The sequence below is a fragment of the Dipteris shenzhenensis genome, chromosome 9, assembly GCF_047967505.1.
Source record: "Dipteris shenzhenensis isolate YYH24624 ecotype China chromosome 9, Dip_SZ_1.0, whole genome shotgun sequence".
Lineage (NCBI taxonomy): Eukaryota > Viridiplantae > Streptophyta > Polypodiopsida > Gleicheniales > Dipteridaceae > Dipteris > Dipteris shenzhenensis.
Window position 1 is genome coordinate 31,512,098 of NC_141604.1, and position 144,179 is coordinate 31,656,276.

The window sequence follows — 144,179 nt, forward strand, 5'->3', positions numbered from 1 at the left end:
CCCTCTCTTGGCTATAAAAGGAGGGGGCTATTCCTTGATGAGACACGCTCATTCTTGTAAAGCCACCTAGCTAGTACTTTGATTTCTCCCTTCTCTTCCTTTCAAAATAAAGCATGGTCCTCTTCCCTTGATGTCTCCATCTTTACATTCCTCCTCCCATCATGTACATGCTTCTCTTCCCCCACTCCCTTTCCCCTTGTGTCATAGTCTCCCTCTTCATTCCCTCCCCTTCTAATTCCTTTTCCCCTCCCATGATAACGTTTTGCCCTCACGTTCTCCTTTCCTCTATGGCCCTTGAGCGTCACCATGCTTAGCCTCTAGCCTCTGGTCCTGATTTCTTTTCCAGCTAATAGCACCCAAGCCCTTTCACATTTGTTTCAGAGGAAAACAACATAGCTACTTTTGATTGATAACATTTGTGATGTTGTGCACCTAAGCCATTTCATATTTGTTTTAAAGGAAAACAACATAGCTAATATCGCCCTCTTTACCAGCTAGTAGATCTAAGTTGTGTATTCCTTTCACATTGCTCAAGCCCTCTTTCACGTTGGACTATAATCTCTTGGGATTACAACTTCCGAGGTGTTGACAGAGTTGTCATTCAATAAATCCTCGAGTGCAAGGTAAAATTTCTCAAAGATACGAGCTTAGTAGGAATGAGAATGACTTACTATTGTTGCTTTCACATTGCTCAGTCCATTTTTCAAGTTAGGCTAAAGTCTCTTGGACATGCAACTTACGGGGCATTGATAAAGTCATAATTTGATAAATCATTGGGTGTAGGGTAAAGCTTTTGGAAGATCCGATTGCTGACTAGAATGCTCCCATTGGTTTTAAAACCACAACTCATGTTCTTCGCTTAGATGGCAACACTATCTCCAAGGCTTGCTGCTCTATGAAGAGGTGTTTTTCTTGGAATTGTTTCCCCTTCTGTAAATATTGCAAATGCATCTTCTGTTCTCATTTGGATACTATACCATATGTTTCCTCCCACTTTAACGTCCTATCTTGATTGGGTTTTTCAAATTTCCTATCTCTTAGCCTCTGTATACTTCTCTTAAGCCATGACTGGCTACATCATACCATAAGATACCTTATTTTGAGGAAAGTGAACTAAGAATATAGACTAGGTAGCAAGTTCCTCTTAATTAACGACCGGAGTTTACCTCCATATCATCAAATTGGACTTCCCACTCCCCAAAGAAGTGCCAAAGAGCTAAAACCTTTTTAAAAACCCAAAGACAAAATGGCACACTAACAGGTTTGATACTAGAGATTATGAAATATAGGCATCTTTAGCATGTTCTATGGGCACCATTGCAAGGAAATGCATGGAAAAGGACATTATGCAATATGACAAATGGGGTGACAAAGGAAATGCATAAAGTCACTTGCTGATGGTAGATGTATGGAGAAATAGTCTATAAATCCATATTGGGAAAAGACATACTATTCCATTAGTACATTAAGATTACATAGGAAAAAGACATACTATTTCATCAACACGTTTTGAAAACAAACCCTACTGTCTAAAGAGCCATAAACTTATCCAAATTTAATATTAACTAATCACAATTAATCAATACTTAAACTAAACACTTGACATTTGGGCTTTGACGAGCAAAAATCCCACTATCACCCATAGGGCCTTAATAGGGCTAAAAAGTGTCATTCAACCCTCCCAACAAATAATATTTTTCATGGAACAATTGTATGTTATTGATCTCCTAGTGGATTTGCAATAAGGTGATATTTAACAAGGTTTTAGGTCACCTAGCTTGTTGATGACTAAATTGATGCTCTTTGATGCTCTTGTTGACATGGGGAATTAGTTTTTCCCATAAAAATGAGACTTTAAATTATATTGCCAATGGACATGATGGCACTATGTATAATGCTATTTTCCAATCACAAGACACAACCACATCATCATTTTCATTATGATTTTGATCAAAAGTGCCAAGTTGCATACTTTTTTTTTGTTTTTTGGGCGAGAACATGGATCTTATGATTTTGATCAAAAGTGCCAAGGTGCATACATTTTTTTGTTTTTAGGCGAGAACATGGGTCTTATATTAATGGGGAGGTCACCCCAAAAGAAAGACCAACTTACAAAAATTGGCCATCTATTCTCGGCATACTGCCTATCGCTTATGCTACTAATGTAGTAACTCATAACCCAAATAAACGTTAACTCTAATAGACAAGAGCCAACCGAAGGTATCCTTTCTACAAACTGTCACCCCCATGTCAAACAATAGGGTCTTTCAGAAGACCAACAACTGCATCCTCAAGTAATCCTAATCCAACAACCTGATCAAAGTACAAACCATCCATAGATCATAGCATGCAGATATGGCCAACATGTGAGCAGAGTCCAAGGAAAACCCATCGGACCCATCGGGTTTCCAAAACAAATCGTTAGATCAACGAGAATTGTACCACCAACCGCGTCTTCCTAAGAGAACTTATCGCTCTACGCCAAATTCTTCTAGTAACCCTAAGGTGCAAACTCTTTTTTTTTTGTTTTTTGGGTGAGGACCTACGTTGCATGCAGCAGGACTTGAAGGAAGGCACGGCGTCGGTAGGCAGACGCCCTACCGCTTGAGCTATTGGTAGGAGGAAACTTGAAGTTCCTAGTCCTTGAACTAAGGATAATTTGGACATCCGTGTCATTGCAACCCATAACATTGGCAACTGATATGAGTGGAGTATTATGCTCCAGCTGGATTCCTTTTAAATCCTTAGAACTCTAACCACTAGATTGCTGCCAACAACCACACCTCATTAGGATATGAACAACCGTGAAGTTTCGCCTTAGGAGGTACGTGGTGCATCTATAGCCGTGCAGAATCATTCCAGCTGTGATATCCTAAGAAGGGCAATGTTTATATCAAGAAATGCTTAGCATTGTGTTTGATGTCATTTGTTTGTTGACATAATGTATACCGTATGCTCTGTTTAATGTGTCCCTTTTGCTGTCTCTATGCAGGAGTCTCATGATGTAGTACAATTGGTTTCTGAGTCCAAGCAATCTCGTGCGAGGCCTCTCGTCTTTTACTTTTTGGAATGATCGGGCGTTTGCTTTTAGAGTTAAGGTGCTAAATATTGACCATGCTCCGTTCTCTTGTACGAGCTGCAAGAGATGCAACTCGTCGAGGTAACTTGCAATGAACTGACAGCTCGTCATTCTTCTTCAACAAGAGAAAAATCGTTTAAGTTAAAGGATGCGAGGTTTCTTACGTAAGAAAAGAAATGTTTGATAACCACCCACAACCCTAGCAAGACTCTTTTAGACCTTTTAACATTACATGGATTACAAATCCAGCAACTGATCTATATACTCCTTTTGTGTGTTACCAAGAATGTGCTTTATTGTTCTGAGTGATCCGATTACTTTCTATGCCCATTGTAACTTGTCAGTGAGCTCTGGTTTTTCACAGTTGAGTATAGAGGCCTCACACTTTGGGTCAAGTGAAAGTGATGAAGTCAAAGGGAATCGTCAAAACATAAGAAAATGAATGTTTGCCAGAATGCGGGCCATTGAAAGGGAGTACTATGGAGCGACAATCGGGGGGATCACAGCAAGGTTAGTGGGAAGAGGGGGTGTCTTAAAGAAGCCATTTTGAAAGTAGTAATTAACAAGAGGAAGAAAGGACGCTCGATCAACAGGCAGAGGAGAAAAATAGCCTTAGCTAACAAAGATTATCCAAAAGATGCAATACACAAGATCAATCACACTAATAGAGTTCCAAGTGCATTAGCAATCCTGTCTAGAACACTATCCTGTAGCAAGGTAGTGCCAATAAAGGTATTAATAATAAAGAAGTCCATAGGAAAACAGTAACGTTTGCTACAAGCTAGCCTGAATGACAATGCACACATTTTAAATCATAATCTGTCCCAATTTTCAATGGGAAAACGCTGCAAAAGGAGGATGCTTTACAGATATACAAAAGAGTGAAGAGAGGATTGATATTAAGGAGATGTATTCGTTTAGTACCTTTTTTGTTATTCAGTGTTTTCTTTGCACTCAAACTTTTTCAAGCATTGCTTTCGTCTTCTATCTCATGTAGCGTATTTGTGACTGTGCATGCATTGCAAAGTTTTCAAGTTTTTCTTTTTTAAACGTTGAAAGGTTTGACTGGACAAATCGTTTAAGCTGGCTTGTAGCAGACATTTACCTAGTACTTGTCTTATTACTGCATTTTTTAAAGTGGATTTTATTATATTGGAATCAATACCTTTCTAGTTTTAACCAATGTATTGAAACTTAGAACAAGAATGTGTTCTTGAATCATGTTCATGAAAGGACAAAATTTCAAATCATCCCTGCCTTAAGTTCTTCCCTTATGCCAAACTGAACATCTCTTGCATCATAAGCCTGCATGCATGTGACTACTCCTAACATGGAGGGTAGCAGACTTTTATTATTACTGCTCTGCAGACTTTTGACAGATTGGTTTTATATGGCCAGCAATGGTCCCACATCCCGTGAATGACTTCGACTGTGTTGGGGTCGTATCAGCAGGGCTAGTATTCTCTCTCTATTTTGTTAAGACTTGGCCAAGGGCTAGATCTGACTACCTAGGGGCTGGTTTACGGTAGGAAGAGGGTCAGCCAGCTAGTTGGTTCTGCAGCAGGTTTGCCTGGGTGAATAAGTGCTCGGTTAGTCCTAGATCTGGGTCAGCAAAGCCAACCTCGGTCAGTTTTCTCTAGTGGAATGGTCAGCAAAAAAGGTTTAGGGGAGGACAGACTACCCCTCCCTCACTTATCACTAGGAGCCACTTTGGCTCACTGCGTCACCCATCCATCGAAGCCTGCCTTAGGCACACAGATGAGAGTGAGTTTGCAGCAATAAAAGCAGCAGGTATCTTCACTCAGTTTTCTCAGTTTATGAAGCCATTTGGGGCTATAAGTAGGCCAGGATGGAGCTTACTTGTGACAATTTTGTCCTTGACCAGTCCACACCTTTGTGGAGCATGGTCATGCATTTTGGTTTGCCTATCTTGCTCTGGATATCCTCTGGTCTATATCATGTACTTGTGTGCACATGTTTGGAGTGAGATCTAAGTGTTAGTAAGGGCTTGTGGAAGTTAAACATTATGCTGTGAGGATAGTGAGGTGCACTGTCCTATTCTCCGACAGAACGCCAGCTCAACTAATCCTATTCTCCAACAGGAAGCCAGCCCATTCATATCGCAATAACTAGCATGACAACACAGCACGTAAATGCACATCTGTAATGATCAATGATGATTAATGTCATTGTAATTGCTGGTATTGTGATAATTCTTTCTATCTTAAATGGTGCGTTGCCCTATCATCTAGATTTAGATTTAGATGCTCGTTGGGGAGAGACTAAAATGAAAATGTTTAGACTTCACAAGCAGTTGTAGCTTGAATGAAGAGATTTTGGACTACCTTTTGATCAGCGTTCTCCTTTAGTGCTAGCCTTCGTCATGGCTGAGTCTGGCCTTCACCTCCGGAGTGCCTACAGAAACTCAGTACGAAGACTTTGTATAAATGGATGCTCAAGTATGTGTGGGTGTGTGGATTTGTATGCGTGAGAGCATATTTTTATACTATGGTCTACACCCACTGTTAGGCGCTGATAACATCAGTGGGGATGTCATAGTAGCTAATCCCTGCTATGCATGATAGAGTTTATGGTTTTCAACCTTGTGAGTGACTATCATGAGATTGAAATTGCACTATGTTGTGTTTTTAGAGATGAGTTTGGGAATGTTTTTGGATTCATCTAGGTATATGCTTCTGCCGTATTAGCAGACATGCAAATTTCACCTTGTGAAGTTTTTGTCCAAGTTGCGGCCTGCTAGTATTGTGATAATTCTTTCTATCTTAAATGGTGCGTTGCCTTATCAGCTAGATTTAGATTTAGATGCTCGTTGGAGAGAGACTAAAATTAAAACGTTTAGACTTCACAAGCAGTTGTAGCTTGAATGAAGAGATTTTGGATTATCTTTTGATTAGCCTTCTCCTTTAGTGCTAGCCTTTGTCATGGCTGAGTCTGCCCTTCACCTCCGGAGTGCCTACAGAAACTCAGTACGAAGACTTTGTATAAATGGATGCTCAAGTATGGAAGCAAACATGCAGGTCTGAAGAGCTATGTGTATCATATCAGACAGTATACTGCATCAAAATGGGACAGTCTGTGTACAAAAGCTGCACTTGTAACATATCTTCACTTTTTCCATGGACACTTATTCCATTTATTTCATTTTTCAGTTGATTTATTTATGGTACATGCTGTGCACATCGTACATGTGTACCGATCTCTATGTATTGAGTTCTCTCTATAGACTTACACTCCTGGCCAGTTATCTGCATCACATTATATATATGTGTGTGTGTTTGTGTGTCATTGGTCATTTTCGGCTTCAGAGAGATTGTTTCCATGGTTCATACACCATGAGACTACACCATCCTGGTATGATGGTGGCATTTTTTGTGAGGGTAGCCACTGATACTTCATATAGTGTACAACCAGTAACATCCCGGTAAAAGGATGTTGAGAGCTAGTGTGTGTGCACTGTGCATATGGAGTTATTCACAACCCGTGGGGTTGTCTAGGCCTGCAGGGCTTGGCATTTTACTTTTTGTATCACCCTCCCCTTGTCAGCATGCCTCACGAGACTGGGATGCTCTGCACATCCTCAGGGTTTCTGGACCAGGTGCCTAGAATACTCTCTCACTAATTGTGCCTGTCCTTAGCTATGGAGATGTGGAAGCGTGGAATGATGTCGGTGGAGAGACGGAGAGAGAGCTACTGTGATCATGTATGAAAACATCACATCAGATACTTATGGTTAGGCTAATCACTAACTTCATTCCTTATGTTGGGGCTTGGCAATTACCAGTAATACCCTTCTGTACAAGTGTTGGTTCCATTATTGAGAGGGCATGCAGCTGGTCCCCATTGAAGGGCTAGGCTGAGCTATGAAACTGTCCATGACTGAGGCTATGCTGCAGAGTCTAGGGAAGGACTGACCCCATGAGAGGAGGGTTACTGTGAGAAGCTATGGCATCTGCTTCTGAAGGTCTGGTCCATGGCCTGTGGCTGCCTCTGGAGCTGTAGGAACTGCTGCGACTGCTGCTGGGGATACTGTGCTGACTGCTGGAGATGCTGTTGGATGCCTTGAGCTGGCCGACCAGTCTGTGACCAGTCTGTGAGTCAGACTGGGTCTGTGGGTCTGGAGACAGCCCACAGAATGCCCCGACTTGCAGCAGGCTAACCTGATGTGGCTGAAAACTGTTCCGAGTCCACCTGTGCCTGCACTGACTGCCTGCTCCTGCTCGTGCTTCTGCCTGTCCTGGGCCTGTCTGCAGGCTGCTGCACAGCCTGTATGGACTGCTGCACTGTTTTGCAGACCTGCTGTCTGTACAACCCTGTACGGCTGCTGTATGCAGCCCATCTGTCGCTGTTGACTGTACGAATGCTTGTGTGGCAGTCCATACCTGTACTGCTGGCTGTACCTGTCTGTGGACTATAGTGCTGCCATGTGGACAGCCATGCCATGGGCTGCAGATGCCCAGTACTGTACCTTCGGAAGGGGCCTTGGGGGTATGCCTTTGTGTGATGCAATAATGCTTCGTTTCATGAGGATAGATGAGCGTATATAGATTAAGCATGAGTGTTGGACGAAACCTTTGAGTGAATTCATCTCCAACCTGACCACTCACATGTATATTAAGTAGTAGTTCGGATTATATAGATTAAACCTGAGTGTTGGATGTAATCTTTGGAATCAACAAGTTTTGAGCATATTAAGTAGCACACAATGAGCCCTAACTGCTAGTTGCAATTTGAGTCAATTCTGAGGACTATCCTGAGTTATGGCCATAGTAAGCCTAGGATACATTGAATGTTCATTAATTGTGTGCATGGTAGAGGGGGTCTTGGGATAAAATGTTGTGGCCATAGTAAGCCTAGGATCCATTAAATGGTCCAAATGTGTAATTGATTGTGTGCATGGTAAAGGGGGTCTTTGGATAAAATTTTCAAAAGAAAGATTTAAAAAACTTTTAATTGACCTTCTTAATGGTATTCCTAATTTGTTAGGCTAGAAATTGACTTTAATCAACCTAAAATCTGTTTTTAGCTTTTTAGTTGATTTTTATATCTTATCAGCTTTTCCTGATTTTGTTTTTGAGATGGGGTGTGTGTGCCTGATCCTACTTCATTCTTGCATGATTCTGTATGAAGATGAGGGTTACTCTTACAAAATCAGCCAGCCACCTTGCACTTCTGCCATAGCTTGTGCAGTCGAAGGGCATCTTGCTGCCTCTTCTCCTATTGCAACTTGCTTCTAGCCAGCTGGTGCGCATTTGACCTTGAATTCCACCACCACTTGCAAGATCAACTTCTAGGCACTTGTTGCTTGCAGCACCAATGCCAAAAGCTGATTGTGGTTTACTCCTAGTCTAGCCCATGCTTGACGTTGTCATAGTTACATTTCCCAGGCCCTCTGTGCACAGCTCTAGCTTACCACACGTAAGTTTGCCAGTTTCCACCTGTTCCGTGCTCAATTTGTACCTGTGCTGATGGAGGAGCGATTTTTGCACTGATTGTGGCATCTAGCACAACTACATCCTGTGGCCCTAGAGTGAATTGTGATTTGCACAAGTTGCTCAATCTATGGTTGCGATTTGAACATGAGCTTGTTCTGGCTATGTTTACTTTTGTGGCACTTTCTGGCAATTTTCCCTTGACGTTTTGACAAATTTTGACTGTTTGGGCATCGATTGGTTCTGGAGGATCTGCATTCCTACAGTGATGTGTATCTAGTTCTTGATTTTGGGATTGAGATTCTGGCTGGACTGATGTGGATAGTGACTGTGGCAGTGCCTTCATGGAAGATTGGTGATAGAACCTTGAGTTCAACATTTTCAGCCTGGTCTTTGGCTGGGTTTTGGCATTTTACGACGACTATCCATACTACTAATTATTTCTTGGCTTTCGCCATGATATTTTGGCATGTTCTATCATCATCTTTCATTGAATTCCTCCTAAAAATTTGTTGAAGGAGAAGACATTATTCTTAGATTCTCATAGGGTTCGCTATTGGCTCCTTTGAGAGTTTTGGAATACCGTTGTATTTGAAAGCCATGCATCATTGGAATATAGAAATATGCCAGGTATTAGCTGTGCAGGGGATGATCCTCGTTGGCACCATAGACGCTTTTGCTTTTGTAGTTCCAATCTTATGTTTTGAACCATGTGATGGAAGTTATTGTTGTTATTTACTTTTGGTTTATGACTATTTTGATTTCAGCCGTTAGTTAAATAAATCTTTGGAAATGTGCTATCGCCAAAGCATGTTTCTTACATGTGGCCATATTACCTGCAGCACACTGCTGCGATGTATGGCACCGAGACTGGACTCCTATGTTGCTCCGAAATTCTGCCTCTTCCTTTGTTCAGCTGCTTGCTTTCTGGCAACTTCGGTGGCATAGTGGATGAGGGGAAGTAAGGGCTGGTCTACACCCCTTCCCCAAACTGGCTGACTGCAGTTTTCTTCCTACAACATGTCTTGGCTGATCAAATAATAGCATGCTTACTCTTTCTTGCCCTCACTATCTGAAGAGTTTCCATCTCATGAAGAATCTTTTGGCTTATCCTGATCAGGCTTGCCCTTCCTATTACCCTTCCCTTTGCTAGTAGCAGTAAACAACTTGTCGTTGCCACCTTTGTCCTACAACTTCAACCTTGCTTTCTCTTTGAGTAATAGAGGAAAAAAGTCCTCAAAGGTGAAAAGCTTTGACCTTTCTCCAGTTCTCAAGGTAATCACCAGCTCATTGAAGCTGCATGGAAGCTAGCTTATAAATATCAAGGCGAATTGATTACCATCAACCTTTTGGCCAACTGTTGAGAATCTCCACCTTCACCAGATTAGGCTCTCCCTCATCCATCTGTGTCACATTGTTGGTCTCGTACATGTCTTTAAGTATCTTCTAGGCCTCACAAGCTGTCTCTGCCAATTGAATATGCGGAAGCACTAGATCTGCAGTCACCCCGATGATCATCTGTAAGCATCCAATCTTTGACCTGCATTGGATCTGCAGCCGACATGACCTTTGCCCGTCAGATCCAATTGATCCTTGGGCTTGGTCTCAATACTGTCAACGATCTCCCATAAGCTTGTGCCACCATCTGACTTTGTGTCTTTATCTTCCACATAGGATAGTTAGTTTCATTGAGCATCCCCTTCTGACTAGAGTATATGCATATGAGACACCATGGATGCTTATGTAGATTCCCTGTTAATTTGCTCAACCAAAAGCATTTGCACTTATTGCAAACCTCACTTGATTACTGCACACTTGGCTGAATTGAAGTCACTCTCCTTTCTCAGAGCAAGGGCCTCCACCTTCAGTTGTAGAAGCAGATCCCTGGAGTAGACTACTTGGGCTTTTATAGCACAACTATCCCAAATTGACAGCCTAGCTTTGATACCATGTTGGAGACACAACAACAATGTTTCATTGGCTCTAATACCATGTGGGAGATCTCAACAAGTTTCTCTAGCTCACAACTCAGACTCCATGTAAAAACAACAATGATGTTGCATTAATCACCAACCTTGAGCATAAGCCATCCTTATCTCACTTCACATGCGTGCACAAGTAGATAAAGAAACACTTTCAGATCTGGAAATGATGAAAATACCAGGCAGGTATGGCACCCCTATTGACACTGTATGCAGCACCTAGTAATGTTTCACTAGGTCTAATACCACATGGGAGATCTCAACATGTATATCTAGCTCACAACTCAGACACCATGTAAGAACAACAATGACCTTGCATCAATCACCATTTTTGACCACAAGTCATCGAATGCAGACCTTTAATATCCATGATACTACTACACACTGCCACCTTATCTCACTTCACAGGTGTGCACACAAGTAGATAAAGAAACACTTTCAGATCCGGAAAGAATACATGCAGTTGTGCACTCAAAACTCGATTTATGGACGTATAGAATCAAGTAGAAACTGTTCCAATAGTGTACCACTACCTGCTGCAAGTACCCCTATGGACACCGTATGCTGGACCTACTGCTGTCTATAACTCTTTTCTATTGCCACATGCCTCTTTGTAGGCTTCAGTCGTTGCTCAAGATGAGCTCTTAGTGCTCAATATGCTGACTGTCTATGCACCTTCAATTGCTCTCCAACAGAATGTTGGTATGCAAAGTGAAGTGCTCTAGATTGCTGCCTTGCATATGCACTGCTCTTGAGCCATGTGTTGTTACACACACTGGATGTCCTTGAAGACTGCTTGGCTGAGTGATGCCCCACAGTTGCTCTCCAACAGATGTGTTCGGTCTGCACACTGTGGACTGCCAAAGCCCTCCCCCAATGGGTGGCTTTGTAATGCACAAGGCCCTCCAAAGTAGCGGACCAGGGGCTTGATCTGGATGACCACCTGTGGTATAAATCACCTCCCCCCCTCCCAGGGTACTGCTGACGAGTCCTGAGTGAGTCCCAACCCCTGCTTGCTGGCCAACCTGCAGCAGGCCTATATAAGGCCCTGCCCAGTTCCTAGTAGCCTGTTTGCTAATTTAGCCCTTTTTTAGGCCATTGCCAGCCGTATGTGTTGCCCTGTGCAGTCCATGTGGCTGTCCCAAACAAAGACTGGAAGGAATATCTGTTGCTGCTCATGTGGCAGTCTGTTTGCTATCCACATGGAAGCCTCTCTCAATCACTCCTAGTGGTGTCATTTCCCTTTGTCTTCCTCATAGGGGTGAGAAGTTTGACCTCTACATTCCAACAAGCAGTATATTTTGAAATGTGCTGAATTCAGAGAGAGACATGTGGCTTGTGAGATAGTGGATATAGAATGTCAAGACTATCGCACCCTTGTGCCTTCACCGTGAAAATAACAGTTATATGTTGTGATGCTGGCATGAATTTCGACCTTACCACATTGTTCTAGAAATTGAATTCCAACAGAAAGGTGATCAAGAAACTCTGAGCTCCCAAATGGGGTCCTTTGGTATCCACCATGAGAAATTAAGATCGCCTTGCCTGCAATTGAACTTGCACTAATTCCAAATGTCATGTCCTTGTAGGATCGAATGAGAGAGAGAGAGAGTGCAGATAGCAAAGCGTCGCACAAGTCTTAGCCGTCACGTCAAACTTGGATAATTGGAATAAGAGAAGTACAAGGTACAAGTACCTAGACCTAGGACTAAGTGTCCTATGTGGCCTAAAAGGCACTAACTCTACAAGTGCCTATATTTATGCCTACAAGGCACATACCATGGCCTATAGGGCATCACTAGAACCACCAGAAGATGGCCTACAAACCCCCCTCCATGGGATGGGCTGAAATACTGTGGAAACGTCTCAGAATACCTGGTATTTTTTGGTCATGGTGGCACATGTTCATCCAAATGAATATAGCCACCTATGAATGTACAAGGGATGTCAGATCATGTAACAAAGGGGACCAAGTGTAAAGCCTGTCGAAAGACTTCGAACTTGGGACGAGGAAGTGCATTTGTAAACATATCTGCTATGTTGTCCTCTGTGGGAAGATAGGACAACTCTATGTCTCCTGCTGACAACCGCTCCCAAACATAATGATAATGAACTTCAATATGCTTGGTACGCGCATGAAACACTGGGTTACGCGCAATGGCCAAAGCACTCTGGTTGTCAGTGTAGACAATAGTGGAGGATGTCTGGCGAATACCAAGATCTGTAAGTAACTGTTGAAGCCAAACACACTCTACTATAGCGGTGAAAGCTGCCCTGTACTCAGCCTCACAGCTAGATGTGGCAACTGTTGGTTGCTTCTTGCTGAGCCAAGAGATACATGAATTGCCAAGCAAAAAACAATTGCCAGTATGTGACACTCTGGTGTCGGAACATCTTGCCCAGTCACTATCCGTGTAAGCTTGCATGGTAAGTGAACCCTGATCACCATAGAAGAGGGCTAAATCTTGAGTGCCTCTGAGATATTTGAAGACTCTCTTCATTGCCTGCCAATGCTGTGAACTGGGCATGTGCATGAATGTGCTGAGCGGAGATACTGCATACTGTTAAGTCAGGCCTGGTGTGACATAAATAAACAAGGCATCCAAGAGCCCGCTGATAAAGAGTGATATCACATGGTGGGCTCCCATTATGAGCTGAGAATTTGAAGCTAGGGTCCATTGGAGTAGAGATTGGCTTGCAATCCTCAAACTGAAAACGATTAAGGACTGTCCAATATTCTTGGACTGAGACATCATGATACCCCCCTCAACATGAGCAAATTGAATCCCCAAATAATAGTGGAGCTGTCCCATGTCTGACATTTCAAAAAACTGCTGCAAATCAGCCTTGAAAGCTGCAATTTGCTGAGTATCTGGGCCTGTGATGAGCATATCATCCACATATAAAATCAGCGGGTTCTGTGGGACTATTCTGAAAACCAAGGGATAGTAAGTGTGCATGAATTTTGGCATACCATGCCCGGGGTGCCTGCTTCAAACCATAAAGAGCTTTTCTAAGCCGGCATACCTTATTTTCAGAATTAACAACCTCAAAGCCAGGAGGTTGTGTGACATATACCTCTTCCTGCAGATCCCCATGAAGAAAAGCAGTCTTGATGTCAAGTTGGTGCACTTGCCAATGACGATGGGCTGCAATGGCAATGACACATCTAATGGTAGTAATCTTGGATGTGGGAGCAAAGGTCTCCTAAAAGTCAATGCCTTGTTGTTGGGCATACTCTTTTGCAACAAGATGGGCTTTGTATCGATCTGTGCTGCCATCAGATTTCCTTTTTAATTTGCAGACCCACCGAGTACCAATGGCATGCTTGCCGGGAGGGGGATCTACTAATTCCCATGTGTCATTTTTAGCAATGGAATGTAACTCAGCCCTCATTGCATCCATCCACTCTTTGCTGTCAAAAGCATCTTTATGGCACAGAGGCTCTTCATTGCAAGCTGTAGCAAGGAGTGCAAACTCAAGAAAGTGACCATGCTGTCTATTCCCTGATCTTGTCCGGGCAGCAAAAGGCTGATCTTGTTTGCTGTCCCTCAATGTATCAAGAAGCCATCTGGGAACTTGCCTTTGCGACATATTGACAGCTCTTTCTTCAATGACTGCATCATGAATAGTGGGATCATTTTGTGCCGGAAGAGAAACCTGCAAATCAGCATGAGGTAGTGGCTGATTATTGCTTGGTGGAGGGCCTGTAGGAGGCTCATGTTGCTGGTCAAAGTCCTCTTCTGAGGATGGCAGAGGTAACCCAGATTCAAAGGCATCAAACATGTCAACATCTGGCTTAGCTTTGCTGTCCACAAGAGGAGAAGCTGAATGTTCAGCAAAGATTACATCTCTACTGACAATAATCTTCGCAGTATTTGGTTGGTATAATCGATACCCTCTGCTCTCCTAGCTGTAACCAATAAATATGCATTTGATTGCCTTGTCATCAAGCTTATGTCTCAGCTGAGACGGTACATGAACATATGCAAGAGACCCAAAAACTCTCATGTGTGAAAGTGAAGGCTTCCTGCCTTTCCATGCTTCATAAGGTGTAACAGTCTTCAATGCCCGTGTAGGTGATCTATTCAGCACATAGTTGGCACACATTACTGCATCAAGCCAAAATTTATTGGGCAAAGACTTGGCCTTAAGCATGCATCTGGCCATCTCCATTGTGGACCTGTTTTTCCTTTCAGAAACAGGATTCTGTTGAGCAGTACATGAGTGAATAATGCCTCGTGAAGACAGAAATGCATCAAACTCCTTTGACATATACTCTCCCCTCCTATCTGTGTTGAGGGTGACAAGCTTGCATCCTGATTCATTCTCAACCATATTCAGCCATCTCTGAAAGCATAGGAAAACTTCAGATTTGGCTTTTAAAGGATATATCGAGCAATATCTTGTGAAATCATCAATGAGAGTCATGAAATACTTGTACCCCCCAATGGCATTTGTCCTCATTGGGCCACAGACATCATTGTGCACTAGCTGCAATTTCCTTTGTGAGAGTTTTGGACAATTCTTTTGAAAAGGAAATCGATGCATCTTATCCAAAAGACAACCCTCACACACATGTTTGGAAACTGTGTGAGTTTGAGGTACATTATTTGCCATCTGTTGTGAATGTAGCTTTGCAAGAGCTCTATAATTGAGATGGCCCATTCTCTCATGCCAAAGATGAGTTTCAGCAAGCTGTGAATCTGAAATAGCCAATGCTTCAATAGAAAGTACAGCTGAGTGATGATCAAGGTGATAAAGCCCCTTTTGCAAAGTGCCAGTGAGAACTATGGCATTGTCATCACGAAGATCATAAACTAGGCATCTGTAGCCATAAAAAATAACTCTAAAACCTGAAGTGGCAATTGCTGAAATTGAAATCAAGTTGACTTCAATTCCAGGCACAAAAAGGACATTTGTCAGAGTAACAGGATGGCTTGAAATGAATGTGAGCTGCACATCTCCAATTCCTTTTACAGCATATGAAGCATTATTAGCACCTGTGACAGTCCCCCCTCGAGGTGCATCAGCTAAAGAATGAAACAACTGTTTGCAAGATGTGACATGTTTGGAAGCACCACTATCAAAGTACCAAGACTGAGCATTATTAGCAGTAAAGAATGCATCAGCTTTGGAGGGATCAACTGAGCAATGGACAGCCCATGCCCAATCATCCTGAAGAGCATGTGCATGTGAAGCATCTTCTGGCTCATGGGATTCAATAGCATGAGAGGCATTAACTGTCAATCCTGCTTTCTTTTTCTCCGAAGCAATGCGCTTCCTGCATTCTGAAATGTCATGTCCAGGCTTGTGACAATAGTTGCATCTTTTCTTCTTTGACTTATCTGCTGTATTTTTAGAAGCATGGGAGGAATTGCAGCTACTATGTGCAGATTTTGGCAGGCTTGGAAGCCTTGCCTCTTCCTGTCTGCTGTGAAGCAAATGCATGATCAGGAATAATGGCTTGTCTATTAGCTCTACTTTGCTCTTCCTGCAAAAGCAAAGTCACTTCTGAACAAAAGAATAGTGGTCTGGATTACCCATGGCCACTAATCGAAGGGTTGTAGCAAACCCTTGATATGTATCTGGCAGTCCATTCAATGTGGTACTGACAAGCTGTGAATTTGGCACCACCTCATCAATGTTGGCAAGTTGTTCCATGAGGTCCTTGACCTTTGTCAGGTATGCATCCATAGAGTCACCTTCATTTATGCTGACTTCCTGTAATTGCCTTCTCAAATATGCAACACTTGCCTCATTGCAAATCTGATAGAGAGAAGCCAATTTATCCCAAGCATCCTTTGCTGTCCTGCAAGACCGGATGTGTGGAATAATGATTCTCTTGCATGATAAAGCAGTACATGAATGTGCATTTGCATCTCTTGCATCCCATCTAGACTGTTCCTGAGTTGGAAGAGCAGCAGTAGGAGTGCTAGAAGATGAGGCATCATGAGGAGTACCCCCTGCAGAGGGACCAGTAGTAGAGGCAACCACTGTAGCATTCGCTGGCCTCAGATCAGCCCCAGAAACAATATTCCACAAATACTTTGCAACAAGAATATGTTTCATGAGATAAGACCACATCAGATAGTTGGTGCCATCCAACTTATCATCTTCACGAAGAACTCCAAATAAATCTTGATTGTCCCCAGCCATAGCAAGTGTGATACCCTGAAAGAGACCTGAAAACCCAAAAGCCTCAAGGCTATCACTGCAAAAAGCTGGCTGTTTAAAAATGACAGCAAATATCTGCAAATTTTCGACCCAAATCAAAGGGCAAATGCAGATCTGACCCAAATGTGACTGTGGCAAGCAATGTTCACTGCAAAGGCAGCAAATCTAGCAAAAGCCCCAAATTTTAATGAGGGCAAATAGGCCAGAAAGAGGGCAAATGCAGAAAAGCCCCAAATTTTGCTGAAATTTTTGCAAATGTGACCCAATGTTTGCGAAGCTGACCCAATGTATAGCCTCAAGGCTTGAAACTGCAAAAATATGAGTTATTGTCCCAAACACCAATTGAAATTGAGCTTCCAACACAAAAGCCCCAAATTTTGTTGACTTGAGTGATGACGTGGCACAATGTGACAGTCCTGAACCTGAAATTAACTGAAAACTTCAATTTTTGGAAGGATTTCAGTTGTCAACCTTGTCAAAAGTATTGTATTGACAGGTTGAAGGTCCATATGTCAAAAGCCCTAAATTTTATGTTGGAAATTAGGGTTTGACAGTAAAAACTGTCAAAAAATAGTAAAAAACTGCAAGAAATTTAACACGTGCCAAATGCTGTACCAAATCCCGGAGTAAACACAACTGTACGGATGACAATACGAAAGCAGTTACTATGCCTGTACGGAGGCAGTACGATGCCTGTACGGAAGCAGTACGATGCCTGTACGGACGATGTATTGAACGGGTACAGTGCTGGTATGTTGTACGAAAACTATATGACACAGTACTGTCTGTAGGTACGGACTTATGGAAGGTGCAACGCAAGGGAGTACAGTACGGCGTAGTACTGTGTGCAGGTACGGACGTACGACACAAGTATGTTGTATAATAGTGCTTGTACAGGAGGTACGGTGATGAGCAGGTACGGCACATGTACAGCATGTACCATTGTAGGATCTCAGGTACGACGCTGAGCAGGTACGACAGATGTACGGGCAGCTGATACGCAAATGTACGGGGCAGTTGTACGGACTGTACGGGGACAGGAAGCAGATCCGAGCTCTGGTACCACTGTAGGATCGAATGAGAGAGAGAGAGTGCAGATAGCAAAGCGTCGCACAAGTCTTAGCCATCACGTCAAACTTGGATAATTGGAATAAGAGAAGTACAAGATACAAGTACCTAGACCTAGGACTAAGTGTCCTAGGTGTCACATAGGACTAATTGTCCTATGTGGCCTAAAAGGCACTAACTCTACAAGTGCCTATATTTATGCCTACAAGGCACATACCATGGCCTATAGGGCATCACTAGAACCACCAGAAGATGGCATATAGTCCTTGGATTACCGGTAGAAACTTCTTTTAACTAGTGCGCTTTAAGGATTGAACAAAGGTAATTTCCAATCCGCCAAACTTGTCTGCTGAATCCTAAGAGTTTATAATCACCACAACATTCCCGGAATCTGCTTTGGATATTTTATACATATATGGCAACCTTCACACTATGGTGATAATCATTTGTATTATTTCATGCACTTACTGTCTTGAAGAAACATTGCCATGTATGACAAGTGAAACAAGGTAGTCAATGCCAGGCATACTATTTGTATAAAGAGCTAGGCTTCATTATTGTGAACTTCCAAATGTGAGGCATAGTTGGGAAATAAAGGTATAGTGGATTTCTAATATTTTCTAATTCATTAATGATATTGTAATTCACGTTGTTATATTTACTATCCTTTGCAGCTCTAGCATGGAACATTGAGGATTTAAGTCTTCCTAGAGAGCAGACTTTATTCAATTTTGCAAGCCAAGTGGATTTGAATAAATGGGTTGCATACTCTGATTCAGAGCATGGTGGTAAGAGTCCTCAATTCTCTGTAAACTTGTGTAGTTGGAAATTCCGCATTATTTGTCATATTGAATTTGGAGCTTGCAACAAGTCATTTGGTTCCCTTCGATTCAAATGCGCCTTTTTGTATTGCTCCCAATGTTTAATTACTCTTTTTGCGAGTAGCACACTATTGCATTTTTCAGCTCATAAGAGATTCTTGCCATTGAAGTCTAGTGTTGTTGAGGTGTGATCTACGTCTTTTCAGGGATCTGTAAAGCTTTGGCAACTTATGCTTGGGTACTGATGAGAAGATAATGTAGCTTTGCTTGCTAACATTTAAATTTACCCTTTGCTTTGTTTCATGCCTTTTCTAAAACCCATTCTTCCCCCCCCCCCTCGTTCTCTCTCTCTCTCTCTCTTCCCACCCTTTCCTTGTGGGGGGTGTGTGTGTGTGTGAGTGATCTGGAAAAAGAGATCACACAGTTAGATGCTTCTTCTTACTTGTCTTATAATGTCATTTTCTGATGTATTAGCATGTTTGAATTCTGCCCACCACATGTGCAAGGAAGGGAAGTCGTCCACTAGAAGATGATGGCTGCAAGGAATGGTAGAGGAGAAGGAGGATAGCACAGGGGATGAAGAATTCAGCTGGGAAGAACAGAGCTTGCGTTGAGAAGAGACGAGTAGAATGGCAAATCGCAAGATAATCTCATCTAGAGGAGCTAGCAATGATGAAGAAATCTAAGAGAAGGATGCCTAGGTCTAGCAGTGGAGAGGAGCTGTAGATTTCAGTAGGGTTGCGATGGAAAAAAAAGTATGGTGAAGAGACCTGGCTGAAAGCACAGTCTGGTGGTTCGCAATCAACCTAGAGCGTGCAGGGGCTCTAGACAACGATGAGTAGGAGTTTCAAAGCTGCTGGCCTAAGCTTTTGGCTCCAGGAAAGCTCCCAAAGCTAATTTCGTTTTTTGCTTTTGACCCAAAAAGCATATGCTGTTTTGGAAACCATGGCTTCCCAAAGAAGCTTTTTCTTTTTCAGCCAACCCAGGCTAAAACAAGGGTTCTTGCTTTTGGCAATTAAAGCGTCTGCAAAAAACAAAGTTACAAAAAGCAAATCCCAAAAACAAGGCCAGCCCATTGCGCATCATCCTGCCTCCTCCTCTCCTTGACTCGACACCCCACACGTCACCTTCCCATTACGATTTGCCTATTCAGGCCCTGGTCACTTCATCGCAACACTTTATCACCCGGGTTTCTGCAATCTCCATGGCTCCTCTTTGAACGGTGGTTTCAAATCTAGAACCCATGTTTCCAGGACAATTCAACTTCTCTCCTGCTAATTCCCAATCAGACTTCTCAATGACTCCGAGCTATTGCTCTTCTTCCCCCATATTCTTGGTGAATTCCTCTCTCTAGTTCAATCTTCCTCTCTTGTACTACATTCAGGATCCTCTCTCTCCAATCATGACATCCCTAGTTGATGAAATCACAAACTACTGCAAAATCTTCAGCAAACTGCGAATTGGATCCATACCTTGAATTCGCCACTCCAGCATACCTCGCATCACTTTGACCACGATCGAGATCATCCATGATAGGGCAGCTCTGATACCATCTGTCACGCCCTCACAAAATCTAACCCTATCGGAACCATGGTCTACAACATTAGAATCATGTGCATGCTGATCTTGACTCGATCAGCCCGGGCTAGAGAGGCTCGTGGAAACTGCCAGCCCTGCAAGCCAAACCTCACCCTTGGTGTCCCATACCGCCTGGTGAATAGCTGCACCGGTAGCTCCTAGCTCTGCTCCCTCACTGGCCGATGTGTGCAACTGTGGCCATGGCCCACCCTTTACAGCCTCAGGGAAGAGCGCTCACCAAGAAAATCCAAGAAAAGTACACAAGCGCCAAGAAAAGCGAAAAAGCAATCTTGCTGATCCATGTTCCCACGGATAGCACTCTAGCCCGTCATCTGTGTGCACATGACAACACCTTGGTTAGCATAATGTTCTTTTATCTACGAGCGGCCGGGATGACTATGGATAATACTTTCTTTTTAGTTGAAAGCTCTATGAGCAAGAAGGTCAAGGTAAGATCATAAGAGGAATCTGACTTGACAAAACAAGGAGGTCAAATGGAGAGCCTGTCATGAATAAAGGGGATCCGTCAAAGAAGACATGGCCAAATACCTGGCCAAATGACTCAATAAAGCATTGGAGGAGTTTTGAGTCACGTCCTGGAGATAGTGGTCAACAGCCAGGAAAGGGTTGAGTGCTAGAGTACTAAGAGAAGTAAAGGAGGGGGCTGCTACAAGTGGCTTGGGAAGGATGAAAGTGATGGGCACAATCCAAGTAGAGGCTGGACAAAGGGGAGGGGCAGCAGTAAAAGGGGGGGGGGGGGGTGAGGGGATTATGACAGGGAATCGAGGTGAAAATCCTTTCTAGTTAGGAAAGAAATCAGTGAACTAGTCCGAGTGTTGGTTACGATCATGAATAGGCATACATGTTCATATAGGGAGCATAAATAGAATTGATTTTTATTGTTTATATTGCGGGACTGTATGAAAATGTATGGTTTTTGGTCCTCTATGTTATGTTGTCTGAGTCACCTAATTTGCAAAGCTTTTATTGTTCTAACAAAGATGAATCTTCCTGCTACCTTGATTTCTATGAAGGAACATAGAATGGCTTAGTCGCATTGAAAGTTTTGTATTGGCATTTGCAGGTGTTTCCAGTGCATCGTTGGCATTAAATGATGATGGAACCCCAACTGGTAGTGGTCGCAATCCACATATGAAGGGGATTTTTGAGCTTGCATGTTTTTTTTTGGGGGGGGTGGGGTGGGGGTAAATGAGTTGCAATATTGAGAAACCAATTTTCTGTTTTTGTGCAGCTGTTTTCTCTGGTAATTTATCAGTAGAGCTTGCCGAACATGGGATTGGAAGGGTGATTCGCAGTGGATTTTCTGGCATTCGTACAAGGCAGGTCCAGAACTTCCACCATATTCATATGCTCATGTCGACAGCTCTAAGATATGAATTTGACTTAAAATGAAAGTTAGTCTCAATGAATCTTGTTACTTTTGCTTACAGTCCTACATAAGCACTATAGTATATTGTGGAACATTGTCACTATGGCATAAGGAGATAAAACTTGTTATGCCAATTGAATGTGGTTGGCGCTTAGCTGACCATATGAAGCTCCTCATAACTTTGATGCCCAACTAAAGGGTTTGAGTCGTGAGGCTGGTTACCTCTTTCATTGGTAACACTCAGGCTATTTGTGAGCTGATAACTTTGATGCCAAACTAAAGGGTTTGAATCATGAGCCTGATTGCCTCTTTCATTGGTAACACTCAGGCTATTTGTGAGCCGATACTCAGTGGGTGTGGTCTCTCAGTTCACTTCACAAACTCACAAGCGTAGGCTCTAAAAGAGATGTCTCCTCCTAGCCATAAGTGACAGCTGAGCCAGCTTGCAGCCTTAGTTGCAAAGCTAGACGTTGGGTTCCATTCCTCATGCACGCCAGCCGCTTGGCAGCATGTGGGCGTCACAACAAGTCAGATGCCCTTCTAGGACTTCTAGATCATGGCATTGACCTCTGAACTAGCTCCTCAGGCAGCACCATTAGCTATTGCTAGGCATTGTGGACACCAATCCTCGGCATCCCACACTGAGAACCTTGACCAACAATCTTGGACCCTTGGTGTGGCATCGTAACCCATAAACATCTCAGATTTACACAGATACTTGCAAGAAATATTTCCATGCAGGAAACGTCATCCTAGAAAGGTTTCTGAAACAATGATCGAATGTACAGGAAATGGCAGGGGTAGGCTAATTTTAGTACAAGCAGCGGAATATGTAAAACAAGTCAGATTAAACCTAGTCAGCTGAAAGTTCATCAAATCGTGTGTCTTGTCATTACAATACCAAAGCAGGCCATACATGGTTACGATATATAATTGATCATGCTTCTCATGATAACAGTGCCTAGACTGAATACAAGCACCCTGAAACATTCAAGCATTGGTTACATGAAAATGCCCTACAAGTCTCCATGATACACAAAATGGTCACATGGAACTTGTGTTGTCTACATCCTCCTGCTCTTGAACATCCCGTCCTTGAGCTGGCCTTGACTCGTAGGATGGATCCATCCTTGAGACTACAGTGCACATATACGAAATTATCTGCCATCTCATGTCCAAGTTGATTGCCCTTTATTCTGTGCTTCGTCAAGTAGTATTCGTGATGATAAATTTTTAGAAACACTATCCATATCTAGTAAGTGCATTCCCAATTATATTCAAAGAGATATTCCATGCCATGTAACTAGTACCAAGGTTTTTTTGGGATTGTAACCTAGTATTTAATTGCGGGCTAGGATGAATTAGTGAATGATTTGGTTGTAAAAGCCCTATCAAGTAGTAAATAGGACATACTAGATGTAGCTTGCAACCTTTGTGCTTTGCCTATCCTTTTCAGAATAAAAAATGACCCACCATAGTGGGGTCAGTGTGTTGTTTGTTGGCAAACACTGTAAGACTTTATGCAAGGAACATTTATAAGTCTTTTTCCTTTCTTCAAAACACCCCAAGATTTCATTTGCATAAGGTTTAAGCTTTAGCTTTGTGGCCCATAGTTGGAACCGTACGTGTATGATCCTCCACACCGTACGGATTCCGTACCGTAAGCATACAGTACGGTATTCCATATGCGTTTTTTTTTGGCTCCCAAAAAGGGGCAAAACAGTGAGGCCCTCGTACATTTCCTGCTTTTCAACCATCTCTGCGCGTACGCATCTATGCCGCACTGTCGTGGCCCGTGGCCCCGTACACCATACACGGATGACCAGCCAACCGTCCAGTCAGCCGTACAGCCAGCCAGCCAGCCAGTCAGCCAGTTCAGCAGCCAGCTCTGTGAGTTGTGATGCTGGACGGTGTGACCTTAGGAATCGCTTGAAATTTGAAGGCGGACCGAGGTCACTCCCTCTTATCTCTCGCATGTCTATTGAAACTTGAATCTTGAGTCTTGAAGTTTTCTTCTCAGTCTAAATTTCAGATTTTTATCTCTCTCTTTCTCTGTTTCTCTCTCTTGCAGATGGGAAGAAAGAAAGGAGAAGAATCAGAATTTGTGGAGACACTGAAGCCTTTGGGAAAGGGGCAATTCACTTGTAAATGCAAGTACTGCCCTCACAAATGGGATGGAGGACCTACCCATATAAGAGCACACTTTCTTGGGCTGACATGCCTTGGGGTTGACCCTTGCTCCTCCCCCCTTGAAAATGTGAAAGACACTTGCAGAAGGTTGCAAGAAAAGGCAAGTAAAAATAAATCTGCAGAAGAGCTTGTGGCTGATTTGCGAGATGCTTGGGAGAGTGGTGCTGCGAGTGCAAGTGCATCTATCTGCACATGAACCAAAATAGAAGAAACAAAAGGTGTCAAAGGGAGCCTTGGCCAAGGCATGGGAGTCCTAGGCACGGAAGGATGTTTACATTGCTCTTCGATGCTTTTTCTTTGCAGAGGACATTCCTCATTGGAAGTTGAGGAGTCCATATTTTTTGGAAATGGTCCGTGCAATTGGCCAAGTTGGGCCTAGCTTTAAGCCTCCATCTTATAAAGCCTTGCACACTTCGGAGCTGAAAAATGAGGTGGTATGCATAGATCAAGAGTTGCTGCCGGTTCAAGAGAAATGGAAAAAGTACCGATGCAGCGTAGTGTGTGATGGCTGGTCTGACACTTGGCATAGGCCTATCATTAATATCATGGTCTCATGCATTTTTGGCTTAGTACTCTTGAAGTCCGTGGATACTAGTGGGTAGTATAAATCAGGGGAATACATTTTTGGATATCAAAAGATGCCATTCTTGATGTTGGGCCAGATAATGTGGTGTAGGTTTGCATGGATAATGCATCTAACGGTGCGTGAGCAGGAGAATTGGTAGAGGAGGAGTGGCCCCATATTTTCTATACTAGATGCACATGTCATTGCCTTGATCTCTTGTTTGAGGACATTGGGTAGCTTGCTTGGGTGAAGCCAGTGTTAGCACATGCCAACATGATTGTGACGTTTGTTACTCGAAAGCACACTGTGTTAGCATTATATAGAACTTTCAGCAAGAAGGAATTAGTGAAACCTGCACAAACTTGGTGTAGGAAGAAAGTATCATGCACCGTGAAAGCACAACAGGTGTCTTCCATTGTATTGGGGTGCCTCATTTTGGCAGGAAGCAAGAGTCATAGTGAAGATATGTGCACCTATTCTGAAGATCCTTCGTTTGGTTGATAGGGAAGGGGCTACCATGGGACTTTTATATGAGCTCACTGATTGAATGGTGGAGAAGATACTCCAAGTTGGCTGATGTCAGAGCCTTGTGTGTTAATAGGTGGGATATGATGCACTCTCCTTTACATGCAGCAGCTTTTGTTCTCCATCCGATTTGGAGAGAGAAAAATTCCAGATGGTGATAAGGAGGTGCATGATGGGTGGATGGATGTCATTGAGCGGTACACAAAGTATGATGTTGAGAGGCAGGGCATCTTATTTGATGAGTTTGATGTTTACAAGTCCATATCAGGCACATTTGCTTGGGCAATTGTGAAGGATGATAAGAGGATGCACCAAGGGGTGAAGTGGTGGGAGACATTTGGGGCTCACACTCCAAATTTGCAGGAGTTGGCTATTCGAGTGCTCTCGTAGGGGACATGTGCTTCTCCTTGTGAGAGGAACTGGAGCACGTTCTCTCTTATACATACCAAAAGAAGAAATAGGCTGCCTCCAAAGAATATAGAACAACCAGTATACATCCATACTAATTTGCGATTGATCTTCAAAATCAAGGAAAGGGGATTTGAGAAGATAGAAGTGACCTTGGAAATGATTAACAAGGAGAAGGATGATGAGAGGCTGCTTGCTTTGCCAGAGACTACAAAGGGAGGAGGAGATTCCAGCCAGACCAGCCTCTCTTGTTACAGGAAGGATGAATGTTGCTGCAGCTTCAAGTAGCTCCAGTATTTTGGAGTCCCATGGCGAGGCAGATGAGATTGACTTTGATGAGGATGAGGATGATGAGGAGGAGGAGGAGGATGGCACTGATGCTGCTGATGATGAGGATGAGGCACAGGATGAGGATGCACCTTGAGGCTTGAGCCTCATCAGTTGTGATGCATTTCAGTTTTGTTTCCTGGCTGTGGCAGCCTGCAGGCTGGGAGCCTTTTCAGTTTGTGATATGATGTTTTCCAGCTTGTCTTTGCAGGCTGCCACAGCCTTTTCAGTTTGTTATATGATGTTTTCCAGCTTGTCTTTGATGTAGTAACTATAGCCTACAGGCTTCTTTCACTTTTCTAGTTTCTACTACCTGCTACCTTTGATGATTGATCATGATGTTTTGGTGTCTATCACTATGTATTAGATGACAGAATCCAGTCTGTGAACTCTTCCATGAATCATGATTCATGATTCACGACTTTAAAATCAATAAAAGTTTAAAGTTTGAAGGTTGAAGTCGAAAGTTTTGTAGTTCTCTCTCAAGTAAATGTGTACAATGTATATTTTCCTAGTTGTTTTTGGGTAAAATTAGGGTCACGTATGATTCAGCCCCAGGGGCTGAACCATACTCCAATCATACTTCCGTACCCGTATGATGTATGCGTATGGTAACGTATGGAAAAAAACTAGGGTTCCAAACAATCATTTCTCCCCATTCTAGGATATGCTGACCTACGCTCTTCATTTTTCTCTAGTTCTGTAACATAACAATTCCATTTATTAATAAATCAGTAGGTTGTTAAAATTGTTTTAACAAACATCCATGAAACACTAGATGCACCTTTCAACCTTGTGGTACTTCTAACTGATTGCCTACGTTACCTATTCTCTTTAGAATTAACCACGGCCCACAATAGCGGGGTGATAATGCTATGCATTGGGCCCTAAAGGGGAACAAGCTGGTTTGCTAATCCAATCCTTGAGATTGAAGTAGTGTGCAATCCATTTGGTTTTGCATGCTAAACCAATCCCAGGGACTAGATTAGCATGTGGTGCATGCTAATTTGATTCTCAAGATCGGTTTAGTATGTAAAACCAAATGGATTGCATGCTAATCCAATCCTGGGGATCATATTAGCATGACAAAGCATGTTAATCCAATCTTGGGGATCAAATTAGCATGTGGCCTTCCACAAGGTCGCATGCTAGAATTCGATCCCTAGGATTGGATCAGGGATCATGTAGATGCTAATCTGATCCTAGGGGTTGGATCAGCCACACATATGGTTGCATGCTTCATGCAGATTTGATCCCTAGATCAGATCTAGATGAGTGCATTACTTTTTTTCCAAAAAATATTTTTTTAATTACAACTTTTTAATATCATGAATTACAATGAAAATGTAAAAGCATCCAAAAATAATCTAAGTATTCCACTCACTTTTGGGGGTTTGTTGGCATTTTGGATGCTGGGGCTAGGAATATGTAGGCTGTCAAAGCTGGGAGGAGGGAGGTTACGTTTTGGGAAATAGTGAAAAATGAGAGATTAGGGTTTAGGATGTTGATTTTATAGTGTATGATTTGCGACTCTTGTAATTTTTGGGGCGCGAGGGTCCGGCCATGTGTGCGAGAATTGGGGAACTAAAATTCCCTAGTGGGCCCTTGGGAATTGTGAATGTGCGCCCAGTTACTAGGCAATTGATTCCTGGGGCCAAAGTGTGCAACAGAGGGCCAAAAGAGTGGTGCAATTAAAAATTTCTATTTTTAGCACAGGGGCCTTCTTTTGGATCTAGAAGGCCAGTAACAGCCCCAGAAGGAGCCAGAGAAGATTTCGAGGTTTGCCAGAGTCTGCTAGAGCTGACAGAGGAATTCGCCACCTGCTAGAGCCTGCCAAGAGTTGCCAAGGAGCGTCACCACCTACTAGGAGCTATCTAGGGGCCTTTCTGGTGATTTCGCAATTGACAAGGAGCTTGTTTGGGAATTTCGCAACTGACTAGGAGGCTGCCAGGTGCTGGTTGGGCTTGCTTGGAGCTGCTACAGGTGTCGTGATCTGCCTTCAGGCTGTCAAGGAGCTGCTACCAAGTGCTGCGAATTGTTTCTGGCTGAACATGAGCTGTCTACAGGGATTTTGACATGTTTTCTGCTTGCTTTTGGAGATGTTGTTGCTGGTTTTGCTGTTCTCTAGGATTGGAAGACTTCTCCTAAGCTGTTTCTAAGGCCAAGCCAGAGCTGGATCTACTATTTCTCGCTGGTTTTAGGGTTTTCCAGCCCGGGTGACCTGTTTTCAGAGGATTCTTGGCGAAGGAAGACTTCTCTTTGTCTGCTTTTGCCGTTCCTGGACTTGTTGCTGGCTGATTATTGTGTTTGGAATTGATTCCTTGCAGGGAAGGTGGATTTATGCAGTGATTTGTGGCCAGGAAGGCTCCAAGTTGATTTCGACTTGTTTTGGGATAGCGATTTGGTTTGATTGCACCAGAATCTAGCTGTGTGGGAGCTGTCTTGCAGTTGTGCAGCCGTGTCTGGCTGGTTGGGCACTTGGTTGTGCAATTGCAGGTGTGGCACATACAGTGGTTGCTTTTGGGGTCTCTGTTGCATGCTTTGGTTGGTTGAGGACAGAGGGTTGTCTAGTAATTGGATGCGATTTCACCATTTGGAGTTGAGCAGGGAATTAGAGGGTGGGTTGGACGGGGAGTTTGCAGGCGTTGGTTTCCCTGTGGTGCAGCTTCCCAGAGACCTTTGTAATCAGCCGCTTGGCTTCAAATGAATGTTAAATAATTACCGCAAGTGGCGCCAACGTCTGGGGCCCAATCGGTATCCTTGTATCTGAGTAGGAGTGCTGTAGCTCCCTTGCGATTTAATCTGTGGTGCATAATTATTTGTCAATTTACTGTGTATGTTGTAATTAAGTGGATCCTACCACCCTTTACGTTGTTAAGGCTGGTTTCAGTGGTTCCATTGCTGGGATCCGCCTAACTTCTTCAAGAAGGGAGGCTGTGGTTGGCTTGGTGCAAGTCCAGCAGACTAGGCGAAGAAGACAGCATACTATTCAGCAAATATGTCTCACATGGAGAGACCTATGAGTCTTACTGGAGAGGAAGAGGAAGAGGAAGAGCGGATGTTTCAGACTCATGATGATGATCAGGGTGCAAGAGAGGAGTCCCAGCATGTTGCTGTACGTTAAGATGATTGGACTGATTAGGAGGATGTGGATTTATTTAGGGCACAGATGCACAAAGTTTCATGAGTGCTTTCATGCAGTTCACACAGGATCCTCGCTTCCAAAAAATGCTGAAGTTTGATGTGCAGCCGAAGAAAAGGAAGCCCGATGATGTGGATAAGGATGTTGAAGCTAACAAGAGACCGCATGTCAACTTTCAGGATCAACGCTCTCAAAAGCTCCATGGTCTGCAGCAGCCTAATGTTCTTCCGGGGCCAACTCAAGGTAATAATTTTCAGTCCATGGTTTCCGGATAGCAAGGAGTTATGGCACACCCGGTGCAACCAGGTTATTTTGGTGGTGGTTCAGTGTTTTAGGCCATGGTCAGCCCACAAGCCCAATTTTTGGGTATGTGTGCTAGTCAAACAGTTGGGTTTCAGCCTAGTTTACAGCCCATGGGACATAATATGATGTATGCAAATGTTGGAGCAGGCCCAGGGATGCAAATAGGTATGCCTAGTGCAGCAATAGGTAACCTGGGTTTGGGAAATATGCAAATATGGGTGCTGGTCTGAATAATACAGCTTTTCCCTATGCTGGTGGTGTGGGAGATAGACTGAGTGCTGCTGTCCCTTTGCCAAGGCACTTGTATACGATAATTTGGCACCTGAAGGGAAGATGGAGGACTTTAAAGAGGTTAGTGCAGCAGTAAAATTTGAGACATTCAGTGGGGTGCAGGATAAACTTAAGGCCTTGACCTTTTTGCAACAATTTGATGCAGCCTACACAGGAGGGAATTTCACTGTCATCCAAAATATTTGAAAAGGAGAGGCTGCAAAATCTTGTTCATGAGTGCCTGGAAGGTAGCTGGTGCATTGGTCAATGCAAAAGGCATCACCTTGAACTCATACAGTCCCCTCTCTGTGCGAAAGGCTGTCTTGTGCTCATCCTCGGCTTTCATTCTAATTTGATGATAGCCGGACCTCAAATCAATCTTAGTGAAAAATTGAGCACCCTTGAGTTCATCCAACAGGTCATCTATCCTGGGGATTGGAAACTTGTTTTTGATGGTGACCTTATTCAAGTCTCTGTAGTCAATGCACATACGGTAAGAACCATCCTTCTTTTTCACCACCAGCATAGGGGATGCAAAAGGAGAAGTGCTATGAGTGATGAAACTCTTCTGAAGTCCGTCCCTCACTTGAGCTGCCACTTCTTCCCGTTCTACCTTAGAGAGTCGGTATGGGGCCTTATTGATTGGCTTATTGCCAGGTTCTAGGACTATGGCATGATCTACATCTCTTCTCGGAGGTAATTGTGATGGCAAATCAGCAAACACATCTGCAAACTCTGAGAGCAATCTCTGCATATCACAATCATCAACATGGGGAGTGCCACCCTCTTTAGTTATTGACACATTTAATGCATATATGGCTCTGCCCCTCTTGAGCTCTCTGGCCAACTGCCTTGCTGAAATGACCTGCAATTTAGGAGCTGCAATACCATGCAATGTAACTGATCCATCCTTGTGGACAAAGCTGAGTGTTAAGGCATTGAAATCCATGCTGATTTTGCCGAGTGCAACCAATCATAGCCCTGGACAACATCTATTGGGCCCATGTCAAGTGCCAAGAGATCACCTGCAAATGTATAGTCATCAAAGAACTTAATCCTTGCATCTTGGCAACAAGATCTACTGATCATATGCTGTCCATTGGCCACTTCTACTCTCAGCCCATGGTCTATCTTAGTAGCAATCACTCCCACCCTCTGTAAGGTCTTGCAGTTAACAAAACTGTGGGTGCTACCGCTGTCCACCAACACATGCACAATCCTGCCATTAATCATCCGTGTTAATCTGATAGTATCAGCACTTTTGGCACCCATTAGGGCATGCATGGAAATAGTATAAAGTGTTGGCTGGGCATCCCAATAAACCTCATCCTTGTTCACAGGAGCATTACCACCTGCATCTTCTCATGCATAAAAAGGTATCGCATCGTGATGCTCCACAAAAAAGAGTGTTGGCCTACGGCCTCTCATGCCACCAGTGGGCAGAGTCTCATACGAATGCGAAGCATGAGTGTCATGCGCAGGAGCACCACCCGGATCAAAAGGAAAGTCAGTGCCCTTCGTGGCTCCAGTGTCAGGAGCCTCATCTGCATCATGTGTATTTGCCATCTCATCCTGAGACGTATCCAAAGAACCTGGGGCGTCAAACAATTCCTTGTCATTTGAGAGGTCAATGATCATGCTAAGCATGGTAGGACTACTGTTGCGCATCTTGCACACATTCCTATGCTCAGGAGTCCATTTCTCGCCACATTTAAAACATAAGTTGGCCTTCTTTCTGCTGTCCATTATTGCCGGTGTATGCTGTTTTATCTTAGCCTGCTCATTTCCAGTAGTAGGCTTGCCTCCAGGCTTGGCATCAAGATACCTGTAAGGCCTGACATACGGCATCTTACTACCCGAGATAGTAGGAAAGCGAGGAAATGGTGCTGCTGCAGATTTCTTGTCAGTCCACTCAGCAAACTTAGGCTTCGACTCAGCATCATACCCTGTAGCATGCGAGCTGCCCATGGCATTTCTGCGCTCGCCAGCATATTTAGGCTCGAATACTTCTGCAAGCTGAGCTGCCCTCTTAATTGTTTGAGGGCTATGTGCCTTCACATCTGGAGCGAGAGAAGAATTTAACCCATGGATGAAACGCAACAGCTTTCCCTTTTCAGATATGTCCTGCACAAATAGGGAAAGCCTCCAAAAGCGTTGCAAGTACTCTTGGACCGTACTGGTCTGTGACAAGGCATAAAATTCAGCCAAGTATTGATCCAATACAAGTGGAGATACAAATGTAGTGACCATCAATTCTTTGAAACCCCTCCAAGTGGTTGGTTTTTGAGGCGAGTCCCTCATGTATCGCCACCATGTGTGGGCATAGTCCTGCATATGCATACTTGCAAAAATGATGCGCTCCTCCTCAAACTTGGGGCACTTTGAGTTTGGCCTTGATATCCTTGGCTGCATAATTCTTGTGTGTGTAACCTCCAAAAGTGCGGGCATCATCACGCTTGAGGTTCACATAATCAGAGAAGGGCATCTCAAGTTTGATGGCCTCAGGTAGGGCCCTGTATGAACGCAAAGAATCTGCCAACATGTCATCAAAAGTGGCTTGCTGCCCACCACCAACCCCCTACTGCGTAGAAGCCATTGCCATCTGATGCATTGGTTGCATCTGGCTATATGTGCTCGTTGGCGGAGCGATAGGTGCATGAACCTTGGGCTCGGTCTCTTTGCCAAATGCATCTCTCCGAAATGCTGGCATACCAAGGATGTGGGTTGCCATATAAACCCAAGCCAACTCCAGGCATAATCGTTGGTGCGGTTAAAGGAGCACTAGCCGGATGCACACCGATGGGTCGGCCCAAAAGAGATGGCTCAGCCTGCATAGATGCAGAAAGCTGAGAGAAAAAAAAAAAGGCCTGACATCTTGCAAGAAGGTGCTCTGTGGCACAGAAAATGCATCATCTATGTCTAGATAATCCCCAACTGGGGTACATGCAATGGTCCAAAAAATTGATGCTCATAGGCACGACGGGCATCTGCCATAGAGCCCCTGCGTGGAGTAGATAAAACATCCTGACTGTCTGAATGGTTCCCGTGCTGGGGTGCGGGCTGCTTACCCTTATCCTGCATAACAATGGCAGATGTGATCAGCTGACCAATCTGCTGTCCCATCTGGATAAGAGCCGTATCCTACATAGACATGGTTGTGGTAAGCTGCTGGCTGAACTCTTGTCCTATCTGACGGAAAGCACCTTGGAGCATAGAGGAAAGGGTATCTAGAAATTGAGTCTACGGTGCCTGCAGTTCCCAGGATGCAAAAGAGAGAGGCTGAGTGGAAGGAACCTCTGCACCACTAGTGGATGCAACCACTGTGGCAGGTACTTGCTCATACTGAGCAGCCTCATTAGTGTCATGCGATATATCACGAGGGACACACTTTGGTGCCATGGTGACTGGCCTTGGAGAGAGGAGCTCGATTGTAGGCAAGGAGAAAACCCTGCTGTAATGAGTCCCTGAGATAGTGTGTGAAAAACATGAAAATGTCGATGGAGAGGCTCAGAAGAAAGGTTGTCGAAGAAGCTTCGAAACGGAGCCAAAATGGCTCCAAACGGGCTCTGAAAGGCCTCTAAAAAGAGGCTGAAAGTGAATTGTTTACCCTCTTCTTTTTTTTTTTGGGGGGGGGGGGGGACCTAAGTCACCTAGGACAGTTCTAGCCTAAGACCTTTAGGACTATTAGGGCACTGTCTTAGATCGACCTAACCCAGCCTTTAACCTTAGTTAGTACTAACCTAACTTAGAGCCACACTAACTAAACCTAGCCTAACCTAATCTACTAACCTAACCCACTCCACTAACTAAACCTAACTAAACTAGCTAGACCTAACCCGACCCAACTAACCTTGGCTGTTGAAGCTAAGGTTTTTTGTTCAGGTAAAGGCGACGGCGACGCAGGGCATGGCGTGGCTGGTGGCGGGGGAGGAAGCAGTGACGCATGAAGGATGGACGCGGAGGGGATGGGTGACTAGAACGGATGGGGGGGGGAGCAGAGCAACGACGACGGGGGGGAGGTCGTCCGACGGGGAGCGCTGGTGGGACGATGGGAGCAGGGACGTGGGGGACCAGGGACAACCTACGTGTCGTTTGATGGGGTGGGATTTTGGATGAGTAGGGACAGCCGGAATGGACGGGCTCATGGCGTGGGCCTGATGGGAGAGCTCCGTTACGGTATGCTTGCAGACCGCCCTTCAAATCTTAGCCAATGGGGGCTTTCCTCGTTGGCGACCTGTTGACGATGGCGGCACAACGATGGCGTGGCATTCTTGGCTGGCTCTGCTCCATAGTCAGTAATTGAATGAGCATCTTTAGCTAGCTCTGCAGCAGCTATAGTAGCGTAGGTGCAATCCACTGCTTAGCCCTCTAGCGTCAATGAGTCATGGCTGCCAATACCTGAAAGTTGTGTTGTGGCCCTGTCTGGCGTTGGAGCTGGCGGAGGAGTTGGAGTGAAAGGTGAAGCAAACGTGCTAGAGTCGGTGCTCTGATACCAATGTAGAAAAGGGGGTAGGGACAGATTTGGAAAAGGGGGATAGACTAGTAGAAGGAGAGAGAGATAGGGGAAGGAGGGAGGAGAAGGGGTAGGAGAGAGAGAATGAGGTAGGAAAGAGAGGGAGAGATTGAGAGGGAGTAGGGAAGAGAGAGAGAGAGTGAGTGAGCGTAGGTAGGAAGGAGGAAGGGAGAGTAGATAAGATTAGATGTCACATCAAAAAGTACATAGTAGGGGGTGGATGGAGACTTATATAGTCCCTCCACATTTTCCACCAAAAGGGCCTCTAACTTGGCCTCTTTTTCCCCTTCATTACAAATTGCTACCTTTAGCACAGGGGCCTTCTTTTGGATCTAGAAGGCCAAAAACAGCCCCAGAAGGAGCCAGAGCAGATTTCGAGGTTTACTAGTGCCTGCTAGACCTGCCAGAGGAATTCGCCACCTGCCAGAGCTTGCCAGGAGTTGCTAGGGAGCGTCGCAACTTGCTAGGAGCCTGTCAGGGGATTTCGCAACTGATCAGGAGGCTTCCAGGTGCTGGTCGGGCTTGCCAGGAGCTGCTATAGGTGTCTTGATCTGCCTTCACGCTGTCCAGAAGCTGCTACCAGGTGCTGCGAATTGTTTTTGGCTAAATAGGAGCTGTCTACAAGGATTTCGATGTGTTTTTTGCTTGCTTTTTGGGCTGTTGTTGCTGGTTTTGCTGTTCTCCAGGCTTGGAAGACTTCTCCTAAGCTGTTTCTAGGCCAGCAGGCCAGAGCTGGATCTACTATTTCTCGCTGGATTTAGGGTTTTCCAGCCCCGGTGACCTGTTTTCAGAGGATTCTTGGCGAAGTAAGGCTTCTCTTTGTCTGCTTTTGCCGTTCCTGGACTTGTTGCTGGCTGGTTATTGCGTTTGGAATTGATTCCTCGCGGGGAAGTGGATTTATGTAGTGGTTTGTGGCTAGGAAGGCTCCAGGTTGATTTCGACCTGTTTTGGGATAGTGATTTGGTTTGATTGCACCCGAATCTAGCTGTGTGGGAGCTGTTTTGCAGTTGTGCAGCCGTGTCTGGCTGGTTGGGCACTTGCTTGTGCAATTGCAGGTGTGGCACAGACAATGGATGCTTTTGGGACCTCTGTTGCATGCTTTGGTTGGTTGAGGACACAGGGTTGTCTAGTAATTGGATGCCGTTTCACCATTTGGAATTGAGCAAGGAATTACAGGGTGGGCTGGATGGGGATTCTGCGGGCGTTGGTTTGCCTGTGGTGCAGCTTCCTAGAGACCTTTGTAATCAGCCGCTTGGCTTCAAATGAATGTTAAATAAATACCGCAAGTGGCGCCAACGTTTGGGGCCAATCGGTGTCCTTGTATCTGAGTAGGAGCGCTCTAGCTCCCTTGTGATTTAATCTGTGGTGCATAATTATTTGTCAATTTACTGTGTATGTTGTAATTAAGTGAATCCTACCACCCTTTACGTTGTTAAGGCTGGTTTCACTTTCTCCTTCTTTAAAATCTTGAAAAGATCTTTTCTCATGCGCATATATCTTAGCTAGAGATCCATAGCTTAGCAAATGTTTGATTTAGCAAGGTCCAACATCCTCCGCATGTGGACTAAATAATTCGCAACACTAGGTACCTTTCGTGTAACTCCCATTGTAGTTGGGTTAGCTGGTCTAAATTCATAATTTAGTTCAAAAGGACTCATCCCTTTGGGTGAATGGTTTTTATCATTATAGGCAAATTCCAATAACGGCAACCACTTGTTCCATTAACTTTTCCTTAAGGAAACATATGCTCTCAGCATATCTTCCAAAGTTTGGTTGACTCTTTCCGTTTGACCATCCCTCTTAGGATGATCCCCACTACTCATCCCCAACTTGGTCCTAAGTGTGTTAAATACAAGAATCCAAAAATTGACTGGTAAATCTTGTATCCCTGTCTAATACTATGGGTTTCGGTAATCTACGCAGATGAAATATGTTTGTTAGAAACAAACCTGCTACTTGCGGAGCACTTACTGACTCTCTAGTCGAAATGAAGTGGCCGACTCTCTAGTCGAAATGAAGTGAGCCATCTTAGTAAGACATTCAACGACCACAAGGATAGAATCATACCCTTCTTGTTCTGCGGCATATCAACTATAAAGTCCATGGAAATGCTCTCCCATCTACTTGATGGTATTTCCAATGGTTTTAAAAGGCGAGGTGTCTTCATCCATTTTGGCTGACTAACCTAGCACAGAAAACATCATGTCACACATTCATGAATATGTTTTTCACCTTGGGCCAAAAGAAATCATGCTTTACGAGCTCATATGTCATTTTAACATTTGGATGTCTAGCACATGGGCTATCATGGTACTGATGGATGATCTTTTGCCAGAGATCATGCCGATTCGGTACAACTGTGTTGCCATTTCTTTTCAGCATACCATCCTCTATGGCCTTCTCTAGATGCTAGGTCATTTTATAACTGGGGGTACATACTCGTCCACCTTCTTTGTTTCCTTGACTTCAATCATTAGAACACTTTTCTACTATCGTGAAACTCATACTATGCATAAATAGTAGGCTAGTTGCCTTTGAAAGCAAGAAGTTTCACTTTCTTAGAAAAATTGGCCAACTCATGAACAAGATGCCGTGATCCACGCTTTGAAACCATGGAGACATTATTTGTATGGTGCAGAGTTTTATGTTGATGTCTACCATGATACTCTAAAGTAACTTTGTAAGCAACTTGATTTGAGTGGCATCAAGCAAGGTGGACAGAACTTATGCAAGAATTGAGATTCAGTATTGAAGAGGCAAGGATAACAAGAGTGCACAAGTGCACATAGGCACTGCCTCCTAGTAAAGTGGTAAAGCAAGCAGTTTGGATGTAAAAAAGAAAGCAAAAAAAAGGGTGTTGGGCTATCAAAAGACAAAATTTTAAAGGATGACCTCCATATATATATTTTTTTCAAAATAACACATGGAAATTTACAAAGGAGTTTCAATCCTTCACTACAGCACTACCTCTAAGGAGACAGTGCTAATAAAGTTGCTGATGCTTTGTGACACATAACAAAACCGCTTCTATCACAATGCCGCTTTCATCAGTTTCTATGAAAAAAGACTTCTAGGGATAAATAAATTTTAACATAGGTCCTTGAGCCATTGCTCTCTTTACTGCGTCAAAACTTTCTTGTTGATTCTTTCCACACAGGTAAGGTACTTTGTTTGAGGTCAACTCAGTCAATGGAGAGTGTCATGACAAGAGCAATGACTATTTTGTAATTCATAGACATACGAGCATTATTACATGATGCACTGATTTGAGGGTGTGACATGTGTCTGTATTTATGATGGACGTGGACCGATATTGTTATGGTGGTTGGTCATCTGTGTAGATAGGGCCTATTGAGCTAGAGCCACTACATCTGACGGCACCAAATTTGGACATGTAGCACGTATTTTATTAATAAATATGTGCACCCACGTGTCTAGGTCCTAGGGGTAGTAGGAAAGAAAAGGGTGCATTAGAGTGCATGGAATGGTAGGTGCATGGGTCATAAGCTAAGGGTAGGTGCAAATGGGAAGATGGACCTTGAGTGATCTCAAGGGACATTAATGAAGGGTATCCCCTTCATTGTGTTCATACATAGCATTCTCTCTAGCACCTTATATGCATCCGCAATCTCTCTCACCTTCTCGCACCTTGCATGTAGTTCTTGGTAGAAACAAGTACTCTCATGAAGGTGCTCTTCCCCCAGTGGAGGGCCCTCTTTGATACACTTGTGATACTAACAGCAATGTATGCAGCACTCTTCTAGGGAGGTGACCTCTCAACGACAGATTGGAAGAGATTTGAGAGATTGCAGGTGGTTATGGGTTCCCGAATGATCCAGAGTAAGCCCTCAATTCCCCATCAGATTATACAGGCAGAGGTCACCGTGACACCTTTCGAGATTGATGCTATCTTTAGACAATGACATATATTCCCAAGGTTTGGGCTCTACCTAGTTGGAGACTGTTAAGATTGGCACTAAGTCGTCGCGAGATGACTTGCAGGCAAATGGGTCAGTACAGCTTGGTATGCATGTGTTTTGAGATGGTTTGATAGCCAGGGGGTGTCTAGATGGATCGACTCTCACCTTTTCAGTACAGTCTGGAGTCATGATGCCTGTCCTTGCGTTGAAGCCCCCACCTAGGAGGACTTACCCGCAGCTCAAAGAGTCGACAATGGACTGATAAAGAGCTGCATATGGTGATGTCTCAGCCTCCTTTGGGATATCTTGAGCAAAGTGGGAGGTCTCGGGAGAGAAGTAGCATACTGCAACGAACAAATCCCGGCTGTCCATGTGTCGGATCCGGATCCAAAGAAATCTGGAGTGTGTATCTCTCTGCTCTACTGAGATGGTTCCCAAAAGGGTGGACCTATAAAGAACTCCTACTCCTTCTGATCCTCGCACTCCCCCTGTGTCCCTCGTCTCATCTCTGTAAGCAGACTCCCATGTGCACCCGTTGACTACTGGTAGTGGGCGCTCTAGACTCTGATGTGTCTTTGTATAAAAGACTATGTCACGACCTATATAGGATTCCGAGGAGCTCCCTGGTCTGAGTCTCAAAGACCCCGCCTCCCTATGTGGGAGGGGAGGTGGGTGCCCGACGGGTGCCTGTAAGTAGTTGTCCATCTTGAACCACCGCCCACTTCCCATCCTTGCGGGCCTGATCCCGCTGTTGTAACAGTGTGCGCCTCTCCTCAACCTGTAGGGGGGTGAGATCCTCATCCATGGAGATCGATGGCTGATCCCGTAAGAATGACCTACGTTGTAGAGCTGAGAGTCGTGCGTGAGCGCCATGGAATCGTATGATAAGGGGCTGCTCTTGGTTGGGGTCTCTCCCCACCCGCCATGCCCTGTGCTCAGCTACCCCCAGAGTAGTGGCCACAAATGTAGTCGCATCACTCATCGATGTAGCCTCAGTGCATGGGATGCCATGGTCTCTGATGTTGAGAGCCTTACTGGCTCTCTCCTGTTGCTCCATGAGAGTAGCCAAAACGGTTGCCTTCGCAGGTTCCCGTTTGGCCACATCGACCCATCTGGAAGTCTCCTCAATTACAGATTGCATGCTCGCAATCTGTGCCTCCACTACTAGGTACTCCTTGGGAGTGTCTCTATGGCTGTGACCTCTTGTTGGAGTTGTGAAATGTCCTGTCTGAACCTCTGAATAAGGGTACCCTGCTTGTGTGTGATACAAGCCTGTTCTTGGGCAAAGCGGGCCTGCTCCTGTGCGAAGGGGGTCAACTCCACCTCTCGTACTCGAATGCTGTGCACCTCCATCAAGAGGGACTCCCAGGCATCAGGTGGGGTGGCCCTAGAAAACTCGTGGATCGAAGGCGGCTAGTACAAATGAACGCGGATAGTGCTGGATGATGGGCGAAGCTAGATTGGGCTGAGTGGGAGATGACGGTGAAGAGTAGCTCTGGAGTGCGGGGGTAAGGCCAGATGAAGCAATGAAGGGTGGCTGCTTCAGGGGCAAGGGTGACAGGAATGAGGCGTACTCATAGTTGAGGCACCATAAGCTGTCCCTAATGATGGAGCTGCTGTAAGGCCTGACCCCTCCATGGATGGGGTGGATAGCGAAAAAGAAGCTGCTGTCAACAATGGTGATGATGATGTGAGAGCCGAGGTGGGAGCTGATGTGGAGGTGGATGCTGATGTAGAGGCTGATGTGGAGATTGCTTGCGTGGAAGCCCTGGTGGCTGCCTTTTGTGTGGCAGTGCTGTCCACCTGTAGGCCACTCCGATTGCTGCGTTTGTTGACATCCTCAAGCGTGAGTTGTTGCCTTTGTTGTTTATCCTCTTTTTTGTTGTTGGGTCTCTCTCTTTCCTCATCTCCTTTGTCTCCCTTCACCATTTCGGGGGTGGACTGAAGTGAGCTCCTGTTTTTTTATCCTAGTGGCAACACCTAAGTCCGTGGGCAGGTCGGGGGGCAAAGAGGTTGGGCCATTTCTTGGTTCTTGATTTCCGACAGGCTTGGAGCAAGATGCTGTGGCACAGAGAGCTGAGAGCTGCTTGGAGCTGAGAGCTGAAGTTGAGAGCTGAGGGGGGGGGACTGAGGGAGTAGAGCTGAGGGGTGGGACTGAGAGCTGAGGGGCGAGAGAAAGAAAGAAAGAAAGAAAGCTTATTAAAGTCTTCGGGAGACTGTGAAGGTCTATGAGACTAAAGATAACTGATACAATGAGCATAACGGTGGCGGTCTCAAAACGGACCAGCCAACCGTTTCTACAAAAAAGAGGTTATGAAGGACGCTGTGTCTAGTCTTGATACAAAAAATATGTGTCTACCTCCAGATGATACAAAAAAGAAGGGGGGGGCACCAAAAATGGGGCAGAGGGGGGAGATACAATATATATGTGCAGGTGGTGATCGTCAGAGACCAATCATAAAGGGGCCGTCAAATGGGAGGCCGGAAAAAACCCTGCGATAGATGATTGGCCTCTGACGTCATGTGGCCTAGTCGAGCTCGATCGTCGGGGGCGGCGGGTGGCCCTGTGGATGAGGGCAACAGTAACCCTGGTGGGGCGGGCAGAGGGCAGAGACGAGATGTCATGGACCCGGATGTGTGAGTCTGTCCGCTGGCGCAGTTGTCGTGGCTCTGGCTCTCGCTCACGTCCGCGTCGTCCCAGTGAAGCTTAGCTAGATCATTGCTTACATATCACAGATGAGGGTTTCATTGATCCACTAGGGTACACGCGGATCCACTTACCCCACTCATTGAGGATCTCTATTGGGCAGTTTCGGGTCTCTTCACATAGACTTCCTATAGAGAGCGGCAGGGCAGAGCGTCTACCTAGGGAGAGGTGCTTATGCACATTTTGCGATATGCAGGAGGTTGAGACAGAGGAGCACTTCATCTTCAGGTGTCCCATCTATTATGAGATCCGTAGGCATTTCTACTGTCTCTTCAGAGATAGTTATGGGGCCCTGTCCTGATTCCTTTCCTATCCAGATCAGAGATGCTTGGCAGGCTTCATTCATGAGGTAGTTAGGCACTGCGAGAGGATACTTCGATCACGGAGACAAGAGCAGACTTCTTCCTTGGCAGACCCCTCCCAGAGCTCTATCACGGAGTTCTTTCAGCCAGATCTCCTGGACCCCCTTGAGACGAGACCTCGACATGATCGGCACTCAAAGCCGGTGACTCGACAGCTCAGGCAGAGAGCTCAGGCAGAGGGTAGACGCACAGACTACACTCGGGGATATCGCCTCCATGTTCACCATCGGAACCCGTTTGATAGGGGTTACTGTAGCCCTTGTTAGGCGTAGAGCTATGACCAGGAGACGTCATAGGACCGCACCCTCGAGTGGCCGATAGCACTCTATCGCCGATTTCTTGCCTCCAGTGCCTCATCCACCTATGATGTCCTGATGAGGATGATGATGATGATGTGACTGATTTGTAGTTCGATCACCGACATGACTATGTTGTACTTAATACTTAGAAGTGTCATTCTGCATTATTTTTACATTATGCATCGGTGTGGATGCTTGTTTAGTAGCTCCACCCTCCCAGCTTGATTGTACCAGGGTTTCACAGTCTTATAGACCCATCGGTCTTCCGAAGACTTTAATAAACTTTTTTTCTTTCTTTCTTTCTCCTTGGAGTTGTAGTAGCTTTCTTTCCTTGATGTGTACCTTTGTCTCATAGCCCCGTGAGGGATTCTGCAGTCGTTACTCTCTCTCTCTCTCTCTCTGTGTCTCTCCTACTACAAGATTCGGGGACACTACCATTGTCTCTACCTAAAGGGGAGTGGCTTCGGTCCTTTGTCACGACTGATCCATTTCAATGACCAGGTCTGTATCGGGCTATATCTGATGGAGATGCGGCGACACAGGGAGGCACTTCTACGACAGATCAGAGAGCAGCAGGGGATGGTTAGACCACTACAGGACATAGAGGGTGACTAGGCACAGCGGCACGTCACAGACTTCTATACATTTGAGTCAGTCCCGCGGACATAGTGGAGTGGAGGAAGAGGAGCTAGCCGATATGAGAGCAGTTTGGATGAGCAGCCGGCACAGTACCACCGAGAGAGAGGCGCAGAGGCCACATGTGCGACAGAGAGCCCCTAGAGTACACTCTATTGAGGTTCGACCTATCACAGCTTTCCTTAAGGGAGACCGACAAAGACGAGGGGTCACTCTAGACATAGCCCCAAGAGTCTAGAGAGCGAGGAGACCACACCCCCCACCACAACGCGAGACAGCTCGACAGACGCAGATACAAGACATTTTTGCAGCCCACCTGAGAGACATCATTGTACCAGGCTTTGGTTTCATCCTAGCTCCTGGATAGATTGATTGATATGATTATGATTATGATTATGATTATGATTTTGTTAGCATAGACTAGTACTTAGCAAGGGTCCTAGCATACCTTTTGCTTCAGCCCACTGAGGATTGTATGAGTTCGCTTTTCTGTGCACTTTTTCCCATAGGCCCGCGAGGTCTCCCATGGATGTTAATATCTCTCTCTCTCTCTCTCTCTCTCTCTCTCTCTCTCTCTGTCTCTCTCGATAGTAAGGGAGGCAAGAAAATGGGCTGTATATAGAGATGGTAAAGTCATTATCCGCGAGAGACCAGCCAGAGAAGAGAAGGAAGATGGGGAGTTATGACGGTGTCGGACCAATGGGATGAATGCACATAATGAACACAAGATGGAAGACAGTCCAGAGAAGGACTGCCCACTGTGGCAGGATATACATGGGAGTCAGCCCACCAGAAGGAAATGAGGGGACACAGTGGAGTGCGTGGCTTCAGAGGAGTGGCCATCCTCTTCAGATCACATTTGAGACCCCTTATTTCAGTGGTTCGAAGAGAGGAACACGCGCGACACATGTGGGTTTGTGTCCAAATACCTAATGCCCGACCAATCTACATGGCAGTGTGCTACATTCCCCGAAATACATCACCTTATGCACACGCAGTCACTACGAAGGGACACATCCCATAGACGATACATGATGATCTCATTGAGTTCTCCAGACTAGGAGACAGCCTCCTTCTTGGTGACTTAAATGCACGCACAGGTGACAAGCAAGTGGGCCTACTTGACTTTACATCAGACTCTCTCATAGTACCAGAACTAGACACTGCAGAGCTTGAGACAGTGAGACACTCAGCGGATGCACCACACGTGACGGGATATGGCCGGCATCTACTTGACCTGGGGGCTATCCATGACCTAATCCTACAGATATGGCCATTATCTGGTGGGTTCACTAGTACAGTGGATTACCTACTCGGTCCCCTATCCTTCACCTCACGGGTACACGACTTCGTTGTGCCTCCTCCCGTGCTAGGTGCTAACCACTCATACCTATCGTTCAGTATCTCCACCACTAATGATCCGTGATAGCATGAGCACCTGTAGTCGCTCCACCCGTGCCCACTCCGTATTGGATAGATCTGGCCCCCAACAAGGGCTGCCATACATGCCCTCTGGGCGGACCAAGGAGTCAAATAGCAGCCCCTTGGTGTGTGGATCTTGGAAGTGTGAGCGGAAGCACTGCCTCTCTAGTCTGGCCAATGATGCGTATCCTTTGCCCAAGCGTGCCTGCATCGCGGGTCTCATAGTGAAGATGGGGGCCCGGAGAAGAAAACCCCTAGATATGTGTATGATGAAACTATCTCAACAGGTGACCCATCAAACGTGAACTGCTCCTAGCGCATGATGGCTTGAGATGTATTGAAGATCATAACCTTGGTTTTACCCAGGTTGACCTTCAAATATTGAAGTGCGTGAAGGTGTCTTTGAAGTCCCTCTGCAGAGGAAGACAGAAGGGCCACATCATCTGCATAAAGAAATATCCGGATCAACGTGCATGGGCAATGGGCTGAGGCGACGAGAGAGAAAGAAAGAAAGAAAGTTTATTAAAATCTTTAGAAGACCGATGGGTCTATGAGATTGTGATTATCCTGATACAAACAAACTGTCGGGGTGGAGCTACTAAATGAGCATATCACACCAATGCAGAATGCAAAAAGCTAGTTCTAGGTACTACATAGTCATGTCAGATTGATCGAGTACACATTAGTATCATCATCATCAGGTCATCAAGGTGGATAAGACAGCGGAGGCATGAAGTAGGCGATAGAGTGCTGTCGACTGCTCGTGGGCGTGGTCTTGTGTCCTCTCCTGGTCATAGCTTTGCGCCTAACAAGGGCTATAATGACCCCTGCCGGTCGAGCCCTGACTCTGAACAGAGAGGGGATATCCCCAAGTGTAATCTATGGGTCAACCCTCTGTTTGAGTTATCGTGTCATTGGGTCTGGATCCCGATCATGTCGAGGCCTCGTAGTATGGGGGGCCATATGCTCTGGTTGGAAGAACTCCAGGATCGAGCTCTGAGAAGAGTCTACCAAGGAGGAGGTTTGCTCCTGTCTCCGTGATCGAAGTATATGCTTGCGGTGCCTGACTGCCTCATGGATGAAAGCCACCAAGCAACTCTGGTCTCGATAGGAGAGAAATCGGGACAACATCCCAAAACTGTCTCTGAAGAGGCAGTAGAAGCATCCTCGAATCTCATAGTATACTGTACTCCTGAAAATGAAATGCTCCTCCGACTAGACCTCCTATATGTCACATAATGTACACATGCACTTCTCTCAGCGTAGACCCTCTGCATTGCCACTCTCAATGCGCAGTCTATGTGAAGAGATCCGAAATTGCCTAATAGAGATCCTCAGTGAGTGGGGTAAGTTGATCTGCGTATATCCTGGTGGGTCAATGAGACCCTCCTTTGTGATATGTAAACAATGATCCTTGTAGAAGCTGAGCTTCATTGGAAGCTCGCTCAGTCCCAACCATGTTCGGAATGTGTGTAGCTGTAAAAGATCCTCGTGGATGACCTGGTTGACCTTGTGTGACAGGAGAGGAGAAAACGGTGCATCAATGCTATACTGGAAGAGAGGGAGTCTATCCATGTGGAGCCCCAGCCGCTCAAACCATGCCTCTGAGCGTGCATACCAGCATCTCTCGTCACCTGTTGCTGATATTGCCATAGAAGAGAACAATGCTAGCCATGGTAATCTGCTGCGCCCAGAAGTGCAATCCCTGTACCCCCTGACCCGGTATAGGTAGGTGATAACCTGAAATACTGCATTCAGTTGTAGTGGGGATGACCCAAACTCAGCCTGAATGATTTGGTGAGGGACGTACGTCTTACCACAGATCATGGGCGATAACATGAGAACCTGTAGCCGCTCCACACGAGCCCACTGTATATCTGACAGATCCAGCCCTCAATAAGGGCTGCCGTACATCCCTGTTGTGGATGGACAAGGAGTCAAACAACAATCCCTTGTTCCGCGGATCTTGAAAGTGTGAGCGAAAGCACTGCCTCTCTAATTTGGCCAATGAAGCGTAACCCCTGCTTAGGTGGGCCTGCATCGCGGGTCTCATAGTGAAGATAGGTCCAGAGAAGACAACCCCAAGGTATGTATATGAAGAAACAATCTTTACAGGCGACCCGTGGAACGTGAACTGCTCTTGGTGCATAACGGCTCGAGATGTATTGAAATCATGACCTTGGTTTTACCAAGGTTGACCTTCAAATCATGGGACTCACAAAAGGACTGTAGTGCATCAAGGTGTCTCTGGAGGCCCTCTGTTGATGAAGACAAAAGTGCCACGTCATCTATATATAGCATATCCCGATCAGCGTGCTAGCAAGGGAGCATCCATCCCCTCCCAGTGTCTGGATAATTGTCTCAAGCTTGCCAATGTAGAGGCCAAATAGGGTGGGTAATAAAGGACGCTCTTGTTTGACCCCAATAGTGCTCATGATCTCATATGTCCACCCAGATCTTGCTTAGACTCTGCCTGAGACTCTCTCGTAAAGTGCCATGACGGCCCAAATGATTTCCTGGTCATACCCCAAGTCCTATAGACGCCGGAGGAGGCGGGCTTTGGAACCGTATCAAAGGCTTTGCGAAAATCCACAAAGCAATAATATACCCTTTGCTTCTGCGCCCGATGATACACCTGAGTGTGAGAATGTGATCGATGGTCCCATGATCGCCTCGCATCGCATCGCGTCAAGAGAGAGTCTCTATTAACGTCCATGGGAGAACAAGAGGTCTTTGGGACAATGTGAAAACCAACTAGTACATCAGCTTAGGGAGGGTCAGGGCAGCTCCCAAGAGTGCAAAGACAGCTCCATTTTATGTAAAGTACCTACGTGTTAATATAGATAAAACATATGTAGATATAGCTGGCCATACATCAGTTTAAGGCTGAGAGTCTTTTGCTTTTGATTTAAACTCTTTAATGAGTGCTACTCCTTCACGATAGCCTGCCCATTTACCGTTCTTCCTCGCAGCCCGAACCTTTGCTAATTCCTTTGCCTTATCCTTTAGTTGAGATCTTGTGAGTTTTTCGGCTATCCATATCTTAGTCCCTTTGAGCTTATGAGATTGTCATAGTACATCACATGACTTTACAACCTCGTCAATGACTCCTTACCAGATCCTTCCAAAACTTGAATTCTAGTTATGGCGTCTGCCAATTGCATCTTCAGCTCTCTCACTTGATCTTACAAGAAGCAAATCTGTTCATGATACCCGATAATTGGTTGGTCAAACCACCTCAATCATAGATATGCGCATACGGGGAAGGCGCCCTAGCTGCAACTGTGATGTATTAGAGGTTGCTGGAGTAGAGGGTGATTTTGAAGAGGAGGGTACCCCCTGGCTGAGCTAACCCCCTAGTTGAGCTGTGGGTTCAGCCCAACTAGGGGTTCCTAGTTGGTGAGGCTAGGCGGGGATAGGCTATTAGAGGTTGCTGGAGTAGAGGGTGATTTTGAAGAGGAGGGTACCCCCTGGCTGAGCTAACCCCCTAGTTGAGCTGTGGGTTCAGCCCAACTAGGGGTTCCTAGTTGGTGAGGCTAGGCGGGGATAGGCGGAGGGCTGGTGGGGCTAGGCAAGGGTAGGCGGAGCTGGGTAGGATTAGGCTGACGGCAGGCGGGGCTAGGTTGAGGGCTGGCAAGGCTAGGCGGGAGTGGGCGGAGGGCTGGCAAGGGTAGGCTGAGAGGCGGCGGGGTTAGAGAGAGAGAGAGAGAGAGAGAGAGAGAGAGAGAGAGCACATGCATATATGATATACATACATATTTAAATATTGTTAGAAATCAACCAACTGAGGGTACGCACAGCGGAAGACTGATAGAATAGCCCAAGAGCTCACATGGTGTGATGTGTGGAATCATAAACTTCTTAACTTTATGTGCTTCACATAGATGTATTGTGCAGACTAGCAAATAGACAGTGAACCATGCTAGATGTAGAATCCACCAAAAGAATATGTTTCTGTCCAAAACTATGGACACAATACAAAAGATAGATCCAAAGTCCCACCAGGATGTGGTCCTCTGACCTTACCAAAGAGATCTTCTACTAGCTGCTAGTACCTCTAGATCTCTGAGCCCGTGTCCTCCACCTCGAGCGTATGTAGACTCTCTGTCCAAAGACCTCAGCACCTTGCTGCCCTAGAAGACAGCCTAGGTTCCAGCCCTGTGTGAGCTCACTCTGCAGCAACACTTGCCCTTCCTTGCTTCCTGGATGTAGGCCCAAAGGTGAGGCTGGCGCTGCTCCTTCTGCTCCCTGAACTGCTGGCTTGCTAGATGAAGTTATGCTGCCCAAGGGGCCCCTTTTATAGGGGCTGGTAGCCCCCTATTTCCACTGACCAGCCTAGGGTCTGCTGGCCGACTTTTGCTGCTCCCACCGACCTGTGGGTTTCATAAAACTGTCCCCTCTAGGGCTCAAAACTAGGTCCTTTGGCCCACAAAACAAGGGCACTGGTCCTCACATCAAGGCAGGGGCCCAGCCCCTAGGTCTGCCCTATATAAGGTCTGGTTGGCTGGCTCCAATGTGTGCCTCAGTGTTCCTTACAGATCCGTATTGCTGCTGGCATCATCCGTGAGCTCATCGCCTTTGCTCTTGTGTTCCTGCTGCTGCCCTCTGCTCTGCTTTATGCTCTTGTAGGTCCTGCCTCCTCTCTTCTCTGGGCATATTCCCCACGTCTCCCTCCCCTACTCTCTCCTCATTTTGGGGCTTACAGATGGGGAGGAGACATTTCCAATATCCCCTCTCATCGACACATCTCAGTCCAATGCCAACATGTCGATGACGTTGCCCCAGCAACTCCCATAATAGAACCCTATGGAACAATTCAGCGTCAATCCCAGTTTTTCAACCAGCGGCTTCTGCTCCTCTAGGTTTGGTCCTACATAAGCAAACCATCCTGGTACATAGGTCCATCCATGGTAGCACCAGATGGCACCACCACCTTTAGTCACTTTCCCACCTTCGAACTCGAGCAATCCAGATGCCACCATCTTTCAGCTGCCCCCCTCGTAATGAGTGAACATCCTGGAGTCTTCTAGGCACCATGCTCTCAGGGTCTATTTCAACCCGTCCTTCCTCCGGCAAGGTCCGCAACCAAAGAACCATCTCGAGAAATGAAATCCCAAGAATATCTCCAGATAGATAACCTGGACCATGCACTCTCATTGAGCTCTCAAGCAGGTACTCTTCTGGCTTCAGTACACCTTGTCCATAATCACCTTCCAACAACTGCTTCCGAGATTTGAAGAAGCACCCACCCTTCCCCTTCTGCCTTTTAAGAATGCCTATTCCTTCCAATCTCGAATTACTTGAGGCACATGAAGATCAGATTCTCTCCATAGCATGCTATAAAGGCACGCATTAATGTCATCAAGTACATACCAGAACATCATACTCAAACCATGCACCTCAAGGAGGCAGATACCAATAACTAGTGTAACCTTGTAACGCCCCCTTTTGAATTACAGCAACATTTGAACCTGAAACCCAAGGGCACTCCATGGAATCCACCCTCGTGTCAGTATCAACAGCCACGCATCTGGAACTTGGAAGTCCAAGCACTCCATGCTGTCCTTCACCTTCACAAAGGTCTATGACTCCCCGTCGGCCCACATCTCAATGTCAGACATCTTCACAATGACTTCTAGGTCGGCATATTTGACCTCAGTAACAAATGGAGATAGTCACCAAGAACATCCAGGTACCCTTGTTCTTTCATCCTTTGTTCTCTGGGCATATGTCCTAGGTCTCCCTCCCCCATGCTCTCCTCATTTGGGGGCTTGCATATGGGGAGGTGACCTTTGTAATATATATATATATGTGTGTGTGTGAGAGAGAGAGAGAGAGAGAGAGGTGTGTGGAGTGTGTGAGTGATGACGAGCTCAGCCCCTCCCTCACCCATCCCTGTACCTTGCCCGCAGCCTGCTATTGCTGCTACGCCTGCATCTGTACCCCATTTGTTAGTCCCTGTACATCTTCCGTCTGCACTTGCCCCTTCCTTTGCCCTTGCGCAGGCCGTACCTACTGTACAGTCGTCCGTACAGGCTCCCCCCTCCGTACAGGTTCCTTTACCCGTTCTTTTTTCTTCTTTTGTACCTGCTCCCATGTCCGTACATCCAGATTCCGTACCAAATTCGTCTTCCCCTCTGTCACTGTAGCCTTTTGCTCTTCTCACGCCGAGTCTTGTACAGTCTTTTCCTGATGTCTCTTCCTCCCCTCTTCCTGCTGCTCCGATAGATGGTTCTTTCGTTTTCTCTGCTTTAGCCCCCCCTTCTGCCTCTGCTCATCTTGCACGTGTCTTCTTTCGGCGGAAGCATGGTGGTTTGCCTCCTTCCACCTTGGTTAAATCGGCAAAGTTGGATATCGCGGATGGTCCTTCGTCTTCCCTTCAATTGGACCTTCTTCGCCAGATGTGTTTTGCTTCTGTCACAGATGTTCCTTCATCGGGTTCACAGCTTGTTTGTTCTTTGGACTCTGCCCTTCTGGTTTTCGGTCTTTGACAGGCTCAGTAGTTTGGGGTCTGTCTCTACTTTATGGGCAGGGTTTTATTTGCAGCTTAACTTCGTCGTTGGGCTGAAGTTGCAGTGGGTCAAGATTGCCTTTCCTCCTTTGTCTTTCTGGGCAAAGGTTTTTATTATGCCCACTGCTCTTCGACTGATGTGGTGGAGCGACTTGTCAGTCGTGCTGGTATTCATGGGGCTGGTTTCTTTGCTTATGTGATGCCCTGGGATCCACTATTTGATCCATCTGTCTCTCTTCTGACTCACTGGCCGGTCTGGATTACCCTCAAAGCGTTGCCTTTGCCTCTTCTTCAGCATCTTCCTACTCTTGCAGCTTTTTTGGGGAGGCCTCTACATGTTTCGAGACAGGAGTTTTTGCATGCTACTCGCGATGTTCGCCTTTGTATTTTATGGGATATGATGCAGCCCGTGCCTCTACTCTGGATCTTGATTTGGGATTTGCTCATCCGATGCGCATTAGGTTGCATTTTGCCTCTTTTCCTATAGCATGTTATCGGTGCCGGCAGGTTGGTTTTTTTCACGTGCTTGCTCTTCGGCTTCCAAAACCACTCCTCCTGCTTCTTCTTCAACAGTAAAGTTTACTCTTCCTTCTCCGGTTTTCGCTAAGGCTTTATTGGATAAGCCTTCTTTTACTACTCCGAAGCATTACTAGAGGAAGGTAGAAAAATCACAGGTTAATCTTTCTCTTGTTGAAGAAGTTTAGGATCTGACTCCCGTTGAGCATCATCAGCCTCCTTCTCCTCTAGATATGGATGTGCCCCTTGCAGAGGGGATCATACAGGATGCTGCACATGCTCTTTCTCAGGTTGATCCTTGAAGTGAAGCTGAAATGCCGAGTCTTGCTTTATCAGATGCAGCTCTTTCGTCGGAGGATACAGATGTTGATCTAGCTCCTTTGCCTCTGATGCCTGTGCCAGAGTCTTCTTCTGTTTGGGATGCAGAAGGGCCTTTTTTACTGGAATCTTTTCATCCCATGTTACAACAGGTTTTTCACCTTGTGATTCATAAATTTCGGGTACCAGCCTATATCAAGAAGAATCACAAGGGCAAAAAACAGCTGGTTTTTATTGATGGTGTAGTTTCATCACTGCATCAGTTTTTACAGAGCAATAATTTGAAGCTGGAGGATGCTGTGTTTGATCCTGCTCCAGCTTGATATGTAACTGGCTGCCTCATGACTTTTGCTCTGAGGCTTTACTTGTAAATGTTTTTCTTGTACTTACTTGGTGGGTTTTTACCTCTTTTTGAGGTTTCCCACACAGAAATGTAAGATTTCACTTTAAAAAAAAAGTACGTATGTATGTATGTCTCTGTGTGTATGTGTGTGTGTGTGTGTGCGCGTGCGTGCACGTCCCTCCCCCCTCCCCTCCTCCCACATATATATATATCTACACACACACACACACACACACACACACACACATACACACATTTTGGGTAATACTTTATATTAATGCGTGGGAAAACTCAAAGAGAGGTGAAAACCCATCATAAGTACAAAAAAGAAAAGTACAAAAGGAACACTTGTCTAGAAGAGATAGGGAATGGAGTTAACAAAAAACCAAAAGCCAGAGGAGGAAAATGTGAATTTACACACACCCACACCCACACATTTTTTAAAAAAAAGTGAAAATTTCGTTGCTTTATATTACAAGAGAGCTTCCCAAAAAGGGAAACCTGGACAATACATCAACAAAAAATCTCAGTACAAGAAAGATATACATCAGAATCTATGTAGTGAGTTTGCAGACAATCAAAGAGAGATTGCTGTAAAGATCTGCGGGAAAAAAAGAAAGTGGATAACTGAGGATCACCAAAGACCCTATGATTGTGATCTAGAGTGGCCAGTATCTTACCCAAGTAAAAAACAAATCAAACTTCCGTCGCCGTGGATGAATGCCAAAGAGCCAAAAGAATTTTCCAAAAGCAACATTTGGAAAACGAGCTCTCAGATACTGTCCAATGATACCCAACAAATCACGAGTATGCGGACAAAGCTAGAAGAGATGAAGCACAGATTCCCACGGAGCATGACATCGCTGACAAACAGCAGGAGCAATATGTATGCGTGTCATAAGTTGCCTAGACAGGAAAACTCCCAACAAAACTCGCCACAAGAAAATCTGTTGTCGAAGAGGAACTTTCGAATCCCAAATATAGCATAGTCTCTTTTGCAGGTCGATGCATATGCCAAATCTGATTTGTTAGGTCCGAAGCCCAAGGTGAAGGCAACAGAACTTTATACAATGCCAATACCGTAATATGAGAGTGTCAGTGGAGAGGATGTGGACACAGAAGGCTGAATAGTCTAGTCTTGAAGTTTGTCTTCAATCTCGAGTGGAGGAATCGGCACAAAAAGCTGAAGCATAGAATCAATGGTATGCCACATAGGACGATAATGCATCCCCAGACCATATTTGCAGCTGCCAAAGGAAAAGAAAGGAGAGTACCATCATCATGGATGACATCTGCCACCGAATAAATACCTTTGAAAGTGAGAAAATAGGAGCGTCTAGGCTCCTGTGCCGTAAGAGGTGGATCAAAAGCTCTCAGCTCCCAAAGAGTTGCCTTGCATAAAATCACGACCATGCCATTCCAAATGGGAGAGAATCTGCTTCCAATCCAACACACACACACACACACGCACATGTATATATATTTACATATATATTTATATGTATGTGTGTATATGTGTGGTACACACACACACACACACACACACACACACACACTTTTTTTTTTGTGAAACCAGTAGCTATAAAATTAACATCACACAAACACACACACACACACATATGCGTGTACACACACACACAAAATACATTTTGAGAGCAAAAAAGGACAATGGTATTGAGAGTGTTAGGAGACAATGTGTTGGGTTATCAAGTTTGAGTTAGTGTCAAGGGACAAAATGTAGGCCAGACAAGGCATTAACGATAAAGTGTGAGAGAAAGGGTTAGAGGTGGGAAGCAATGGTGGAGGGGTTGTTAAGAGTTGGGAGCGGGTAGGGTGCCACTTCTCCGATGTGGACTATTGAAGCATTGGCTTGTCAAACTAGTAGTGAGAATTCCATTGCATATGAGTCATACAAGCAAGGCAACATCTATAGGCACAAAAAAGCAAAATTTGACAAAACTTGCTCTAACAATTTCTTGCTCAAGAAATTCTGGCTCTGATAATGGACTTCTGTTGGGTTTGGGTAACCCATGCGAGCAAAACACATTACTTGTAAAGCACTTCTATTGGAATGAAGTGAGACAACTTTGTTAGATAATGAATTACCGAATCATATACTCCTTGTGATTAATATTAAAACCATGGAAATTCCTTCTCATCCGCATGTAAGTATCTCCAATGGATTTACAAAGCTAGGTGGCCGCATCTGTTTTGTCTTACTCTATAAAACATTAATTAATTTTCTTTCTTACTTTTACAAAAAGAAATTACTTTTAAAAAAATCACTATTGATTGCAATAATTTAGATTGCACTGTTGATTCACTGTTGATTTTTGCAGCTGTGATTTGTAAACTGTTAATAATGTTTTTTTCCCATTTTTTGGTTACAAAAAGGCAAATCTAAATACTTGATTTATGAATCTTTATTCGTGGCACGTTGGTGTTTAATGTGAATATTTAAGCTTGTTGAAGTAATCTCTGAAGTTTCCATTAAACTGATTAAGTTAAATATCAGTAAGCAAAGCGTCTATTAGAAAGTGTGATTGCACAGTCAACCCATTTTTCCCACTTTTGCAGTTATTTTTGGTAGATTGTTAATAATATCGCTTTTTGCTTTTTTGGTTACAAAAGGCAAACAAAAGACTTGATTTGGGGCCGTTTGATACACTTGCGATTCGATTAAAGGGTGATGGACGGTGCTATGTTTCAACTGTAAGCTTGTTTTGCACTTGCTGGTCTTTATGAACCTTGTCTTTGTATTTTTATGGTATATATGCTACTAATGTAATTTGATAGTGTCCCCCCACCCATTTTTCTCTCCTACTCATTGTCAAAAAAATGCAAGAACAAAGGGATGGTTGTATTTTGTATAAGTGGATTTTCAAATTAGTTTTCTTAGGGTTCTAGCAGAAAATTGAAAACTGTCAACTTGTTGCGCGTGGTCCACAGAACATGTGGGAGTGTGTTTGTGTGTTCACACACGTTCATGTGAAAAGAGAGATAAAACAAGCCCAAAATCCCCAAATTTTCCCAATGCAATAGAATGATGGAGTCCTTCGGTAGCTGATAATATTGAAAATAGGTCCCAACAATGCAAAGAGGAAAACAAATACGAAACAAATCATAATTCCCTATAGAGCCTCTTTCAAAAGAATTACCTAGCCTAGGGGGAATCAAGCTCACTAGTTTGATTTATTGTACTAAAGGTTTGGAGAGTGGATATAGGGTAGAAAGGTTTTTGACAAGATGTTGAGTAGAAAGATGTTTGATCTTTCTTTTTGATCATTTATACTTGTCGATCCTTCTTGGAAATAAGACCAAAAAATGTAGAAGTGCTTTAATAACACAAGTAATTTTTTCTGCAATCCATTACACATATTGTGTGGTGTGCATGGTGATATGCATGGCATCATAGGCATGCGTACATGTATATAGAGGTTAGAAAGATGTCAGAACTTTCAGAGACCGCACAACTCTCTCTTTCGTCTTGCTCTCACCTAGGCTCATTTTTGCTAGGATTTAGTAATTGATTTTGGTGCATTTTCTTGATGAATGATTGCTTGTGGGACAACCACTAAATGCTAGGAGACAATGAGCCCTTGTACTGACCATTGTTGACTCCTAGTCATGGAGACCCATTGGTGAGCTGTCTCCTGTCTTGAGCATCCTCAAAATTGTTAGTTTTCATCCATATCTCATCCATATCATACAATGAACTCATCCATGCTGTATCAGCATAGGTTGCTCCCCTCGTTCCTCTTGAATCAGCCCTTGTCCCTTTTGAGAGGGGTGTTGAAAGCTGCTGTCCTGCAGAGTTTATAACAACCACCTGGGGACTGCTCTGTGTGTAGTGACTATCTCTGATAGTCCCTATTCTTGACAATGCACTTATGATTGTTAAAAATGACAGCAAAACCTCTTCTCCCAAAAGAGGAAACAGACATAAAATTCGTTTTAATTGTTGGCACATAAAGGACATTTGGAAGCCATAAGTCAGCCCCATTGACTGATGACAACAAAATCCTTCCAAGTCCTTTCACAGGGTATGAATGATTTTTTGGCACAAAACGCTCTAGCCAACGGAAGTAGCCTGTAAATCAGTAACTAAATTCTTCTTGGAAGCCCCACAGCATCACTTACATTGAGTGAGGTAATCTCATGGTTGGCATCATAATTGCTGACCAAAGGACCAATTTTCAGCGCTGAAGCACCACCCTTGTTTGCCTCTAATCCTGCATTCAATGATGTGATGTCTAGGCTTCTTACAATAATGGCAATTACCCTTCTTTTTGGGCTGACATGCATTATCTGATATTTTTTCTTTTATGGCTGAGCTGAATTAGTCCTACACTGAGTGGCCACCAAAATGAGGCTTGTTTCTTGCCACAACGCTTGATACTCCCATCACACATATAAACATACATGTTCTTTCTTGTTGGTTCTTCTTGCAATAACAATTCCACTAGTTCCTGTACTACTACCCTTATGGATAGATTTAGAGAAGTATGAAAAGACAAATAAGACTGTGGCAATTAGTTCAGAGTAGTGGACACAAGCTCATCAATATTCAGCAAGTGTTCTCTAAGATCTTGGATCTTAGTCAAGATTTGACATCGAATCACTTTCCTACATCCTGACACTATTAAGCGGTCTTTTCAAATAACAAAACCTTGCCTCATCCTTTCCTTGTACATATTCTCCAAAGTATCCCAAGCTTCTTGGAAGTCTTGGAGGAATAGATTTGAGGTGTAATAAACCTTTTGACAGATGAGGCTGTGAGAGACGTAGCCTGGGCATCTCTGGCATCTTGTTTACTCTAATCTTGAGTAAGACGAGTACCCTACTAGGTGGATTACCTCTTTGCTAAGGTGTAGCAGGAACAACGATTGCATTTGCTGTCTGGACCTTGTCATCTGTGACAAAGCTCCAAAGACTCTTTGCAACTAATAGGTTTCTAATTCTGAGCCATCTCAGATGTATGCACAAGTAATTGCCCTAAAAAATTCACTTGCTGTGAATGCGATAGCACCAACAAAATTTCATGCCCCACGAGCTAATGCTTGGCCAAACTATGCACAAACAAACTGAATTCTGACTTTAGTTGAAAATAAAAGTTTCCTTGGCATGGTGGCCAACAAAGTGAGCAATTTGAGAACCAAAGTCCCAATTCTGAGGCCAAGAAAACTCCAAATGCGAGCAAGAAATCAATAAATCCTTACCAGAGATTATCCACAAGAATGGGTAGCAAATATCTCGATTGAACTGAGCTGGTTTCCAAGTGACAAACCTCTTGATTGAGGGCAGCAAGCCTGCACTTGCTAATTTTGAGCTCATGTCATGTCTGTAACAGAACTTTCAGTTGCAACCGAGGTCGACCACATCTGGAACTAAACTAGTTCAGCCAAAACAGGAAAACTTTGTGGACTGTTTGAGCAGAAACAGGCGTTTCCTGGACTGCTCCTACAATATCTGAAGCAGAGGGTTCACCCAAAGCTGGCCAAATCAGAACAGCAGCCAAAAACTGCTCTAAATCTGGCGACAAGGTCTGTTTTAGTGGTGGCCAGTAGCAAATCTGATGACAACAGCTCAAAATCAGAGTATCTCCTCCAAAAGATGACATCACGGCTTAGGAACCTCCCAAACTGGTCGGTCCCATCTAAACTCAATCACTAATTGTGGTTAGGGGGAAAGACATTAGATAAGGAGAAAATTTCCCTAACTCTTCTAACTAATTATTACATTGGCACTGCCTTAATATACTAATATTTCCAACAGTAAGCAAACTCAGTAAAGGAAGCTATTGGGTCCCAAGTTCAGGCTGGTCATGGACACAGGCTCACAGCATTCCAATAATAGCTTTATAACTCCCATTTTGATCATCAGTTTGGGAATGTTGCAACTGGGCTGGTAGGTTCTCAAATAGAGCAGTCAAAAAATGGCTCAAAAACTTGGGAGGCACTGTTAAGGTAATGGTCTTAGGGTAAGCCATAAAGAAGATTTGTCAAATAAAAAGCTTAGCAGTTTAAGGTGCTGTAATGTCCTTTCTACAAGAGATGAAATGTGCTTGCTTATTCATATTTTCTAGGATCGAATCATAACCCCCCCTCTTTTGGAATCCCGAAACAAAGTCCATGGTGATATGTTCCCATTTCTCAAAATGAATAGGAAGAGGCTTGAATAAGCTTGGCATCTTACCCAAATCACTCTTTACCTTTCCACATTGTCCTCGAATACCCCTATGGCCTGCATATTGTAGCTTAGTGATGATAAGTCTTTGACAAGTTTTGGGTATAGAGATATATTTACCCAACAAGAGATACCCTTCATTCAATGAATACCTTTCAAGTCCCTCATTTACTGCAACTGTAATTTCTAATATAATTCAGCATAGTCTGCATCGTGAAGGTAAGCTACCCTCATGCCTCCGATACTGTTTGCTTGAATTATGGAGATTATAATTACAGTAGGCTTGCAACTCAAGGCATCCACCACTACAACAATTCTAAATTTGTACGTTTGGATATATTCTAATCTTACAAAGGTATATGTTTACAGTAGGCTTGCAACTCAAGGCATCTACAACTACATTGTGCCTTCTAGATTCGTATTCCCAGTATAGGCTATCCAAAAGATTGAAGCTATTCAGCCTTTTAATTTGTCTAGTAGACATGATTATCTGAGACATGATTATCTGAGAGAAGAGGTGCCTTATGATTTGATGGTCTGCCTTCACTTGGATGCATACAAATATGCTTCCAAATTTTGAGAGCATGCACAATTGCCAAATAATGGTTTCTCATAAGTGTTATACTTCAATTCAGCTCCTTTAAGCATCCAACTTTCAAAGGCTATTCGATGACCTCGTTGCAAGAGGACCACTCGTATAAGTTCGCTCTTATTCAAATTGGAAAGAACGAAGCATTTACATTCAATACTACATATAAACAGTTTAGTACTAAATCAACTAGCATAATACTAAAGTAGTTGTATCAGAGAAAGGATGTATTTAGTACTAACTAGTACTAAGTAACTAGGGACTCCACTTGAGAATACTACAAGGAACTAGTTTAGTACTAAACCAAGATTGCTACCTTATGTACTAGTCAATCACCACTACCAAGTTCTGATTGAGGAGAGGTTAATGCTCACCAAAGTATTGGAAGAGTTGAGTATTTTCACAAATCAATATGTATTTACCTGCAATGATATATAAGAAATAGAAAACATAGAAAAAAGAAAATATTAACAATGAAATTGATTTAAAGGAAAAATTATAGAAATGCCATGCTAAGATAACAGGGACTGTTTGTCACTTACAGGATTGGTATTTATATAGATCATCAGGCTTGAAGACTTAAATTGGTCTTTATGAACAGTTAAAAATGGGCATTGAATGGGTGCAATGATTGCCTTCCTGAACACTTAAAATTGAGGGTTTTCCATGGGGGACAAAGCATGTCGACATGCTGTGTATTTCTGCTAGGAAACCATGTATTAAAGACAAAAGTAGGACTTGAATCAGTGCAGAAATTGCCCATCTTACTGTGACAAGAACTACTTTTTATGCTCATGTGAATCAGCTTTCAGGATGACCATTTATCCTCTCTGTATGACCACCTAAAATTCTGCAAAATCGCCTGAGAAACAGCTATACAATCAGTGGATTGGTCCTCAAAAAATCAACATAGATTGCTATCAAGCAAACCTGCTTTAGGAACAGAGGAAATCATTGAAGACCACTAATCGCCGGATCGAGCTCATAGATACAAGTTCTTAGATCACATGTCGAATTGGCTAATGAGATCACAGAATCAAGACTAACCATTTTATGATGCATTAGGTCATATGCAACTTACTTGAATGTGTGGACAATAGAGTGTATGGACAGTGCATGCAAGCAATATGGACAGATGCAATGGTTGTGCCAGCAAATGCAGCTCTCTTGGGTGCATGCCAATTATGTAGAGCTGTTGATCTGTGTGCAGCCCTAAAACCTGCGAACAGTTGATGCAAGTGCAGTTTTGATGTACTCAAGTTAAACGACATATTCTAGAAGCCAGGGTGAAGGGATGAAAAAATGAGAGGTGATGATGGACAGAGTTAAAATTGGGCTTTCCAACTTGAAGTGCGACATGTGCCTTTTCATTCTAGTTGCAAAATTTACCCCAATTTATAACTCTAATGAGCTCAACTCTGATCCCAAAATCTGAGGGCCACACCCAGGAACCGATATTAAGTTAGAGGAATACATGCAAAAAAGCTTCCACAGGATTCAAAGGAGCTGAGAGGGGGGCTGCCGAAGGGAAGACAAGCTTGTGGATCACGATGACAAGGAGGATCAGGGAGAGAGTTTAGATCGTGGCCTTGGTAGAAGGAGGGGCACTGAAAGGTTTGGACAGGGAAGTGATGGGCTGCTGCTGCTGCTGCTGGGAGGTGGGAGATGGGTTGTCCATAGTGGTTGTTGCAAAGTGAGAGAGCTTGTAGGAGGCTAGGGATCTGCAAGGAGCATAGCTAGACAGCCACAGCCTTGGCCTCCTAGACCCATCTTGTTGCACTCTTTTTTCACAGAGTTTTCCATGTGTTTTGTGTTTTGTAATTCAATAACATCTAATAGAAGGGAAGGTAAGGCAGGAGCAGAAGGGAAGGGGGGAAAGAGGCAACGGGAAGAGGGGCTGCATGGAGTAAAAGCACTTGGCACAGTGGGAGGAGGCCTGCAGGATGAAAGTTGCAATGAGGCGGCTTCCCTAGCTACATTGAAAGGGAGGAGGAAAGAAGCAGCAGGGGGTAGCTGCGAGGGAGGAGGCAGCCAGAAGGTAAGATAAGAGAGACGGCACAGTTTGCTGCCACAAAGTGCATTCTAGAAAAAACCTAAGCATGTATCAGCACTTGGTCTGATATCATGCTAGAGACATGGGCAGCAGAATGTGGGTATGTGTAGCATTACTGCACTCATATGGGAATATAACAGCAAATGATCATAAAGAAGTGGCAGGATATTGGCATGGAGTAAAGCATATGGTTGCTTTTGCAATCTAGAGAGCACATCGCCATGCAGCAGCGTAGGGCATACAGCAGCAACATGGCCATGCATCATCATCATGTGGGCAAATAGCAGCAGCAGATGGCCGTAATGGATCAGCACCATGTGGGCATGGAGAAGAGCACATGCCAGAGCTTTGTTGAGCAAATGGGCATATGAAACACAACAAAATATGGGCTAATCGGCGTATGGGCATATGGGCATGGAGAAGCATATGAGCACAGGTGCTTGGGTAACAGCATCTGGGCATGGGTATAGTAGCAGGCGGACATGGTTAGTAGCACATAGCCATGGAGCAGCAACATATGGCCATACAAGAGCAGCAGGAGCATGGCTACCCTATGCAGTCTAATGCCAGTTGTGGCAGGCCATTAGTCTTTCTTTGAGGCCATGAAGTCATGGATTCTTTGCTCAAGGTGCCTTGGAAATGGTGAATTCACTAGGGCCTAGCTGATGGACAAGAATGGGTCATAAACATGGTGAACTTCACATGGAAGACATGGAAGACTTGGTGAGAGATAAGAAGAGACTTAATTGCAAGCCAAACGCAAAGCTTGACTAATAATGAATTGGGTTAAATGAAATCGAATAAATTTTTCTTAATGATTGACATGATGGACAGAAAACTATGGCATCAAGCTCTCCCCATTGCAAATGGCAGAGCATTTTATTGGGAGAGAGAAACATAATTTTGTCAGTTTCGTCTAAGAATGCCTTACAAATAAGAAAAATCAATCCTTTTTCTATGTCAACTCAGCCGCAAGTGCAGAGAGATTATTATATCAAAATAAGTGTTTGTATGCATATGTTGAGTTAATGCAGGTTTGCTGTTTACACTTGGGTATGGGATAGACACTCGCACCTGAGAGAAGCCATGCCCACATTAAATTGTGCACGGGGGGTTCCTATTTTGACCCTTCTATCTTGTGTTGTGTGGAGTTCATCTTAGAGGGAGTTGGTGCCGTATATTTATGTGAATGTTGGGTGTGTGTAAATTTAATCTTCAGTGTTTAGAAATTTTAGCAAGTTATTCAAGTAAACATAGGAATATGACATTGGTATTAGACATAGACACCTTAGATGGCTAGGTGTTGATGAGCTCTATCTATTTTTATGTGAATGTTCAAGATGCTACTCATTTAGCCTAAGGATGGATTCTTTTGGTCAGGCTATCCAAGGCCCTTCATTTTAATTTGTCAATCCTTACATTCTTTAGGCATGGGGATAATTATTTCCCGTACCAAGCTGCATTGTTTTTTAAAGGAGCTCATTATATCTTGGGGGTGATCTTCACAAGGTAGCTCATAGACATGTGGAGGGGATCGCACACCTGCAATAGAAAAAACTCGTTCCTTGCAAATCACATGGATTTTCCAGCTAGTAATGCATATAATAGCCTCCAGATGTCCTCGCAGAAATTGGAACACCACTTGAAGTTGCTCTTGTGGTCATACGAGACATGATGTTTTTCTGTTTTCAGCTACCGCCTGTCTTTGGCAATGCAATAACATGTGCTTTCTATACTGTGTGTCAGATACGCACAGAATGTTGGGCTGGTGCAATGGATGATGCAAACAGCTGGCAGGCATTTGTGTTTGCTCCCAGAGATGAATGGTTTGAAGTTATGGTAAGACCCACACAGCTGTCCGCAACTGCTTTGTTTAATGCCATGCTGAGTTACTGATCGCTAATGTTTTTGACATCAGATTCCTTTCAATCGCTACCTTCCTACATGGAAAGGGAAAATTATTGACACAAAGTCCGAAATGAACCTTGCCCGTGTTTGTGGGCTGACTCTCGCTCTTTCAGTAGATGGAGGACCAGAAGGTGCAATTGTTGGACCAGGAGAATTTCATCTTGAATTAGATTGGATTAAGGCTTTGCGCCGTTTTGATAATTGACATCTACCCACCTTGTATGACAGCCTCAAACAAGGTTAATTGTTTGACAACCTCAAACAAGGTTAATTGTTATATTTAGGAGATGTTACAAAAGTGGGCTCGAGTACAATGTGCAAGCTACTTTAAATCAGTAGAGCCTGGTTTGAATATGAAGAGTCTCACCCTTATCTGGGCTTAGATCGTTTGCCTCTACAATGGTAGATTGTTTGTATTTCTGAAAATGCGTACTAGACTATGACATCCAATGCAAACAATTTATTGTTGTTAAAATGCGTGGACTATCTATCTCTACATAATTTTTAATTAAACGATTCTATGACCATGTCGAAGCAATGTCAGACTGGGTAGAAGAACCCCAAGGAGATCTCTTAATTTTGACCGTGTAAGGAAAAAGGTTTTCAAATGAATTGGTGGTGCACTGGACAAAAGGCGGTTTCTTTTGATATTAAAGAAGATTCATACACTTAAAGGGTATATCTTCTATAGGGTTACCCATATATAAGGATCTAAACAAGCGAGGACAAGTACTAGTGAGCACTGCCTTATGTTCTGCAAAATGCAAATGATTGTGAAGATATTCGAATGGATGATTACTTTGTAGCACTTGCGATGGAAGCTTGTGTGTAGAACTGTTGGAAAGTTTGAGAGTGCGATCGCTTGCAAATTCAAAGTGATCTACAAACTCTGTGTGTGTGTGCGCGTGCGTGCATACGTGTGATTGCCTTCATTGTTTTGAATTTAAAAGCTTTTATGGAGCATTGGAGTATATCGATAGAGAAGGATAATGTTGATGAGTTAATTGGGGTGTGTGTGGGAAGAGAGAGAGAACTATTGGGAGGACACTTTTTTGCAAAACTCTCAGTAGAGCACTGTCCTTCCAAGGCATTGCTAAAAAAAGGTTCTAGCATGCATGTGACAAGGGTCCCTATAGTTTATGTGAATCCGTTGGGATGAAACCATAGCATTTGTATTGTGTTTACTAATGACGAATGGAGGAATGATTGTTTTAGTTCCTTAACCTTTGCTATAATATTTTCACACTTGTCCATACATCTAGCATTCCCATACATATATCTTTTCTTCTTGTAGGCATATGACTTAATCTAAAATGTTTATTTACATCACATTCCACCTTGGAGGTCACAACTCCACATGAGTTCTCATAGCACTTAGATTATGAGCAATCTCTCCATTAGTGCTTTGAATCTTAGGGGCGTTGTAATGTGCAGCATTGGGTCAGTGTAGCATTTATATTTTTGTTAATCCAGTTAAAGATTGTTGATTTCCTTTGCTTACACATGTTTTTGCTAGCCAATGGATGCTTGTTGGATGATATGCTAATCAAGGGTTCATTAGATGTTTGTATTTGAGTTAACCATCCACTACCAATTAAAGGAATTCATGATATTATGATCCAATTTTCCTAGTGGAAAGCTTGTGATATCTTTTTGTGCCCAAATTAGCATTGGACCTCTTATTAGTGTTGTGTGTTGATCAAAGGTTCATAATGGAAAATGTTGCCACCTCTTTTTTCTAAAGAAAAGAAACTTCTATGAAAAACCAACCATACAAATTAGTAATCCTAATGATGTTAATTGTGGAAAAGAAAGCAAAGAAAACTTAGTTGTCAGAAAGAAACAAACTTCTGGAGAGCCTAGCTCATTGCTTAGAACACGCGCTGATAGCCAAGGTGGTGCAGTATACATCTAGTGAATATGTCTCATTGTGAGCACATAAAAGGTGCTTGCAGCCCAAGCCTTGCAAGAATGCTCCTGCCTTTCGGTAATTGCTCTAGAACCCAGAGTCCTACGCTTCCAGATGGCACGCAGGGTGAAAATATGTCCTATTACATGGCACAAGCGTGGTTTCTACAGTGGGCAACCAAGGTGTTCCAAGCAATGATGCCCTAGACACCATCTCAGTTAACACTATCCTCTGGCGAAGGCAGGCGCACACGGGAAGGAGGTGTCACCATGTGCCTCAATCTTGACCATACGTTGGCTTTGAGTCTGGTAGGTTGGATTAATCAAGAATGCATGCCCCCTCTCTGTAAGCCATGCAACCATCCCATCAGGATTCTTAGAGAAACAATGAATTAGTTGAATTGTTCCTTCTTCACATGATGCTGTTTAAAATGATAGCAGGCATCAATGTGCTTTGATCTTTCATGATCTTTTGGATTCTTTGCCAAAGTAATGCCACTTTAGTTATCACAAAAGATCAATGTGGCACTATCTTTAAATGCTTCGAAGTCGTATTGCTTGACATGCACATCGTGCAAGAGATATGTACTCGGCCTCTGTTGTAGATAGTGCCACGGTGGCTTGGTTCTTGCTGACCAAGACACACAATGATCATTGAACATAAAGTGTATCTTGAAACTAGACTTGCATTTGGTGCCGCCTCCCCAATCTGCATCATAGAACCCCTCAAGCTGTGGTTCTTCATATCGGCTCTCTTTTTTATATGCTAGCCTATGATTGGTTGTCCCACTATGATATTTGAAAATTCTCTCTATCCCATTCCAATGGTGGACACATGGCTTTGCCACCATGAACTCAATAGCCCTACTGCATAGCAAATATAGGCCGTGATGTCATCAAGTAGATGAGCTAACAGCCATTTGTCGGTAAAGTGTAGGATTTAAAAAATTTGCACTTTGCAATTTCAGCATGTTATGCCAAGTCTCAATAGGTGTGCTCAAAGGTATGACATCCAACAGCCCAAACTGTTCCAACATAGAGTCAATGTACCTTGTTTGCTGAAAAATATGCCTTCCTCTGTTTGTGCTACCTCAACACCCAAACTATAATGCAAGAATCTCAAATCATGCATTTCAAGCTGTCTACAAAGATTGACCTTGACCTCCTTGATCAGCTTGTTGCTGCTATCCACATACAGTGCAATGATTAGAGCATCTGCATTCATCTTCACATACACCCCATGATCAAGTTAAATTCTCTTTAAGTCTTGTTGTCTGAAATAAGTGTCCATCTTGCTATACTAAGCCCTGGGGGCTTGCTTGAGACCATAGAGTGCCTTTTTAGCTTGCACACAAAGTGCTCAAATCCTTTCTCCACAAAAGCTTGTGGTTGCTACATATGTAGCTCTTCTTGCAGGTCTCCATTGAGGAACGTAGACTTGATATCCATCTGATGTAAGTGCAACCCCATACTGCAAGCAAGAGAAAGAATAAGGTAGATTGTTTTCATCCTTGTGACTAGTGCAAACGTTTCATCATAGTCAATGCCCTCCTATTGAGCATAGCCTTTTTCCACCAATCTTGCCTTATACTTGTCTACAATCATGTCAGTTTTTTGCTTTGTAGAACCATTTGTGGCCAATGACATTCTTTCCTTCAGGTGGTTCCACCAACTCCCAAACTTCATTTTGCAGAATGCCATTATACTCTTCTTCCATGGCATCAACCCATTCCTTGGATTTTACTACCTCTTGGAAGTTGACAGGTTCTTTGACCTGTGCCACACAACACTGTTTGCACCCTGCTAGGTGTTACGTCTTTGACAATGTCATCTGCCTCATCTATTAGCTTCTTTTCCCACCTTGGCATCTACTTGGATGATGTGGCTTCTTGGTCATGTTGACAATTAGATGCATTCTCCACTTGCGAATTTGTAGAATGTCTAGGCGATACTCCTTATTCCGTGGGCTGCTCCTACTCACTAGGTAGCATGTCATCAAATATTTCCATGGATGTTTGCAAATCTGCGTCTCTACCATTGTCAACCGCTTGATTCTTTGCTCTTCCATTTTATTCTACATAACCATGATGGCAAGTAGCTTGCTTTACCGTCTCATCAGATACCACATCACAGGTAGCAAATGTTTTATGTGTTGTAGGATTATACAGCTTATAAGCTTTGTGTTCCTCTGCATTACCAAACCAAAATGCACTTCTCACTCTTGGCATCAAAATTACCTCTGTTGTCCTTTGGCACATGAGCATAGGTAGTTGATCCAAATACGTTGAGATGTTGGATATTTGGCTTATGCCCAGTCCATGCTTCCTTTAGTGTCATATCATGTAAAGCATTCATAGAGGACCGGTTTGACAAATAAACCATTGTGCAAAGTGCTTCTGCCCAAAACTTGATAGGTATGTCCTTTGTTTACATCATGCTACTTGCACGCTCAACAATGGTGCGGTTCTTCCTTTCTACTACTCCATTTTGTTGCTATGTTTTAGGCAACAAAAATTCTCTGTGTATTTCCCATTGCTTGCAAACTCAGTGAACTCTTTGGAGCTATATTCTCCCCCATTGTTGAATCTAAGGCCTTTGATTTGACAACAATCAATCTAAGCTTTTGCCATAGTCTTGAACTCTTTGAGCTTTGAAAGTAGTTCAGAACACTTCATGGTGTAGACAAATATCTTCCTTGGTGTACTATTAATAAATGTGACAAAGTATCTCCTATCACCAAGTGATGGCATATTGGTCATATGTCCTGCAATATTATTTCGCACCAAGTCTAATTGTCTCTTGGCTCCTTCAAACAAATCACCCTCCTTGATTGAGGGAGCCCTTACATCATGTTCTTGCATGTAAGAAACTACATGGATATGAAATTTAGATGTCCATGACTTTGGTGCCATAATCGAGAATTCGTGTCAGCAACTATGCATGCTCTCTGACCAGGGTTTGTGATCACAAATTTGTAAAAAAAGCCACCTCTCTCCTATATCCAATGATCTCTTTTCGAGTGAACAAGAGCACCTTCTTATCATCAAAGAGCATTCTAATATTCTATTCAACACATTGGATAACTGACAATAAATTCATGGCAAGTATTGACACATAAAGGACATCACAAATAAACTTTACCTTTCCATTTGGAAGTTGAACTGGTATATTACCAATTCCGTTGACTAGTATTGGATGATTGTCTCCCAGATGAACATCTAGAGATCCCTTGAGTGGATTAATTGCCTTGAACCAATCACATTTGGTCTATTTTTCTTGACACACTCAATGCTATGCATAATTTGATATCCTTAATATATTTGTCGCTATATGACCTATCTGCGACAACTGGCATCCTTGTCCTTGGACATCACCATTTCTGGCCCATTAGAAGCATACCCAAATTCTACTACATGTGCCCTCCATGGTTTCTTGCCATTGTTGCTATTAGGCCTAGCTTTTGGCTCACATGGCATTCTGTAGCAATGTGACTGAACTTACCACATTCATAGAATTTGATTTTTCTCTTTGTAGATTGCTTCTGCTTAGCAAAAGGCTTGTCTTTGTTGGTTTTGATTGTTCTTGTGCCATCCAGGCTTGGACTTTGAACTTTCACCATGTTGTGTATTCCTTTTAGGCTTCTTGTCTTTGAACTACATATTGCATAGCTTTGCCACCAATGCACCCTCAACATGGTCATCCCTCAATCCTTTTCTTCAATCCTTTCTTGGATCAATAGGCTTATTAGTTCATCGGACTTGATAGCTGCAGCCTCTGGCAATCACTACCATCGTAAGGCTATCAAAGGATGGGGGTAAACTTTGGAGTATTCTTTTAACAAACTTTGCATCATCCATATCAAGACATTCTCAGTCAATCTATCCTGTTCAGATGTTCCAGCAAAGCATCACCTTCTTCCATAGGAGGTTTGCCAATTGTGTCTTCAGATTGAGGCATGTAACTAGTGAATTTTCCTCATAATTGGACGTCAACATTGTGCGCACCTCAAAGGTATTTGTCAAATGAATCACTTGGGAAAACACTATGTTCTTGAGGCATTTTGTGAAAATATCCATTGCTTTGCCATTCAACTCATCATAGGCATCCTTCTCTGCTTGTGTGGCATTTTGCATTGGCGTTGTCACTTTGCCATCAACAAAATCTCCACAACTTTCTAGTGATAAACATATTCTTTATGTAGCATTTCGACATGTGAGTTATTTCCATCAAACAGAAGAGTGTATACCACATGAAATTATCCCATTGATGTCATCCTAATGATGACTCAACACTCTCTGATCTGGTTTAGAACATTTTGAATTTGAAGTTCTGAGTAAAAAGTTATGATCCCCCAAAAAATTGATGCCTTTGGAATGCCAAAAATGGGCCAAATTTGGACCTTGGAGTACCCAAAAAAAAAAAACGTCGGTGTGGGTGGTGGAAAGGGGAAGGCGGGGGGGGCGCTCAAAGAGAGGAGGTGGGGGGGTGGAAACAAGGGGGGGGGGGGGGGGGATGGTGGAAAAGGGGGGGGCATGTGGTAGTTGAGGTGGGGGGTGAAAAAAAAGGGGTGGTGGTGGAGGGGGGTGGAGAAGGAGAAAGGGGGTGGTGGTGGAGGGGGGTGGAGAGGGTGGTGGTGGTGGTGGGGGAGCTTAAAATGACAAAAAACTTGGCAGAATTGGAAAGGGAGGGGGAGACGATGACCTACAACGCTCTCCCAAATCTTTGTTGATGTAACAGGATTGTTGAGGGAGATAGTGGATGGTAGGTGGATGGCTAGGCCATCGTAGTAGCAAGAAGGGCTCAAAGCAAACTTGACGATGAGGATGGGAGTAGGATGGCGTTTGATGGAGATGGAGGAGGGTCTTGCATGGGGCTCGGAGAGGATGGAGGCTAGATGTGGAGGAAGAATAATGAGGGGGTGGAGAGGGTTTCTATAAGAATGGAGGTGGGAGGGGTTTAGAATTTACAGTTTTATGACGCTCGTTGAGCAAAACTTGCAATGAGGATATTTTAACAACTTAGCCATTGTTGAGTGGTTATGACCCTCGTTGAGCAACAGTTGCAATGAGGATATTTTTACAACTTAGTATTGCCGAGAGCCTCATTAAGGCTAATTGATAGAACACTATACATTATTGTATTCACAGAGGCCAACCTAGCTTTGTTCGATTTTTTTGGGAGCAAACAATGGGTCGAAGACCGTGTATAAATGTAGGAGTTAGCATCTACCCCCAACAACAACACGATAAAACTCTACCCTAAAAATTCTTGGTTGTTCATCACCATCTCCAAGGAATCCATAGAGCACAGCCATAAAGAGACCAATTGCATGCATGCTATCCAAGGAGGTAGCCTAGAGATGTGGGGGAAATTGGTGGAGATTATGAAGACATTCCACAAGAGCAAGCATTTCAATTCTTTGTGAGTGCAACACAATGACCTTGTATGAGAAAGCATACAAGATTGGGATCATGTTGCATCAAGGGGGGGTAAGATTATTTGCAGTGTTTTGTGTGGTTCCTGCCATGGTGAAAAGAGTGGGTGAGCAGTAGATTGTATGAGCAGGGGAGAGAAAGGGTAGATGAGAGTAGAGGAGGGAGCGTGGAGCAAAGTAGGGGGGGTAGATGAGAGTAACATTCTCCATGTTTGGGGCCACAGTTAAATAGTATTAGTGGCACTCTAATATTAATGAGCCATCTTAAATAAATCAAAATTTGAGCCACCACGGTGACTGGAGTCCCGGTGGTGCCATTCAAATAATCATGATCCATCTTAATAAGGAAACTTAAATTAATCAAAATCCAAGCCATCGCGGTGACAAGAGGCCCATTGGTGCCATCCAAATAATCATGAGCCATCTTCAATTAATCAAAATTGGAGCCACTAATTAATCACATGCCTGGATGTTGCTCTGCTGGGCAGTGCTATATTTTGCAAATATTCTTTGCCACACAAAGATTCATCAGAAGGCCTTAAAAAATAGTAAAATTTGGCCTTCTCATTCAAGGTGAGGGCACCACGGCGGTGACTAGGACTAGATTGCTTGTTTTGGCCCAAAATAAATAGCTAGCATGCAAGCCCATCCAATTATAGAATTATGAGTTGCTATTTAATCTCATGCCACCATGGTGATTGGTAATTAACTACACTAAAAATAATTGAGAAATGTTAAATAATCGCATGCAAGCTTTCCAATTATTTAATCATGAGCCACTATTTAATCACATGCCACTGCGGTGACTGTTAATACACTACACTAAACATAATTGAGACATCTAAACAATCATGAAGGAGCCGCCATGCCAGTCTGATTGGTAATTAAGTGATAATTAAATCGCCATGCTAGTGTGTAATTAAGTGGTAATTAAATTGCATGCTTGCCAGTGACAAGTGCACCTTGGGCACTACCCACGGATCATGGACGGGCAAGATTGCCAGTGACATGGGCAATATTTCCCACATTGTAGATGCATTCAATGCACCCTTATATTGCATGCAAGCCTAGTGGTGCCATCCAAATAATCATGAAGGAGATGCCATGCCAATGAATGGTAATTAAATTGTATGCAAGCTCGGTGGTACCGTCACTGCCACATTCAATTAATCAAAATTTGAGCTGCCAATTATTCACATGCCACTCATCCGAATAATCATGAAGGAGCCACCATGGTGGATGGTAATTAATTTCACTCTACCTAATCATATACACATCAAATTTTTGGGGTGAAAAAAGACTTATGGTTTTGTTGCCAATTTAAGCCTTAGCGCCTTAGCCAACCACCGTAGTGGGCATCGCTTGAGCTAGACCACCACAGTGGACTTCACTCTACTTAAGCCTCTACTATTCCATTTCCTTTACCATTTTCAATTCCTTTCATTATTTTTTCTAGGCCGCAATTACTCCTTTTCCATTTTCTACTCCCTTCACCATTATCTTTTGACCTTTCTTTGTTGCACTCTTCTTGCAACTTTTATCCTCTCTCATAATGGATCCCCTTGGGCGCACCGAGATCCCAAATGTGTCATCCTACTCCTCCATCTTTGCAAAATTTGAGAGCGTCTCACACAAATTGTCCTCCCCCTCTGCACAGGGCGAGAGCTTCTCAACAATCTTCCCTTCCCTAGTCTTAAAATCATGACATGCGAACCTCCTCACAAAATCGTTCCTCCCCTAATCTTAAAATCATGACATACGAGAGCTCCCACACAGTTTTCAAAAGCCAGATGCAGATTCTCTCTCCAAATTCACCAAATTGATAGATGAAGTGAATGTGAAGGATGGATACATTTTTTGTCAAAGTCAAAAGATTAACATCAGTGAAAGCATGATTGAAAAGGTGCTAAGCATTCCTGGAAGTAATTGCAAGCACAATTCTTAGAGAAGTCATGGAAGAGAAATGACATTAAAGCTTTATACCCCAATGCCGATATTAGTATAGATGGTGGAGTTAAGGTTTCAAGCTGGAAACTGATGTTTAGGATGTGTTGAAATAGACAAGGCAATACTTTCCTAATACGAGAGGAATCGTGAAGTTCTAGCATGTTCAAGTAGTAGTAGAGAAATTAAATAGATGTACGATCTCTTTGTCATGGGCAATCTCTAGGAGCATGCTGAATAACTTGAAGAATTGTAAGGATGGTAAATATAAATTGTCATCTAAGTCAATCAGAGTTGCTATGCACCTAATGGAAACTTCCTTCAAATCAATTTTTGAGCAATATGATAGGAAGATGAATTTTCTATAATATCTTGGCATGCTTCTTTTGATGTCTTGATAGTGTTGAGCTCTCCTAGCATGAAATCTTGCACATTCTACTTGATTAGATGATAGCATACTTATCTTTCTTATCCCATTCTGCCTGTGCTCGGCCAATGGTAGGATCTGCTACAGGTGCAGAAACTGTTTGTGTAGTTGGAGATCTTGCTATAGATCCCACTGTTGGTGCTATAATAACAGGTGGAGTAGAGCTACTACTGGTGGCTGGATCATCCAATGGTCTAGGTGTAGATCCAGCAACATACTCCCATTTGTCCTAAAGTACAAGAATGGTCTCCATTTGGTATTTCCATGTGCCGTAATTGAAGTTGTCTACCTTAGCAGATGCCTCGAGATTGGGGTTGGTAGTCGTAGACATGGTGCAAGAAATGTTTTCAAAGTGTCATAAAAATCATTATTTGAATCAACTACAAAACACTAAGTATAGCAAGTGAAATCTGAACGGTCGGTGAAGATAAAACTGCAATATATAATCTGATCTGTTACAAGGCTTGTGGCAAATGATGCCGAGAATAGCCAAGAGGCTTTATAAGGTTGAAATAAAGTGCACAATGCCGTGAAATAGCCAAATAGGCTTTAGAATGATGGCATGTGTGTGTGAAATCAAATCATGTGCTATCTACCCACTAATCAATCAGCAATGCCTGTGAACACTCTGAAGTTTTCTCATTGAACTGATGAACGCCAGGTTTCAGGTAATGTGATGATGTGAAACCGTATGTGAGCATATGGACTAGGAACTAGTCAAGAATTTTGGGCATGGCTTAGATTGGCAGCTTGGAGAACTTCAAAGAGTCTCCTCTATGGTGATCTAGTCTACTCTGGTCTAGATCTATACCAATTGTCGATTAATGAAAGAACAGCAAATAATTTCTTTTCTTTGGTTCTTTTTATGTGCTGGGTCAGATGCATCAATGTAGAGGCTGATGTGTGTGTAGGAAGTGGATTTGTTAGTGAGACTCAAAAGTGAGTGATACTTGTGTTGAAATGTGTGCATGGAGGGGCAAAAAGGGTGCAAAGTGCTCAATGATGATGTGGCACTCAAGGTCACATGTAGGGGTGTGCCTACCAAGGGAATGTGCCTGTGGAGCACTGAGTGAGGTGGCAGGTAGGTGCACATGCAGTGTGTGACAGTGTGCCTGTGAAGGGGCAGGCAGCAGTGCCTAGTAAGCCACCGATGATGTGGTAGGTTGACTAGTCGAAGATGATGTGGCAGATGACATGGTCAAAGCTGATATGGCATGCTGACTTGGTCAAAGTGATGACATGGCATAGCTAATGTGGATGATGATGTGGCTTGATGACATGGCTTGATGACATGGCCTGATGATGTGGCCTAATGACATGGCCTACTGATGTGGCTTGATGATGTACAGTTAAATGTACCCAAGATTAGGTAACCCTAGGTGACATGGCCAATAAGGTTACCACATGGCAACCTTCTAACCACAGTGTGGTCAACCAGGGGATAAGGATAACCCCCTTATCTACCACGTGTCGCTTGTTTAGAGGCCAAAATCTTTGAATATGCCGATAGAATCTTTTGAAGATTTCGTCTTGGAGAGGACACCTGTCAAAGAAGGCGTAGTTGGTCCTATGAGCAGTTGACTGTTGAAGAGCTTGAAGGTCTTGGGTTGTAGCAGCGATGGCGCTGTGGCATTGAGAGCCGCCAAATCCATGCCGGTTGTCGCTCTCTGAGTTGGAGGCATCGCTAGTGGAGGCAATGGAGTGGAGTCATTGGCAACGGGAGCTATTGGCCCATTTTGGAGCTATTTGGAGTGGTCATCCAGTCATGGAGCCGTTTATAGCGCTGGTCGAGGAGAGCCAGTGGTGGCAAAGGTCGCGATGGATGGTTGAGCATAATAGTGCATGCAGTAGACACCAACAATTCCCATGCAACAACGAGCCAATGGCTGGCTCCCAGCTCTATCAATGCTCCAAGCCCCGATTGCTTGGAGCTATGGAGGTAAAGAGATGTTGTTGGCGGGGGTGTTGTTGATTGTAGGTTGGAGTCACAAGAGCTTGGCCATCGGCTAGTTGGAGCTAGCCCGTGGTCGGAGCGAGGAGTTGATGTAGTGCAGGGAAGACATCGCTGGAGCCAAAGATGCACTAAAGGCATTCGTTGGCAAAGCCGTACATAGTAGTTGTTGAATGAGCCGAGCATAAGCTGCCATTTTTGCAAGACCTCGCACTAAAGGTGCTATGGTGTAGATGGGCTACGGGTGTTGAAGAGGCATTGAAGAGAATAGCTGTGAGTCTGAGTCGTGGTTGGAGCTTGCTAATTGCTTTCTCTCACTGAATAAAAGACCAGAGAGATCTCTTTGTCAACAGTCTCGACTAACTTTCTTTCTATAAGAACCACTACCTTTCTCTCTTAGGAATCTTTCAAAGAGAGGATTTCCTCTCAGAAATCTCTTCCTATTTTTCTCTCAAAGCACTCACAAATCTCTCAAGATAAATAGAAAACCCTCCAAAAGAAGGAGCATCTCTCTCTCTCTCTCTCTCTCTCTCTCTCTCTCTCTCATGTGAATGGAAATATCTCAACTGATGAAAATATCTCAAAGAACAATGAATCAAATGGAAGGAGATTAAGGGAATGGAAGGAGATTAATGAAAATCTCTCAAACTTTGATGGATGGAATTCTCTGACCAACGGATAGAAATTTCTCTATCACTCAACGGAAGTGAAAGAACACTCAATCTCTCGATCGCTCAATCAATCACACTCTCACACAAGGATGGTGCCTCAGCGAAAGGCAGAATCATGCTCTGATACCATGACCAAATATGAAGAGGGGAGAGGAGAAGAGTGGAGATGAGGAGAGAGGGCACAGCTAGAGAGCACACCACAAATGACTAATTGTACACTAGATTAAGTTGAAAATGTAGAATATATACAACCCCATTTAGGGTTAGGGTTAGGGTTAGGGCATCTAACCCTTTCCTTATAGCACTCTATAAGTGTTAGTGCTATTCACATGTAATCACATGATCAACAACAGATTCCAATAATGTCTGACTTACTGCTAGCAAATGACATTATCCCTTCGATTTGTCATGGCCTCTGATAGCTTGTGCTTGGGCTTCTCATGCATCATCACATAGTATTCTATATTTTATGCATTACCCTCAACTGCACAAAATGCAAAGTTATCTCCCATGACTACACCATAAAAAAGTGTGGCAGTTCATGGAACGCATCAAAGATCTCTAGCATGCAACTTAGCAGGTCTAATAATGGTTACTAGTGTAAGATTCTTGAGTTGCCACGAACCAATATGGTGTAGGTTGGTGCATTGGTCGTAGTCCTTATCAATGCAAAATGGACATTGAAAGCATGAAATGGATATGAATAAAACTTGTGTTGGGTCTTTCTTGTTAAATTCATAAACTAAGTGGAAAAATTTGGGTACTGGCTAGCCTAACAATGATATCTTCTACATCTTGAAGCTTTTCCCCATCTTACTTTAGCTATCTAGCTGTTAGTGCTTCCATGGCCATTGTACTAATTGTACTAACTATGGTACTAGCAACATAACATAATTTAATGTGATAGTGGCACAACACTAAAAAAATTAGTACTTTATAAATTCTATAAGTATAATATATATATATATATATATATATGATAAGAACATACTATGTATTCAGTACTAAATGTATGCCAAAAAACACCACATATATAGTTAGGTTTTTTAGAATTAATCATAATCTAAACAATACTATATACATAGTTAGATTTGTTAGAATCAATATTAGTCTTACCTTTTATATATATATATATATATAGTATTCTAAAAAAGCTAACTCTATATATAATATTTTTTGGCATACACTTAGTACTGAATACATAGTATGTACTTATCAAATCTAACTTTATATATAGTAATATTTAGAGTACTACTAGTAGTAGTGAATACATTGAGTACTACCAGTAGTGAATACATAGGATGTACTTATCAAATCTAACTTTATATATAGTACTATTTAGAGTACTATCAGTAGTGAATACATGGGATGTACTTATCTAACTATTAATTCTAGCAAATCTAACTATGTATCTAGTACTATTTAGGAGTAATATTAGTATTGAATATGTAGTATGTACTATGCCTAGTATGTACTTAACAAATCTACATAATATGTATTTAATAAACACAATTGTATATAGTACTATAGAGAGTACTATTAGTATAGAGTACATAGTATATGCTATGAATAATACGTACTTATCAAATCTAACTATGTATACTACACCGTCTAGAGTAAATATTAGTATTGAGTAGATAGTATGTACTTATCTAACTTTAAATTCTAACAAATGTAACTATTTATATAGTAGTATTTAGAGTAATATCAGTACTAAATACATAATATGCACTATGCATAGTATGTACTTTAAAATCCTAATTGTATATATATTAATGTAGAGAGTACAAGTAGCAATGAACACATCATTTTGTGATGTGCATAGTATGTACTTATCAAATCTTACTATATATATAGTACTATTCACTCTCCCTATTCACTCCCCTTAAATAAATTCATTAATTTATCTCTTTGCTATCTCTAGTAACCCAATTAGTCTAAGGTCTTATCACCTCTAATTTTCCTCTGTGCCTTGCTTCACCGCCTCACCAACTCTACCTCACCCCTCTGTGTGTTGCCCTCACCTTGCCTCTCTCCCTAACACACTCTCCCCCTTCTCTTAGGCTTTGCTCCCCTCCCTTTGTTTGCTCCTACCTCAGCCCCGTCCCGCCCCTCCATATGTAATCGATCAGGGTAGCCATGAAATTTCTCGAATCAGCATCTTGAAATCTCACAAACTTTCTTGAATCAATGAGCACGTTCCCCCACTACCTTCAAATACATTAATCAACACTACACCTTAATTGACACTCATCAGCTTACGTTAATCGACACTTAGGCATCGGGTAACAAATACTAATGCCAATTTTCCAAGATCGTGGGCTCCTATTAGTATTGAATACTGTACTATGCACTTAACAAATCTAATTGTACTATATATATAGTACTATTTAGAGTACTATTACTATTGAATACATAGTATGTACTATACACTTAACAAATCTAATTGTACTATAGAGAGTACATATAATACTAAATACATAGTATGTACTTATCAAATCTACTTATATATAGTACTATTTAGAGTTCTATTACTACCGAATACATACTATGTACTTATCTAACAATCAATTCTATCAAATCTAATGATGTATATAGGATTTAGAGTACTATTAGTACCAAATACATAGTGCGTACTATGCATAGGATGCATATGTCTCAAATGTAGATGTATATAGAGTATTGTTTAAGATACTCTTACTATCTAAATACATAGTATGCACTATGCATAGTATGTACTCAATAGATGAACAATAATGCACTCAAGAAGAGAACAAAAGACAACATACCTCAACGAACTCTAGCAAAAGCAAGGGATGTTTTTTATATTCACGTACTCCGATCCTCTTTTGGCATATGTTCTTCTTGTTTAGAGAGACACAAGTGTTTTGATCCTAAAAACCAACTACTCATTGCACAACCTTAGGACTCAAAGCAATCACTTTTGCATTTGCATCCTCCAAAAGATGATAAAATGTTTTCATCATGTATATCCACCCTGTGCTTTTCAAGTTATGGGGGAAATGCCTAGAGACTTAGCAATTTTTACATCATTGTATGTCAACTCTCTTGTTGCACCCTCAGTAGTTGCAATCATGTCACATACCACCCTCTTTGCACCTAATTGATCTCTACTATGAGCTCCCTTTACATGTCTTAAAGATTTTTGAAACTTTTGGACAATGGCTATTGATACATCATCATGGTGTAATTTTGTAACACCCATCAGATCCTTTATTTATGGATGGCGTATGAATATGTGCATAATCTCAACCTTTTTTTCCCAAATTGAGATGTGCATATTATCAACAAAATATTTTACCATATCCAATGAGTATCTCCACATTGAAAAGTTAAAGTAATTCTCTCCAACTCATGAACTCTTCCTCTCCACTGATTCATCTTCATCACATCGTTTGTCACTGTGTTTGGGGTGTTGGTGCTTTAAGCATGATCAAATCCTGCTATGATCAGGACTTCATAAAGATACCGAGGCAAACTAGGAGAACTTGCCCTACTCTATTATGCATCATTGACAGAATATCCATGACTCAAAGAGTTTTAGAACCACAAATCTCCATCACCCAAAAATAAATGCAATTTGGTTAATACACAAAGCCATGCAAAATAGACGGTTCCTTTTAAAAACCTAAAGAGAGAAATGCATGTATCTCTTGCAAAAAACGGTTTCACAAATACTTTGAGAAGATTCATTGGTAAGATGAAGCTATATGTGCATCATTTTTGCCTAGTGCATGGAAATGTTATCCAGAGACACACACCAACACACGCACACATACACGCACATGCACATGCACACATCCCCTTATGGACCATTGCACTCCTTGGGGTCTATTAGCACTTTAATGATAGTGATAAACATTATTGACAATCCAAGATTTATATAGATTATGGATAGTGAGGTAACTTAATTGGATTTTTGAGAAATGGATACTAAAAACTATGTCAAAGGGGGAGTATCCATTGGTAAGTCTCCCTTGGAAAATATTTTTTGGGGTTCAGTAACAATTTGTGGACCCTTGCAAACATACTTGGGGAATGTTCGAATCTGCATGTTGACTTACTATTGACCATACAACTACATTTTTTATGTGATGGCGGTCAGACAGTAATGGGTATATTTGAGATTTAATTACACTTATGCCATGGCTTACTAAGGGATTAGAGAAGGGAAAATGTTTAGGTATAAGCACTCTATAATTTCAAATATGCGGACCTTTTATTTGAGGCCATGGATGAGATTGGACCATAAGAAACCGCTGATGGACATTTACTATGTTGAACTAGTTTTGGAAAAAGGATTATATATGGTTATACATATGTAATCCTCTTTACCTTACCCTAGTTAACTTGAAGACTTTAATTAAGACTTTAGCATTTTGTGGTTAAATATTACTTATATTATATTATGAGCTTACAGTACTTTGATAATTGTTAGCCAATGTGCACTACTTAGGCTACATAATTGTAATTAATGATGAGATTAACTTGCATTTTATGCTATCATATGTCAGTTACCCTATATTGGTTAGAATTGTGAATAGTACCAACATACACCTTGGACCACCTCATCCAATGTAAGATGGACAACCACCTCATCTGATGTAAGTAAGATGGAGGGCCACCTTATTTTTTGGGGGGTTAGTGGGAGAAACGAAATGAAAGTAATACCCACAAGAAATACTTTGTACAACTAAGGTCCAATTCCCACGAGGCTAGAAATGCACCTTTGGTGCATGTTCTCAGAAGCCTTAAATCTATTCTCTCACATGAACCAACCCCACTGCAAGCAAGGAGTCTTTAATGCATCTGTTGTCCAACTGATGACATGGATTGTTGCAGAGCAGTTTTTATTGGTTGCGTAGAGGCTTTGGACTATTGGAGCAACATTAAAGACAACGGTTAGAGCCAAATGGCAGTCCTATATTGGATGGATGCAAAATGGAGCACAAATTCTCAAGTTGCAACCTCCAAAATGAAGGTGTAAATTTGAGCATCAATGGCACTCCATCCTTGCATCAAAATTTGTGCCAACTCCATCAGTAGTGCATTGTTACCGATGTGTGCACTGAGCCTAACACCCCACTTATGAGCATTACATTTCAAAAAGTTTGGTTTTGTTGGAGTTTGAGGGAGCCTCTATCAGGTGTGGGCAGAGTCAATTGTCTTCCTCCACTCGACTGCACCTAGTTCACTACACTGTGAGCATGGATGACATCTAGGTACTCGTCGCTAGCCTGGTAGTTTCAAGTTTTGAATCATGAAGCCTACTACAGTAATGACCGTTATGCCATACCTGGCCTCCTTGATCCTTGTTTGCATACTTAGCTACATGATAGGGTCACTTTTGGCTAGAAGAGTTTTGCTTTTAGATAGATGGAAGCAATGACCTAGTTTATGGGTTCGCATGGGAAGGTTGTGCTAAATCATGGAGTTGAAGACAATGGGGACTAAAGAAAGGCAAGGAGAATCCATAGGAAATGCGACGGTGTGGACAAACAAAGAAGCGTAATGTGCTTGATGGTTGAAGATGAATCCATCAAATTTTTGGAAAATAAATTTGGCAACTTGGTCATTCAAGGAGCCTTGCTATGTGCCCTCTCTAGCATGTCTAGGGACATACTATTCAACTTTCCTCTCCCCTGCTACATGAGGTAGTAGATTGGCTCCATAGGTGCGACTACACTATGCGTAGTGTCCAGCAGGAGCTCACAAAATTGTCTATGTGTAGCGTGTAGGGTCATCTAATAGTATGACCATCAGGCTCCCTAAGAGACCTCTTTGTATGGACACTATTTGGTTAGTTATTGTGTGGAATGTGATGCAATAATTTTGCTTGGCCGAGCTACATAGAAAGCTGTATTGTTTGATATTTTCCAATGGCACCAAAGATGTACTATGATTGCTTACTCTTATAAAGTTTTGTCAAACTTCACACATTTCCGAGTTGCACTCCTTATTTTATCATGGATTAGCTTTGCCAAGAAATCCCAAGCAGATTATCTTTGCCATTTTTGACTTCTTGTCATGTAACCGATCCCAGGTGCATTAGCCAAAATCGTCGTGATGTGGTGCAGTAAGGTCCTGCAGATACTTTGCTCCAACATCCTATAGAATCCATTGCTCATAATAGTTGGAAGTTAGGATATATTTGTTTATATCGTGAGACATTGCGCTTTGTTTATACACAACCTAGCCTTTGGATTTCCTAGTGGGAACATTGTCTAGTGGGAACATGATCTTATCTGTGTGGGAACAACTATAGACAAAAAGTGGTAAGAAGAGTCGACTTTTTAGATGTGTTTTCCCCATGTAGAATACCTATTCAAATATGAGGGCATCATATTATTCGAAGATGAGGATTTGGATTGTTGTTCTTAGGGAATGATTAGCTTGATATATACTTGGTTCTTTACTTGGAAGCTTATGGGAATAAGATAAGCATATCCAACATCAACATACTTAGCTTATTAAGCCCCTATCACTACTTGTTTATGATACACATGATTGGGAGGGATTATTCTATGTCTAGAGTAGTCTACTATCTGGTTTACTTCCTACTCATGTTTATTTGGTCTTGGTGTATATATCAAGTTGGAATAGTTGGATAAAACAAATCCTTGATTTATGATACATAGCAATTCTTGTATTCGTCTCTTGTCAAGGATGTCTCATAGCATTCCCCTTTATTTAATTGGAATGCTACTTCAAAACTTGAATTAAAAGAAAACTCAAATTATAATTGGAGGGTTGGATTAGTGTGGATGTACAAGTGGATGCATTAGTAGAATTCATACACCATTGGCCTATACTTTGACCCCATGATATGGTTTAGCTTTCAAATTTCACTACTATATGGTGGCCCTCGGGGTGGAATAACTTTTTGATTTATTGTTTATTTTATCTTAATTACAAGTAGAGAGGGTGGATAGAAAGGAATTCTTTGATCTTTTGGAATTTGGATTTCCCTCTGGGAGGTCATGACTATTATTATAGGGAATCCCTTGAATAAACATGATTTTCTAACATTTAAAAGTCAAGCCTTTCTTGGAAGCTATGTAACTTCATTATTGTTATACGACTTGGTGACATTGCTTAGCACCTAGGGACATCTTTTGGCCCTTTTGCCATTGGAAGGTATCAACAATGATAAGATGCTTTGGACATGATCCTATGACATGGAAAATAAGAGTGCAACGTGGACTTTGACGCTAAGGATGCAGGTTATCCAACACACGGGGAATCGAGCCTTCCAAGCATCAAATAGTACTTCATTATTTTCATTATTATTGCCAACCTTGATTACTTTTTTGAGTGTATGAAAGCCAAGATTTGTTCATCGCTAATCTAGATAGAGTGAGAGGGATGACAATGGTATGCTGACATTGCATCCTAGCTTCCATAATAGTAATGTATCGTTCTAGCTTTCATTTTTATTGTGATGGTGCAAGGTGAGTCGGCATACTTCTCTCTAGGTCTTGCATCAATAAATATAAGGCATGAACATACGACTCTGGCACCTTCGAGGAGGACTGTATGGAAGATTATCTCCAACTACTAATAATTGGAGGCTAGTCATCATGAGCATTATTGTTACTTTTACAATTGACTGATATGAATGTGAGTATGTTAATGGACTCCCACTTGGACAACTTGTTAGAAGGGATGGTATAGTAATGGATTATTCTTAATTGTGTGGGGTTAAGGGCAATGGTATATGGTTGCTGTTGTTTACTTGTATATTGTAAATTGAACCAATAATGTAATTGATAGGACACACACACACACACACACACGCATGCATGTACACACGCTTTCATGCACACATGCACATGTATGTGTGCACATCACATGCACGTGTGTGTGTGTGTGCATGTATGCATGCACACACACACACACACACACACACACGTGTGCATGCGCACACACGCATGCACATACACACACACACACACACACACACACACACACACATACACACACATCTATCATATGGAACTTTGGGAAAATACACACACAATTGATTTATATCCTTAGACAACCTAACATACACAATCAGGCACACATTTATTTTTTCAATTATGACTTGCACATGGTTGTAGGGAACTATCTCATTGATGGAAGAATGACAAATTGTAGAGACCAATATTTAGGCTCCCTCCTTGTTTGTTGTTTGGGATCTTTTGCATCTCAATATTTATTGTAACTTTTTGAATGTTTATTGTGATGCAGTGGTCCTTATAAGAACTTTATAGTGATACTTTGAGTTCTTTTCTAATAATGTTTCCCTCCCTTTTCTAATACTAATAATAAAATTACTATGATGGTATTTTTTTTTGTAATAATGAACCTTATTTACCCCACCTTGTATTAGTGGATTTTTATCTTCTTTAATTTATTTGGTTTTTATAATTTAATAGATGTCATATTAATTTAATTATAACTTTCCCTAATTGGTTGCATTTTTTCTTTTAACATTGAATTAACCCCCCCCCCCAACACACACACACACACACACCTTTTTCAACATTTAATTTCTACACAATAATCCACCCCCCCCTGTCCCTGCCCAAATATGATGTCGTAACTTCTAATAACTTACTAAAACCCCCTCCTTGATCATCTTACCCACCTAACTACCCCTAAATTCTTCTTGATAACGACCTAAGTCCTTTTTGTTCCTCTATACCCCCCACTTCTTGCTTCTTAGTCCCACCGCCCCATGTTCTTTTCCACCTTTGTTTGTATGACAACTACGCAGGATGTAACAACCTAGTTCCTTATCTAACTATGTTTTTCAAAGGTCTCTTTGCTTATGATTATTCGATTTCCTCCCTACTCTACCTCCTTCCACAAAGTCACCACTGTTTGCCTCTTCCCTACATACTAGCTCTATGGCGGCTCCTCTTCCATAGTCCTTACCGTATGCCTTTTGCCTCTCTCTTTGTTGATCTTACATTGTTCTATGATCTCCCTTAGCACCCTTTGCTTTCACATATCTTGTGTGATGCAATTGTTTCCATCAGTCAATGTTGCTAGCTCAACCTTCTTTTGTTACATAATTCCCTTACTCGAGCTTGTGGCTACACTTGTGATCATCTTTTCCTTTAGTGACTCTACAAACTACCTTCCCACTACCTTAATCGGCTTCCTGGTAGTCCTCTTTACGTTGCATGACTAACCTTGATTACCTTTGTATTTTTCAAGCTCTCAACTAGGCAACCCCTTAGATCCTACTTCAGGTCCTTTTTTGTCCAACTACAAGTTGCAACTCCCTCTTCCTTCACTGGCTTTTAACCCAAACACACATTTGTACCATCGTCCCGTATGTACATCCCCTTGCATTATGAACTGAGAGTGTCTTGAGCATTACAAGTGTTCTTGTTTATACATTTCTTTCCTCTAAAAACCTTTGCAAGATCTTCTTTGGCAACTCGTTACTACTCCCCCCTTCCACACATCCTCTACTCTCTTGCTTTGTAGGCTTGCTCATGGCTCCATTCAACCCTCTTTGCTTAGTGTGAACCCTACTCTCTCTTTGTACTTCCCTTACTACTTCATACTTCCCTCAATTAATCTCTTGCAATCTCTCTGCATGGCTCCTCAGGTCTCTACTTCACACTCCTCTTCTACTCCCTCTTGTTCATCATGGCTCCCCCTTTTTACACTATTTTAGTTGTGACCTTGTGTCTCACTATGATCGCTTCACATTGCACTCTGAATAGTAGTTAATCAAAGTTCTTATTTACATCCTATTGCATTACAGATCCCACGTTTTTGTTCTTTTTGTTCACTACAGCAGTCACTTGACTTCTAGATTTCTAGCATCTGTTGCATCCTTGCCTTGTTCTTGGGCACCATGTAAGATGCTCCTTCGACCTACCCTGAAACCTAGGTGCATGCTTATTATGCCCTCACTTTCATCTAACTGTTTAATCCTCAGTCCCCTTTTGTTATCGACATAGCACTACTGCTTGCCCAACTGATGGTAGCTTTCCATGAGACTCTTTATCATGAAACAAGCTAGCATCATAGTTATTTGATGTACTCATGCTTACACAGCATAAATATCATTTAGATGCATGGTTCCATCATGTGCATGTTTACTGATTTGCAGCCCAAGTCCTTGGGCACTTGACAAAACACACTTATTACACTATATTAGGGATTTTGGGAATTTTTATATAGTTTGGGAATTCCCAACATGGTTAAGATTTGGCCATATTGTCAAATCTTCCCATTCATTGGAAGTGGAATCCACCCTAAACACAGGTCCCACTTTGAAATAAGGGGCCAAGATTTTGCCAGATGGTCAAATCTTAACCCATTATTTGAAAGTGGGACATGGGAGATTCCCAAATTCTCTAATATAGTGTTTTAATTTATTATTTTAATTTAATGAGCACACCAATCGGTCTGCTTCATTCCATTGCAGTTTCAAGTGCAAAACATGATTGTTTATTCTTCCTCATCCAGTCTCTCCTCCAGTATAGTTTCACTCACACTCTCCTCCTTGCCATTTTCACATTTGATAGCCTCATAATCTCTGTGGTGCTTACTCAAGGTCGCTACATATGAGAAACTACCACTTGTCACTAGTCCTTAATGTTTTGACTCCACTTGTATACACCTACTTAGTTATATATACAAAATTGTGTATATATATATATGTTTATTTATTATTTAATTTTTAAATGTTTTTTAGGTAACCTTTGGTCATACAATCATATATATTTGTAGTATGTTATATTTTATGTCTATCTTTCATCTTAGTTTGGTTGTTTATTCCATTCTTTTTCCTTTTGCCAATTTTTATTCACCTTTTCATTCATTCTATGTTTACCTTTTCTTATTCTTTTTTGCTTGAGATGCTTTTCTATATAAAACTTTTTTCCTAGAAAAAAATTAATTCGTCTTTTAACATTTTAGTTTCAATTGTTAGTTTTTAAACTTGTTATTCTTAAAGTTTGAGAGCTTTAGAATTTATGTTAGTTTCCTTTATTTTAATTGGTTTTAGTTTTAAGTTAGCTCCTTAATTTCTTTATTTTCTTAAATGTCTTTAATTTCGTCTCTTTATTTAAATTCTCATTAATGTATTTATTTTCTTTTATATCTTAAGTCTTTTCTTTTTTAATTTCTAATCTAGTTATACATATTTATTTACATTCTTTACATTTATAATTTTTGATATATTTAATTCTTAAATTCAAGCAATTTATGTTTACATTTTATTGGATTATACTAAATTTTAATTCTATTTATTTAGTTTTCTCCTACTTGATTCTCCCTCTTAATTGATTATTTATTTATTTATGGTTTATTTTCTAGATTCCAAAATGACAGTTGAAGTTCTTAGGTAAAGTGATAAGAAGCCAAGGAATATATGCATTTCTAGTCTACCCAAATTCAACTTCATTGTTCTAACAATTGGTTGGTTTGGATGGTGACATGTATGTAGGCCGTGACCTCAGATCTTGGGGTGCCAACTCCCTTTAGTAAGAAAACCTATCAAAATCTTGAGTAGGAGATGAATTTAACAATATGCCATGAGTAGAAATTATTAAAATTAACATGGTTGTGTTGAACACTAAAAGTGCTTCAAATATGTCTTTACACCTTGAAATTTGGGTAATACATGAAAAAGTTACATCAATTTGAAAAGAGATGGGTTTTCACATTTTAGTGTATTTTTTGTTTTACCCCCCCTCATCCAAAAGAACCCCCCCTTGGGCCTCACATATTATGAAAAATATGTACAAATCTTAAAATCTTGCATATTTTTCAAGGTTTGGACCTTATATTTTGTGGGAGGGGGGACATGAAATTTTCATATTTTTCCCTTGCATATTTGAAAAATTTTAAGGAAATCCATGCATATTATATATGGACCTTGTCCCCTCATACCTTGGATTTTGGACGAGGGTAGTAACATATTATATATTGAGTTGGCACCCCAGGCCTCGGATTCTAGACTACCTGATGGATTCACCACCTTTTTTCAATCTTGTGCTCCTTTTTCAAAATCAATTATTATAAATTCTCAAAATTTTGCTCTGGATTGTTGGAAACTCTCAATTTGTGGTGGTTCTCAACTTAGGTTTATCAAATATATTGTGTCACATATAACTTGTTATCAAAATGATGGAACTAACTGTATGGCTCTCATTTATTGATGGGACTATTAAATCAAAACACACACTTTGAATTCCCAACTAGCCTTTGGTCGGGCTAGTGCCATACAATTAATTCACATTCATTGGATAAAATCTTTAGTATGGATAAAACTCAATCATTTTGTGATTATCCTTACTAACTATAAAATTGTCTTGTAGAACCATTAGATTCCTTCTCTTGTGAAGTTGCTCTATGCTGCAACTTCAACCAACATCCCGATCCCACCTTTGGGTACACAGTATATTCTCTCCTACTTCAGAGGTCTTCACTTTCATAAAATCCTTTTGGATTTTGAGAAGCAAGCTTCTTTGAAAAAGTCCCCTTCAGCTTTCACTATTGCCTCTATTAATGATTGAATCTCCCTCCTTGTCTAGTCTAAAAAAGACTAGCTTGACTTCTTGGAAGCTTTCAATAAATTACTTGTATCTTTGTCCCTCATTGACTGTCAGGATGCGCTTGATCTTAACTTCTACTTTCCTATCCTTCCCTCAATAGTGAATAAAATTTTTGCTCTTAATGGTCTCCCCTCTGTCCTATTAGAAATTAAAAACTCTCTTGAAAAAGTCAACCCTCTCTTGTACTTTGACCTCCTTGATCATAATGAAAAGAAAGCTCTTTCTTCATTAAACTTCAACCTTCTACCTCCTCTTCTTCCCCTCAAAAGTCCATTTCTCAAGCTTTCTCTGGTGTTATTTCTCTCCTCCCTCCCTGCCAAATTGAATTGGACTCTATTATGTTAAAGTATAAGTTGTGGGATTTTGAGGTTATCAACAACTATAGAGCTCCTTTCTCAATCACTTATTTAGTTGCTGTTTCTTTATGTAGTTTACTCTTGAATTAGTAGACCAATGCAAAACCCTTGCTATGTAATCAAAACATCTTTTTGTCCAATGAATTTTTCTTTGAATGAAGCAGCCAAATTCTTAGGATATTTCCAACTGAGCCAATATTAAAGTAGAAAAGGTTCTCTTAATATCACATCTATCATATACTTTAACAAAGACCTTTTCTGGTGAAATAAAATCAAAAAGCTTTTTGTCAAACAAAAGATGAATAAACCTTTTAGTTTTTCTTTTATGTCCATTAAGTGTTGACAAATCATTAGCATTTTTGGTAATGAATCTTACTTGTTCATCACTTGTATTGAATTTTGTTAGATATGCTCAATGCCCCACCCTCCTGGTAACCACCAGTGGTCGAAGGTGCTCAAGTTGTAAGGCCCCCATATGAGGAGAAGCCATGTGTGAGCCTAGGACACTGGATGGATCTTGACTTGCATGTCAGATGAGGTCTATCAATGAGACCGTTGATGGTAGAAAGGTGATTGTGTGGGAGCCCCTTATTCTTGCTAGGTCCTAAGGGCCAGCTGACCCCTAGCTGGGGGGTCCCTGAGGGGGCGAGAGCTCCTGAGGCGATGGTATAGGGAATATTCCCCTGAATATTCCATGGATGACTAGTCGGCTCAACTGACTAGGTTGACTACTAGTCAGCTCCACTGACTAGGTTGACTAGTCGGTTCCACCGACTATGTTGTTCCAACTACCGCCCTCATAGCTATAAAGAGGCGCCCTCCCTAGTCCATTGTATCAGATCAGTTCAGATCAGATCAGATCTTTCAGCTAGTAGCTCTTCACCTAGTATCTGTCTAGATCACCATCTAAGCTCCATTATGGGAGTGCACGGGTGGACGGAGCCATCATTTGTACTACATCAGTATTGAAGGAAAATTTTGTTCCTCTCCAGTTTGCGCTATACTCTCTATTCTTTGTTCAGTTTCTGTTTTGCTGCGCCGTGTAATTTAACATGGTGTCAAAGCCCAAGCGGCTCTAAGGATCGAAGAATAGAAGAGAGGCGAGGGCTTCAATAGCATACGGAGTGATGGCAACAGGAAGCGGCTCAACAGGAAGCAGCAGCTACTGCTGTACCAACAATCCAAGCATTGAGGATTCATCCACCAGCTGAAGGCAAGCTAGATGGTACAAACTACACTCTGTGGAAGTTTAAAATTACTACTATTTTGGATTCATATGAGCTTCTGGAGACAGTACTGGAGACTAACTCAGAACCACAAGGAACCCCCGACCCAGCAAATCTGGGGAGTAAGATACCTCCTAATGTCGACCTTCTATGAGCATGGAAACGCAGGATCTGTGTGCCCTGGTTACAAGTACTACTAATAGTGTTTTGACCTTGATTTAGCATACATCTAAGGCAACTGTCACCTGGAACATATTGAAGAGTCAGTATGAGACGCATAATTAGACAAGGATCCAGAACCTGGAGAATCAGCTCGTAGCTAAGAAGTTTAATGAAGGAGAGACAACGGAGGTGTTCATAACCCGAATCAAAAATCTGCATGACCAGATGGCTGGTGCTGGGATACAAAAGACTAGCGAAGAGCTAGCTTGGCGGTGTCTCCGGATATGTCCACCAAGGTTTGATGGACTAGTAACAGCTCTTAACACTAAGGTGAGACCCCAACCATTGTCATTTGAGGAGTTCTGTGCTTTACTTATGGAGGAGGAATTGAGGCTTAAAGCTCGAGATGGAGGCAGCAATGGGGATGCTACATTCTTTGCCACTACGAAAGGCAAAGGTGGTTCCTCCACCAAAGGTGAGTCCTCTACTAGTGGTGACAAAAAGAAGAAGGACGGCAAGAAGAAGTTTCAGGGAGAATGCTTCTACTACAACAAGAAGGGCCATGTGATTGCAGATTGTCGGGTCAAGAAAGTAGATGCAAAGAATGGTACCCTGAAGAACACAGATAAGGGGAAAGAGATAGCTAACACAGCAGAAGAAAAGTTGGATCTATTTCTAGCCATTTAGGAAGAGTGTTCCTCAGTTCAAGAAGCTTCAACCACTGATTCATGGGTGTTGGATAGTGGTGCCTCTCATCACATGACCTATAAAAAGGGTCTATATTGTTCCATGCAGCCTCTATAGGAACCCATCACCGTGATGGTTGGTAATAACACAAAATGCCCTGTTGAGGGTACAGGTACATTTTCATTTGTTTTTGTAAATGGAGATGTTAAGAAACTATCTAATGTGCTATATGTTCCACAAATCAAGAGAAATTTGCTATCAGTTGCTTCCATAACTGACCTTGACCATGAGGTGAGGTTCAACAAGACAGGAGCAAAAATTCTGGATAGTGCTGGCAATCTTGTTGGCATAGGAGTAAGGAGGAACAACCTGTATGAGCTAAGTGCTCTTACAACCACCACTGGAGTGGGCACAAGCAGACTTTGGCACAAAAGATTCGGCCACATCAGATTTGCAGTGTTGAAGGAGATGCAGAAGCAAGGTATGGTTGCTCACTTACCTATAGTAGCAGAAATTAAAGAACCGTGTGAAGCTTGCATGATGGGAAAGCAAGAGAGAAAGGCATTCCCACAAGAAAGTAAGAATAGAGCAAACGCTCGTCTAGAGTTGGTGCATGTTGACTTGTGTGGTAAGATGCCTACACAAGCCTTGGGGGGATCTTCCTATTTTTTATTGATTATTGGCAACTTTAGTAGGAAGATGTGGGTGTACTTTCTTCGCAAAAAGGCTCAAGCTTTGGTAAATTGAAAGAATGGCTACAGCTTATTGAAAATGAAACAGGGAGAAAAGTGAAGAAAATCAGATTGGATGGTGGTGGTGAGTTTGTTTCTACAGAGTTTGGAGATTTTTGCAAGAGCAAAGGGATCAAGCGACAAATGACAACACCACATATGCCTTAGCAAAATTCAGTTGTTGAACACCGAATGCAGACCACCATGGAGATGGGGAGGTGTATGTTAAAAGGTGTTGGACTACCAAACCACTTTTGGGTTGAGGCTATCAATACTGCAGTTTACATCCTTAATCATAGCTATACAAAGGCACTCAAAGGTAAAACACCACATGAGGCTTAGAGCGGTAAGAAGCCATCTGTCTCCCATTTTAGAATGTTTGGGTGTGAATGCTATGTGCATGTACCAGACAGAGAGAGACAAGCTACAACAAAAAAGCACCAAATGTATCTTTTTTAGGCTATTGTGATGAGAAGAAAGCCTATAAGTTGTATGACCGAGAGGCAAAGAAGATCATAGCAAGCCACGATGTGGTGTTCAAGGAGCAGCCACATGCAGTGGAGGCAGAGAAGAGCTCTTCCACTTTATCATCAAGCAAAGAGGTAATTCACTATGGACCTATCCCAGGAGCTATAAAGGAGGAGGAAATATCAGATGATGAAGGTATAAGTCACCAACCTATTGTTACACCACCGAAAAAGCCATTACCATGATGGGTAAGGCAACTCTATGACCATGATAACCAAATGCCTATGTCTATTGAGTAGCAAGCAGATGGACCAAGGCAGTCTCAGAGAATTGAAGAGCAAAGGAGGGCTTCGGCTAACATAGTCAATTTGGCCTTGATGGCTGAGATTATTGCAGAAGTAAAGGAGCCTATGAGTTTGGAGGAAGCACTTGTAGATCGAGATTGGAAAAACACTATGCAAGTAGAATATGATAGCATCATGAAGAATGAAACTTGGGAGTTGGTAGATCGACCACCTAACAGAAAGGTTATTGAGGTTATGGCCCCAAGTGGGTTTGGAAGGTAAAGTACAAGGCCGATGGGACTTTGGAAAAGTTCTAGAATGACCATATTTGCATAGTACTATCAGTGGCTGCTCATAAAAAGTCGCCAATTTATCAAATGGATGTTAAATCAACATTCTTGAATGGTGACCTCAAGGAGGAGGTGTACTTGGCTCAGCCACCAGGGTTTGAGGCCCCCCATTCTAAGAGCAAGGTATGTAAGCTCAAGAAGGCTTTGTACGGGCTGAAACAGGCCCCAAGAGCATGGTACTAACATATAGACAAATTTTTTTATAAATTAAACTTCAAAAGATGTGCCTCATATGCTAACTTGTATGTGTACAGGAAAGGTGGAAAATCTACTATTATTGTTCTATATGTGGATGATCTCCTTATTACAGGTGACTATGAAGACATGATCAAGCAGACAAGAAAGGCGTTGAGCACTAAGTTTGAGATGATAGACTTAGGCTTGATGCATTATTGTTTGGGGATTGAAGTGCAAGAGCCAGGCAAGATCTTCATTTCTCAGCAGAAATATGCAAGGGAGATCTTGAATGCATTTGGAATGTTTGAGTGCAAGGAGGTAGCTACACCTATGGAGGTAAATGCAAGGTTGTCTATGGAGGATGCCTCACCACTAGAAGACATCGGGAGGTACAAGAAGTTGGTTGGCAATCTCATCTATCTGTGCAACACCAGACCGGACATCAGTTTTGTTGTTGGCATTTTGAGCAGGTTCTCCAATGAGCCCTGAGACAATCATTGGAATGCAGGGATATAGGTGCTCAGGTACATGAAGGGCACTCTTGATTATGGCATCACTTATGGTACGGGCACTTCCTTGGCTGGTCATTGTAACTCGGATTGGGCTGGAGATGTTGATTCCAGGAAATCAGTTTCTAGATATTGTTTCTCTTTAGGTTCAGGTATCTTCTCTTGGATCAGTAAGAAACAACCAACAGTGGCATTGTCTTCTACCGAGGCTAAGTACAAAAGGCAGCATGTTTTGCCACTTGTGAAGCAGTGTGGCTGAGGAGGATCTTATGGCACATGGGAGTGCAAGAGGATGAGGCAACTGTGCTGAGTTATGACAATTAAAGTTGCATGGCCATTGCTAAAAATCTAGTGTTTCATGCACACACAAAATATATAGAGATTCAGTATCATTATGTGCATGATTTGATCAAGGACAGGATAGTGGAATTGGTCTACTGTCCAACAGAGCAAAATGGAGCAGATATCTTCACCAAGGCACTCGGGAAGGATTAGCTTCAAGATCATCTTCAGAGACTCAGCATTGGGTCGAGAAGGTAGTTCACCTATAGGTGGACATTGAGGGGGGGTGTTAGATATGCTCAATGCCCCACCCTCCTAGTAACCGTCAGTGGTCCAAGTGCTCAAGTTGTAAGGCCCCCATATGAGAAGCCATGTGTGAGCTCGGGACACTAGATGGATCCTGACTTGCATGTCAGATGAGGTCTATCAATGAGACCGTTGATGGTAGAAAGGTGATTGTGTGGGAGCCCCTTATTCTTGGTGGGGGTGAGAGCCCTCGAGGCGACGGTATAAGGAATATTCCTTGAATATTCCATGGACGACTAGTCGGTTCCATCGACTAGGTTGACTAGTTAGCTCCACTGACTAGGTTGACTAGTCGGTTCCACCGACTACATTGATCTAACTACCGCCCTCATAGTTATAAAGAGGTGACCTCCCCAGTCCATTGTATTAGATCAGTTCAGATCAGATTAGATCTTCCAACTAGTAGCTCTTCACCTAGTATCTGTCTAGATCGCCATTTAAGCTCCACTATGGGAGCGCACGGGTGGATGGAGCCATCATTTGTACTACATCAGTATTGAAGGAAAATTTTGTTCCTCTCTAGTTTGCTGTGTACTCTCTATTCTTTGTTCAGTTTCTATTCCGTTGCGCCGTGTAATTTAACAAATTCAAGTGTCTTTGAAGTCTCGCCAAAGTCCTTTGAGCCGCAGAACATTCAAGGCTTCTTGGTAGAGCTCTTCATGGTAGTTGGAGTAATCGAAAATCTTTTAGAATCTATGTTCTTTGAAGGTAAGAGGATTGCTTTAATAGTATTGGCAACTAGAGTGTTGTGGAATTGAGGAAGCAATGGAGTATTGGGAGTGTAGACTGCAAGGTTGTGAGCAGCCTCTAGCATGAAATCATGAAACTAGAAGTAAACAACCATAGTAGTTTTGATTTTTGTGGGGAACAAGCAACCCAACCAGTGAACGCATAAACCAAGGCTTGTCTAGAGGAGAAGGGGAAGAAGACAAACCATGACAAATAATGGAAGCCGAGCAAGAAGAATTAGGGTCAGGTCTTTTGCATTGGCACTTTTAAAAGGTTCTATAAGTATTCTAGTACTCTTTAGAAATTTCTTGGACTCACGAACTTTTTCTTGATTGATAGGTCCCTTAGTTGTGGCAATTAAGGCAGTACTAGAGCATTTTGAAGCATCAACATTGGAAATTTTAATTTGGGCTATAAACCTTGGATAATTTTTTAACTTTTCAATAGAATCTACGTCTTCCATTTGTGCTAACTCTAAAAGATTTAGACCCTTTTTGCAAGATTTTGGAGACTTTGGTACTAGAAAATTGGTCCAACATGAGCTTCATTGCTTGACCATTCTTGAGAGTCTTCATGTGATGTAAAGTGGCTACATGAGATTCATTGCTTGGCCATGCTTCTTGCCCTAAACACTACATAGCTTCTCTTGAACACTATGTTCAGGTATTCAACTCCTATCTATCTTGTTTGTATCATGGGTTCATTGTAGCTTGACCTGTAGCCTGATGATCTTGTTGCTCAGCCACTACTTTGAGTCTTATCCCCAGCATGGTACAATGAGTGAGGAGAGATGGTGGGAGCTTCCATTAATACTCGGCACAATAGGATTGATGCAAACACATTTGGGAGAGTTCTATTCTAAACTGAGTTTTTGTTTCCTTTGTTTTTTTCATGGGGTTCATGGATTGTTCGTGTAAAGCAACTCTAGATGACTAATTTATGTAAAAACTCTCTTCAAAGCACTGTGAAGACAAAATCAATTCTTGGTATTCATGTTGAGATAATAACCACAGGTCTCTTGAGCTCATTTATCTATCCCTTTCATAGCTGAAGCTGTCTTAAGTCTTCATTTGAGGTTCTTTAGAGCTCTCAGATGTACTTACAAGGAGACCATCTATGACTCATTGCAGAGCCTCCTTATGTTTAGAATATTTACATTTGGACGCTCCTTCCATTTAGGCCACCTTTGTATGGGGTAGATGGGCTGAGTCAAGAAGTGTGTGCCTTGGATATGCAGGAAAACTAGATTCAACAAATGACATATATGCTTAAGGGACTTGTGATTTCAATGTCCTACATATTTGATTAAATGTGCATATCTAGTTGATCGTATTAGAGCTATGGGCTTACAAAACCCCATTAATAGACTTAGGCCTTTTATTTCATAATTTTATTTCTTTTATAAATAGGGAGATTAGTTCTAGGACTTTTCTAGGAACTTTTCCACTCACTAGAAAAGAAATTAATTCTTAAGCTTTGTATAAGGAGAAATTTTTTATGGATTCCTTAACTATTGATGAGTTTTTAAATATATTTTCCTTATCTGCTAGATTAATCACGTAAAACATAGAAGTGTCTTGGATATTTAGCTGGGTCAAAGCATATCCTACCCTTCAATCTATGGGCATATTTCTATGCTTCATTTTCTTGGCAATTTTATGGAAAGAATGATTTGCAATACCAAATAAAGTAGCGCTACCACCATTTGGTGGCCTCATATAGAAGACACCCATGTTATAACATCTTTTGCGATTTTTGCTATTGGTTTTTAGGGAGTTTTGGGGGAATTTTCTATCAAAATTTTATTACTGGGTTGGGTTAGTCCTTGGTATATTGGAAGTTTCTTAAATATATCATCTTGGCAAGAGTAGATGGTCTTGAGACATTGTGATTTTCTATATGGGGACCAATGGAGAACTATGTACTAATGATTAGTTTCATTGGGTTATAGAATAATTTTCTCATTCCTTAAATTTGTTTCATTGGGTTATATAATATTTTTCTCTAGAATGGATGGCCATATAAATTGTTTTTGCATAATGCTAATGAATTTTATAGAGAAAGGAAGTTTTTTAATTACTCTACTGATTGAAAAGGCTTTAAGAAGAGTGGGATTCCTTAACCAATGGTAGAGGAGGATCATTGGTTATGTGTCTCATGATCCATTTCTTTGGAGAAAGGGAATTGGCATTGGAATTTTTTACAGTGTGCTACACTTGGGATGTTCTTGGGCAATCTTCTTTATTGTTAGAGTTTTTTTGGGGAGAAAAAAGGGAATTCCCTTTGAGAATTCATTTCAAATCCAATCCTTGTAGGGTTTCCATATATTCCTTTGGGAGTCATCTAGCATTGTATAAGCACTTCATTAACTCTATAATTGCAACCTGCTTTAAGAATGCCAAGATGTTATTAATGCTAATCTTGATTGAGCGACATGGATAACAAGTGTGTGGCGGCATTGAAGCCTAGCTTCCACATAACAAGTGTATTGTTACAACTTTCATTTGTGTTGTGATGGTGCCAGGTGAGTTGGCATACCTGTCCATCAGTTTTACATTGATAAATCTAAGGCATAAGGACACGGTGTTGGCAACTTTGGGGAGTACTATATGGCAGATTACCCTCCACTATTGATAATTGAAGACTAGTCATGAGTACTTTTATACTTTTTACAATTTACAGATATGAATGTGAATATGAAAATGGACTTCTACTTTGACACTTTGTCAGAAGGGATGGTATGGTAATGACGTATTCTCACTTGTGCGATGTAAGGGCAATGGCATATGGTTGCATTTGATGCCCTTGTACATTGAAAAATGGTCCAATAGTGTAGTTAATAGCACATGTGCGCACGCGCACACACACACACACACACACACACGCACGCAAACACGCATGCACGCACGCATGTGCATGCGCACACACACACATGCACGTGCACGGATGCATGCACACACACTATCCTTTCATCCCTTTTGTGTTTACGCAATTAAATTCTTTTACCTTCTTGAAAAGCATGGTTTCTAACCTCTTATCTATCATTTCCTCTATTTCCTCTCTCTACTTGAAACCTCCCTAATTTCTCTCTCTCCCAAAATTTTCCCTAACTTCTAACTAATGTTTGCTTAAATTTTCCATAATTCTCTCTTAATTTTTAGTATTATTCCCATCCTCCCCTATCTTTCCCTAATCTCCCAATCTCTTATTTCTCCCTAATTAGTTCCTACTCCTATTTCTCCTATTTTTTTCCTATGTTCTAATTTCTCTCTATTTATCCCAATTTTTTCTAAAAGTTTACTAGACTTCTCTTTACTTTTTATATTTTTCCATTTTTCCTCCTTTCCTAATTCTCCTTGTTTTTTCAGAATTTCTCCTAAGTTCTAAATTTCCCCAATTACCTCCTATTTTCACTAATTTTCCCCTAAATTACTCCTAAATTATTCCTAATTTCATCTTAAAATTTTCCTAACCTTGTCCCCAATATTTTCACACACTCTTTTGATTCCTCCTATTTCTTTTTTCTCTATACCTACTCTCTTCCCCTACGCCACTCCCCCCCCCTTCCTTGCATTTATTTGTCCCCTAATCCCCCCCTTCTTTCTTTACATTAATCTCTTTTCCCTTTGCCCCCCCTTTTTCCGTTTTTCCATTTGATAAACTAATCCTTTATTCCTCTAACTATCTCTAACTCTACCCCTTTTACACCTCTCCTTAACCCCCTCCCTAACTTTATCTCCCCCCCAAGTTAACCCAAATGGTCTCTCTAACCCTTTTACACCTCTCCTTAACCCCCTCCCTAGCTTTACCTCCCCAAGTTAGCCCAAATAGTCCTCAAATAGTCTCTCTAACTTAACCCCTCCTCCCATCTGACTCATTTCTTCTCCTCGACTGCTCATCTTCACTCACAACTATCTTTTCATTCCCCTTACCCGACCTTTCATTTTCCTCCTCAACCGATCTCACCAAATCCGTTTGTTTTCCTATTTATTCTCCCTTCCTCCCCTTCTTTTCTTTGTACCTAGCTCCCCACCCTTGCCTACTGATATGCCCCTATGCTACCATTACTATTGCTTGACAGCTCCTATCTACTGCTCATGCTAATCTCAGCTATGCTATCGCTACCTCCTACTATTTACCTCTAACATGTCCGCTATCTACTGTTCTTAGTGGGTTCCCATCCATTGCTCCAGCATGCCCACCGATAACTCATTTCTCTCCATTGTGTTCATTCTTGCGTGCTCGTTCTCGACTGGCTCACTCTGCCTTGCCTACCGACTCTAGAAACATATACGTCTTCTCACTCTCCCACTAGTCTTGTCTGCTCTCCCTCCATTCGACACCTTTGTCACCTTTCTCCACCTTTGCCACCTCACCTCATGGTTTTTCAGGTACATAATTCTTCCCCTTCCTCCACGTACTCATGTCCATGCAAATTCCCTTCCTTTCCTTCCTCCACGTGGCTTTTTAATCTTTTTGCCATCTTACCCTTTTACAAACCCCTCCAAATTCTTTAAATCCTAAACCTTCCCTTTATTCTTTTAAAACTCTCTTAACTTAATAGCTTATACTACTTGTTTCCACCCCCCTTTACATGTAATTTCCCCCTCTTGCAAAACCTTTTTTAGTTATTTTTAATGCATTTTCTCATCTCTCTCCCCCATGACCCTTATTTCTACCTACTTCTAAACCCTTTATTTATTTTTCACTACTTTCTATTTTTTATTACCCTCTCCATTGTGGCTTGTCTCCCTTCTACCTCTTTTTGACTACATTTTACCAACCCTCAATTATTATTATTGTTATTATTTGATAGTATTTTAAAGAATATTTTTCACCTAAAATTTTTTAAAAGTTACCTTGACCTAACCTTTTCTTTACATTTCATGCTCTCTAACCCTTCTTCTATAAATTCTATTAATAAAAATCTATTTTATCCTCTCTAACCCTTCTTCTATAAATTCTAAAATTTTCATATCCTATCCTATGAGCTTATGTATAAAAATGAAATTTCTCTTCCATTAAACGTCTTTTACTCTATTGCTCCTTTATACCCCTTTGCCCTCCTTACCTTCTATATATCTCAAAACCTCCCTCCATCAAATTCCCCCTTTCCCTCACTTTTTCTACTTACACCCTCCTTTTTACAATGGTTCAAATTTTTGCTCTCCATAATCCTAAAAGTCACTCTTGTTAACTCCATTCTACTTAACACTCATATGCTTCTAGCAAGATTGATTGGTTTGTGGCTAAGTGTTGATTTTCATTGTGACCCTGATAACAAGGGAGGGGTGTTTATGACACCTGTATTCCCAATCTAGTTCTCACTTATCTTTCTTGTTGCAGATATTTGGACAAGCTATAATTTTTCTTTAGGAAGCATATCAATCAGACATTTGTAGCAAAAGTTATACTCTCTACAAAATAGCTAAGAGTTGTTGTTGTTACAGCTAGTAAATTATTGTAGTTAGCTTGTGTTGGACAGTTGGATATCCTTGCATTATTTCAGCCACAACATTTGATTGAAAAAAAAAACAACAAGCAACATACATATGGACTAGAGTGCGTGAAGGATTGTATTTACAAGATGGGCGAGCTTGTGAGGTACTTTACAGGATACAAAATGTGAATATTGTATTTACAAGATGGGCGAGCTTATGAGGTACTTTATAGGATGCAAGGTGTTCATATTGCTAATATTGCATACCTTTTCCTTTTCAGGTATGTGAGCTCAAAGGAAATAGATCCCACCACGCTTGAGAATGCTCGAGTTATGTTAGTGGAGGTGGTTTTTTTAGTGAAGGAGACATTTCCACATTCTATTCTCACAAGCCAACTACATCTCATAGTGCATTTGGTGGATGAGATTGCTATATGCGGTATTGTACATGCACAATGGTTGTTCTTCCTCGAGTGCTTCATGAAGACCTTAAAGGGTTTCGTGAGACAAAATGCAAGAGCCAAAGGTAGCATGGCCGAGGGTTGGTTGGTACAAGAGTCACTTCTATATTTTTTTGAGTTTCTTGTTGATGTGGGTGGCTCTCTCGCACGACTATGGAGAGATGATGAAGACCTAAGGATGACCTCTATTGTGCCTCAAGGGAAAGGACGCAGCAAAGTAATAGACACGGAGTTGCTTAATAATATCAACCTCTATTGCATGCTTTATAGTTTAGTGATGAAAAGATGGGTGACAAGATGCAAGGATGCAAAGGCAAGAAGACAAGGAGAAAGGGCCCTCTTTCATACACACCATGGATCTCGTGTGCCATACCCTCAGCGTCTAAGAGCACTTCCAAAGGATATTCATGTGGATTGGCTACTTGACGTAGACTTTTCTGAATCTTTAGTAAGTTTCAAACTCTATTCCATGGGAGTGGCTACAATCTTGCAATCTGCCATATGAAGCTTCTTCAGGAGACTATCAACATATTTGAGCTAACTCATGAAGGTGCTATCTGAATCTCTCCAAAACTCAATACCAAGACAATAGTTCATAAGTCCAAGATCTTTCATGTCAAACTCTGTAGATAAGTCTTGTTTTAACCTTTTGATGAAGCTATCATTGCTTCTCGTCACAATCAAATCATCTACGTACAAAAGTGCAATAGTGATGTCTTCCCCTTGAACTTTGTAGTAGAGATAATGACCTGCAGTAGAAAGTATAATCTGCATTGGATTTTATGTATCCTAGATTAGAAAAATACTTGTTTATTCTACTGTACCAACTTTTGGGTGCTTGCCTTAAGCCATAGAGATGGCAAACTTGATTCTCTTTTGCTAGTTCAACATAACCTTGTGGTTGTTGGACGTAGACTTCTTCATCTAGGTAACCATTGAGAATAGCATTCTTGACATCTAGCTAGTACACATTCCATCTGCTCAGTGTTGCTAGTGATATCAAGAACCGTATTGAATCCACCTTTGCTGTTGGAGCATAAGTCTCAGCATAATCTTGACCATATTGTTGTGTAAATCCTTTTGTAACTAGTCTAGCTTTTTATCTTTCAATGATTCCATCTAGATTGTATTTCACTTTGTAAACCCATTTGTTTGTGATAGCCTTCTTTCCTAGTGGAAGGTAACATAATTCCCAAGTATTATTCTTGTATAAAGCTTCCATTTCTTTATTCATAGTTGTTTGCCATTCTGGCTTGTCAACTGTGTCTTTGAAGTACACTGGCTCTTCTGTAGCCATGATGGTGGTCATAAGAGCATAACTGGTGGTTTCAGCCTGAATTGCTTTTCCTTTCTGACCATATGTCAGTATGGATGGTAGTCTTCTTTCCTAGTAGACCATTTGAGTTGTTGTGCTCTTCTTGGGGTGCTTCTAACAATTCTTGCTCTTCTTCATTAACCTTTTTTGTAGGTTACTGAGTAATCGGCTTGTCCATCTCCTATGTATTTGAGGTTTTCCATTATGATTCCTCATCAAAGATTACATATTTGGAGATAATGACCTTTCGGTTGATGGGATCATACAGCTTGTATGCTTTGCTTTCTTCTTGTAGCCAACCATGATGCATTTACGTGGCTTTGCATCTAATTTTTTGCAATGATCATCATGTATGTGGGCATTTGCTATGCAACCAAATATGTGGAGATTCCCAATGCATGGCTTGTGTCCAATGAATGCTTCATAAGGTGTCATACCCTGAATTGGTTTAGTCAAAAGCCGATTAAGTAAGTAGCTTGTTGTGGCAATTTCTTTTGTCAAATATTGATTCAGCAGATGCTTCTCACTAAGCATTGCTCTAGCACAGTGACCATTCTTCCTTTCAGCTCTTGCATTCTGCTGAGGAGTATTTGTATTAAGAAAAAACAAGAAGAGAGATATAGGAAGCAACCAAGAGGGAGCAACAGTCTCCTCCACAATCAGCTCATACTCACCCCACACAATACAATTGAACACTACTAAGGTCACACCCATACATAGTAGATAAGAACTAACTATGGTTGAGTCAGTGTGACTCACCTTATTCACCTACTCACACAAGAGGAACAATAACTGAGAGCTTGATTCCCAACACTCCCCCTCAAGCTCAAGTAGGGAGCATAACACCAAGTAGCTCTCTAAAGTATGTAAACTTATCTCTACCCAATGACTTGGTAAAGATATCTGCAACTTGATCTTCAGTCTTCACATGTATGAGATCAATCTTCTTTGATAACACCATCTCTTTGATGAAATGGTAGTGTACCTCAATATGCTTAGTTCGAGCATGATAAACTGGATTACTTGCCAACTGTACACTACTCATGTTATCATAATAAAGTCTGATTGGTTTTTCCACATGCATTCCCAAATCATGCAAAAGCTTCTGAAGCCAAGCAATCTCCAATGTTGCACCTCTATACTCTACTTCTGTACTAGACAATGCCACTGTGGGTTGCTTTTTACTACTCCAACTCACCACTGCACTACCAAGGCTGAATGCATAACCATTGGTGGATCTCCTATCATAGGCACATCCCGCCCAATCTGCATCTGTGTATCCAACCAGTTATATATCCTTTCCATACTCATAAAAGAGTCCATACTGATATGTTGCCTGGACATAGCGCATAATCCTCATCACTACATCTAAGTGAGGCTTTCGTGGCTTCTGCATAAACTGACTAATGAGTCCCATAGCATATATTAAATCAGGCCTAGTAATAGTCAGATAAATCAAGCTTCCAACCATCTGCCTATACATGGTAATGTCATCAATCTCAGCTCCAAAATCAGCCATCATCTTCAAGTTTTGATCCAAGGGGATATCCATTGGTTTGCAATCCTTCATGCCAAACCTCTCCAGCATATTCAAGGCATATTGCCTCTGCATAAGCCAAATGCCATCAGGTGTTCTCAACACCTCTATGCCAAGAAAGAACTTCAAGTCCCTTAGATCCTTCGTATACAGGTACAAAACCACCCTCACCTAGCTCCATCTTGAAGTTATCCGTGACAAACTCCATGTTTTAGTAGCTGAAGACGAGTTGAATTTGCAGCTTCAATAAGTTTTGTTTGTCTAACGATTGCGGTAATCGCATAGGCATAAGCATCGATGTGAATGAAATTAGTGGCATTCACTCTTAGAAACAAATTTCATGCCATTAAAGATTTGAAGCATTGTACCGTGTTGTTGGCCATGTCTCCTAGTACTTTCCAGTTTTTGTCTTGCTATGCTCCTTCAAAAAAAAAAACTTACGATTCCCAAGCATACTAAAGAAATCTCTACCCCAAAAACTACATTGGTTTTATTAGACCGATATGATGCAGTTTTCCCGAGGGCTTTCCACTTTGAGCAGTGGCAGTGCTAATGCAAGACATGCTTGTACAATTATATTGGAATGGGTTTCCTACATATTGGAAGAATGTCATCGTCAACTAGTGTACCATACATAATGCAATCTCCTTGCGTAACAAAATCAAAACACTAAGATGTGGTCCTCGCATTGCTCCTACCATTGATTTGAATCAAGAGGCTATCCAACGGTTGGCTTTTAATTTAGATGAGGCCTTAATCCACATTAGGAAAAAATGGAGCTCATTTTGGGGCCTTTTAGATTAGACAAAAAATAGAGATCCTCGAATGAGAGAGAGGCCAACATTACGTTGGAAATGCTTTTCATTTTTCAAAAAAATAGACTTTATCTCTCTAGAGATGCTCAATACACTAACATTTTGAACTTCCCATTCTTGTTTCCTAGTGTGTCATAAATGCTATACCAAATCTCGAAAGAGATAAAATAACATTTTGAAGCTCCCGCTCGAGCATTTTTTAGTGTGTCATAAATGTCTCTCTAGAGAGGTCAAAATGACCAAAACAAGTGCCTGACAGAAATGTGCTTAAGAAATCTATTTGGGCACTTGGCCCTAAGCCAAGTGCCCAAATCGCTTTCTTAAGCACACCCCTATCAAATGCTATGTCCAAGGACCCAAATGGATTTCTACTATTTTGGTGTGGAATTTGGTGGTTGTGTCATCACCATTGTATCCAGAGCAGGGAAAAACCCCCAAAACGACTTTTGAATCACTAAATTTGGCCTCCCAAAGAGGTTAGAATGACCAAAATTAGGGCCAAGTGCCCAAATTTCTTTCTTAAGCACACTCCTATCAAATGCTATGTCCAAGGACCCAAATGGATTTCTACTATTTTGGTGTGGAATTTGGTGGTTGTGACATCACCATTGTGTCCAGAGCAGGAAAAAACCATCAATTGGAGGTATAAATCGTGAAACAGATAAACTGACATTTTGAAATTCCCACTCAAGCATTTTTTAGTGTCATAAATGCTATGTCCAAGGACCCAAATGCATTTCTACTATTTTGGTGTGGAATTTGGTCGCTGTGTCATCACCATTGTGTCCAGAGTAGGAAAAAACCCCCAAAATGACTTTTGAATCACTAAATTTGGCCTCCCAAAGAGGTCAGAATGACCAAAATAGGCGCATGATAGGAGTGTGCTTAAGAAAGTGAGTCGTTTTAAATTTGTGCTTCTCACTCTAGAAATTAATAATTTGGAGCCAAGAAAATTAGAAAATCATGAATTTCTTATAGGGCCCGAAAATGAGCTCCTCTTTTTCCTAATGCAGTGTACGTCTTGCCTATGAGGCACAACTCATTCTCATTGAGAAGATTGAAACTTGAAGCATAACATGCATCCTTAGAGAGAAGAAGCTAAACTAGTTTATTCACTCACTACACTTTGAACTCACACGTTGCTATTGTCAAAAGCTCTCGAACATACAGATCATAAACATGAGCGCCCATGGTAGCCCAACCTCTAACACATTGAATGTGATCAAAATGCACCCACATTTCATCCAAATTTCCACCAAGTCTCATTCTATTTACAAGGTCCATTCTAGATGCAGGGCCAATAGTAGGCATTTTAAAAATATTAGGATGGCCTCTATCTTCAAGCTTTTCAAGAAAGGATAAGTACACCACTGCTTCAAAGCCATATTTATATCTAGGCCACTATCGCCTATGTAGGAATCATTTCTTGCACAGTCAACAGACCACCCACTGTATGAACTCGTGCTCCAATGAGTTGTCACCATTTTGAAGGACTGACAGTTTTGTGTGAACTGCAAAACTTTTCTATATTTCCAAATTTTTGAATGGCACAATGCATCATTGACAATGTCCTCTCATAAGCTTGTCTTTGTAACCACTCACAACACCTGTCAAAAATCTCCCCCCAACAACACCACCTTTCCACCAAAAAGTTGATTGCTGGACGTGATATCTTGCAACGTCTGGTCCAATGCTTCAAATGCTTAGCGATGAGTCATAGGTGCCTCATCCCATATTATTAGCTTGGAAACCTTCAAGACATCTACAAAGTGGCTGTTAACTCTTATATTTTATGTGTTAGCGGCATGTATATCCAATGGTATCTTGAAGCATGAGTATGCCGTGCGGCCATTTGCCAATAGCAATGCTACAATGCCAGAAGACAGCATGCTAAAGCAATGTGTCCTTTGCCACACAGCTAAGAGAGCAAACAATTATAGAGAGAGATTTCTCCCAATCCTCTTGAGCCATCAAGAAAAAACACCCCATCAACCTCTGCATATACTGCCGCCCAAAAATTGTTGAAAGACAACCAACTGACAATTATTTAAAGTTCTTTCCATATGTCAACCGATTTGTGCTTGTCTGTGCCCAGGGTTGAACACTCTCTTCTTGCAATAAACCATTTACGAATGATAAAGATGATTTGTCCACCATAGGCAACCCATCAAAATATGATAACCTTCGTTCATGCTGCAAAAGATTATGCTCCAAATGCAATAGGGTCTCCTTTACTGCCATTGCCCAATGATCAATTATATTACCCATAGTTGATTGAAATGCATGGAAAAAATAATTCGAAAGTGTTGAATAGAATTTTTCCCACAAAAGGCCAGGAGATGTAGGCTCACAAAAGACCAAGATTGTAACGAACAGGTATCTCAATTAGGCACTATTTTGATTGAATGTAGCCTCTTGCATATAGACAAACCACTCCTTATCACTTTCCAATAGTCTTCTGGCTTATATGCACGCTACCTTAAAAGAAGGATAAAGTTGTTCGAAAAATGTGCACAAGTGTTCAAACGACTTACAACCCTTGCAAACATTTAGCAACATACGCATGAAATATTTCTCATGTACAGATGGAGAAATGTTGCACATTCAACCAATGTAACCCATTGCTTCAAGATGTAACTCATTGTATTTGAACCATTTTGTAAGAGTGGTTTTTCTGTTTTGTTCCTTGTCCACTATATTTTGCAAATCATCACCATCCCAAAAGATTACACTATTCAGCATAGGAAGATGAACTTGTAGGCTCTGCCCATCGGGCTTTTCATCATGCATGTCATACTCATAGATCTGCCAACATACTTCTGATGCCGACACATAACATGCATCTAAATACTTGCTAATCTCATCAATGACTACATCATTTGAGTTGTGCAATGCTCCTTGCCCTTCTACATCATTTGTCATCTACATCCTGATTGTTGCTCTATCATGACCCTTATATACATATTTATATAGATACTTAACGGTTGTGATTGTGGAGCAAACTTCAACATTGATGTGTGCCTTGTAATTCATCAAAAGGAAAGGATTGAAAGGCACAATCTAATGATTGTCTACCATGCCCTCTTTCCCTTGTATATGTCTACCATCATCCTGATGCATGTAAATAGGATAACCATCATTACCCACTACAATACATGGAGACAAGGCTCATGGATAACAATGAATGCATTCACCTTCAATCATGCAAGCAGTAGAGGGATTTAGCGCAACACATGGGACATGAACATTACACTGTTTAATGACTGCCATGTCATCTTGTTCAACACACTGTTTAATGACTACATGCAACTCCGCAAATAATGCCAGAGTCTGAAGGTTTGAATGCACTATCTAAAATCAATAGTATAAGTGAGTGTGGTAAACCTCTCTTCTAAAATTCTATCACACAAATGTACCCAACCAATTTGCCAAACCTTCAGAATTGATTGCATCATGTCTTTGTGCTTCTGATAAAAGACACGGGTTGTTAAATTTGATTGATCTCATCTACTTTGACCTGGTAGTAGAGCTCCAGATATTTCAGGACATTTCAAACTGCACAAGTGAATGTCCAATAGTCCTCTAGCTATGCACGCTACCTTGAAAGAAGGATAAAGTTGTCTGGAGAATGTATACAGGTCATCAAACGACTTACAACCCTTGCAAACATTCAGTAACATACACATGAGATATTGCTCGCCTTTGCAGATGGAGAAACATTGTACATTCGACTGATCCTATTTTCCATCTTTCTTTTAGTCCATTTCTTACCAGGCATGTTCCAAACCCAAGAGGATTCATCCTCAAAACACAAGGATTTAGATAGGATTTGTACTATGAATGTCATATACAAGGAAGTTATATAGGTGGAACAACATGATGTGATTATCGTTGTCACCTTTCTAGAGTGTCCCACTATTCAATATATAGTATGACCATACTATTTTCATATTTACTTCTGTGGCATAAAATTATTTCAGCTAGATTTAGGAGCTAGCAGAATTTTCTATCTTGGTTCTTTGTATATAGATTTACATGTGTGTATCTTACTACTTGACCTTTGAAAGACAGCTCAGATTCCGATAGCCTTTACGTTTACCATGGACTATGGTGTAGTGGTCCCAAGTACGTAACTACTTAATAAATACTTGCATGCATCATCGATCTTTAATAATTGTAAATTCACAACAACAAAATATATGTGCAGATCCAAGACTATGGGATGCTCTAATGCTAGCTCAATTATTGGTTGATCTACTAGACTTGTCCAGTATTTTTGGGTGAATACTTTGTAATTTGTGTTTCTATTCCTTTGTTTTTCTTAGGGAAGGTGTATATATTTTTGGTTTATACATGAGTGTTTAAAAGGGCTATTGTTTTTTCTATAAGTACATTTAAGATGAGGAGTTTGTATTAAAGCTTAGCGTGTGCACCTGGGCTTTTGTATAGGAGTATCCTCCTCTTGGATTTTACAAAATTCGTGCTCGTAGAGCTTCTAGACTTTCCGGTCCACACACCATCTCTGTAAGCTGCTTAGGATATAGACTACATGGGCCTTGGCATGTTTTTATTAGGTCCACAAACAGTGATTATGCATACAGCTTTTTGAGGCCTATTAGGCAACCACCACTACTTTTTGAGGCCTATTAGGCAACCAACACTACTTATTATGCAACCACCAATGAGCAAAAGTATCCTAACATTGACCATGAAATTTATTTTTTATTGAATATTTATTATTCTTAATCTTGTTGTTTTTAAACTTGCATAGGGACAAGTTGCATCACTGCAAGTCTAGAGTATAAGCATCAACCAAGTACTCTCAGAATACTACATAGACAATGTCTTTTTTAATTAGGGGCTCTTATATTGTAGGGGGAAGTTCTGCAATATTCTATCATTTGGGGGAGATCTACGTAGATATACTTTATCTTTTTGTATATGGATATGCACTTATGCATACCATTTTGATTTTCATATTGAATTAGAGGCCTAAATACTTTGTTTTGTATCATTGTGTGCTTATGAGAGAGAGAGAGAGAGAGAGAGAGAGAGAGAGAGAGAGAGAGATGTGACGCTATGAACACTCGTACGAAAATTCAATTGGAAAACTTTTTAAAAGCATTCTAATATTGTGATTTATAAATAAAACCTAAAACCTTATTCATATGATACCAATTCCCAACATGAGATCTGATGAAGAGAGGATGAAGATGGGTTGGTAACCCGTTGTAGATGGGTCAAGGTACTCATCCCATCAATAGTAAGGTTATGATACCATGATAACAGTGTTTCTCAAGATCTGGTTCACGTATCCCACCTTAACTTGATCTGTGATGGATTCAATAGGAGTGGACATTCCAACTAAGAGAAAGTGAATGAATTCCTCCCTTGTTTGCTCACCCTGCACCATCTACATTATGCCCCCATGTCCTCCGGGTGGAATGACAATGTGGGAATCCATGACACACAATAGAGACCTCTCATCCCAAAACTACACCAGTAGATAACACAACCTAGGGGCAGTTCACTAGAATGGCATGATGACGGGCCATGCAATGCATTGCTCTAGCTTTTCTATGATGGACTAAACTATTTTGTGATAAGCGTTTCCCTCGCCTTCTCCATCCCAAATTTGGAGATAGATGGGTTTTTTGGGAGAGCAATCATTTAAAATTTAAAAAATTTGTGCCCCTATTATAGCTTTAAGACCTAAAAGTCTGGAAAAAGAGAACAATTGATTAAAATAACAAGTACACTAACCTGTCTACCATGGGTTAGTGACCCACCTTCATCAGATTCTCATGTTGGGAATTGAGATCATAGGTTTTATTTATAAATTGCAATATTAGAATTCTTTTAAAAAGTTTTCAAATTGAATCTCCATAGCATTACATCTCTCTCTCTCTAATAAGAACATAGTGATACAAAACAAAGTATTAAGGCCTCCAATCCAATATGAAAAAAAAAAGGTACACATAAGTGAATATCCATATACAAAAAGATATAGTATATCTACGTAGATCTCCCCCAAAGAAAGGATATTGTAGATCTTCCCTCTACCATATAAGAGCCGCTAATGAAAAAAGACATCATCTATGTAGTATTCCAAGAGTCCTTGGTTGACGCCTATACTCTGGACTTCAAATGATGTGACTTGTACTTATGCAAGTCTTAAAAAAATAACACTAATAATATTAAATATTCAATTAAAAATAAATTTCATGTTCAATGTTAGGATACTTACTTTCGCTCACTGGTGGTCGCATAATAAGTGGTGGTGGTCACCTAATAAGCCTCAAAAAGCTATATGCATAATCACCATTTGTGGCCCTAATAAAAGCCATCCAAGGCCCATGTAGTCTATATCCTAAGCAGCTTATAAAGATGGTGTGTGGGCTGTCAAGTCCAACAACTCTCTATGAGCGTGAATTCTGTAAAACCCAAGAGGAATCTTGGAGGAAGATACTCCCGTACAAAAGCCAAGGGGCACATGCTAAGCTTCAATACAAACTCCCCATCTTCAATGTAGCTATAGCAAAGACAATAGCCCTTTTAAACACTCGTGTATAAAATAAAAAGTGTATACCTTCTTTTTAAAAAACAAAGGAAAAGCAACAAAAATTACAAAATATTCACCCAAAAAAACTGGCCAAGTCTAGCAGATCAACCAATAATTGAGCTAACACTAGAGCCTTCCATAGTCTTGGATATGCGCATATATTTCGATGTTGTGAATGTAAAATTATTAAAGATCGATGATGCGTGAAAGTAGCTGTTAAGTAGTTACGTACTTGGGACCACTCATTGCCAATGAGGTTGCTGCTATGACAAGGAAAGGGGATGACTTTGATATTGGCAATTGAGACATCCAAATTTTAAGCCTCAATGGCATTGTCAAAAGAATATCTAATTTGCATTGATCATACATGCCACTCATGTATGCTATTCCATTTCCTCAAGGGGAGGATAGTTGGCATGTACACATGCCATATGATGATGTTCTTGGTCACATGTCATTACACGAGATATAGAGACAGAAGAGAATTGCACAAATGCAATATTATGCATACTGTCTGCAAGTGAGAGAAGATACAAATGCATGCCTTCTACATGGGAGACGATTGCTCCAACAATACATTGTCGATGCATATAGTAGCATAGAAGAATCTAGGCTGATATGGATATAGAACAATCAAGCATCTTTGAGTGCAGAAGTTTATCAAGGATTGATGGATATGGTAAATGCAGTTGATGGGACAAATAATGTAATGGGAAATGCTACAAGGCATAGAGCTGTGTTGCCATTTTCCTTTACAGGAGGACCACAATATATGCTCGATATATGTGTCAGTTATATCAAGATGCAATAGCCATAGTGAGAAAAAGAGGAAAACCTTATTTGTTTATTACATTCACTTGTAGCCCGAAATGGCCTAAAATATTTGAAGCTCGGCTGCTAGGTCAAAGTGCATAGGATCAACCAGATATGACAACTTGTGTCTTTCATCAAAAGCACAAAGACACGATGCAATCAATTTTGAAGAATAATTTGTTTGGAAAAGTGGTTGGGTACGTCTATGTGATAGAATTTCAAAAGAGAGGTTTGCCACACTCACATGTACTATTGATTTTAGACGGTGCATTCAAACATATAGAGGTTACTTACTACAATCAAATGGTATGTGTTGAGCTTCCTAATTTGGAATTATTTTCGGAGTTGCATGCAGTCATTAAACAATGTAATGTTCATTGCCCATGTGGTGCACTGAATCCCTCTATTGCTTGCATGATTGAAGGTAAATGAAGTCATCATTATCCATGGGCCTTCTCTCCATGTACTATTGTGGGTAATGATGGTTACCCTATTTACATGCATCGAAATGATGGTAGACATATAATGAAGTCATCATTATCCATGGGCCTTCTCTCCATGTACTATTGTGGGTAATGATGGTTACCCTATTTACATGCATCGAAATGATGCTGCGTGTGCATACACTGAGTTGCTCTATGGATTCTGCTCACTGGTAGCGTGGTCGACTGGACTCACTAATTGTGAGTAACGGAGAGTATTGAGTGGTTTCTATTCTCTAACACTATCATTGTGCTCGTCTAGGAGCACTCAAGGATAGAAGGATCTTTGTAACGTAGGGTAAAGCTGTGCGATGTTCACCAAGACTATAACTAACTCTATCACCCGTCGATCATCGGTTGAGCCGAACGTATATGGAGGAGTTGAAGTATGTTCTAAGTGAAATATGAGTTATAACGTATATCTGAGGCCAAAGCACAACAGCCGCATAAGAGTTTCTATGCAATAGCTAAAGTGCCAAGAGAAATAACCGCCTCTTCGCATTCTCATCTAGGCCAACAGTCACATAAGTGCTCAAGAACATATGATTGTCTGTTACACTCAAAGATAACGTCTTCACGGTCGTGGGACCTTCGTAGCAGTCGATACTAGCGTAGGACGTTATTCTTAGCCATCGTCAGCCGGGCATTCTAGTGTACCTCTGCCTATATTATAAGGGACCAAGGCCCAACGATTTGTAATATCCAGCTTTTTCAAAGTGGACTGTCTATGTTGTGTCTAAATAAAGTCATAAAATACATACATTTTAGTAGTACACCACATTTTTTTAGTATTTTGAATGATTAAGCAAATCCAATTCGGTGGAAGGTTAGTAGGCACACATAAGGGTGTGTGATTCAATCATCAAATCCCAAATCTAACGGTTAGATTTAGGAAGATTGAAGTTTTATTTTTACTTTTACTCCTCAAGGATCAACAAAGAATATTAAAAATAAATTTAGTAATTCTCAAACATGACCAAACATTTCAAAAATGTCAATATTTTTAGTCCTCCGCATGATGAATACGAGGAAAAAAATTTGGTTAAATTTGAGTAAGGGAAACATACAATATGGCCTCCAAGAGTGAAATCTCCCTTTTGTGGGGGGAAAAGGGCCACCCAAGCCTAATACCAAGACAAGGTAGGCTTGGTATTAGGCTTGGTGAGGTAGGCTAGGAGCATCACCGACCCTAGTGGCAAGCCATTGGAATGTGCATCCTACCCATGTGGAAGGTTGAGTCATCTATTTTTGCCTTGCAACCATGCCATGTTGTTAGACCGCATGGTGCCATGTCATCAAGGAGAAGTGACATCACTCCATGCCATGTCACCTTAGATTGCCACACGTGCTGCCACATCAGCCACATGTGCCACCTCATCATTCCACATCATAGGGACTCTTGGAGCCATGTCATCACACCTTGCCACCTTGGCATACCTCATCAACATTGCCACATCACCAATCCCTCCACCTCAATTTGCCATGTCAATCTACCACCTCATGAATGCCAACTCATCATGCCACATCACATTTCCACGTCATGGAAGAGGCTCATATATTCCACACCATATTGCCACATCATCACCATGCATGGTGCCACATCAGCCACATGTATACAGATCATGATGATGGCGAGCCACATCATCAACATGCATGGTAAGTTATACATGCATGTGATTTGAGTGCGTGAGGCATAGAATACCTCGATCGAGGTTTATGACCACGATGTGCATGAGGCATAGAATACCTCGATCGAGGTTTATGACTGTGATGTGTGTGAGGCATAGAATACCTCGATCGAGGTTTATGACCGAGGCATAGAATACCTCGATCGAGGTTTATGACCACGGTGTGCGTGAGGCATAGAATACCTCGATCGAGGTTTATGAACAAAGCATAGAATACCTCGATCGAGGTGTATGACCGAAGCATAGAATACCTCGATCGAGGTTTACGACCATGATTGAGGTTTACGACCACGATCGAGGTATTTGGATTAACCACAAAAGTTAGTTTCAAAACAAAATCCAACGTAATTTAGTAGCCAATTATTTTCAATCTTAGCACCTTCTCCACCAATAATAATCAAGAACAATCTAGTGGATGAGTTGAGGCTCTCTATAAGACACCACATTTTGGTTCATTTCACCCATTCTTGCCTCCCCATCACTTTGTCACACCTTCCATCCTACTTTCATTGAGAATGGGTTCTCAAAGCCGTAGAGCTAGTAGACGTGAAAGATGTAGGAATGCCCCCCCAAATCTCATTGACGAGGAGCGTAAGCGGAAGGCTCGTGAGTGTAAGAGAGCCTCTAGAGCTAGAGCTCGTGCTGCCACCACCGATCCACCTCCACCTCTACATCCCACCTCCACCTCCACCCCCACCCCCACCCCCACCTCCATTGTCCCCCCCTCCACATCCTCATCCGCTCCCCTACCTCCAGCCTCTGCCCTTCCCCTAGCCACCTACATTTTGCCCTCCACCTCTACCTCTTCCCCCTCCACCCTCCCTCGTCCCCCTCCCCCGTCCCCCTCCCCCCCTTCCCCTTGGTGCCCCCCTTCCCCCCTCCACCCTACCATCTCCCATTGATCCCCTTGCCCCACCTTACAGCAGCAATGTTGCTTCACGAAGTGACTTGCTGAAGTCCACTATCCGTCGTCATACTAGCAAGATCGTGCAGTCTTTTTTTAGTGACCTCACGCCAGCTTCACAGTCTGCTCTTCTCACATCCCTAATTGATCACCCTGACTTGGTAGAGTGTAGGAGGCTTGCTGGTCTTGGTGCACGTAGAGATAGGGTTGTATGTAGCGAGGTCCTTAGCATTGTTCGACGTTCCTATGCTTCTATTAAGCATAGGAACTCCAGTGATGCCTTGGCAGCACGTCATGCTATTGTGGCTGCCATTAGTAGACCTCATATGATAGGCCATGTGCATACCGCTTCACGTCTTCTTCAGATTGCACCACGCACATTGCAGAGTCTAGAGGATAGTGAGACTGATGCTCTTTGGGCTTCGAGTGGTCGTGCACCTCGCAGCGATCGATTGTTGGATGATTCCACTAGGTCCTTCATACAACAGTTTTGGGAGGAGCATTGCAGAGCATCCCCGGTGTTCAAGAAGGCATTGCGAAAGAGGGTGTCACGTGGTGTGTACATTGAGCATGGTGCATGTCTTTTGAGTGTACCCAGGCTGAGTTGTACACTCAGTTTGTAGAAGCGCACCCGGAGTTCAGGATTGGGCAGAGGTGATTTTGTATTGATGTATGACGTATTCCGTTCCCTTGATGGTCATAGGGGATTGGTTCCTACTAGCCCTCGCGACTTCATTCATTCCATATTGTGTACACGAGATGGCGATGCTTTATTCCACTCCCTTGATTGTGTGGAAGGCAGGTGTACTTTGTGTGGTGATTTTGCTAGAGTGCCACGAGTTACACTAGATACTTGTGACGTGCAGTTGGTTCGTTGGCAGCAATACGAGTACAGTACCCTGACATTAGATGGTGGTGCACAGTCGAGGAGGTTGCAGCTTGTGGGGAAGGAGACACCACGTGTTGTATTCATTGACAGTTTTCGAGGGAAGCTGTCTGCTACATACGCCACTCGCACACTGCGAAGTGGGAGGATCGTCAGTTCCATGCATGTTTGAGGACATTTCCTATAGGGGTGGTTGTCTCAGTGGTGGACTTTGTGGAGAATTATACCTTTGCACCACAGCATGAGATCCAATCGGAGTATTATTTCTAGGAATAGGTGACGTGTGATTGAGTTATTGGTTTTTTTATGGCCTCATTATATTGAATTATTTCAATAGTCATATTTTTTTTCAATGCCATATTGCAGGTTTCTATATTTGTGCACATTAGCTATCGTCATGCATAGGCTCATGTGGATGGCATTGATAGCACCATGGACTCACGCGTCATTGTGCGAGAGTATCACTTCTACATTAGTGATGATCGATTGCATGATGTCCATTTTGTGCAGCATTGCTTCACTTTGCATGATAGTTTCTTGAGGGATCATCGTGTCACATGGTAGTAGCGCTGGCTCTGGTCAGACGGTTGTGGTGGTCAGTTCAAATCTGCTAGACAGTTTTATTGGTTCTGCAAATGGCACCGTGAGACAGGCATTCCGATCACATGGAGCTACTTCGAGACAGGGCATGGTAAGCGAGAGCACAATGGTGCAGGTGCTTGCATGAAGCGTGCTTTGCATTGACACCAGTTGCATCACAGTGCTGATGCTTCAAGGATGCACATGATGTGGTGTGGTGGTGCAGCCAGCACTTATCCACTAGTGCTATGTCCTCCTTTCAGTCGTGTGACGATAGGGTGGTGAGCCGGTATTTTTGGTGCGTGGACATTGGGAGTCTTGATTGGTCTAGGCCTTTTGATTGTCATTCAGTGTCTGGCACTCTTGATTTCCATTCCATCAGGAGCATAGGTGAGTCTCACCCCGCGATCTTTTCTTGACGGCTTGCATGTTTTTGCTCCGCATGCATTGATGATGATGGGGAGGGTGCTCCATGATACCATGGGCCGATCCATGGGCACGGCGAGTGCTTTCTCCCTTCCAGCCTTGGGAGGAGGTACATGATGATCAGGATGCGAGATTCAGTTCCTCTAGAGATTATGACCAGCTTACAGATATTTTGTGTATTGGTGATATCTTCACGGTCATTGCTTCGGAGGGCAATGAGGAGGGTGTGGATTATTACTTGTTGTGATGCTCTATGGTGAAGAGTGTGCTGAATGAGGATATAGCAGATGGGCATGGGATGCACTTCAATGCTCATAGCATGATTGTAGGTGTGGCCACTATTTTCAGCAGATACAGAGGCATGGTCACTATATTGAGTTCCAAGAGTACATGGCAGATCAGGAGGCATACATGTATTCTCATCTTGTTGTTGCGATCACAAGATTACTTTGAGTCATGTTTGAACTCGCAAGGTGACGTCCAGGCGTCCACTCCACGATGGCGCCTTGCAGTGGAGGATCACGAGAGCATACTTGCAACTATTGGCATGAGAGACGATCTTGAGGAGTAGCACATTATCATAGTTTTGGGATCATCAGTTGATCAGATAGATTTTTTTTGGGTATCACTAGTTGATTACATATTTTTGTATTCGATATGTATCTATAGGCTCACTGTGTGACCGTACCATTGTAATTTTCATGGACTCATATTTTGTATTTCACTAGGATGGTTTTATACACGTTCATACACATCATTGTATTAGATTCTATTTTATACATGATGTCCTTTGTCTTCTCAATGGGATTTGTTGTTTTTGTAAAACAAAAAATTGTTTATTAGTAGTAATGTTGTAATTGTGTTTTGTGCTTTAGGACATTTTAAAAATGTGACTAAGAAAATTCGCACACATACTAACCAAATATGCATGTGGACTTATCTGTTGGAGATGAAACTTCGCATGGCTCTTAGGCTACCCTAGACCTAGATCCATGCAAGATTTGGTCTCCAACTGATTTGGTATGTGCCACGTGGAAGGTATTATGCATACATTTTTACAATCCCTACTAGTGACTACGTATGAAAAATGGCGCATGTACTAACCAAATACGCACGTGGACTTATCTGTTGGGTATGAAACTTCGCACGACTCTTAGGCCACCCTAGACCTACATCCATGCAAGATTTGGTCTCCAACTGATTTGGTATGTGCCACGTGGAAGGTATAATGCGTACATTTTTACAATCCCTACTAGTGACTAGTATGCATGAAAAATGGTGCACGTACTAACCAAATACGCATGTGGACTTATCTGTTGGGGATGAAACTTCGCACGGCTCTTAGGCTACCCTAGACCTACATCCATGCAAGATTTGGTCTCCAACTGATATGGTATGTGCCACGTGGAAGGTATAATGCATACATTTTTACAATCCCTACTAGTGACTATGCATGAAAAATGGCGCACGTACTAACCAAATACACACGTGGACTTATGTGTTGGGGATGAAACTTTGCACAACTCTTAGGCTACCCTAGACCTACATCCACGCAAGATTTGGTCTCCAATTGATTTGGTATGTGCCACCTGGAAGGTATAATGCGTACATTTTTACAATCCCTACTAGTGACTACGCATGAAAAATGGCACACGTACTAACCAAATATGCACGTGGACTTATCTATTGGGGATGAAACTTCGCACGGCTCTTAGGCTACCCTAGACCTACATCCACGCAAGATTTTGTCTCCAACTCATTTGGTATGTGCCACGTGGAAGGTATAATGCATACATTTTTACAATCCCTACAAGTGACTACGCATGAAAAATGGCGCACGTACTAACCAAATACGCACGTGGACTTATGTGTTGGGGATGAAACTTCGCACGGCTCTTAGGCTACCCTAGACCTACATCCATGCAAGATTTGGTCTCCAAATGATTTGGTATGTGCCACGTGGAAGGTATAATGCGTACATTTTTACAATCTCTACTAGTGACTACGCCTGAAAAATGGCGCACGTACTAACCAAATATGCACATGGACTTATCTGTTGGGGATGAAACTTTGCACGGCTCTTAGGCTACCCTAGACCTACATCCATGCAAGATTTGGTCTCCAATTGATTTGGTATGTGCCACATGGAATGTATAATGCGTACATTTTTACAAGCCCTACTAGTGACTATGCATGAAAAATGGCGCATGTACTAACCAAATATGCACGTGGACTTATGTGTTGGGGATGAAACTTTGCACGGCTCTTAGGCTGACCTAGACCTACATCCATGCAAGATTTGGTCTCCAATTGATTTGGTATGTGCCACCTGGAAGGTGCAATGCGTACATTTTTACAATCCCTACTAGTGACTATGCATGAAAATCGGCGCATGTACTAACCAAATATGCACGTGGACTTATCTGTTGGGAATGAAACTTTGCACAGCTCTTAGGCTACCCTAGACCTACATCTATGCAAGATTTTGTCTCCAACTAATTTGGTATGTGCCACGTGGAAGGTATAATGCGTACATTTTTACAATCCCTACTAGTGACTACGCATGAAAAATGACGCACGTACTAACCAAATATGCACGTGGACTTATTTGTTGGGGATGAAACTTCGCACGGCTCTTAGGCTACCCTAGACCTACATCCACACAAGATTTGGTCTCCAACAGATTTGGTATGTGCCACGTGGAAGGTATAATGCGTACATTTTTTCAATCCCTACTAGTGACTATGCATGAAAAATGGCGCACGTACTAACCAAATACGCACGTGGACTTATCTGTTGGGGATGAAACTTTGCACGGCTCTTAGGCTACCCTAGACCTACATTCACGCAAGATTTGGTCTCCAACTAATTTGGTATGTGCCACGTGGAAGGTATAATGCGTACATTTTTACAATCCCTACTAGTGACTACGCATGAAAAATGGCGCATGTACTAACCAACTACACACGTGGACTTATCTGTTGGGGATGAAACTTCGCACAACTCTTAGACTACCCTAGACCTACGTCCATGCAAGATTTTGTTTCCAACTGATTTGGTATGTGCCACATGGAAGGTATAATGCATACAGTTTAACAATCCCTACTAGTGACTACACATGAAAAATGGTGCATGTACTAACCAAATACGCACATGGAATTATGTGTTGGGGATGAAACTTCGCACGGCTCTTAGGCTTCCCTAGACCTACGTCCACGCAAGATTTGGTCTCCAACTGATTTGGTATGTGCCATGTGGAAGGTATAATGCGTACATTTTTACAATCCCTACTAGTGACTATGCATGAAAAATGGTGCACGTACTAACCAAATACGCACGTGGACTTATCTGTTGGGGATGAAACTTCGCATGGCTCTTAGGCTACCTTAGACCTACATCCACGCAAGATTTGGTCTCCAACTGATTTGGTATGTGCCACGTGGAATGTATAATGCATACATTTTTACAATCCCTGCTAGTGACTATGCATGAAAAATGGCGCACTACTAACCAAATATGCACGTGGACTCATCTGTTGGGGATGAAACTTCGCACGGCTCTTAGGCTACCTAGACCTACATCCATGCAAGATTTGGTCTCCAACTGATTTGGTATGTGCCACGTGGAAGGTATAATGCGTACTTTTTTACAATCCCTACTAGTGAGCGCATGAAAAATGGTGCATGTACTAACCAAATATGCACGTGGACTTATCTGTTGGGGATGAAACTTCGCACGACTCTTAGGCTACCCTAGACCTACATCCATGCAAGATTTGGTCTCCAACTGATTTGGTATGTCCGCCATGTGGAAGGTATAATGCGTACATTTTTACAATCCCTACTAGTGACTATGCATGAAAAATGGCGCACGTACTAACCAAATATGCACGTGGACTTATCTGTTGGGAATGAAACTTTGCACGGCTCTTAGGCTACTGTAGACCTACATCCATGCAAGATTTGGTCTCCAACTGATTTGGTATGTGCCATGTGGAAGGTATCTGAAACACCTTTTCAATGCTTAATGTTTACAATTACTTCACACGGCATTATTTTTAAAATACCTTATGTATTAGATGTGTGAATTGAGATATCTAAAATTCAAAATCATACTCCTAATTTCAAATATGCACATGGGGATGAAACTTCGCACGGCTCTTAGGTTTAGTGTAATAATTGCAAGCATTGATATATACGAAATTCAATATGATATTCAAACTGATAAAATTCATAGCAAGAGAGAGAGAGAGAGAGAGAGAGAGAGAGAGAGAGAGAGAGAGAGAGAGAGAGAGAGAGAGAGAGAGAGAGAGAGAGAGAGAGAGAGACCTTATACTTGAACACTTTTTCAGTGCTTAATGTTTACAATTACTTCACACGGCATTATTTTTAAAATACCTTATGTATTAGATGTGTGAATTGAGATATTTGAAATTCAAAATCATACTCCTAATTTTAAATGTTTATGTTAGATTTGAACAAACTATAAACTGAGATAAACAAAGTAAGAAGAACATCATGAAAGTACCAAAATGAATGTATACATCATCATCATCATCGTGTAGAAGTGCATCCCTAAACAAGATATGTATGAAGCCTAAACAATCATCCTGAATTAGAATCTGATAACTCCACATATGATCCTCTAGTCATCCTTTGACGTGGCTCCTGTATGACCCGCTGCCTAACCGTCTGCTGTGTGCCCTCAGGCAAAGCCGGATCAGATGGGCCAGCCTCATCTCCTGCATGAGATGGGCCAGCCTCATCCTGATGAAGAGGAGGGCATGCTGCATGAGCCACCACTACCATCTCTGCCTCCCTCGCCTCCTCTATGTATGCGTGCCTTAGCTCCCAAAGTCGTGCATCTGCGAATACTCGTGCCTCAAATCCAACACGAGTAATCGTCTCTACATGTAGAATATGCTCGTCTCAGCCCCGCCCAAGTTGTTGCTCCACCCATTGCTGCAATGATATCTGAAGCTCTGCCTCTCGCTCAATACGGCGTGCCTCATCTGCTTGTGCCTCGTCACCTGGCATGAAATCACCATATGAGAAGCATCGTGGAACACATGCTGCAACCACTGACGTATCAGCACCCTCCTGCTGCAGCAAAGCTCTCTGTGCCTCCTCCTTGTAGTGCTCTGTCAAGACCATGCGGGCAAATGGATCAATGGCCTGATGATGACCAAGATATAGATCATCCATGCCTAGTCCTCTGTATGTGGCCACATCAATGTCAGCAAAGCATACAGGGCACATTGATCGTGCCACCATGTGGCGGGTCATGCAATGGAGATGTGCGATGTGGACGCACCCTAGTCCAAACCACCCTACAGTGTCAAAATCCTTGTGGCAAAGGACACAAGTGGCGGTAGGAAACCTGGCTATGACTGGTGCATCTATGGGTGTCCTAGTCGGCACATCTACAGGAGGAGCAGGGTACAGGGCCACACTGGGGTCGATCCTATGGCAAGATGGATCACGACTAATGGATCACGACTAATATGTCTCAACTGCAAAATATAGTGCTCCACTCGATGGTATGCTATGCGTGTCTGAATCCTCTGCTCCTCCAAATCTGCCTCCAACAGTCGTACACGAGACTCCATATCCTGTCGCAATAGATGTGCCTGCAATGCAAACACGTCGCGTACATGGTGAGAATTAACCAAAAAACTTCAGTTCAAAACACGCAACAAAAAAATAAACTAAAATAATCAGAATAACTAACCTCGTCCCTAGACTCGACCAATAATGCCTCCAACTCTGCAATCCGTGCATCTTGAGTCTCCAACTCATGCTAAGGCAGTGTAGATGTGGGAGGTGGTGTAGATGTGGGAGGCTCCATAGATATGGGAGGTGGGGGAGGTGGAATCGAAAGTGATCTCGATAGGGCAGAGACCATGTCGTGCAAGGATGATGCCACTGAATGAACATCCCCCCTAATCCATCCTCCAACAGCTCGCAATGCCGGTGCAGGGATAGTGTGCAGCTCTGGTGCCTCGCATCGATGCCGAACACCTACAGTCTGACACTCCTGATGCCCCATCCTACCATGTCCCGCTCCTGATCTTGGACGGGTACTAAGGTAGTTTACCCGATGACCAAGCACAAACTCTGCATACAGCTGCATGGCAAATGACCTGGCTATCTGATGGTTGTGAGGCAATCGACCACCATTCGCAGTGAGATATCTCAGATAAATGTGTGCGGCTATGACGGGGTGCCTACAACGTAAAATATGAAAGGGTAGCCCTGATCGTGGTCGCATCGCCTCAGTGTGACCATCCCAAAACATATCCTCTAAGGCCTGCCTGTGAGGTGACTCACGCTCAAACAACTCTCGAATGGCTCTCCAATCCAATCCATGACTAGTGATCTCTGCCTCAGCCTGTGCCTGAAAGGTATCCAAAACATCCTCAACTGTGTCTAATTGACTGTCTAATTGACCTAGAGCATCAATGACTGAATCTAGACTCGCAACCAAGTGAGGGGGTGCCCTAGCATCCTGCAATGCCCTCATCTCAGCTCTCAAAATCGCTATCTGCATACGAACAGTGGTGCCAGAACCTGTACGCTGGCTAGCACATGCACAAAAAAAACACATGGAAATTAATATTCTATTTAGGTAATTAAAATAATATTCTATTCAATATGACTTAATAATCTATTTACGTAATGAAAACTTTTAGCTAGCCAATTTTGATTGAATTTTTGCAAAAGCTCATGACAAGGTTTCATGGAATCACATAAGTCTTTGTATTTGTCTATGTAACTATATCCATACATAGATCTACAACCTTCCCTAGTTCCCTATTTCTATAGTTTCACGTGCCACCTAAAGGGATTGCTAGCCACATGATCTACCCTCTTCTATTTGTTTGATTGATTACAATTAGTCACGTACTCCTTGATGAGGTAGGATGTCGTTGGGATCATCCTATGCACCTAACAGTAGATGGGCCAAATGTGTGGCTATGCCTATAATAGTGCTATGTTGCAAATTCAATTCGTATTTACAATTATTTACAAGTTGTTTACTTTAGAAAGTCGGTTTCTTCAAGCTCATTCTCCTTGTCTATACTACCCACCCTTGCTGTAATTAATAGCAAATAGCTTTTGTTCTAGATGCTCCCTCCATTTTTCGAGGCTCTAGACTACCATGGGCTCTACTAGCATGTCAAAGTATGTAGTAGAGGTGTATTTTTGGAAGAGAGATGTAAAGATACTGAGTGATAGAAAGAAAATGTTATGTACAATACTAAAATGGACTACAAGGAATAGATGCTAACTTGAAAGATATAACCCAAGGCAAGACCTGCATCCTAGAATATTCCACATGAAGGTGGACAAATGCGCCTCTCAATAATTGCAAGTGGAAGTCAAATTGCACCTTTAAACATATGCCAAACTAAAGTAGAATAGCATCTTGAAATGTATACAATATATAGAAAATGACAATATTTATAGGATAGAGATAGGTTATGGTCATTGAGATAACCTTGGTTATACTGCTTGACTTGGAGCATCTGTTGAATGATTGGTTGGCATGACTAGCTCCTAGCTAGTTGGGAATAGCTAGCCCTAAACAACTTTTTGCCTAGGCCTTAACTAGATCATCTTGCTCTAGCTTGTTAACTCAGCCTACTTACTCTATCGAAATTATGAAACAACTCTTAACCAACTATATAATCTATAATATTCCACATAAAGATAGATAAACGCACACTACAATAATTTCTTTTTTTTAATAGATGATTTCTAAAAATAAAATTTAAACGTTATATTTAATTCAAAACTTCACTAATTTAAAAAATAACATAAAAACTACTTTAATCTCTCTTTTTTTTAATAGATGATTTTAAAAAACAAAATATATACTTTTTGACATTTAAATAAAAACTTCACTAACTTAAATAACATAAAAGCTACCTTAAACTCTTATTTTCTTTTTTTTTGAAAGATGATTTTTAAAAATAAAATTTAAATGTTTTTTTATTTAAATAAAAATAGCAATAATTTCAAAAATAACATAAAAACTACTTTAATCTCTCTTTTTTTAAATAGATGATTTTAAAAAACAAAATATATACATTTTCACATTTTAAATAATAAATTACGTAATTAAAAAAATAATTTTAAAAAACTTTAAAATGCATTTGAAATTTTGAAATATTTTATAATTAAATTAGATATTCCTATAAACTAAAATAATATAAAAGCTACTTTAAACTCTTATTTTCTTTTTTTTAATAGATGATTTCTAAAAACAAAATTTAAACATTATATTTAATTCAAAACTTCACTAATTTAAAAAATAACATAAAAACTACTTTAATCTCTTTTTTTTCAATAGATGATTTTAAAAAATAAAATATATACTTTTTGACATTTAAATAAAAACTTCACTAACTTAAATAGCATAAAAGCTACCTTAAACTCTTATTTTCTTTTTTTTTTAAAGATGATTTTTAAAAATAAAATTTAAACATTTTTTTATTTAAATAAAAATAGCATTAATTTGAAAAATAACATAAAAATTACTTTAATCTCTCTTTTTTTAAATAGATGATTTTAAAAAACAAAATATATACATTGTCACATTTTAAATAAAAAATTACGTAATTAAAAAAATAATTTAAAAAAACTTTAAAATGTATTTGAAATTTTGAAATATTTTATAATTAAATTAGATATTCCTATAAACTAAAATAATATAAAAGCTACTTTAAACTCTTATTTTCTTTTTTTTAATAGATGATTTCTAAAAACAAAATTTAAACGTTATAATTAATTCAAAACTTCACTAATTTAAAAAATAACATAAAAACTACTTTAATCTCTTTTTTTTCAATAGATGATTTTAAAAAACAAAATATATACTTTTTGACATTTAAATAAAAACTTCACTAACTTAAATAACATAAAAGCTACCTTAAACTCTTATTTTCTTTTTTTTTAAAGATGAATTTTAAAAATAAAATTTAAACGTTTTTTTATTTAAATAAAAATAGCGCTAATTTAAAAAATAACTTTAATCTCTTTTTTTTTAATAGATGATTTTAAAAAACAAAATATATACATTTTCACATTTTAAATAAAAAATTATGTAATTAAAAAAATAATTTAAAAAAACTTTAAAATGCATTTGAAATTTTGAAATATTTTATAATTAAATTAGATCGAGGTTTCTGGACTTGCCACGGTACCTCGATCGAGGTTTTTGGACTTGCCACGCATACCACGATCGAGGTTTCTAGACTTGCCACGGTACCTCGATCGAGGTATGTCATCTGCCATGTTGGATGGCACATACCTCGATCGTGGTATTTGACACGATCGAAGTCATCTATCCACGATACCTTGATTGAGGTATGTGGACTTGCCACGATACCTCGATCGAGGTATAGGTGGCATGCCACGAGACCTCGATCGAGGTATAGGCTCGGTTCGGTGAAAGAAAGTCTAGGACCTCGATCGAGGTATTGGCTTGGCTCGGTTGTCCTCGTGTGTGAGTTTCATTGGAGACAATACCTCAATCGAGGTATTTCACACCGAAGCAAAACCTTTGTATTTTCACTCGAGCGGGTGTCACACTCACCCAAAAGTGGTTCGGAAGTGGACACCTTTAGCTTGCTACCTCCCATGATGTCTTAGGAATATCCTCTTTCCTAATTTGTACTTGGTGATATCTTGACCTTACATCAATTTTAGTAAACTATTTTACTCCTTGCAATTGATCAAAGAGCTCATCAATGCGAGGCATAGGATACTTATTTTTTATGGTGATTTTATTTAGTGCTTGGTATCGATGCATAAACGCACAGTACCATCCTTTTTTTAACCAGTAAAATTGGTGTAGACCAAGGTGAGCTACTTGGTTGAATGTGGCCCATCAAACACCGTTTTTCTTGGAGTGTGATGCACAACTGCAATAAAACATGCTCCTAGGTGTGTGATCCGAACAAGTACTTATCGAATGGACATGCCACTTTGAACACGCATCAATCCCAATTACTTTGAGATGCATGAAAAGTATCATGTCCATCAGATATGATTTTCATGGTCCGTCATGCATTACATACTATTTTTCATGGAGTGTGATGCACAACCGTAAAAAAACATGCTCTTAGGTGTGTTATCCGACCAAGTACATATTGGATGGGAGCTCCACTATGTAGGAAACTCAATACCAACTAGGTTGAGGCATGTGAAAAGTATCGTGCCCATCAGATATGATTTGCATGGTCGATCACGCATTAAACACTGTATTTTTCCCGGTGTCATGCATGAGTTAAAGGGAGTTGTTGAATCTCAGGGGGGGATTCGGGGTAGAGGATTGGCGGGGGCGGTGGTTGCAGTGGAGTTAGATGCAGATGTGGCAAGTGTTGGAGTCGAAGGCATTGGCCGAAACGTAACTGCATGCAGATTGTGCGTGATTTGCCAAGGGTGTCAGTACCCCAAGAGCGGGTGTGGAGGTGGTGTTGTTAGGAGAGTTAGAGTGGTGTTAGTTTGTGTAGGGACCGTCATGTTAATAATGTGCCTAAGATTGTCCTACATGTGTAGGGAAATGTGCCGGTGCAGACAAAGCGTTAATCGGAGGTCACGGTGTGAAAATACGAGTGAATTAGTGCAAAATGAGGCCCACACGGGGGCGCAAATGAACGAGTGCTAGGGGTGCCGAAATGGTGTGCAATGGGTTAGAAAAATACCCTGTAGCGTGGTGTTTCTGTGTGTGAAGTTTGGGTTCAAACGGGGTTCAGTTTGGGTCCCAAACGGATGAATTACAAGGGGGTAAAGGAGGGGTAAAATGTTGGTTTTGGGGGGGAATGTGTCCTAAGGGTGGTGTGAATGGACTTTAGGTCCAATTGAGGGGTTGAAGCCAAGTGACTCTAGTTAAGGAAACTAACCTAGATCCTCCCAGTTACTGTAACTGGGAGGTTTAACTAACTGTAGTTAGTTACTAACTGAAGAGTTAATCTAACCTAACTGAGGGTAATCCTAACCGAACCTAGTCTAACTAACTGAGGGCTAACTAAACTAACCTAACTTTAGTTACTACTAACCTAACCTACGTGAACTAATCTAATCGAGGTTAACTAACTAACCTAGTTATCCTAACCTAACTATAGTTAATACTAACCGAACTAAGGTTAAAGCTAACCCTAGGGTTAGTTTTAGGTTATTTTTTTTTTGGGGGGGTTCCTGTGGGGGGCTTCCCGACGGCGGCGCCGTGGGGGGGTGGTTTCTCGCAGGGGGGATTTTTTTTCGGGGGGCGGTTTTTCACAAGGGGGGTTTGTGAAGAGGGGGGAGGGCGAGGGGAGAGAGGAGAGGGGGGCAGGGGAGAGGGGGTTCAAGGGAGAGGGGGTTCGGGGCGGGGGAGGGTGAGGGGAGAGAGGGCGGGCGTAGAGGGGGTTCAGGGGAGAGGGGCGGTGCTGCAAGGCAGCGCCGTGGGGCTGGCGTCACCATCGCTGGCGGCTCCGTCGCTGGCGGGGCGGGGAGGGGGGCAGAGAGAGGGGGCGGGGCGGGGCATCGGGAGTGGCCGGGGTATGGCCACGCTGCATCGCAAGTGGGTGGTGGCGTCACAGGGCACGGGTATAGATGCTGCCTCTGGTGCGCCGCCACGGGCAGAGGCATTCCGATGGCGCCTCTGTGGGGCGCCGCCATGGGTCGGTGAGCGGGGGGCAGTGCTGTGTGTGCCGTCGCAGGGCGGGGGGAGGGATAGAGAGAGGGGGAGGGAAGAGAGCGGGGGGAAAGAGGGGGTGGGGGAGAGTAGGAAGGGGAGAGAGGAGAGAGTGCGAGAGAGAGAGTGAGGGGGGAGAAGGGGGAGAGAGGAGAGAGAAAAGAGAGAGGGGGGGGGAAGGGGGAGAGAGGAGGGAGAAAAGAGAGAGAGGGGGGGAAGGGGAAGAGAGGAGAGAGAAAAGAGAGAGAGGGGGATGGGGAGAGAGGAGAGAGAAAAGAGAGAGAGGGGGGGAAGGGGGAGAGAGGAGAGAGAGGAAGAGAGAGGGAGGGTATGGGGAAGAGAGAGAGTGTGTGTGTGTTAGAGAGAGGTGGTGGTGTGGGAGGGGGGAGGTGGAGATGGAGGGGGAGGGGGGAGGGGGAGGTGGAAATGGAGGGGGAGGGGGGAGGGGGTGGTGGAGCTGGAGGGGGGAGGGGGAGGGGGAGGTGGAAATGGAGGGGGAGGTGGAGATGGAGGGGGAGGGGGGAGGGGGAGGTGGAAATGGAGGGGGAGGGGGGAGGGGGTAGTGGAGCTAGAAGGGGGAGGGGGAGGGGGAGGTGGAAATGGAGGGGGAGGTGGAGATGGAGGGGGAGGGGGAAGGGGGAGGTGGAGGTGGAGATGGAGGGGGAGGGGGGAGGGGGAGGTGGAGATGGAGGGGGAGGGGGGAGGGGGAGGTGGAGAGGGAGGGGGGAGGGGGAGGTGGAGATGGAGGGGGAGGGGGGAGGGGGAGGTGGAGATGGAGGGGGAGGGGAGAGGGGGAGGTGGAGATCGAGGGGGGGAGGTGGAGATGGAGGGGGAGGGGGGAGATGGGAGAGGGAAAAAAAAGAGCAAGAAAAAAAAAAACTTGAAAAAAAAGAGGGAGAAGTGGTCACCTGAACGCTCCCCAAGTCTTTATCGATGTAACGGGATTGTTGCAGAACAATGGACGGTGGGTGGAAGGCTGGGTTATCACTGCGAGATGGGCTCGAAGTCACTTACAAATGTGAGGATGGGAGTAAGGTGGTGGTCGATGGAGAGGGAGGAGTGTCTTGCGTGGGGCTTGGAATGAAAAAGAGAATGGAGGCAAAAAGTGAAAGATGAAGAATGAGGGGGTGGAGTTGGTTTTTATAGGTTTTGATTTTAGGTTTAGGGTTTAGGTTTAGGGTTTAACCCTAAACACTTTCCGAGCCATAACTCTTTATGGATAGCTTGGTTTGCTTTTCTAAAAAAAGGTAAAATGATCAAAATTGCAAGCTCTACGCATTCGTGTCCACTACCTAGCCTGATTGTATATCATGTGGCTTCTATTTAAGAAATAAAGAAAATTTCTTAAGGTAGTAACCCAAGGTTGATGCTTGGGGTTGATATGTTGGCTAGAAATGAAAAAAAAATTTACTCTCCTTGCCCTTGAGTGTTATGTTCATGAAAGTTCAAAGTAGTGTGTTGTTTTACACATACCTATGTATGTTTACTCACTACTTGAGATGCTAGTCTCCCCCACAACAGCGCCAAATGTTGGCTCTTTCCTACTGCTTTCGTAGGAAGAGCTGGGTATTCTATGTTTGCAGGGTTCCGAGGCTTTTTGTCACCTACAGATATATTGGGATTGTCGGTTGTAGTATATGTGTAGCTTAGGACCTCGAGTCGTGTTCCGGTGAGAGACGTAGGCTTAAGTGTGGTAAGAAAACAAAGTGCATGCGTGTGTAAAAGGAACGTAAATCATCTTTGTTGAGGTAATGAAGGCTTTCACCTTCATTGGGGGTTGTAGGGTTTAGGAGGAGTTTAAGGGTTAGAAGGAGGTTCTAGGGTTAGAAGGAGGTTCCAGGGTTCAGAAGGAGGTTCCAGGGTTCAAAAGGAGGTTCCAGGGTTTAGAAGGAGTCCAAGGTTAGAAGGAGGATCCAAGGTTCAGAGTAGAGTACATGGTGGAGAACTCGTCTCCCTCGTAGATCATGGAGTTTAAGGATTGAGGAACAAAGGGTTTAGGGAAGCATAGGAGTGGGAGAGGAAGAAGGTGTAAGAGCATGGGGGAAAGAAGAGAGAGGAGGAAGGAGGAGGAGGGAGGAGGAGGAGAGAGGAGGAGGAGGAGGAGGAGGGAGGAGGAGAAGGGAGGAGGAGAGGGAGAGGATGGGTTGCAAGGTTGGAGGAGAGGGGAGGAGGAGTTGCAAGGTTAGGACATACTTTTGGACGTGCAGTGCAAGGAAGCATGGACACTTGAGACAATTGCTTGGAATACCAAAGTAGACTCAACACAATGCCCCAAAGAGTGTGGGCTTCATTCCATTATGGGGTATTTATACCAGTTGGAGAGCTTCTCTCTCTGCATGTAACACAAAGTTGTAACACAAAGTCGTATCACAAAGTTGTAACACAAAGTTGTATCACAAAGTTGTAACACATTCTCTCTCTACATGTAGAAGTTGTAACACAAAGTTGTATCACATTCCCTTACTACATAAGTTCATGTTGGCATAGAGTCAACACTGAGCTTGTCAACCTAGCAATCTCTGCACTTGTCAAGGATGAAACTGATTGGACCTTCCACCTTCCTAGTGATGGTCTTGGAATAAGCGCACTCTAATTGGTGTTTGAATCCTCCCAAAAAATGATGGTGCAATAACTCCACGTCAGTTTTCACGATCCTTTATATTTATAAGCTTGTTACATTTTCCTCCTTGTCCAAGCCTGCTGGCAATGGACTTGGCTTGTTACAGGAACTCTTCGCAATACACATGACAAGCCATGGTAGTCCAATCTTTCATTCTCTTAACAAAATCAAACAACACCAAAAAATGACCCAGTTCTCCCCCAAGTCTCATCTTATTCACCAAGTCAAACCCCTGAACCAGATACTTGGGTAGACATTTTAAATACATGACACCTACTCAATGAACTATGTTGCAATTGTCCAAGAAACACTATACTTTGGAAATAATTATATCTACAATGTCTTTTCAAGTATAAAATTCCATCTAGCCCATCTAACATAGGTCGAGAGCCACGTCGACCCTCCTCAATCCATCTTGATAATCTATACACAGACAAAAAGTTGGTCAATATTATATTCATTGTCAATAACATAATTTAATAAACCAATGCAATGACAAATAGTATGGTAATTACCTTCTTTTGTCGAGTAAAGGTTCACATTGTTTTAGCAAATCTTGTAGCTCAACATCCGACATCTTAATCCCATCTTGCACTTTTTTAGACAATAAAGTTTCCATAATAATGTCTTGGACAATTATATTTTGTATCCCTTTAGGGCATACAACACCACCAGCCCTCACCGTTTTAGAAACTTTGGTTTTAATGGCATCCTTTGCTCTCCTAGTCAAACCATCTCCAACAGGATGATTATGATGGCCATGGTGTATGATTGCACGAGTAAGATTCACACTATCTCTACATTCTGGCATGCAAAGTAATATTTCATAGTAGCAAATTGGTGGACGACCACAATGTATACATGATAAGGAGCCATATGATTCAATTAACACATTTGTTGGGGCCACTCTAATCAATCTCCCATCCCATTGTGTCTCATTCTCTATCCCAAATTTTTTTTTATAACCACAAGTTGCATTCATACAATGGAGGTGACCTTAACATTCCTTTCTACGAACCACACCAGGAAATACTATATTTGTTGTAATAGGATCACTCCAAACATGACCATCAAATTTTGACTTCGTACCTTTTGTGCGATGTTTCCCTGAAGTAGCTGGTAACTTAAAGAAAACATCACCATCATAAGTAGAAGGCAACTCATCCATTTCAACCTTCTCATAGGCCTCACGCAATCTGTTCTTTGTAGGTAGTTGCATAATAATGTCAATGACACTATGTTGTTCGTCATTCTCAATGTTGCTAGCTGAATCAAGTGTCCTTGCCTCATCATTTTTGTTGAAAACAGAGTAGAAATATTTTTTGTTCTCGTGCAGTAGAGTCTTCTGAAGCTCATTGTCATCAAGCTTGAATCTCTCTCCCTTCACGATGAAAATATCACCGAACTATGCATCAAGGTGAAACAATTTGTATCCATCGTCATGGAGTTCGTATTGCAGCTCCATTGTCAAATCAGACCCATTATCACCAAAGTGTTGATGGTGGACAGATATGGACCCAAGTGTGAATTGAAAATGGCTAGCAAGCACCATCTCTGACAACACTCCTCTACTTGCTACAGATGTGCGAACAAACATATGCAAAGATCTATCCTCATTCTGAATCGTGACAAATCCCATTAGAATGGAATGGTTGAGCTCTGCAATTCAATGAGTTGAAGTCCAAAGGGTGAGAGTAATTGCAAGCCATTCTCATTAGCAATAACATTTCTTAATGTCTACATAATCATTCCGGCAATTTGATATAAGGATACTTTAACTACGTAAATCGATTTAAGTATTTTTAACTTAATAGATAGATATGAATTATATTAGTGGTGGTGAACAAGAAATGGTTGCTCATTACTAAACATTACTATCTATCTCTTTTTTTTCTACATCTCTAACCTCCGGAATATAAATTATGATGTTAAAAATATGCCAATAGACCCTTTCGTCGATGAAAGGGGTCTATTGGCCTCTATCTTTCATCAATTATTAATTAAAGATAGAGGTCAATACACCCCTTTCGTCGACAAAAGGGGTGTATTGGCCTCTATCTTTCCTCAATTATCGTTGACGAAAGATAGAGGCCAATACAGCACTTTCGTCGATGAAAGGGGTGTATTGGCCTCTATCTTTAATTAATGGTTAATGAAATATAGAGGCCAATAGACCCCTTTCGTCGACGAAAGGGGTCTATTGGCCTCTATATTTCATTAACCATTAATTAAAAAGGGGTCTATTGGCCTCTATCTTTCATTAACCATTAATCAAAAAGATCTTTCATTGTGCTGTCGATGAAAGGGCCTCTATTTTATATAATTTTCATAAACAATTATGAAAAAATGACAATCGTTATAAGTCATGGTTCCAATTCTCATCATGGTTTGGTAGCGGTTCCATAGCCAATATGTCCCCTGTCATGGTGGATAAAATAAACGCATCGATTGTAATGATTTGAAATAATAAAGACGATAAATGTTACTAAAGGGACATGGTTAAGTACGTGGGTAAGTCGAGGACACGTGGTAGTTCCTCACCATCAAGCCCTACAAATATAGATCTAGCATTTGAGCTTTGCAAATTGGAAAATTAAAGGCCTATAGACCTCTTTCATCGATGAAAGGGGTCTATTGGCCCCTAAATTTCAATTTTGCCCTTAGATCTCCTCAACCCCTCGCCTCCCCCTTCTTGCTTTCTTTGCCTTCTCTGCTTCCTTTGCCTCCTTTGCCTTTTGCTTCTGCTTCCTTTTCCTTCTCCTCACACACTGAATCAATCAAGCTTGCCTCACTCACCTCACTGCAAGAAGCCCTCCTCCCTTGCTTGCTTCAGGCACCTCGCATTCAACGACGTTCGCTTCTCAAAATTTGCATTTCTTATTCGCATGCTCAGGAAGCTTGTTTGCTATTCTCTTGATAATAGGACCATCATCTTCTACCTTTCTACCTTCTATGGTTAAACCACATCTTCAGCTGTCTGTCTGAAAGTCCAAGCTGGATGGAGAGCCGTGCCTGAATGGCTTCTGAGGGATACAAAAAAGAACAAAACTTTAGACAATTTCGAGTTGCAGATTGGGAGTTTCTCTCATCAGGTCCTGGCTCCTCCCCTACTGCGGGATGCTTTTTCCGCTTTGGAAGCTCCATTGCAAGGTATTTTGCCATTTGATTCAGGCTTAGAATCGGGCAGGTTGCTGCAAGATGACTATTTTGCCTACGTTGCCGACAGCTTTGATGTTATTCCTAACTCCCGCTATGGGAGAAGAACTAGCCAAGAATATCAGTAGGGTGGTGCAAGGCATTGAGACACGCGCAAGGTGTTGATAACTCTCAAAATAGAATCCCTCCTCTTGATCTTTCACCTGAAGCGGACTCTATCGCACCATCTTTCCCACCTCATGTAGTGGCGGAACAAAGAAAAGATGTTGACGCTCTTACATTTGAATCCTCAAATGGTGCCGAGCATGTCAGAATTGGAATTGGGGTGTTGCCACCACGGCTCCTGCCGGCGGGTCGCAAATGGTTTCAAGCGGAAAGCCAAGTTGGTGAATCACAATGGTTTCAAGCGGAAAACCAAGTAAAGGAGCATCTCATGATCCATGGAGGAGCACAACGCTTGCAATATTGTCATTGTAATTCGTTGCAAAATCGGATGATGCTGGTAGGGCGCTGTTGTCTTATTGAAGAACCCGCTCTGTCATGCCTGCTCACCCCTGCAGAGTTTGAGTCTTGTCTGTGGCGACCTTGAGCTGCTTTGGCACAGATGGTAGCATTGAGGGTGCCACATCGGAGGGATCACAAACTCTCTTGCGAGAAATATGATGATCTCGGCTGGCTTTCGTCTTACTTGATCCATATGCAAGCGAAGGATTTATGTGTAGACTGCAGCCCACATCCGGCTGCGGGAAGGGAGAAATTGCAGGGAGATTTGAGAGAGGGGCAAAAGGCTCTCAGGAGCTGAGAAAACGAAGGAATCGGGAGATGGGGAGGGGACAAAGGTGAAGGTTTGGGAAGAGAGGAGGGAGGGCAGAAAGGGAACGGTTTGGGATGCGAGGAGGTGGGAGAGGAAACGATGGATACACTAGGAACATCTTGATCGACTGCTATTGATGGAATGTTGCTTCTTCAACCATATCATTCTATGCTCCCAATTGTATTGACGACTCTTTCTACGCTCTTCTAATTAAATGATGCGCCTGTAATTTGTCATTGCCCTTCGAGTCTGACTTAGGCTCGCAAACTGTCTACAATTTGAGCTTTTCCATAGCCTCGTACTCATCACTACAGCTAGTGAGATGAGTATTTGTCCATGATAGAATGTTAGGAATTCTCGACTCTATCTACGCTCTCCCAATGCTCCACCTATTTTCTTCACGTCCAGCTTCCAAGAGGTGTCGTCAGTACTGGCGTTGGGAGCAGGGGAGGAAGAGATAGAAGCAAAGGAGATGGTCAAAACGAATGAGAAGATGGAGAGAGGAAGGTGGACGAGGAGAGTTTGGATGCGAATGAGAAGATTGGGATCAGAAAGCAGTGAGCAAAAGGAGACCAACAGCTTGGAGATGGTGAGAAGAGGACTCCATTCCTTAAGCATGCTCAGACATATGCTCCCATTTGAGCTCACATTCGGATGATAGCTCGTATAGGTCATCTAGCCTTCATCAAAACTTCTAGAGCAACCAAGTCTACATCAAAACATGTAAAGCATCTATTTACAAGGCCGATGAAAGGGTTGAACCATACCTTAGTTTTAAAGTTGACTTTCGGAGGTTTGCAGGGATAGTTCGGAGGAAGTTCGATAATAGCAGTAAAAACGCCATCTGCAAAAGCGCTATTGGTTGGACCCATGATGGTGGCTTGCCAATGGAAGAGATTGGCCACATCGATAGGCCCGATGTTGTAGCAAGAGGTAGCCGGATCTTTGTGCAAGGCTTGTAATTCTTTCCGTATGCAGTGCTTGATGAGAATTACAGACGTTTTAAACTTTCTACTTCATATTTCCTTTTCGCAAAAGAATTGCAGCAGTTCCAATTTAAGGCCGCAAACTTCACCTTCCAGTTGAAGTCTCTTCTTATTAATTGTTCCAGTATTCAATTACAGCCTACCTTCATTCTTCGGATAGCCTGGAGGGTTGGATGCGCTCTAAGAGCTCTGCTGTTTTCGACTCACCTTTTGCCCACCTCTCATCGTAGTTCGAAGAAGAAAAGAGGAAAACTGATGACGAACCTCACAATGATCGGAAAAGGCATCAAGAAGGTCACAAGTTTTGTTTTTTCTCACAATAGAACACCAAAGTTCAGTTGTCCACAAGTCGTGATGCGCATCCCATGTCTCTCGACCGATTTCACCTGAGCTCACATGAGAAACGAGTGTATTCTGCCCAATTATGAGCTCTTTCAGAATCATCGTCTCTCTAAAAAACTCTCATTTCTTGATCCCTGCTATTTCTATCTTCCTCATGAGGAAGAGGTACCCATGAATATTAATCTCAATATCACATATTCAATTTTGAGCATGTTGGTTTCATAAAACTTTTTCTATTTGCTAGAGATGTGACAATCATGTCATATCTTAGTTAAGGTTTGCATGTCAAAACTATGAGTTGTGTACAAATCATCATCATGGTGAATTGAATCTTAAAGGTATCTCCTTGAATGCAACTAATAAATGTTTTGGCATAGATGCATGCAAATTTGCACCCTAAGTTCTTCACCATGTGACTTGCAATCATTTCATCGATAAATCACTATTTATCATGATAGTATGAATGATGGATGATATAGGTGGAGGGTGTTGAAATGAAGTAGACATGAAAAGTAGTTTTGTGAATAAAGGGATCTTATAAGCCCTAAATACTATTGGAAAGAGATGTAATTAAATGTATATAGCATCATTGTGGGGTAGTTTTATGACTAAAGGGTGTGTGATGTTAGCGGCATCTTTGTGGGGTAGAAATGTATATAGTATCTTCTTGGGGTAGTTTTATGACTAAATGGTGTGTGATGTTATGATAAAATTGTCTACGAAATCACAATATAGGCCATGCTCAGAAAAATGTGCTCAGACCAAGACGCTCAGAGAAAAGACGTACCTTGTGATGCACAACTGTAAAAGCACGCTCTCAGGTGTGTTATCCAAACAAGTACTTATTGAATGGATAGGAAACTTTGCAAACAACTTAATACCACTAGGTTGAGACGCGTGCAAAGTATCATGACCATCAGATATTTTTTGCATGGTCGATCACACATTAAACACAATTTTTTCTCCAGCATCATGCATGACCATAAAAAAACACGCTCCTAGGTGTGTTATCCAAACAAGTACTTATTGGATGGGTGCACCACTTTGCATAGGCCTCTATCCAACCTACCTAGAGGCGTTTTCCAATAGTAGTAGTAGGGGGGGAGGGGAGGCGACAACGGGGGTGGAGGTTGCGGGGTAGGCGGTAGGGGCAAAGGGGAGGGGAGGGGATGCAAGGGTAGGGGAGGGGAGGGGAGGTAGCGATGGCAGTGGAGGGGAGGGTAGGGGAGGCGAGGGGTAGGAGAGTGAGAGAAAGAAGATAAGGGGAGGGGAGGAGAGAGAGAGAGAGAGAGAGAGAGAGAGAGAGAGAGAGAGAGGAGCCCTAACAGCTGCAACACCTAGGGGTGAGAGGAGAGAGAGAGAGAGAAGTGAGGGAAGGAGAGGAGTGAGAGAGAGGAGGGAAGGAGAGGGGAGGACAAAGAGAGAGAGAGAGAGAGAGAGAGAGGAGTCCTAGCAGTCGTGGCCCCTAGGTAAGAGAGAGAGAGAAGGGAAGGGAGGAGAGGAGAGAGAGAGAGAGAGAGGAGAGAGAGAGGAGTGTGGGAGGGAGAGGAGTGAGAGGGAGGAGGGAAGGGGAGGGGAGGAGAGAGAGAGGAGTGAGGGAGCAAGAGGGGTGATAGAGAGGAGGGAAGGGGAGGGGGGACAGAGAGAGAAAGAAGAGAGAGAGGAGTCCTGGCAGCCGCAGCCCCAAGGTGACAGAGAGAAAAGAGGGGGAGGGGAGGAGATCTAGAGAGAAAGAAGAGAGAGAGAGAGAGAGGAGTCTTGGCGGGCATGGCCCCCAAGGGTGAGAGGAGAGAGGAGTGAGGGAGGGAGAGAGGAGAGAGAAGGGAGGGGAAGAGGGCAGAGAGAGAGAGAGAGGAGTCCTAGTAGCTACGGCCCCCAGGTGAGAGTAGACTGGGCGATACCATTTGTCTGCATCTTCCTGCATCAAGACACTACCAATAGCTCTATCCGAGGCATCCACAAATACATGAAAATTCTTCTCCCAATCTAGAGACATCAGCACCGGTACTCTAGAAAGCCGCGGATCTTGATTTGAGGGTAAGCTTGGTCACACCCTACGGTCCACACCAAGTGCCTTCGATTCCACATGAGCAAGTGTATTCAAGGGAATTGCCATATGCGCCATGAACTGTAGATGTCTACCATGCCATCGAATTTGACCCAAAAAGCGCAAGCACTCCTTAGGTGTTGTTGGAGCCGGTGCTTGCATAATTACTGCCACTTTGTTCGGATCCACCGCAATTCCTTCTGCCAAGATCACATGCCCCAAGAGTTGACCGCTACGGACTACGAACGCACATTTCATAGGATTCAGGCTGAAGGAGACCTCCCTGCATTGTTGGAAGCACTTTCGCAAATGCTCCAGGTGCTCGGTGAGTGTTCTGAACATGCTGAGATCATACAAGAAAATTCGCATGAAATCTATCAAATACGAGCAAAAAATCTCCTGCATTGCTCGTAGAAAAGTTGAGGGAGCATTCCACAATCCAAACCACATGACTGTACAAACATAGACCCCCCATGATGTGATGAACGCTGTCTTGGGCTGGGTCTTCCGAAGTCATCCTGATTTGATTGTACCGATTATACCATCCAGAAAAGAGTATACCTCATGCCCCGCCACTTCGTCTAGCATAGAATCCATGTACGGCAAAGGGAATGGATCAGGTACCGTGGCCGAATTCACCTTGTGGTAATTGACACAAATCTACAATTTCTTAATCTTCTTTGGCACAATGACAATCAGGAAAATCCACTATGTGTTCTCGATCGGTGTGATGAATCCCACCCGCAGCAAGCGCTCCAGCTCTTCTTGCACTTACTTGGCCACATGAGGATTCATGCGATAGCCTTGTATCTTTGTTGGAGTCACATCTAGTTTGAGGTTCACTCGATGTTGGTAGAATTTCATATCCAGACCTTTCATATCTGCGTAATCCCATGCGAACACGTCGGGAAAATCCCTCAAGAGGGCTATCAGTTTGCTGCAGAATTTAGCCGTCAACAATGTGATAATTTTGACTGGTCTAGATGCCCCATCCTCCCCTAGATATACCATATCTAGAGCATCTTCTTGGACTCGCGTGACTCAGCTCATGCGTTCCTCGAACTCTGTCTCCTGTTGCAGGAGATCACGTAGATCCATATCCACTACTGCTTGCTGGGGCTTAGTCACCTCCCCTGGAACTGTGCTGGCTAAACTCACCAAAAGATTCTAAAGCATGTAACTTTCTGTAATGCCCTCCACATCAATGGTGAAGATTGGAACTAACTGTGGATTTGCTTTGAGAAAGGCTTCCTCCTCCTCGTCCTCCAGTCTGTCTACCATGTTCATCATCTCGGCCAACACGGGTCGTACCGCATCTGCCAAAGGTGTCGCCACTCCCATTGTGACCCACACTTTCTTCTTTCCTCCGCACTGAAATGATATTTTGCTCCCAATTTTGCTTGACCTTTGCTTGCCGCAACCAAGGCCTGCCCAAGAGGGTGCTATACTTTGGTGTTGCGGCTTCCATGTTGAGCACCACGAATGAGACCATGAATGAGATGCCTATCACCTCCAAAACAATGGCCCTTAAGATTTCAAGTGGTCAAACTCAGTGTTGATCAGCCATGAAAACTAAGAATGGCATCGGTTCCCAGGACATCCATCCCATTTCTTGGTAGGTCTTCAATGTGACGATGTTGACCCTCGAACCTCCATCTACCAGCACCTGAGCAAAAGTCCGCCCTTCTAATTTTGCGATATCACCGGAATTCTCATGTCCGTCAGAGGGACTGCCGGTATTGGGGAGGAATAAGCTTGGCATAGATCCACCTCTTCTAGTTTGGACTCCGTGTGAAGGGAGTGCAACAATTGTCGGTGGAATCCAGGAACCAAGTGGAGTAATCTTCATAATGAGATCTGGATCAATGCCTCAATAATGCATTCCAACCCCGGTTCCCTTTGCAGAGAATTTGCTCACTGCTTGGCTTGGTTAGCTACCAACAATGGAGTTGCTTTGACTGCCTTCGGGCCATTTCCTAGTAAGTGAAGTTTGAACTTGGCTTGTGCCTTCGACTTCAATTGGACAACCAGTTCCACGAACTGCACCTTGCGTGCCCCGATGGGCATCTTTGCAGACTCTGCCAGTTGCATCAATGGTGGCTCCTCCGTCACCAACTCACGGACTTGGCATCGTACATGCTCTTGTGCTAGCCAATCTAGCAGCTTGTCGCCTTTCTTGGGAGTCAGTCCTTGCAGCTTGGTACCAACACAGGTGATTATGCTAATCTCTGGGCACACCAACGGATCATCATCAACAATGTGTGCCATAGAAGAGCTCGGCATTTTTCTTGTCATCTTTTGCCACTTCGCTCATTGCCAATCCCATTCCTGAGCATGCAGGCATTTGTTCCGCCAATGACCTTTGCCCAAGTAGAGCAGGTAGGTTTTTGGTCTATTTTGTCCATGACCTCCACATCCGAGTCCGCGTCCGCGTCCGCGGCCATCGCTGCCCCGCCTCATTGGAACGACTGTTGCGGTTGGAATGACTATTGCAGTTGGAACAATTGTTGCGGTTGAAACGATTGTTGTGGTTGCTTTTCTTGCACAAAAGACGAACAGAGATCCTGCCACCGCTGACCAACTGCTCTCTGGCCATGCCCATTAGAGGCCCATTATAGTGGTATCCCACTGTGTTTTGGGTATTAGTCAAGCAAATCGCGCACCCATTCGCATTAAGAGCTAACTCATGGAATGACCAGGATTGCGGTAGTGACTGCACTTGATACCTTTCAACCCTTTCGGTACTGATCCTTCTTTGAAAGCCACTGGAGTGCCCTTGCCCCCTTTAGAGGCTCGCCGGTCTTTGTCTCCGCTTCCGAGTTGGACTCCTCTGAAGAGGTACCTTCAGAGCTTTCTTTAGAGCTAGTCACGTCCGAATCTTCATCGCTATCATCAGACTTCTTAGATTTTTGCAGTTTCTTCTTGGTTTTACTTTTTGAGGATTTAAGGTTCTTGGCTATCCTGCCATGCAGAGACTCCCCTACTTGTACTGCTTGTGCCATGACCACCGTGAGCATTTTTTGTGTCTGATCCACTATGGCCAACAACGTCTGTAGATCCCGAGACAAAACCCCAAAATGAAATAGTCATTGAGTACCTCCTAAGTGGGCCAATTCGCTTGTGGCACACATTGCAAGAGTAAGTTGAATTTGGACGCATAATCCTCCACATCTTGATCTCTCTAATCCAAGCATCGCAATCTATCTAGAGTTTGTAGAATCATTTTTTCCTGACGAAACCATCTCAAGAATGCTTTGCGGATAAGATCATATGTGGCAGTGATCCACCGCATACTCTGCTAGCCACTGTGTAGCCTTGCCTACTAAAGTTGACTCAAAAACTTCCTTCTGTTGGAGTGGTACCAAGGGAGGCGGATTGTTAACCTCATACACCTTCTCGAATTGTTGGACATGAGCATCCACGTCATCTGATTTTTTTCCCAAAAACTTGGGATACTTGACTTGGCCCGCCATTGCGGCACCTCCAACATTTGGTGTTCCTGCTCCTGATGGCCCTCCAACGTTTGGTGCTCCTCCTCCTGATGGCCCTCCTTGACCAAAGATATTGCGAGAAGTAGCCAAAACCGCTGTTGGAGATGAGGATGCACTCAATACCAAGCGTCCATCCAATAAGACACGCACCCACCGTCTTGACCATAGCCATGGTGGTGAAAGTGACTAAGAAGGCATACTTTGATGTCGGTCCACTCCTCTCGGAGAGCCTTGCGACAGGACATCTCCATGCTCGAGATCACTGTTCCCTTGCTACAACCGCATCATTAGTGTTAAGGGCTCAGAAGGTCCTTGCGAGCGTGTGCGCATGCATGCCTACTGGGAAGATAGCAATTGCAGAATTTGCTACCACGACCACCAGATGAGGTTCTTCACTGAGATTTCTACACTTGCACGACCATACGTAGGGTGCTGGGGATCATATCGCATCCGCTGGAGTTCAACTTGAAATCCACGGATGTTCCTCCTCACTACAGCAATCTCCTCCGCCGGAGTGCATGCAACTGCATGCAAACCTCCATGTGAAATGCCTCCACAATGTCGGCAAGGAACGGACGACATGAGCACACCCAAAACACCTTGCCAGTAGACAATCAATTGCCAGATCGTGAATCCCTTTCATGATAGTAAGAATGTGCATCGTGATCACCAATGTGTAGCATCATAACTATGCACAGATGCTACAAGAAACAGAGATAAATGATACGCATAGCATCAATAGATAGAATACAGAGAATGCGAATAGAGACACAACAAGGAAGATCTCTGTATTTTGAAGCAAGAGCTCTCCCAACAACTGTGTAAAGAACATCGAAATGCTAGTAATAGCATGCATACAAGAACCATCAAACAGTTAGAGAAGAGACTGTTGAAGACTCAACCACTTGGAGGACTAGACTGCCACACTTTGTGACTAACCTACCCTTGCACACCCCTCAGAGTCACTGCTACTAACCCACATGGTTATGCAATAGCACCATTGGGTCTAAACTGCTACGTAATACCATGAAGTGTTGTAAGAGCTCAACAGCTCAACCATGAAGTGTTGTAAGAGCTCAGGCAAGTAGAACCTAAATGAACCTCGGTGGCCTTTGCAACAATTAGAGAGAGTTGCAAATGACCAGCAAGCTTACGTAAACAACTGCCAAGTAGATACATAACCGAATCAGTTTACAAGAAGGAATCAAGAGGCAAAGTGAGCAAAGGAAAGTTTGCTCTGCTAGGAGGTCAATCCTTCCAGTCAATAAGCCAGCTTGAAAGCTCTTAAGCATCCATGAAAAGAGCTTGGGGGAGAAGTTCACATAGTGGAGAAGGAGGTAGCTGCAAGGTTCGACAAGGAGGGGGAAGCCAAGGAAAAACCCATGCTCAGGGACACTCATTGAGGAAGGCCACACGAAAAGTGAAGGTAACAGTCAGCATCAAGCATCGTGATCTAGCAAGAGATGACTAAGTAGCAAGTTGCAAGCAAGAAAGTGTTATCAAAGAGACACCTTTAAGGTGGCGGCAGTGTAAGGTGGTTAGTGTAACGAAAAAAGAAAGAGATAAAGGTCTCGGTGTAACAGCCACGTGAACATGGGGTTGAACCATCACCGTAGTCGTAGAAGAGTCTCTAGGAGGCTTGCAAGAGGTGTGATTATGACCACTAATGGGGTATTAGGCCGGAGATGATCCCTTTTTCCTAATTGATTAAAAGGGTTGTTAGGCCTTGTTTTAGGCAAAAAAGCAACTATGGAAAAATCAATTCAACAATAGTTAAGAAAGCAAGGGGTATGTATCAAAGGGTCCAATCATAAACATTGGCCGTTGTAAGGGGGGATTACTTAGTGGACTAAGAGGAATTGGTTGGGGGTTAGTACACATAAATATAGAGTCAAATAATGAATTTATAGATGGGGACTAGTGGGTTTAGGAAAACACTTACGCATAACAAAAGGGGTTATTAGGTAAAGAAAAAAGAGAGGGAGAAGGGGGTTTTTTTTTAAGTGAAAAATTAAAGAGGGATAACTAGGGGGGGAAATGTTGGGGGAACAAAGTCAAGGAAAAAGTAGAACTAAAATAGGAGATTTCCATCATAAATAATAAAAGAAAATAAAAAAGGTTAATATACCTATATATATATATCTCTATGTATAACACTTAAGCATTGAAAAAAGGGGTTAGTAGGTAATTTGAAATAAGAGAAGAGAAGGGCTTTGGGGGGGGGGGGGGGGGGGGGGTTTGTTGTAAGACTTTGTAAATTAGAGAAAATGTGTGTGTGTGTGTGTGTGTGTGTTTTGTTATGGATAAATTTGACCAAGGTAAAAGGCATAAATATGTGTGTGTGCTTGTATGTGTGGCAATAGTATAATAAAATATGGTGTGCATAGGGCCCGGGCATGACACCCTTCCACGTAAGAGGACCCATAGGTGTGTTGTACATAATCCATGGTAGTAATATTATAAAATGTTAAGGTGGCATGGTTCCTCCATGTGCCACCCCTCCACCTAGGCGGTCCCATGCCTGCATTGAGTGAGACATGGCCCAAGGACCATGGGAGAAGTAATATAAAATAGGTGGAGATGGATATGATATTGGATTATTCCCTCCATGTAGGATAGGGCCATGTGGGGGGGGTGTCGATAGTCCAAGAATGCAATTTAAATAATGAGGAAAGTAGGATGAGGTGGCAAGATTCCTTGTGCCAACCCTCCACTTATCCTCCTAGATGTTTGAATGTATTATAAAATTGAGAAGAGACCAAGGGAGTATCTTAGACTTGGGATATGGGGTTTGATTTATGTGGAAAAATGAGGCAAAGTGTTGTCGCACACAATTGAGAGTGCGTACCCACCTAGCCCACATGGGAGATTCCTCCACACACACCATGCATGTGGGAGGATGCATTTATTGGGAGAGACCCCCTCTCTTGGCTATAAAAGGAGGGGGCTATTCCTTGATGTGACACGCTCATTCTTGTAAAGCCACCATGCTAGTACTTTGATTTCCCCCATCCTACTTTCCTTTCAAATAAAGCATGACTCTCTTCCCTTGATGTCTCCATCTCTACATTCCACCTCCCATCATGTACATGCTCCTCTTCCCCCTCTCCCTTCCCCCTTGTGCCATAGTCCCCCTCTTCATTCCCACCCTTCTTAATCCCTTTTCCCCACCCATGTTAACACTTCTCCCCTCACATTCCCTTTCCCTCTATAGCCCTCGAGTGTCGACATGCCTAGTGTTTAGCCTCATGCCTTGATTTCTTTTCTAGTTAATAGAATTGGTGTGGCTGCTAGGATTCGAATCTCCACGTATGAGGATCATGCCACCTTCAACAACATGGTAGTTCTCTTGTGCAAATTCTCTCTTCCCACGTCCTTTCCTCTCTCCTCTCCTCTCTCCTCTCTCTTTAGATTGACTTTTTCTCTCTCTAGATTTCCCCCCCTCTCTCTCTTCTCCCCTCTTCCCTCCCCCACTCTCTCTCTCTCCCTCACCTCCTACCTCCCACTGGCTATATCTATCCCGCCGTTGTCTATCCCACTACTACCTCTGCTCGTGTTATCGCCTCTGTGCTTTGCGCACCCTTTGCGCACCGTGTTTGCCCACCTCGCTATTCACTCCTCCATCACGCTTTGCGCCCATCGCCACCTCACCACCTCCTCCCCCCTACTTTGCATCCTATATCCTCTATGGCAACAAAGCTTCTGGGGGCCATATCTTTTTGCTGAGGTGGAATTTCTCGGTGCCGCAAAAAGGAGAAGGGTTCAGTTCTTCGGGCTCTTTACGATTGGTTGGTCAGAATATGAAAGTATTCCTCCTAGGCAGAGAAGACGCTTGAAAAGTGAGTCTCTTCTAGAGAATTCTCTCAAGCGGCCGACAAAATGACAGAATCTAGTTGTTCATCTAACTCTATCCCTTTGAAGGTCAAGAAGAAAAGAGTGTTCAAGAAAACGGTCAAGGTCCAAGAAAAGCCAAGGAGCTATTACTATGATTACGCCAAGGAGCTAGGGTTCTTTGAGTTCTTATGCAATAACATGCATTTATATGGTTAAGATGTTCTGTCCTCGAAACCTGTTTGTTCCTAATCAACCTTTTGTTTTGCATCATGAACTTCATGTGGTAATTTTGTTTGGACACAAAGTGAATTTTCAATAGAAAATTGTGAGCTGGTTTGGGGCAGAATGCCTTGCTAAGGTTTTGGCATCCCCTCATCCACTTATCCTCCCAATCCTAGATTATCGGGAGACTTGGGATGTATAGTGTCTTGGTGCTCATATGATGTCGGCTTGGGTATTACACTTTGATGGTGCTTACAGACCTTTGACAAAAGCGGTGGGGGTAGGAGTGACCTTGACTTCACCCGACGGAGAAAAGTTTTTGTATGG

The 144,179-nt window shown here is 42.5% G+C and overlaps 1 protein-coding gene and 1 pseudogene across 3 annotated transcripts; both read left to right on the top strand.

The window, feature by feature from the left end:
* Window positions 1–2,672: 2,672 nt before the first annotated feature.
* Window positions 2,673–62,008, top strand: LOC147898518 (putative complex I intermediate-associated protein 30). Of its 3 annotated transcripts, XM_087379386.1 has the most exons (9): window positions 2,673–2,824; window positions 2,993–3,160; window positions 3,533–3,589; window positions 18,431–18,544; window positions 21,240–21,287; window positions 21,408–21,499; window positions 53,454–53,534; window positions 61,397–61,489; window positions 61,569–62,008. In XM_087379386.1, exons 2-9 carry the CDS (start codon window positions 3,115–3,117, stop codon window positions 61,761–61,763), a joined length of 726 nt encoding a protein of 241 aa, XP_087235512.1. In that variant the 5' UTR covers window positions 2,673–2,824; window positions 2,993–3,114; the 3' UTR covers window positions 61,764–62,008. The 3 variants fall into 3 exon arrangements, with proteins under 3 accessions (XP_087235512.1, XP_087235513.1, XP_087235514.1); XM_087379387.1 differs by lacking the exon at window positions 3,533–3,589 and having other exon boundaries at window positions 2,674–2,824; XM_087379388.1 differs by lacking the exon at window positions 2,673–2,824 and having other exon boundaries at window positions 2,995–3,160; window positions 3,444–3,589.
* On the top strand, window positions 24,909–25,657 carry LOC147898519 (uncharacterized; annotated as a pseudogene).
* Window positions 62,009–144,179: the final 82,171 nt, after the last annotated feature.

Excerpts from the sequence above, each read along its gene's own strand:
- LOC147898518 (XM_087379386.1), top strand. The coding sequence starts at position 3,115 with ATGCTCCGTTCTCTTGTACGAGCTGCAAGAGATGCAACTCGTCGAG. Across the intron at positions 18,545-21,239 it reads CTCTGATTCAGAGCATGGTG|GTGTTTCCAGTGCATCGTTG; the intron begins GTAAGAGTCCTC and ends TGGCATTTGCAG. Across the intron at positions 61,490-61,568 it reads ATGAATGGTTTGAAGTTATG|ATTCCTTTCAATCGCTACCT; the intron begins GTAAGACCCACA and ends TTTTGACATCAG.